Source organism: Anastrepha ludens, chromosome 2, assembly GCF_028408465.1.
Source record: "Anastrepha ludens isolate Willacy chromosome 2, idAnaLude1.1, whole genome shotgun sequence".
NCBI lineage: Eukaryota > Metazoa > Arthropoda > Insecta > Diptera > Tephritidae > Anastrepha > Anastrepha ludens.
In genome coordinates, this window is record NC_071498.1 from 126,239,411 (window position 1) to 126,360,583 (window position 121,173).

The 121,173-nt window shown below is 35.3% G+C and overlaps 9 protein-coding genes across 35 annotated transcripts; 2 read left to right on the top strand and 7 right to left on the bottom strand.

Moving 5' to 3' along the window:
• The first annotated feature begins 16,069 nt into the window (after positions 1-16,069).
• Positions 16,070-44,456, top strand: LOC128855291 (ABC transporter G family member 23). The gene is made up of 12 exons (XM_054090050.1): positions 16,070-16,215; positions 34,055-34,426; positions 34,572-34,731; positions 36,399-36,661; positions 37,154-37,247; positions 38,771-39,165; positions 39,234-39,465; positions 41,933-42,110; positions 42,192-42,378; positions 42,519-42,784; positions 42,846-42,932; positions 43,021-44,456. The coding sequence occupies exons 2-12, from the start codon at positions 34,323-34,325 to the stop codon at positions 43,230-43,232; spliced, it is 2,178 nt and encodes a 725-aa protein (XP_053946025.1). The 5' UTR covers positions 16,070-16,215; positions 34,055-34,322; the 3' UTR covers positions 43,233-44,456.
• A 5,509-nt stretch (positions 44,457-49,965) lies between these two features.
• LOC128855293 (modifier of mdg4) lies at positions 49,966-107,414 on the top strand. Of its 27 annotated transcripts, none has more exons than XM_054090053.1 (8): positions 49,966-50,144; positions 50,330-50,636; positions 50,699-50,838; positions 53,242-54,037; positions 95,805-95,950; positions 96,032-96,077; positions 96,526-96,641; positions 96,722-96,907. In XM_054090053.1, exons 2-8 carry the CDS (start codon positions 50,423-50,425, stop codon positions 96,890-96,892), a joined length of 1,629 nt encoding a protein of 542 aa, XP_053946028.1. In that variant the 5' UTR covers positions 49,966-50,144; positions 50,330-50,422; the 3' UTR covers positions 96,893-96,907. The 27 variants fall into 27 exon arrangements, 25 of the variants coding, with proteins under 25 accessions (XP_053946028.1, XP_053946029.1, XP_053946027.1 ...); XM_054090066.1 differs by having other exon boundaries at positions 49,968-50,144; positions 96,032-96,166; positions 96,722-96,810; XM_054090058.1 differs by lacking the exons at positions 95,805-95,950; positions 96,032-96,077; positions 96,526-96,641; positions 96,722-96,907 and adding exons at positions 73,874-74,140; positions 74,205-74,365; positions 74,548-74,625 and having other exon boundaries at positions 49,967-50,144.
• Positions 68,164-69,275, bottom strand: LOC128855299 (uncharacterized). Its single transcript, XM_054090081.1, has one exon. The coding sequence runs from the start codon at positions 69,268-69,270 to the stop codon at positions 68,950-68,952; it is 321 nt and encodes a 106-aa protein (XP_053946056.1). The 5' UTR covers positions 69,271-69,275; the 3' UTR covers positions 68,164-68,949.
• LOC128855300 (uncharacterized) lies at positions 69,497-70,147 on the bottom strand (the record flags this gene model as incomplete). Its single annotated transcript, XM_054090082.1, has 1 exon — positions 69,497-70,147. A coding segment is annotated over one exon (570 nt), but the record flags the coding sequence as incomplete, so codon positions are not given.
• Positions 70,172-70,755, bottom strand: LOC128855295 (uncharacterized). The gene is made up of 2 exons (XM_054090078.1): positions 70,666-70,755; positions 70,172-70,603 (listed from the first exon to the last, which is right to left on the bottom strand). Exon 2 carries the CDS (start codon positions 70,596-70,598, stop codon positions 70,230-70,232), a length of 369 nt encoding a protein of 122 aa, XP_053946053.1. The 5' UTR covers positions 70,599-70,603; positions 70,666-70,755; the 3' UTR covers positions 70,172-70,229.
• Positions 70,810-71,591, bottom strand: LOC128861002 (uncharacterized). Its single transcript, XM_054098852.1, has 2 exons — positions 71,576-71,591; positions 70,810-71,273 (listed from the first exon to the last, which is right to left on the bottom strand). The coding sequence occupies exons 1-2, from the start codon at positions 71,589-71,591 to the stop codon at positions 70,810-70,812; spliced, it is 480 nt and encodes a 159-aa protein (XP_053954827.1).
• Positions 71,386-73,110, bottom strand: LOC128855297 (uncharacterized). Its single transcript, XM_054090080.1, has 4 exons — positions 73,018-73,110; positions 72,198-72,557; positions 72,006-72,130; positions 71,386-71,706 (listed from the first exon to the last, which is right to left on the bottom strand). The coding sequence occupies exons 1-2, from the start codon at positions 73,085-73,087 to the stop codon at positions 72,271-72,273; spliced, it is 357 nt and encodes a 118-aa protein (XP_053946055.1). The 5' UTR covers positions 73,088-73,110; the 3' UTR covers positions 71,386-71,706; positions 72,006-72,130; positions 72,198-72,270.
• LOC128855301 (uncharacterized) lies at positions 71,729-72,130 on the bottom strand. The gene has a single exon (XM_054090084.1). It carries the CDS (start codon positions 72,045-72,047, stop codon positions 71,892-71,894), a length of 156 nt encoding a protein of 51 aa, XP_053946059.1. The 5' UTR covers positions 72,048-72,130; the 3' UTR covers positions 71,729-71,891.
• LOC128855296 (uncharacterized) lies at positions 77,473-78,294 on the bottom strand. Its single transcript, XM_054090079.1, has 2 exons — positions 77,809-78,294; positions 77,473-77,745 (listed from the first exon to the last, which is right to left on the bottom strand). Exons 1-2 carry the CDS (start codon positions 78,017-78,019, stop codon positions 77,594-77,596), a joined length of 363 nt encoding a protein of 120 aa, XP_053946054.1. The 5' UTR covers positions 78,020-78,294; the 3' UTR covers positions 77,473-77,593.
• Positions 107,415-121,173: the final 13,759 nt, after the last annotated feature.

Here is a 121,173-nt window from a genome sequence, read left to right on the forward strand (position 1 = left end):
AACGAGGATGTGGCAACAAAATGGTGCGGAAGCGCTAGTTGGGTTCTGGAAGAATCACCACTTTAACCAACCAACCAACCATATTCAGTGAGTGCAGCGCCTGTGAAATTTTGTATGGGTAATCTCGTTACTGCCGCCGTAGCCGAATGATTGATGCGCGACTACCATTCGGAATTCACAGAGAGAACGTCGGTTCGAATCTCGGTGAAAACACCAAAATAAGAAAAACATTTTTCTAATAGCGGTCGCCCCTCGGCAGGCAATGGCAAACCTCCGAGTGTATTTCTGGCATAAAAAAGCTCCTCATAAAACTATCTGCCGTTCGGAGTCGGCTTGAAACTGTAGGTCCCTCCATTTGTGGAACAACATCATGGCGCACACCACAAATACGAGGAGGAGTTCGGCCAAACACCCAAAAAGGGTGTTCGCGCCAATTATATATATATATATATATAATCTCGTTTTTTAATTACGGATTGGGAGTTTAGCTCGTAAAAGTATAATAAAGTTTATAAAAACATTGGAAACGTCTGGATAATAAAGTTTATAAAAACATTGGAAACGTCTGGATACAATTGTGCCGCTATTTTTAGTGACCTTGACAGTGCAAATGCTTAGTGAGTTGGGAGCCGATACGTAATTACTTTTAATGATACGCTGCTCACACGATCAAATGGTTTGATCACAATATATTAATACGTTCACATGTGCATTAATTACCTATAAATCCACCAATTTAATCTACCTGCTCACATATGGCAGATTACCTGCAAAATTTACAATCAGATGTCAATACTGCTTTGAGAGGTTTTTCTTCATAGAAATTATTTTGGTGGAATATTTCGGGGTTTTTGGTTTCTTTAATTATTATTAACGATATGAGGAAAATACAAGGAGAAGGAATAGCTTATTTGATTGCGCAATTAATTGGAATATTTAATATTAAATTTTATAATAAGTAATAAGAGGGCAAAACGTTTATGGACGCACGCTTTTTTCTGTAAAATTAATCCACAAATAACGCAACAAAGATTTTATTAGAATTATATTTACAGACCTGTTTTCTTTGCCGACATCCATTTCATTTAGTTTTTATTTTGATGTTTCTTCTTACATTCGTAATAATAATGATCGATAGCACAGAAACCACAGGGTTGTAGGTCGAAAAGTATCGTTATTATTAGAATTATTTTATAATCTCAGATTTTGGGAGAGAAATTTTGTATGGGGAATCGACCTTTTTAATTACGGATTTTGAGTTAAGCGCGATAAAGTAGAACATCTACTTATATATGAACGTATTATATGACTGAGTTCATAGAATTTTTTAAGTGATGACCACCCTACCTACATCGAGTATCGATAATCTTTTTTCGATAGCAATGTCAACTCTATACTCGTTTAATTTTCTGCTATAATCGATGAAGGTAGCTTATATCGCTATACTATCGGTATATAGGTATTATGCTTCCGATGTGTGATTTGTGTTGCATTTCCCGACTTTTGTTGAAAATCCAAATTTATTATTATTCGTGTGGCGGTAGTAATAAATAGACGCAATGGAAAAACGTTCGCCGAGCACCCAAAGTAAGTATTGTTGAGGGACATTGTGCATGCAACCTGTTGGCATTTTTTTTTTGCATATATGTATATACATTCCAGGCGGTGGCAACAATGAAGCGTGGTTTATAAGTAACAGCTATTCGTCACATCAAAACTTCCTCCCATTCCCACGACAGTTGGTTTTATGTTACCGGAATGACCTGGATTTATATCGGGCCGAGGGCTGATCACATTCCCGTACATATGTAAATGTAGAGTTTGCAGGAAAAAATATGTAACAAGTGAAAATACTTTAAATCCTTTCGCCCACATAAAGCAAGATAGTAGCACTATCGCTTTTGAAAACTTTCGACTTACACAAGGATGCAAAAGCATCGCATCAATACTGTATAAATACCGTATCTATACATTATATATATACAGGGTTGGCCATATTAAACTGACCCATTGAGTAACCCTATAACTTTTTACTGTAATTTCAGATCAGCTAATGACATACCGCGTTGGAAGCGTCAGTCGAAGGAGATTTATACCATGAAACAGTACACCCCAATAGAACGCGATGAAATTGTTCAGCTGTACATTCAAAATTCCTTCTCGATTGTAAAAACGCAACGTGCGTGGAGAAAAAAAAATAAAGTGAAAAGTGCGCCGTCAAAGAACGCAATCAAGCAAATGCACAAAAGATTTTTGTCTTCCGGCACTGTGGCTAATACCCGACGTCCAAATAAAAAGCGGCCAAGACGATCTAACGAAAATATCGCGGCCGTACGAGCCAGTATCGAGTCATCGCCGCGAACGTCAGGTAATCGTCGTTCTGCTCAGTTGGACATCCCTCGGACCACTCTACGACGTATCATTCGTTTGGATTTGGGGATATTCCCGTACAAAATACAACTAAATCAACAACTGTTGCCGGCCGATAAGCCTCGTCGCTTGGAATATGCCGTTGCCATTGTCGTCCGAATGGCCCAAACTGATGAGGATTTTTGGCATCAAATCATTATGAGTGATGAGGCCCATTTCTCCTTGAACGGAACCGTAAATAAGCAAAATTGCCGTTTCTACGCCACTGAAAACCCTCAAATTATTGAAGAGGTACCTCTCCACGACCAAAAAGTTACAGTCTGGTGTGGCATTTGCGCTGATATGGTCATTGGGCCGTTCTTCTTTGAAAATGGTCAACACCAACCATTGACCGTCAATCAAGAGCGTTATCGGGCCATGATAACCGATTTTGTGATGCCGATTGTTCGTGAAAATGGTATGGAGCACTTCTGGTTTCAGCAAGATGGCGCACCACCACACACAGCACGAGCCACCGTCAACTTATTGAAGACTTTGTTCCCTGGCCGTTTGATATCAAAAAGCGGCGATTTTGACTGGCCGCCACGATCACCGGATTTGACGCCACCGGACTTTTTTCTTTGGGGCTATTTGAAATCTAAGGTTTACGTCAACAAGCCAAAGACACTAGGCGCACTTAAGGCCAATATCCGACGGGAAATAGCCGCCATATCGGCCGAGACGCTGGCCAAAACTATGGAAAACGCCGAAAAACGGGCACATTACGCTATACGAGCTAAGGGCGACCACTTGCGCGATATCATATTCAAAAAGTGATGTAAACGAATCTCCTTGAACTAAATTAAATGTTTTTCACAATGAAACACAAAAAAATGTTTCTTTTTACATATTTTTTTAATAATCACATGGGTCAGTTTAATATGGCCAACCCTGTATATATATATAGGGTTATTCAACAGGTGCGCTTCAACTTTTTTCCGATAGGGAGGGCGAACGACACAATATTTTTAATTTTTCGCTTGTCATTTGTAAACTTCATTAGTATACATTTTATCATGGAATGCTACACACTTGAGCAACGATTGCAAATCGTGCAAATTTTTTATGAAAATAATCGTTCTGTTGCTGCTACTTTAAGAGCTTTACGGCCATTTTACGTTCCATTTAACAAGCCGTCCCGTTTTGGGGTTATGTGAAGTCATTGGTCTACAGTAACAAGCCGGCGACGATTTGTGAGCTCAGAGCCAATATTGAACGCGAAATTGCTGGAATTTCGGCCGATTTATGCAAAAGAGTGGTCGAAAATTGGGTTCAACGATTGGATTTCGTAAAACGTGCACGCGGTGGTCATGCAAAAGAAATCGAATTTCATACTTAAATATATATGTTCAAACTCGATAATAAAAAAAAAATTAGTTAAAAAAGTCAAACCGTTTGTGTTTTATTCAAAAAAGTTCAAAAGTTGGGTTTTGGTATATAGGGTTTTTCAGTAAGAGCGCTTCAACTTTATATATATATATATATATATATATATATATATATATATAATTGGCGCGTACACCCTTTTTGGGTGTTTGGCCGAGCTCCTCCTCCTACTTGTGGTGTGCGTCTTGATGTTGTTCCACAAATGGAGGGACCTACAGTTTCAAGCCGACTCCGAAGGGCAGATATTTTTATGAGGAGCTTTTTCATGACAGAAATACACTCGGAGGTTTGCCATTGCCTGCCGAGGGGCGACCGCTATTAAAATAATCTTTTTCTTAATTTTGTTTTGGTCACGCACCTATCCATTCGGCTACGGCGACCGTATCTATACATTGCATCAGTAAAATATTGATACTTTGTAAAGTTATGCATTGCAGCCCTTTTGAAGTTTTGGAATATTATTAGAACATTAAAAATTAAATATTAAATATTAAATACAATTATCTTATTATGTTAAAAATAATTTCATTAACACTTACCTTTCTTCGATTTCTGCCATTACATTACATCAGCATTTTTAGTGAAACACAGCAACAGACGTTTTGGGAAACGCCCGATGAGACAACACGTACAATTTAGTGTAGGGCATTCGACAAACTGGTAAATTTCCTTAGTATTTCTAAGTTTATCGAAAGCTGCAGACCCTTTGTTGGCGAATGAAGTTGATATTCTGAAGGATTTTAAACACTTGTTTTTGCCATTGAACATTTCAATAGTGCAGTTGTCCTCAAATATTTCTGTAACTGTATCACCAATAATACCTCTGGTAAATGGACTCCTTCAAAGTCGCCAGAAGCAAAGAGGCGTGCGTGTTCTTAATCGAAAAAACACAGACGGATTTTGCTGGCCGTACAATTCAGAGTAACCAATAAAAATAAAATTGGCACAAAATGTTTTAATTAAAATACAAAAGGTGATGGTAATATATTTTCAATACTTGATCGCCAAGAAATGTAATGCATGCAATTTGAACTCTCAATCTCGGCTCATGAGAGAATACAAGAACGCAGAGCAGACCCTATCGTAATTTTGCGTCAATACTTCAAAATCTTAAATGCACCAGGTGAAAGTGGTACTTTGGAGTATTGTAAGTTAAAACTAAAGTAAAATTATAAAATATATTTATAATGTATCCACTTATGTATTTTTTTCTTTGCAGTGTATTTCAATGATTTGGAGACACACACAGTGCTGCCGCTTTGGTTGTGATACTTCTAAAATGGAAACTTTTTGATGAAACTTCATACAAATGCTTTGTTGAAATTTTTTTACTACATTATGATATTGGACATTTTCTTTTTCACTGAAGCAGCAATTTTTACTGTGAATATTGTCGTATATGTTGGAAGTATCGTTGGTATGGTTGGTAGAAGAGAATGACAATTAAGGGACGAACGTTTTTTGATCTTACAAATATTAAGACTAAACCTCGACATAAATTGGAGAAATACGAACACGGTGACACGTTTCCAATGCCTCTAGTTTATTTTCCGAGATTTGAGCAACCGGATGACGCCAACGCTGCGAATATGCAAACAAAAGGAAGATAACTTACTTGCTGGTGAATATTCAGTGGATGGCTGGCCGAAGGTGCTTTGCCACTTTCCTTTAACATATCGATCACGAAGTGATCTCCAGTGTCTTTGACACTGTTCAACTACATTTTTCAAGAAATATTATATAAAAAGTGTTTTATTAGCCACTTATCGCTTGCAAGTGTGGCGGTCGCCACATTATTCAAAAAATTCTCCTTCTCGAGCCTGTTTTTATACTCTTTCGAGATTTTGTCGAAATGGCATGGCTGCATTTTAATTGACTCAATTAATTTAAGTTTCATTTATTTCTTGTACTTAATTTGATATAATAAAAAAGCAACACCGATAAAATTTTGCCCTATACAAAATTGTTCTTATTTAAATAATACTTTGCGTTAGACCTGTCGTATGTTAAAAGTAGAAAGTTGCCAAGTTTTGTGCGTTCCGTCCTGACGTACGGCGGCATGTATATGACGCTTTCTAGTTAATTCTAGGCAAATTCGTAACCGCAACGGACTAAATGCGTCGAGGCTATTGGGTCGTGGTTATGAGTGACCTATAGATTGCAACACAATGTAGAGAATACAAAAGGTGATACTCTCTGGAAACCACTGCTTTATTTTTCACGTTTTGGAGAAATGGATAACGTCAACGCTGCGAATATACGAACAAAAGGAATAGAACCTACTTGTTTGTGAGTACTCAGGGAATGGATTGGTAATATTGTGATTTTTTAATTAAATAAACTGAAAGCACGAATTACAACCACACCTCCAAATGTTTTTTTTTTTGGGTTTTTCGCCGATGTTGTCGAAAAAGTCTTCATAGTACATTTTGTTATCAATGGTGTATTTGCGTAAAGATTCATCTTAGCGTTGAATAGTAGTTTTGGCAGTAGTTCGTTAATATTGGCTATACGTATCTTAATGGTGATAATATATTGTAATGAGAAACTATAAATAATAAAATAGGAATGAGTAATTTTTTTCCTTTTTTTTTAACAACATATCGCCCTCACTGATTCCTGAGCCAGGTATAAAAAGCTTTCACATTACTTTAATAAAAATTAGTCTAAGGTGACTTTTTGACTTTCATAAGAACTGTCAACCAACGCATGTTATTTTAGAGTAAGTTTAACCAAATCGTCTCTGTGGGAAATTCAAGAAGTACTCTCTGATGAGCATTATATAACGTTTCCAAGCTCGCTCTTGGGTTTGGAAGCCGCATCAAAACATCGGTTTCCATGCAAACATCATAACCCAAACCCATTTTATCACTTCTTTCACAGCGTGCTCGTTTTGGGCTTTTATGCATTTTAAAATTATATGTGGCAATAGTGTTCATGATTTTTTCTCTTTTGTTATTGAATTTTTGTTGGAAAACGGCAACGAAGTTTCGGAGCTTTTCAATAGCGAGACAATGTAATTAAACTATTTAAATATACATACATACATATACATACATAAAGCTATTTATTTTCCCGTATTTTTTGTTGTTGTTTTTTAATGATATGTCGACACCACTCTATCTAATATTTAATTTAATTTTTAATAAAATAAAATCACAAAATCAACATTTTTGAATTGTAGCAATTCGCACTTTACGAAAAAACAAAAAAAAAATAAATAAACCAATTACAGTGTAAACACAATTTCCATCGAAAGCGCAGTGGAAGCAGTTGTCAACAAGAATGATTCTGTACATTGTGGGCGAGGGGCGGCCCAGCATCTCCACATTATTTGTATACGCATATCTACCAAGTATGTGGGACTTTTTTGTGCAATTTAAATTTAAGTTGTTAGCTTAAAAGTCTAATTTTAATTTGATTTAATATTCTTTATATATTTTTGGGTCTTTTAATATTATTTAGGTTGCCGGAAACCAATTAGCGAATACACATGGAAACAAGTTTCCGATATTTTATATATTAATAAGATCGCATAATTTCGAGTTTTTAACTTAAGTCTTTCGTTCCGCCTGAAACATTAAAAGTAGCGGGACCTAAAAGAATTATCAGTCATGGATTAGACGCATCAAAAGTTCAACATTTTGAACACAGTGTGATTGTACTATTATCATTATTAATAATGGCATGAAAATGCATTGTTGAAGCTGCAGCTCGTATTATAACGACCATAGGTATATTTCTGGCACAGCTTGCATGTTCGAAGCCATTATAGATAAGAGATTAATTTATGTGAACAAACTAAAAAGTAAAATTAACATATTAAATCTATGCATGTATGCATACTAGGGTGTGTAGCTTTTTCGACATCGTTCCCGGCTGATGCGGGTTTTATAATCATAATAATCGACTCCAGAAACAATTAAATTTTACAGTAATTAAAAAATTTATTTTAATTTTTTTTGTTCTTCTAATCATACACTTTTTTACAATTAACAACGTATTTACAAATTTTTTGATTTTAGATCTCTTTACTTTCAACAAGAGGTGTATTTTTTCTACTTTCTATCTTCTATCTAACCATAACTCCCTCCCCATTTTCGTATTAATTAAAGATAGCTTCTTTTCTAATTTGGAGAGTGTTCAACAAAACAAAATACAATGAATAAATAAATTTGTATTTAACTCTTTACCGCATATGGACCCACGAATGGTATTGCAGTTTTGATTCAATTTTATTCGCAATATCAAAACAAATGTAAAGTATTTCACAGCTGATTATGGTTACGGGGAAGCCCCAAAATTCAATAGATACAGTTACAAGACAGTTACAGATACAATTCATACAGCTACAGTTATGGTTATGGCGTTATGGTGCGGCACCTACTTATATAATCGTTTATAGTGATGCCCATATGTTTGATCAGAACGGCTGATTACTATGGTTACGGTAAAAAAAAATACACAACTTTTTCATTACTTTTTTTTTAAAATGCCTTATAGATAATTAAATAAAGCTATTTCCACCGTGAATTTTTTCTCAACGCTTTAGTAGTTCATGCAGTAAAGAGTTAAAATATTGGTTTCGGTGTTTAAAAATGGAACGACTAATATATACGACTAATATAAATTTATTATCATCTTGTCAATCTTTAATTTGAGTATTTATTAAAAAAAAATGTATAAAATGCAAACACGCGAAATCTAGCGCAGAGCTGTAGAGGTAATAAAAACAAACCTCAGAAATTATTTCCTCCTACCAAAAAGCGCTTATATAATATAAGCATTTGCTGAGAATATTTCTCAACAACTTTCCCTATTTAAGCAATAAATAGTGAACTACGATTTAGGAGTTCTTCCTTATTTGAGTTAATCTTGAATAAGCCATTAAAGTCGTATTATTGACACCCAAAAATATCACTTACTTGTAAGTATATTAGTTTCACCCACTACCGAGCCCAGAAGTTTGATTTTCTCGGTTATCGACAATCTAAAGTGAGAAGAGATAAAAATTATTACTCCTATAAAAGTTAGTTAAAAAAATGTATTAAAATAAAATCGATGAAATCCTACAACACTCTGTTTAGAGTGTATTTTGGAAGACATGCACATATTTTTAAGGCAATCGGTGGAAAACTTTTTGTGTTGACATATTTTTCTTGAAAACATTTAACGAAATCCGAGGAATATGTACTTTAAAATCAAAAAACAACACCAAAGAAAATTAAGAAAAACATATTTTTTTAATGTCAGAGGATCACTCGTCTTAATATCACTTTGTCAAATGAGGAATAACAAAATATGCGCCTACACAGACTGCGGGAAGCACATTTCCACGACTGTCTGTTCTACGTAACTGGAACGAGCCGGATTTAAATTTGGTCAATGACTGTCAATTCAGCAGCATTCCTCATATATATGTATGGGGAATGTTTGTGCTGCTACAACATAGCGGCGCTCGCAGTGTGGAGAAAAAAATTAAAAGACAAATCTTTGCGAATAGTACTTGCAATTAACTTCAGTTTAAATATAAATTTTACTATCAGCCCCTAAACTATTTCTTCTTGCCTTGTCTTAGTTTTCTGCTAAAAGGCTTTATTTTTTATTAAAAAAAAACTTTAGCTATCTATTCTCTTATTGAAATATGCTGTACCTTTAGGACTTTTCACAAAGCATGTTTGGTAATGTAAATGCATTCGTACCTCTTTAAGTGGGTTAACATTATGCTCAACACGCTTTGATAGCCATCCGCGTTTTCCCAGTCAACTCTATCAGAGGCTTTACGCTCTGCTCATTCACTCACTTGTCCATAAAAGACATCGTATCAATGTGTTGTGAGTGTAACAGTGGCATATTTCTCATAAAACTATACTTGAAATTTTAGAGAGAAAATATATAATATGGAAGAGAAATGACGATATAGAAAAAACTGGGCACAACACGCCTACACTAAAGGGAAATCGACTACTTTCTTGTCGCATTTATGGACATAGAAGGTGCTTTTAATAATATTGAACCCAAAGCTATTTTTTCTGAAATTGCAAAATTGGGTATTAATTACTCCATCCGGAAGATGATCGAACAAATGCAAATAGAATAATCACTTCAGAGCTTGGGTTAAGCCGCAAGAGAATGTACACCGTCAAAGGCACTCCTCAAGGCGGAGCACTTTCACCCTTTCTCTGGAATCTCGCTGTAAAGAGATTGCTTCGAAATCTCGAAAAATCAGGCTGCAAGATTGTAGCCTATGCACATGATATTGCTCTCTGCGTGTCAGGCAAACACCTGAATACCCTCACTGAGCTCATGCAACGCTCAATCAATATTCTGTCAAAATGGTGCACCGAATGCGGACTAAATGCGAATCCAGCAAAGACAGATCTTGTTCTCTTAAATAGGAAACAACAATCTCCTCCACTGCAAACAAAAACTTTAAAAGGGGAATCATTACTTCTATCAGATTCAACTAAATATCTAGGAGTTATTCTAGATAGGAAGTTGAGTTGTAAATTGAACATTGAAAACAAATGTGAAAAAGCTTTCATAGCTCTTTATACTTGTAAGAAAGCTATACTCAAAACCTGGGGTTTTTCACCTCGGATCATTTATTGGATATATACCTCGATCGCCAAACCGATACTCTTCTACAGTGTGGTTGTATGGTGGACAGCACTCGAAAAACGGTGTAGAGTAGCCACAATTGATCGAGTCCAAAGAACAGCCTGCCTCCTGATAACAGGACGCTTAAGTCCAACACCTACTAAGCCTTTAAATACGCTTCACTTATTCCTATCGATCTGGCTGGCAAAGCGATTGCAGTGAAAGCAGCGACACGCATGAATGCTACATCGAAATGGAATAAATATCTTGGCCATTCGGCCATACTGAACAGGAACACTGTTATCTCTACCGTCATAGACTATCATGTAAGTCTTCCATCACCACCCTTGCTATTCTCCTGTTTACTCCCAACTAGGGAAGAATGGAAGACGAATCTTACCGAAATCGATGGCCCTCTGATTATATATACAGATGGTCACAAAACAAGACGGTAAAGTGGGATTTGGAATCTTTTTCAATTCCCCTCACATCAATCTATCATTTAGATTACCCGACTACTGTAGTGTATTCCAAGCGGAAGTATGCGCTATCTGGTATGAATATAGAGGATATCCGATTTTTCACTGACAGTCAAGCGGCCGTTCGAGCACTCAGCTTCTCTTATACTCACTCAGATGTGGTTCTATCCTGTCTCTTACCTCTTACCGAGATAAGTATTCAGAATTCTGTCCAAGTTATCTGGATACCCGGTTACAGTGGATTCGAAGGTAACTACAAAGCTAATGAGCTCGCAAGAGCAGGAGCTGCGCAATCTCCAACAATTGACAATCTTTCAGTACTCTCGAACCTGCAAATCGAATCTCTCATGAAATTCTCGAAACGAATTAATATCTTTGATCAAAATCTATAATAAAAATCTCGGTTAGGTGGAGAAATCATACAAATGAGCTCTAGGGCAACACAACGGACCCAACTTGCGGTCTATGTGGCACTCCGATGTGGGGTCACCCTTAAACCAACCAACCAACCAACCAACCAAAAACTGGTCAAAAATAATCAAAGCTACATTACTAATAAATATTTTCTACAGCTCCAACAACTGTAGCACTGCCACACAATAAAGGGTGACATACTTGTATAACGTACAATATTCTAATTTGTAAACAAACTGAGTTTTCTCGAGATATCGTTGTGAAAGAGGCGTTTTCCAATACCTACTACTTTTGCCTACAAGACAGGTATTGGCAATTTGTGTAACGGTATACAAATTTCATTATCTTAGCTTTTGTGATTCCGGAGAAAAGCGATTTGGAAACTTTAGTTTATATGGGCGGTACCACGCCCCATATTCCAATACCTACCACTTTTCACTACACTTGTCTTATTGGCAATTTGTGTAACTGTATACAAATTGTATTATCTTAGTTTTTGTGGTTTCAGAGAAAAGCGATGGTGTCACGCCCCTCGCTTAAATGATGCACAAAATTAAAATTAAAAGTATTAAAAAAACATAAACACATTAATATTTCGATTTCATGATCACGGCTAATACTTAGTGGGGTATCCCTTTTGATTCAGAACAGCTTTTAATCTGAAATTAAATTTCAATTTTACAATTTTTGCTGTATAATCGGAACTCATTTTATCCCATTCTTCCTGTAGTACCCGTTTCAGATCAAAAGCATTAGAAATATTGTGGTTTCTTATTTTATTTCCCAGCACTGGCCACAAATTCTCAATAACGTTGAGATCTGGACTCTGTGCAGGTGTCTGTACTATTTGTGGGCAGTTCCAGATAAGCCAAGTTTTTACAATACCAGCGTATAGTATACTTGGGATCGTTGTCTTGGCAGAACCTAAACGAATCCCTAATGCCCCTTTATCCGCACTTTGTACTAAATTATCTTTTAGAAGGTCCAGATTCATCTTTATTCATGTTTCCTTCGATAAATGTTAAATTTCCGACGCCTTTTTCGTTGGCTTTGCCCTCTTTATAAAGACTCATAACATCTTCCCTTTTTTCAAGTGAGGTCCGTTTCCCCATTTTAAAAAATTGTAATTTTTTCGACTTTTCTTTACAAAAATTTTTGTTGAGAATAACTTAAGACGCTAAGCTAAACAGAAAAAAATACATTTCACCGTTATTGCATTCGCAGAGAAAATATAAAATACACTGCATCATTTAAGCTGTGAGCATATATTGATGAGAAAACTATTTAGATTAGGTTGACCTGGCACACACTTAGACCCATTGATCCTTAGTGTTACCAGATGGAGCTAGACCTTTACGTTTCTTGTAGTAGACATCTTGTAATAAGTCTGCGTATTTTGCGATTCTAAGTAAACTTTGGAGTTCTATCCTAGAGAGGCATTCTAACTTTTCATATTGTAAAGCTCCTAAGCATTTTAATCTGGTTCTGGCTAACGCAGGGCAAGAACATAGAAGGTGTTCTAGCGTTTCCTCTCTTCCAGTTCATTGCAAAATCTGCAGCTATCGTTGTTTGTAATTTTTATCTTGTATGCGTGCACCGCTAGCAAATTGTGGCCTGTCAGCATACCTACGATATTTCTACTTTCTTTTCTAGACAGAGCTAGTACGAATCGGACGTATTTATCTGCATTCTATGTACACATAATTTTCGCGGTTTTGGAAGTGTCTAGATTATTCCACCTCCTGTCTATCCGTATTTTCATGTCCGCATCGATGTTATTGTATACCGTATTTAAAGGTTTTAGTATGTCGTTTTCTTGTTCGAATTGTATGCACACAGCGCTTTTGGCAATCTAATCTACAATTTCGTTTCTTGCAATGCCAAAACTATTTGTTTCTAGATTTTTCAGCAAGCTTTGTTTTTGTTATTGTTCTTTCCGCAGTGGTAAACGTACATACATACATACATAATATACATACATATCTCATTACAAGTCTATACAATTTTTTCATTAAATTTAATAAACATCGAGTCATTTTATTTTCTCTAAAAAAGTATTACATGCATCAAATAAGCTGTCACTGTCACTGTATATATTGGTTTTAGATTTTGATCTATCTGTTAGATGCCTCCCCCTATATATCGGGGTTAACATTTCTGCCTTCAAATCGGGGGAAAAGGCATATAAATATTTAGTGTGGTGTATTTATGTACATAACTTTAACAAACATTGGTCTTATAATTATTTAAAAATCATTAAATACTGGAAATCACTAAGGCAAATCCATGAAACCACATCACTGTACAAGTGGTTATGCAAAGAATTTCAATTCAAGGTCACCCGTATCGACGGCAGAAAGTGATGTAATATCGCCAACAAAAATGTTGAAGAAAGCTAACCTTGAAATGAAGAGTAGAAACCAATTGAAAAAGGGAGTAACGCTCATTCAATATATGCATTTGCATAATGTTTATGCGAATGGAGAATATAAGTAGCTCATCCACACATGCATATGTATATATATTCATATTCATGTGCACACATACATATATACATACTATTTATACACACCTTTGTATGCGCACAAATTTGTTTGTCAATATCAACGTATGTATGTATGTTTTTTTAGTGCATATGCATATCGTAGTTAACAAACATACTTGAATATCAATATTTGCCGCAATTCACTCTTGACGAAAAACAAAAACCTAATACGATTGTGAAGAAAAACTTAATCCATACAGTGAAAATTGGAATACTATTCGCAAAAAAGTAGTTTCGGGCTAACTTTGTTACGACTGGCCATGTTGTGTTTCGGCTATTGTACTACCAGTATCATCGTCGAAATTGGACAGCCTCATAAAATATTTTAATTTCCCCTTTTACTAGCTGTCTGCCTGTGCCGATTTATATAAAGTTAATTTTTCGGGTCTCGTATTACTGACTTGAAACAATTAAGAGAGCACCCATAGCTCCCATACTTGATGCAAAAAAGTATATAGACTCAAACAACAATACAGGGTTACCAGGAAAGTCATCCTAGATAAACAAGGTCATGATTATTTATGCCTTTTCCGAATAATTTTGTTATATGACATGCCGAGATCAAAATCCAGCTCACGTGTCAAGTCACACATTCGGAAGAAGAAGCAGTCCAAAATTCCATATCAAGTCACGTTTTAGCACATATTTTCCAAGAGCAGGGTGTAACACAACAACCAAAGACTAAATAAAAAAATGAACGATTAAAAAACAGTGGCATAAACGCATAAAGGGTTTTCCGACCGCATGAAATTTTTGATCCGCCCATTATCGATTGTTTAAATTATAGAAATTATATTGGAATAGATGTTTCGTCTTGTTGGATTACCTGCTTAATATATTGAGTTACATTATTCTTAGAAAGTTCTAGTTTTTTGGATAGCTAAAAAGATAGCTCCACTATTAATTGTAATAAAATTACATCAAACAATAACGACAGCACTTAAAACTTTAACTTTAACTGGAACTAAGGGGAAGGGAGTTCCAGAGACAAAACTAAATTAGAACTTAATTGCCATACCTCGTACAGCGAACTAAAATCTACCGGTTTCATTCTTTAGTTCATGCAGCACAGAATAGACCAGTATCAGGTGGGTCACTCATATTCATAGCGGTTTGAAAATACCAAATGGAGAAGAGCTTCACCTCGTTGTCGGTGAATTCAACTGGCTCACCTATACGAGAGAGAAAAGCAACTGTAACGCTTTGCTTAACACACTCTAACTAGCCTAGTCGGTTATAGAGTAAATCAAGCAAAAGAAAAGAAGTAAAACGGCACTCTCGACTTTAATAAAAATATTGAAGCTATCGATACTCTACGGATCTGAAAATACTACCAGCAAATATCGTACGTTTAAGAGCCTCTGAGTGTCAACGACACTGAATTTGCCAAGATATGAATGTTTGTTCAAGCAATTATCATAAGATTGGTAATGAGCGACTGGTTGACCCCAATATATTTACTAAAAATATATTTAATGGTTTTGCGCATATTTATGCTACAGTAGCTTAGCAAATACACGTACATATGACCAATTTATGTACTTAAGCGCATAAATTTTAACGAAATTTTAAATTTGACCCATTCACACTCGTAGTTATATTTTATATGTTTTGCATTTTTTTTTTGCTTATTTAGACTTTGCAGCTCTGGTTTAATAGGGCTAGGAAATAGCATAAAATTGTCAAAAACATTAAATTTCCATTCTATACCTAATTTATTTGAAATGATCCTCATAAAAGTCCACATGCTTCTAACGCCATTTAAGATATATTTCCTAGATTGTTTATTTAATATGTAAATACGTATATAGAGGTATATATACATATGTACAAGGCGGCACGTTTGTGCGCCTATCTAGATTTAATTTACATACATACATACAATGTAAATTAACCGGCAATATTTGCGCGTCAATTTTTCTATTTTTTTTTTTTTTTTTTTCTTTTTGATATCCATTTTTCTGCTGACACTAGTATAATATTTTTGTGTTTTCAATTGTACGTAAATGTATTTCGTACTCATAGCTGCTCTGCTTCATGCATTGAGTTCCCTTCGTTGTTATTCCTATAATTTTACTCGCAAGTCTCTATTCGTAATTGAGAGTGAGTAAGATGTGGTTGTTGGGGCATCTATGAATGTGCGTGTACATACATACATACCTATATTTATTTGTGTATGAGCACATTTTTTCGCATGTGGAAGCAATATTGTGATTTAACATCAGATTTTGCCACGGTTTGGCAGTCGTTTGCGCGATTGCCTGGTTACAGTAACGAATTGTCTCTGATACGCGAAGTTTGGCACGGTGCGCAATCGCAACTGTTGTAGTTTTTTGTTGGTGTGCAGGAGGTGAAGGAGTTACTAAATCATCTGGTTTTATGGTATGAAAAAAAATTGTTCGATTAAATTGAGGAAAGAAGTATTTTTTGTCTTGAGCTAAGAGAAAAAAAATAGTGTTGAATGAATATAAAAATATTTTATGATAAATCAAGTTGACAAAAATTTTATATTTACACATATATAATGGACTGAAATTATAGTGACATAAAGCTTGGATATACTATATTGCTGTATTCGAACTGGCTTACTAACTGCAGTGTACTTCTTTTGGGGTTTGGTTTTTTGTTTTAAGGCTTCTTAATCGGTTGGTAATTGTCCATTGACAAATCGGTGTTGAAACAAAAGACTCAAGACACAAACATTGTCTGCGTACTAGAAGTTACATATGTACATAGGTATATACATACATAAATGCATAAGTAAGTCAGTGATTTTGCATTTGTGTGTTGTTGTTGGTACTTGTGCTTCGAATTGCTGATTAACCAAAAATTACGTGCATATGTAGAAAAAGTGGAATAGCAAACATTACAAAATGTGTTAATTTTTTCCATAAAAATGCTCAAGTGTGCGTTGCACCAAGCTTTTGTTACTTTTACAGTGTATGCCACAGTCATACATGCATACATATATGCGAGCACATATGAATGCTTGTTTGTATGTATGGATGTTAGTTAGGCAGGTATGAAACCGCCTCATGTTCCACAAACTGGTGTGTAAAAATTGTGCAATTGGTGAATTCAAATGTGAATTTGTTAAAAAAATGATAAACATTAGATATATATGTGTGTTTATGCGTACATGCATATATACTTGTATAAAATACAATTAAAGATACAAGAAATAATACAAGGAATAATACACAATCCTTCTTTGTTTATTTATTATAGATGTATGTACATATGTACGTATGCATATGTATCTGTTCTAACGAGCTACTGTTATTTATTTCAAATTTCAATAAATCTCTTGCATTTATAAATTCATACATACATACATACATACATATGTACGCATATTAAATAATTATTTGACAACTGCATTGTCATTGAAGCTGAACAGTGCCAAAATTAAAAAAAATATCACCAAAATTCAACATTCAAAGATACATACATACATATATGCATGCAAGTAAGAAGTGAATGCACATTAATCTATGTAGTTCGACTTCCTTGTGCGCCAGGTAGTGCTGCTAAACCTGCACCAAATGTAAATAAACCATAACTACAACTAAAAAATGGCACAGCTAAACACCAACGGAAATAATACAAATAATGAAAAGTGCTCGCCGACCACGGTCATCAGAGTCGGTATCTCCGAAAGCAGCACCAACCACCACACTACTCTAGAGAGACCATGGACACCGTTACTGTTGCGCCATCGCGCCACTAACATAATCCACATACTGTACCGTAACAATATTGGCATTTGTACACGAGTACTCACTCGATTTTGTTGGCGCTCATGCCACATCTAGTAGCATGCACCCAATACGAGTATACTTATAAGTTCCACATGCACTAGTCGTACCTCAAAGCGCGAGCATTTTAGCTTGGCGTCCACTTTGTTAATATAACGTTCAAATTTTTTTTTGTTTTCTTGTTTTTGGTTTCTATAATTTTTATTTCATTTCGATTTTATACACTATACTGTTACATATGTATGTATGTAAATACATACACATTTTCATACCACAAATTACCCAAGAAAGTTAATCTTAACTAATGAAAAGTGGCAAGATTATCTGCCGATGTCAATAAATAAAAGGTGATCAATTTAGAGGTATCGAATTTTATATTGAAATAAAACAACGAAAACTTCATAGTCCGGGAGCCAGGGGTAATTTTGACCTCATCATTTCATGCCGACTGATTTTAATACTGAAGGCAGACGCCATCCAATGGATGACGAAACCAACCATCACCTGGTTTATACCGGCTGAAATTTTTTTCATGTATTGTTGACATTTAGTAGAATAAAAAAAAATAGTCAGCTGCGCGGTAGAGGGGGAAAAACACATCAACTGAACAGGTGCACTTGTAAAAAAAATGGAAAAGTAGGGGTAATTTTGACCGCATCATTTCATGCCGTAATCACACCCACCGCGGGTGCGCCAGCTAAATCACAAGTATAGTCAAGAATTAAACGGTATAAAAACGCAGTCCAAAATCGACCTATGGCTCCCGGACTATCAATTGGTTGGGCAATCTTTATTATTTTTGTGAAGAACCATTCATAACATTTATTTTTTAAAGATAAATATTGGTCACAACTGCGCTATAATTCGGCCATCTGTCAACACCAATTTTTAATGAATCGCTGGAGCACTTCGACCGGTATCTCATGAATAACTTGCAATGTTGGCTTTCAATGGCTCAACACTTTTGACAGAACGTTGATTTTTTTAATACAATTGTACGATTTGTAAACGTAGTTGAGGAGTAAGTCTTTCCATGATGAAATGTCAATGAATACTAAAAAAAATTATGTATTTCGTTTGACAGTAGTCAGGCGTGATCTGCCAAAAAAATCCTATTGGAAAAAGTACTTACAATCTGATCATCCTTTATTAGTTTTTTTTCTTCCTGAAAAGTTTAAATATTCGATCATGTGACCTTTTCGGAATTACATATTCATATATTTTTGCCAGTTCTGTTCGATATACATGCATATACAAAAATGTTCAAATGTTCAAATTACGTTAAGTGGTGATAAGCTTTCAGTAGCTTTGAGAATAAGCAAAATGTTTTCGTACAGAATGACCCTCACAACGGTCTCGAGACTTGATTGTTCATTTATTTCGTTTGGATAAATTAATTTGTATCTGTAAGATTCGGCCCTTAATACGAGTTACACATCTGCAAGCATTTAATTACAAAATTTAAAATGTAATTATTAAACCTAAACTTAAACAAAAAATTGCGTTAAATTGAAATCCAAATAGTAGATTTAAAATTAAAACTTAAAATTAAATAATAGATTTAACAGTCATTACATTTGGTTTAGTACAAAAACAGAAAAGAAAAATAGGGAGAAGCAGAAATAGGGGAAAAAACAGATGATGCAGATGTACTATCGTTTTACCGGAGCCATTATTGGTTGATACGTTTCAAAACTGAAGATGTATACAGCATATCCTTTAATAGTGTGCCCTTACTCGTGGCGTGTCATCAATCTCTTAGGCGGGAGATCACCTAGATCATATTAAATCTATTAATGAAGCAAATAGTTTGTAACAATTCTTACAAATTATCACGTTTTGGTGTACATGTACCCAAAAAACTTGCAAAGTAGGGGAAAGTGAGAGAGCAAAATAACATTTCATTTCGAGAGGAAGTTGCAAGTTTTTACTGGAAAAATTTTTACTTGTAAGAAATTGCAAGTGAGAAAAACAGTGGATCGCAAAGTAAAAATAAGCACGAATTAATTAAAATTTGGAAATTGCAATCGCTAATGGAATGTTCTTCATCTGACAGCGATGATGAAAATGGAACAAATTATTGTGGAGAAAATAAAGTCATATGATGCCCAACAGTCGGCTCTAGTTTATTGAAACGACCCGGATTGGTATCACTTATGGAGGAACAGATATGAGAAGCTTTTCTTTATAATGTAATACATAAGTATAAAAATAAAAAATAGTTAAAAAAAACTAAAAAACACGAGTTAGCGTTAAAAGCGTGGGATGCTTGATATAGTAAATCTTACAATCTTTCTATTGGCAACTACCTATGTACAGAAGGTTATGAAAGTAAAGGAAAATGCATCCCACGCTTTTAACTCTAATTTGAATTATTCTATTTGTATCTTAATTTTTGTTATAATTCTGTTCTGAGGTAGTTGACTATGACTGATCCTTCGATTTGCTATTACTTCATTATAGGTATCTTTGTCATTAAAATTTATTTTCTACTTTTTAGTTCGATTAGCAATAAAAGCGTGTTTTTTAGTTTTTTTTTAACTATTTTTTATTTTCTATTTTTTAGTTCGATTAGCAAACCAGCGTGTTTTTTAATTTTTTTTAACTATTTTTTATTATGAATGAAAATTATTGTTATCATTGCAGTCAGTGAATTAATGATTCGATATATTCGTGTTATATTTAATTCCTTTCTTATCGACTGTGAGTCTAAAGCTATGCAGGGGTGATAAAGAAGTAATCGGGATGAAGAACTTATTTCGTCGAGGGAGCCTGAGAAACGGCTACCCCACTCCTGAAACGGAGAGGTAACAACAAAATATACTGACATAATCAATATGTTACATACTTTTTCCCATATAGATCACTGATTGAAGGTCGAGCCTTGTTTTTCTGAATGAAAATTATTTTTTTTCATTTAGTCTGTGATTTATAGTCCGATTTAATTGTGTTATATTTAATTCCTTCTTTACCGACTATATGCCCAAAGAAAGACCAGCGTTGGCCTTGACACAGAATAGATACTCTCAGCACAGAAAAAGGAGACCGTGGATTATATTGACACAATCAAAACGAGATGTAAAGTTCCAGTTTGGTTTTTTTAGTTCATTTTTGTTGTGAATTGTACTTTAATCGATAAAATTTTATAAATGAAATTATGGTAATGATAAACTCCTTCTTTACTTGCTAAAATAGTTTCAAAATTATGTTTTGATTATTTTATTGTAATTAACAAAATTACATCTTATATGAAAATTATTTCATCTTATATGAACATTGAATAGAGTAAATTTTCGTGTATGAGACTTGTATTATCTACGCATGTGTAAAGACTATACAAAGTGAGAATGCAACTACCCTGAAAACGTTTTAGTCTTCTATTCGTACTACAGTCCCGCGAGCCCGAGCAAGTTCGAATTCGAAAGAGTAAGTCGTAGACTCCCGAAATCAGTAAGAGTAACTCGGAGAGTGCAGGCATGCGCAGACCGCGCATTAACTTTGTCTTTCTTACTCTTCTACAGAAGATCTAAAAAAAGAAAATATTAATCCTGGCAATCCTAATAAGGATAATGGAAAACTTGTATCAAATTATTGCATTTTCATCGGTCCGTGATAGGGGTGCAAAATTCCAAGTCGATCAGATTTTTAGAAGCCAGTGAAAATTAAGCTCAAAGATTCCGTTACATACATACATACATACAATCCAAAAGTGTGTTAATAATCCGTGAAAGAATACGACACAGCTCGGAAAATACCTTTTCCGCCGTTTTTATGTTCTGAATAAATGTATAAACCAACATCACGGACGAAATATTCACTCAGGAAGGGGGCCCATTTGACACTGGAGTGCATTAGTTGGTCTTAACTATTACGGCCGCATTTTTCATTATTATTTCAAATGGCACGGCAAGCCATGATTTCCGTTGTCTGACAAAATTTGAAGGTGTTTTGGTTTTCGTATTATTTGAGTACCTACCATGATTCAATAATTGAATCATGAGTACCTACGAGTATGTGAAAATGAAGTGGAGCAATAAATACCAGCAGCTCCGTGGGAATTGGGAAGAACCTCTCCTAGCAATTTAATACCAGACAGGGTGACTTTCTATGCTGTGACTTTTCTAAGCTGATACTGGATAGGATTGTTTGAGCGGCAGAGCTGAATCGCTCAGGTATCATACATATTTTATAAGAGCGTAACAAACACGCCGTGAAATGCCTTTCTAGGAGCGATGGCTAACAGCCAATATACAGCGTATAACACTCGGCGATTACCATGCCACATTCGAATGCATGCATTTATGGTATAAGCAATCAAATGATGAATACATCCATATATGTGTGTATGTTATGTGTACATACATACACATGCATGCAATATTCAGCAACCTGTGTTGATGCGAAATGTCTGTGTGTGGCCATAAGGCGCAAAAGATTATTAATAATAATGACTGTGACGTTCAACTCAAACAGCTACTTAAATTCTCCTTCGACCAAGTTCTTGTATGTATGTGTGTACTTACGGCCCACCTAGGCAAAGTAAATACAATTTGTTTACTATACAGTCATTAATTTGAGTACGTTCAATCATTCAATGCGATTTGTGCAAATTTGCATCAAATTGCAATTGTGAAACTGACCTTGGAAAATAAATGGATATGTATATGGGATGTATGTAGATATTATAATTTTGAATACTACAACAGAAAACATATTCAACTTTCGTTCGTACAATAAAAAATTGTTCAGTTCAGTAATCAATATAGTTCAGCAACCTCTGCTTCCCTGAAGATGTGCACAAGGCAGAAGGAACTGAAGTTTTCAAGGTGACTCACTTAATTATTGCTACGGAATCCCATGGAGAGGATACAACGCGAAATGTGATAAATAAAAAGATACTGCAAAAACCATCTTCAGTATTAAACATTAATGTTCTGCAACCGTTTATCTTTTATTTTTTCACACTTGCCATGGATTTGCTGTAAATGTTTTCGGTGGCGATCGTCTAAATAAAAAAAATCTTTTTATTTCATGTTTTGCATCATTCTCAAACCAATTGAAAACAAGACTCAACCAACTAAATGCTAACTCATAAAACGATACATCTAAGAAAACTTGGAGGCACCTTCGATAGCGGTTCGCTTTTATATTTTATATTTTCTAAAGGTTGCAAATGATCGAGCTAAAGTAGTCTTAGGATCGTTAAGAGGATATTCGAACAAAGAGCCGCATCGTGGCAATATCCAACTTTCGATAGTAGGCGGCCGTAGTTGCTGTACAAAGTTTAATTTAATTTAAATACAATTAATTTAATTGGAACAATTTAATTTATATCCAACGTAAACGCATAAATTTAAGCGGAAACTTATAATAAAAACTCAATTATAGAATAAAATTAAATTAAATTATTGCACGTTAAATAAGATAAAGTAAATAAAAAACAATAGAAAAGATTAATGTAACTTATCAAATAACATAGTTCAATTTTTTTTAGTAGGAACAGTTATCTAAAATTGCATAGAAAACCGTATGTGTCAGAAACAAGGAACCGCGAGATTTCATGAAGTGCTAAAGATATATATTTAAAATTTTTTTACATGAAAGTATGTACAAAACTACAAGTCACAATTACTCAATAAGCAGTGTAGTCTTCATCGTTGTCGAGTATAGCCTGCCATCTTCTCGGCTTTGGACCCGCTTTCCTGCGTAGCTCGTCGACAAATAAGACCTCGTGGTACTTGACGAACGAGTTGCTTTAAATCGTGGACTGGCTTTCCGGCAAGATGCATTTTCATAATTCCCTACACATTTTCAATGGGGTTGGCGTCTGGGGACTGGGAAGGCGTAATATAATTTCGGCCCTTTTGAATGCGTGTAGAAAAATACCGCCTCGAAACGTAACGAGAAGTACTATCATTTTTGTTTGGTTGCGTTTACGGGAGAGTTTCGAACGACACTAACCTAAGTTAGCACTGGCGTTGTAGCCCTGAGTGGGACTATGACAGAAAAAAAAGCAGAACGAAAATATATCTTGAAGAAAAAACCGGCTCTTTTCTTCTGACACAGACTGTATATGTATATAATTGGCGCACACGCACTTTTTGGGTGTAGATGGTTTTTTATGAGCAGTTTTTCACGGAAGAAATAAACTAAATTTAAACATTTCTTTAAATTTTAAATATTCTATTTCCAAGAAGTTTCTTGAAAAAGAGTTTTCTTGAAAAGAACCCAAATTTAACAATAAAAAAGAACTAGAAAAAAGACCAGGCGCAGCCAAGAATTCCTGAAAATTACTTCTAATTTAGGTCGAAATAAATGTAAAAAAAAATTAAAAATAAATAAAATTGTTCCTGCTTACTACTTACTTATTTATATGGTCTGATCAAGGATCACAACACGTTACGGGATTAAGGCCGACTGCATCAAGTCTCGCCAATTTGTTACACCAAGCGATGATAGGAATCCCTCGATAGACGGGAGGTGGGGTCATTCCGGTAACATAGAACCGGCTGCCATAGAAATGCGTTCTGGATTCTGCAGCAGGTTAAACTTCTACCTATCCAGAATCGACCCCGACATACTAAACATAACATATATATTATCAAACCCACTCATCGAACACCCTCTTCTTCTGGACCCAACCTGTCGAAACAGCAAGTTTAGTGAGCTACAACATCAACAACAACAAGGAATCCCTCGCTTGGTCCTTCTATCGGAGACAAAGACTTCCCACAAGTCATTCTCTTCTGACTTGCCATCTGAACAATTTGTTTACTGGAGCTTCTGCATCCATACCCACGACGTGGCCCCCACTTGCGTATCGTAGGTGATGGAACAATGAGCTAAGGCGATATAGACATAGCGCAGGAAGTAGAGATTCAGCGGCTTCGTTGGTTGGGTCATGTCGTCCGAGTGGACACAATTGCTCCAGCTCTAAAAGTATTCGATACGGTACCAGCAGGTGGTAGCAGAGGAAGACTAGGGTCTCCTCTACATTGGAAAGATCAGGTGGAGAAGAACTTGACTTCACTTGGAATGTCCAACTGGAGCCGGTAAGCATAAGAAACGACTGGCGAGCTTTGTTAAACTCGGCGATTATTGCGCCAATCAAGAAGAAGAAGAAGAAGTTTTTCGAGAATTTGAAAAAGCGTTGACACAAGTGTATTGCATACATACATCTGAGGGGGATTACTTTGAAAATGGGAAGATAACAAACTAAATATTGATGAATAAAGACTCCTTTTTAACAAATATCATATGTTTGCCTACTATATAATAACTATTTAAGCTTACAAAACGCTTTAAACAAACACTTACTTTATTGTGTTTTCATCTAAAAGCTAAGCTAAGTAAAGTTTTGCAAAATGACTAATTTAACATCGTTTCGTTTTATTATTTACAATACCAAAAAAATATTGCACAAAACCCATTGACGAATTGTGTTACAACGAAACGTAATAGAACTACCAAAAAAATAAATATAAACAAAAAGGAAACTCAACAACAACTTACACATACACTTGAATGTATTCATTTCCAATGCTACCCAACCAGCAAAATCATTGTAAACGAGCTCGAACTGAATATTTTCACGAAGAAAAAGCGGCGGATAAAAAGATGCTTATGATGTCCGTTTACGAACAGTTTTCGAGTACTTTTTCACACACACACACTTTTATTTTCTATTCTTGAATAAGAAAAATAATGCTAATTAATTAATTTAGGTTCTTGTCAACAAGTTTTTTATTGAATATATTTATATTTAGGCATATATGTAATTTATATAGAGTACATTTTTTAACTAAAGTATATGTAGGTATCATCAAAGTATGTTTTGAAAATGTAGAAAAAATAAGTATTAAATACCTGTAAGATGTTATCTGTTTGAATGTATTTTTTGAAATTCTGCCGATAGCCTGCCAATTTTTTAGCCAATCGTTTGCATATTGGAAGTGCTTGCTTGTTACGGAAATAAAAACTTTCTCGCCCGATGTAAATTTTTGACGAAAAGCACCTAATAAAATAAAGTTAAATTTTAAATTTTATGGAAAATCGGAAAATTAATTGAATTAAGTAAAAAACATTAGTAAGTCTGTACTTCTTGTTGCCGCTGCCGTTGCCAATCCAAAAGCGCTATAATATAAAGTTTTTATATAAAGTTTTGTTTCAAAACTGTCGACTTATGAATTAGCTGATTTAGGTCCTAACGTATGAGGCAAAATATGTACGGAAGAACTTCAATAAAAATATTATCTGACTGGAGTTGCCACCTAATTAATTACAAAACTAAATTAAACATTATAACAGTATTAAATATTTTATTCTGCTGACAAATTGCAAAAGCCTCTTCCTATATATATGTCTATTTTTTGTATTATCGTTTACGAGCTTTTCTCCAACTTTTTACTGTACAAAAAATCCTCGTAAAAAACCTCAGTAAACTCTATGTTTTTTGCTGACTGGTTAGGCACTAATAAATATATTACACATACATACATAATATAAGTAGTAATAAGAGTGTTAACATACTGGCTATATAAATATAATACATACCTACGAAATATGCAAGAAGTAGGCAGAGTCACAGTACGTATAGTTGGATTGGCTATTAATGTAAAAGAGAGTTACGAGGTCAGCTTACAAAAAAAACGAGTTTACCAACGAAAAGAGGTAAAGACTGGAGAAGCAATTAAGTAGTAAGTCTCAGTATTGAGAAGCACTCAATAAAATGCAGATATTACAAAACTTCGTTTTAATAAAATGCGTAATAGGTAACGAACAAGTACACACTAGTAAAACAACTAAAAAATAAAAATAAAATATTGAAACCCAAAAATTCCCTACATCAACCTACATAAATATGTTTCTATACATACATACGTACATATACATATGCATATGCATATCATACCTAGACATATACTTTGTACATACATATATATGTATGCATACGTATGCATGTATCTGCATAGATGCATAAAAACAAGTAATGCATGAAGTAAAAATAAATAAATCCTCCAAGGTTGTCAGCAGGTTTATAATACATATCATCATTGCGTCGCTGCCTTGCCGGCTCTACCATCGAGTTTTGTGCAATGCTATAAAGTGTCGAAAATGAATTTAGTTGACGCTGCTCAATTTAATTGGCACACATGGAGCAACCGTTTTATGAGCACAAATCAGCTGGCAGAGAGCGGCAGCCACCAGTAAAACTAAAACCAAAACCAAAACCAAAAGCAGTTTCTTTAGCGCTAAAACTCTGTGTTATGTTATTATCAACTGGAGCAAGCAGACGATTTTGACATATTTATGTAGTAGGCAAGCGATGATTTATAAAAAAGGCAGAAAATGATTTATCCACTTCAACTCACCAATCCACAATCTGAAAGTATTAACTAATTTCTACATTTAACATATGTATGTGGGTATGTATGTACCTATAGCATGCATACATATCCCAACAAGCATTTCTGTAAGTGTTTTAACCGTAACCTGAAGTAAGTTTGCTGTATTAAGTGTTAAATAAGCGTTTTTGGTATTAAATTTGTTCAAAATTTTTGCAATTAAAGCATGTACGAGTGTTGAGAGCGAACGGTTATATTTATATCACTTGGCTTTAAAAATGGGTCGTAAATGTTTACAACAAAAACCAGAAAAAATAATATTTTCTCACGAAGCGCAATGCGGTTAAAAATAGAAAGAAATGTCGTATTTAAAAAGTAAAAAAAAATTTTAATGTACAATATTTATGACAAGGCTGTAAATGAATTCGGGCTAACACGGATTACCCACCTCAACAAATACTCTTCGGTAAATGCCATAGACAGAGCAGAAGGGGCCGCCCGCCGCTTAGATGGATTGACGGTGTAGAAGAAGACGCAGGCTTATTGGGACTTCGGGCATGGAGGACACAGACACGAAACCGAGACAATTGGAGGCATATACCACAGCAGGCGAAGACCCGACCAGGGTTGTCCAGCCAACAATGATGATGATGATGATCTAAATGAATGCAATCATATGCGATTTAAACCAGCAATTGATCGCAATTATTTAAAATTTTGAATGCAGTCTGAGATCTTTTTCCCATACATGTACCGGGAATGTTGCTAGAGGAATCGGGTCGTTTCGGTAACGTAGAAACGTCTGCCATGGGAACGCCTACTCCCTCTTACAAGCTGTTTATTTGCTTTTCTGAATCCTTTTTATGGCCGAAATACACTTGGAGCTTTGCCATTACCTCCCGATAAACCACTTAACTTATACTTACATACAAATTTTCATAACACCTTTTCCATTTCGACTGAGGAATCTGTAAAATATGGGATTCTATGGTTTGATGTCAACAAAGTTTCTTCCGACAGGGAAGATCTTAAATGCTTTCTGAGCAGAAATAGAAAGAAGCCGTCTGAAGTTTTTATTAAATGAAAATAATACGAAATATAAGTTTTGCAGAATGGTCAGTTGCACTTCAGAAACGGTCAGATGCATTTCACATTAGTCAAGTGAATTTCAGAAAGCATTAAATATACTCCAAAATAAAAAGTAGTACCTCAAAAACTGTTTGATATATTCAATATATAAGTTCAGTATATTTTGTATATAGTATAATGTATATATATATATATATGTTTTGGGGGAAAAAAATCAATTATTTTTTCATAATATTTTTGCGCAAATGATTTAAAACTATTTTATGGTCGATCTTTAGTTTCTGGGTGATGGCACGACTATTTCGATTTTTTCTGTGATATTATCGACATTTTATTTAACATCAAAAATGCCTGAAAGGAATCGACGAAACCAAAATTGGGCGTAATTAGCTGTTACAATAACGGTATCATACACACCATTCACAATTTCAATGGTCTGACCTGCATTTTCGACTTTATCTAAGAAAAACTGTAAAATGTACTGAATTTTCTCTTTGCTGACATCTATTGTTATCACCCTGTAACTGGGGACAGAATGGGACAAGCAAAATAATTTTTTTAGTATGAAATGTCTCCTTGAGAACGAGCATAAACTTTGAATTGTTTGATTGATTATTTACGAGACATCGATCACTACAGCCATCTAAATGGATTTCTTTTCCCCCAAAATAATATAAGTATGTTTCCGGCAACCGCAGCTAAAACCCACTGTGGATATGATAGAAAAAGGCTTTTTCTAATAGCCGGCGCCCTTCGGTATGCATTGGAGCCATGAAAAACTCCTCATAAAAGCCCTCCGGTTTCCATTCATACGATTGATGGAATATCCATACTACTGAAGTAAAGTGAATTGTGAATAAAATGTGTATTTATTTTAACACAATTTCTGTAGTTCAAAACTTAAAAAAGTGGGTGGATAAGTGAACTTAATTATGAAGATTTATGTTTTACTATTTATTATTTAATTCACTGCATATTTTCTGATCTTAGTACTTAGTTAATTTACATGATCTCCTGTATAACTTACTTCTACATGTGTCGATGTAACATTGACTTGATCTAATAAATTGACTCAAATTCATAAAAGTGAACTATACCTAAATCATTATACGAGAATCTGCATATTTAATCGTTTTAATTGTAAGTTTCGGTACTCTATTTTGTGATATTTATTCTTTGTTCTAAATTTTATAGCTAATTTACATGAGCGTCCTTTCCTGATTATGAGCTTAATTGAATTAATAATTGAAAAACAAAAATAATAGATTATCTTTTCATATTTGACTTTTGAAAATTAGGTACGCGTATTCTATACCAGCTCCATCATGTTTTTTTTTATACAAAACTCATACAGATAGAATTATCCATATGCATTTATAAATTTCTATATATTCCTACATTCGTATGTCCATATATGCATATATTGAATAATTCCTTGAAAATAAAATAATAGATTGTGCAAACGAGATTTGAATACTAATTTCTCAAAAAATTAAAATCAGAATCTACAAATAGAATCATGCCGAAGTGCATTCGCAAGTGATGTATGTATGTTTTATATGTAACTCAAGTAGTAAAGTACTGTACTGACCAGAAGTATTGAACAGTGGAAGATTTACTCAATCTGAACGGCCCTAACTCCAAAAAACTTCATTTAAAAAAATATAGTTAGGCGTTAAAACATTAGAATACCAAAACAGTAGCAAAATGTACTTCAAATTGCAACAATGCATGTATAATATAATATTTGTAATAAATGGTTAGTGTGATTCTAAAAAATAAAATTGCATTTTGCTTATTTTGAAGGGAAACTTCGCTTCCGGTTATCTTCGAGATAGTTTGTTTGTAAGTGTTTTGGGAAAACTTATAATCTTTCGTATGCTCTATTTTCTAAATACTGGCAAGCACTAGACTTAAGATTACATCAAAAGAAGTTTTAAAGTCTTGCCAAATTGACTGATCAGAAAACACAAAATACAAGTTTATTCCCCTCAAAAGTGATATTATCGCCTTCAAAGTACTCCCCATCAACTGCAATGCACTTATGCCAGCGTTTGATTCAGCTCTCGAAACATTTCTGGAACTCTATTTTCGGTATATCCATCAAAGCCGACTTTAATTTTTCCATTACTTCCTCTCGGCTGTCAAACAAAAATGACAGGGAGCCATATTGGATGGCATTCGTTTCGTTTTTGGTCAAAAATTCACGAATAATGAAAGCCCAAATAATAGTCCTTTTTAAACTGTTTGACCTTCCGGCAAAAATTCGTGGTGTACAATACCATTGTAATCCATAAAAACCGTGAGCGTCGCTCTCTTTTTTGACTAAAAATGACATGTTCTTGATTCATTCGGAGCTCTCGACTCACTCACCTGATGTCTGGATTGTGTGTCGTACTCAAAATCCCACGTACGTCTCGTCTTCAGTAATGATGCATGTGATGAATGTTGGGTCATATTCAGTATTGGAAATCAAGTCTTTGCCGATATCAACACGGCCCCTTTTTTGCATAAAATTCTGAATTTCAGGTCCTTTGCACCAATACCACCTTTACACAAACTCAAATCATTGACTACAATATCCTAAAGAGACCTATAAGTAATGTTCGAGTCCTCTGTCAGCTCTCTGATGGTTAATTTACGGTTATTGATCAACTTTCCTTTCACTTTATTGATGTTTTCAACAGTTTTCGATGTCGACGGTACTTACACAAAATGCAATTGTCACACTGTTTATTAGAAAGTGTTTTATTTTCTGTTCAAGCCCCGTATTGAAAAATGTGGTTGTGTTGAAATCTTTAGAGTATGCAAAAATACAAAAACTCAAAGAAAACAACGGTATAATTCACGTTAAAGCAAGCTCTTAAATTTATGCCTCCTGGTATTTACGAAGTAATTACTCCATAGACTTTGCCTATTGCACTATAGATGTAATTATTCAAAGTCAGAGTTCTATTAAAAGATATTCTTAGGTTTTTTTGCAGTGTCCATTAATTTTATTCATTATAGTTGGCAATTTTAATTGCCTTTCTATAAATACTTATGCTTTGTGATTTGTTTGGATTCAAGCTTTAATTTTTCTGAGCCATTTTAGTGCGAGTGTTCGCAAGCCGAAGAATTGAAATTTCATGCAGAAATTTTAAGAATTTCCGCAGTAAAATTTGGGTTCGGTCTCCAGCGCTGACATTCATAATAAAACAAATCGGTCACCTATCGGTGGCCAATGGCAAGTAAAAGTTTCTCGTCTGTTGTTTGCGAAAATTATGAATTTGTAGGTTCTTCCAATTATAGAAAATAACAAAACGCAAACTGCAGCAAGAAAAAATTTAAAAAGAAAGGCGGCAAAACACTTGGATAAGGATATACATGCATTATAAAAATCCGCCAAACAGTCGATTCATGAATGCCTAATTGTTGAGAACGTCGATATATCGATGTTGAAAGGAATGTTGTTCAGCAACACTACAGGAGTGACATTCTCAAGACAGCGTCCAGTTTTTGGTCTTCCAGTCCTTTTTCTATCCTCGACAGAAATTCTTCAAATTTGTTCTCCAATTTCTGAAAAGTTATTGAAACCGACCAATTATTATATTTATGTATATATAGTACCATCTACAAAACATAACTTCCGGCGGTCACTAATTTTTCAGATTTATGTGTTTGGTGCTAAAAATATAATACAAATGGAATTTGCGTGGCTAAGATATTATCTTACCTGTATACAATTTTTGCCAAGAAAGTTTAATTTTTTTAAAATTTGGTATATGTACATATATAGCTATGAAAAAATATAATACAAAATTTGTATTTTATATGCATTTTATCTGATTCACATGGCCTGCTTATGGCAAGCAACCTCAACACGCATACACGCATTTCATTAAAATCATGTTTCGGTGGGTCAAGGTTATAGGCGCTAAACTTTTTTATCATTGTTATATAAAGCGCTTAATACAGGGTGGGTCAAATAAGACACACAAATGGCAAGCATGTATAACTGGGGTAATAATATTTTCATGTCTTATTTATTTATGGAAATTAAAGAACTATATATGTGAGCTATATATGTGGCTCTTTTTAGCAAGGTTTTTCATTACATAACGTGATTTTGTAATATATGTATGTATATTTTTCAACTAAATTTTTTGTTTAATTTTTTAATAAAATCAGATTTTTTTGAAATTAAGCGTTCTCCAGTATATCCGTAGTTTGCCTAGCAGTGTGGGCAGTTGAATATATGTAAATGCTGCTCCGCAAAAATCATTCTCAATCATTGTTCTGTAAGATGTCCGAAAATCGTTTCTGGCGTTTCAACTTCATTCTCAAAGAAATATCAGCCGATAACTTTTTCGGCCATAACACCGCTCCAGTCAATATATTTGAATGGTTGCAGCTGATACTGGTATGTTGCCCTTGGATTTTCTGAGCCCCAAAATCTGCCGTTTTGATTGTTGACATAACCACTTAAATGGAAATGCGCTCCATCAGGCATCAAAATATTGTTAAAAAAATAATAATTTGTTCCAACGTTAAAATTTAGGCAATGTTGTTCTGCAAGGTAGCGCAAAATTAACCACCCTCTCGGAAGATTCATAATTTTTGCAAATAGCGTCGTACGTCAGCATTTTGACGCTTGTGAACTAGACGAGTTGAGGCAGTTGGGCAATTCGCAACACTAACGTGTTGTTTGTGTACTGTATTATACAATAAAAATTTTCAAAAATTCAAGTATAAACTGCAAAAGTAAAAAAAAAGAGTTGTATATAAAGGAAATAAAAAAGTTTTTTTTGTGTTTAAAAGTCATAGGTTTAAGGCCGGCGGGCCAATTAGATGTCCTAAATTCAGTAGTTTTCGCGAAGCGTTGTAGGATGAGAAAAAAACAATTAGCCAAATGAAGTTTTGGGGATAGTTTAATATATATTTGAACTAAAAAAAATTTGTACAATCTCCAACAATATATTGTAAGCCGAGTTATCAATAGATTCCCAGAGCGCCTGTATCCAACTTCTGTACAAGATACAACTTGCAATTTTCATCTGAAAACAAAAAAAAAAGATTATTAATTTTGATGTAATTATCTTCAATGTGAACTAAGAAAATTGGGAGAAACACGTAAAATTCGAATTTTTGGGGAAGGTAGAAAAAAAAGTGGGTTTTCAAGGAAAAAAAACTCTTCAACTGGGTAAAAAAGTCGCTTAAAAAAGTTTTTGGATGTTTTTTTTAGTTCACATAGAAGATAATTACATCAAAATAAATAATCTTTTTTTTTTTTGTTTTCAGATGAAAATTGCAAGTTGTATCTTGTACAGAAGTTGGATACAGGGCCATTAAATTAAAAAAATTGTATATTTTTTTTTTTAATTTTTTTTAACACCAATAACAGTGCAGTTTGTTCTGCATCCAAATCCCAGTATGACCGGTCACGTCTCCACAGGCGTAGAGAAATTGTATTAAGATCATAAAAAAACTATTTAAAAGAGTGTTTTATTCGAAGTCTTTGTTTGTACCGCTTTTTATAGCACACATACAGGGAAAGCTCAGTAAACGATACTACGATTATTCAGGAAAACCAGATAAAAAATGTCCACTTTAAATAAAAATAATTGAAACATTCTGGCAATATTTTTAATTATGATTTAACGATAATGCCTTATGAGTATGACCACGTTTCTCTTATAAATTTATGCATAGAATGTTATCCAATAACGACGTTGTGAAATTTCATCAAGCTCGTAATAAAACTAAATTACTAAACTGTCTCCTGTTATTTATGTCCATTTATATTATATAATAGATGATGAAGATATGTACATATGTTTATATATACATAAGTATGTATACAAAAGTAATGATTTGAATTGCAATTGGTAGGGAATTACGTATCAATGTATATGAATTTTTATTAATAAATATATACAAATTTACAAAGCATATATCTATAATCTAAGTTGTATGTCTGTATGTATGTATGTAAATAAATTTGTTTTCATGAAATCAGTGTTCTTATTTTGCACCTCTTTTGTTTTCCAGTTTGTACACGGTTTGAATAATTTATGCCGGTCTCTATTCTAAAGCCAGTGTGAGCACCACAGAAACATCAACTGCTTCAGCGATATACTAACACCACACCACTGCTGTTAATGAACAGCTACATTTACATGCATGCTTATACTTTTGTATAAAACTGGCTTACACTGGTCCCAGACGAACCACTCCTCTCTATCGAATCATCTCATACAAATAACTAATTTCAATCCTATACGTAACGGCGAGAGCAGCAACGCCAATAGCGTTCAATATGGCAGCCGTAGAAGTGAGGAATGGATACAAATACTATGGCAGCAAATCAAACCCGAAGATTATTCTTAATTATTTGAATATGAATGTAATGCGCGGCTCAATGTGAGTAAAAAGTTCGAATTCCAGTCATTTTCAAGCGGGAGTTTTGGGTTCATACATACATACAAAGTATAAACATATCTACCTTATGGATGAGCACTTAGTTCTGCCACAGTTATAAATAATCGTAATTTTTGTAAATTCATAGATATGGCCTTCTTGGAGCTTCAGGTTGCGGCAAAACAACGCTGCTCTCATGTTTAGTAGGTCAGCGTCAGCTTAATAGCGGCGAAGTCACAGTTCTAGGTATGAAGCCCGGGCAGCCAGGCAGCGGTATTCCGGGTGCCCGCGTCGGCTATATGCCACAGGTGAGTAATGTTTAGGAAAGCTTGAGCATTGAAATGTACATTACCTTAGTTTTTTTTTATGTAGTTATGTATCTTAGTTATTTTTTTTGTAGTTAATTATGTATGTACTGTAGTTACATATGTACATTTCTGTGCTCGAAAGTAATAACCGCCAAAGTCGACTTAAGAAAAAAATCACCGCAAATTAATGAGTTGATTTTCACCGAATTTTTTTTTAACACAAATAGTTTTAAAACTGTCATTAATATTTGGCCTTGCTTCAACGATATTCTATCGAAATTGGCGCCTTTTGGTTTTTTTTATTTATCTGACAAAATTTCTATTTAGTTTGGAGAAAAAGAAGTCCATTATTTTTCTTAAAACTTTAGCGCAAATGGTTTAGAACTGTTTTATGGTCGATGTTTAGCTCCTATGCGATGCTACGATTACCAACTTGCCAGTCAACTTCGAATATTTCTGTGATTTTATCGAAATTCCTAACATTAATTAGCTGTTACAGTACCGGCACCATAAACACCATTCACAATTTCAACGGTCTGGCTTGCGTTTTTGCCTTTATGAACGAAAAACTGTAAAATGTACCGAATTTTCTCTTCGTTGACTTCCATTGTTAACACCCTGTAACTCACAACTGAATGGGGCAAGCAAAAAATAGCAAACGTTTTTTTAGTGTGAAATGTCCCCTTGACAATGAGACAAACTTTAAATTGTTAACGAGATATAGATCACTACAGCCATCTACCGAGAAAATAATGAACTTATTTTTCCTTCCAACTAATAAAGGGTGATCAGATTGGAGGTACTTTTTCCAATAGGGTTTTTATCACAGATAACGCGTGACTACTGTCAAAGTACTTTTTTTCAATATATAAAATTAAACCTTTGGACTTTTATTTGTGGTGGTATGTAAAATCGAAATGTTTTGTGTATAAACCAGCTTCGATTGAGGCATTGGAAGCCAACATCACTAAAGTAATTCATGGGATACCTACCGAAATCCTCCAGCGAGTCACTAAAAATTGGTGTTTACAGATGGCCGAATTACGGTGCAGTTGCGGCTAACATTTGAAAAAGATTATCTTTAAAAAATAAATGTATTGAATGGTTCAACGCAAAAATATTAAAGATTGCCCAATCGATTTGAATTTTCGTTGTTTTATGCAATTTAAAATCCGATACCAATAAAATTGATCACCCTTTATTAGAAAGTATGTATGTACAATTTGTTACGTGATAGTTCCCCCGATAGTTGAGTTTGACTTGTTTAGAGAGTGTTTTATGGAATTTTTTCGAAATTTTTAGAACAAAATGTCCGAACGATGCAACGAGCGACGAACGACGATTTGTTTTTCATTTTCTCTTTTTTTTTTGTAAAGTTGCATACTAGAAATATGGGCTGAAATCACGTAAATGATAAAAGATAAAGTAACTCCACCAACCCCCTAGTAAGCATTCGGGCAAAAACGGCTATAGTAAACGAGCACAGGATGCAGAAAAAAGATGTAAAAAAACTTCCCATTTCGATTTATGTCCAAAATGTTCACTAGACTTTTGCCAGTAATTAATATTTCTCGACTTTTTAAAACTATTTCTATAGTATCCAAAAATATATTTAGGTATTTCGCATTATTATTTAATTTAATTTTAATTTATATAACAACTAACAGGAAATTGCGCTTGTCGATGAAATGACAGTTAAAGAGACAATATTCTACTTTGGTCGCATCTATGGCTTAAAAGAAGAGCAAATTCGAGAGAAATTCAAAACATTGCGTTCGCTGTTGCAGTTACCACCTCCGAAGCAGCTGGTGAAGAATTGTAGCGGCGGTCAACAGCGAAGAGTCTCTTTCGCATGCGCTATGATACATGAACCTGAATTACTTATACTGGACGAACCGACAGTAGGTTTAGATCCTATGCTGCGGGAAAAGTAAGTGCCTAGCCATTTTTATACTAAAGTATACTAATATTTATATTATATTAAATTTTTTTTCTTTTCTCTCTCTGAGTTGTCCTGCCCTTAAGGCCGAGAAAGTGACTTAAAAATAACTTTTAATTTATTGTCATGTTCTAACTTTTGATGATCATATCGCTCATTTGCTGCAAGAGTGTCATAATCCGAAAAACCAAAACGGCTTCAAAGAAAGTTTTGAATTTACTATGCCTCAAATAAAAGTAAAACGACATTTTCATCTAATGAGATACTGTCGATATATTTGATATCGCCATGCATTTTTTGCATAGCCTAAAGGAGGTCATTTCTACATACTTATCTAATTATTTTATTTTTTTTTCTTTGGCTAAGACGTTCATCCTGCGAACGAGCGATATGTATTTGTTATATTTTATCCTAAGCATAGAAAGCCTTTGAACTTTTATACATTTCATAATCTAAATAATATTTATATTGTTTCCCACATAGAATATGGGACTTTCTTGTAGATAGTACTAGGAATAGCAAAATGGCTGTGATCATTACTACACATTACATTGAGGAGGCGAAAAAAGCCAATTGCGTAAGTAGATTCAATATCAGCGGCTTAAATGCATACGTACCAACATCTGCGCATGTATATGCGAGAGTCGTTTAAAGAGTCCGTGCAAAGTCAAAGAGATTTCAAAGTCTGTGACACCAAGTTTCAGCCAGATCGGTATATTTCTTTGTGTTTGGCGTTCGTTTGAGTCGAGGAATTAGACTACTATTTGTTATACAATTTGAAGAAATGGCTGTCGGGAAAATGATTTTATCAAACGAGGCGGTGATTACAAAAACGAATGGCTATTTTTCAGATTTGGACAAATCCTATTATTCCAAAAGCTACAACAGCGTTGCACGAAATATATAAGCCTAAAAGGAGACTATTTGTCGCTCATTGGGCACACTACAGATGCAAAAAGGAGACTATTATCGAAAAATAAAAAAGGTTTACCCCAAAAAATTAGGTAGTTTTTATTTTTGTACGGACTTTTCAAACGACCCTCGTATAGTATGTACGTGTATATAAGAGATGTTTTTTCGAATTTGGGATATAGCTGGTGTTATTCGGAATATTACTTATATTTTTTACTTGCAAGTTAAAGCGGCATACAAAAATATAATCTCTTGGCAGGGAAGTTCGCACTAAACATAAAGACTTCCTTTTGTTGCTATGATACATTAATAATCTAACAGGCTTTTTCTACGCTCCGAATTGAATTAAAAAATAAAAGGATACATTTTCTTCTTCTTCATGTGGTGATGTTTTACAACTCGAGCAGTTACGATCCGAAATACAACTTTTGAAATGTTTAAGAATATAGTAAATAAGTTTTAATTTTTTTTTTGTAAAATTTTCTAATTGAATATAATTTTGTAGCAGACTTAAATTAAATTTTGCGGATTTCACTTCAAACTTTGAAAACTAATTCTTTAAAAATTATAGTATATTACATATATAGAAATAGGCATTCGAAAATTAAAGTTTACTTTTTAACCAACATTTTTAGAATTTTTCTGTGAATGCAATTTTATAACAAATTGAATTTTGTAAGCAAGCAAGTTGCAAGTGACTATAAAATATCGTTGATTTGTTGGCAATTTTTTTTTTTCTGTTGACGGTGGTAGGCTTTTTCTTCTATATAAAAAAAAATCGGTCATGTACTTTGTATGAAAAAAAAGGTGTGGCACCTCATCGTGTTATACTAAAATTCAATGGGTTTTTTAACATACCTAAGAAAATTCTAAAAATCCTGGTTAAAAAGTTGAAAGTTTTGATGAAATTTTATGTTCTTATATGAACCATATTTTTTATAAAAAAAAACTAATGGTGTGTTTAAAATTTTTGCACGGGGTATAGATGAGTATAAATTATAGGGGTATTAAAATCGGTTAGGGCAAGCATCTAACATATCTATACACTGCACATGCTTGTATACTTATATTACTTATATATATATAGGTTGTCAAAAACGTCTTGCGGTATTTTTATTGAATTTTTAATTGTATATAAGTACTCAAATACATTGATGATAATAATTATTCACACAAACATCCACTTAGATCGGCTTAATGCGTAATGGTGTGTTATTGGCTGAAGATACTCCCACAAATATAATGATTAAATTTGAATGCAATTCTATTGAGGATGCATTTTTAATATTGAGTCAGAAACAAGGAGACTCAGACATAGTACAGCCCAATAACGTCAACGTTTCTCAACCGCCGGCAATTATGCATTCCGTGGAAGTAATTGACGCAAATTCGCCAGATCCCAACGAGATATGCAAAAAATTACCATTCGTGGATGAAAATGACAATAAAACGCAACCAACTCAGCAACTGGGCAACGCACGTGAACCGGAAACAGAAAATAGAAAACGAATATTTTTTACAACACGCGGTCGAATAAAAGCTTTGATGACAAAGAATTTTGTGCAACTCTTTCGACAGCCTTCGTAAGCTTAAAAGAGACAAGTTATTTTATATATGAAATGAATTTTTAATATGATATCTTTGTTTTCAGCGGAATTATTTTCATGCTCCTTTTCCCAATAATTCAACTATCGTGCTTTTATTTAGCCATTGGCAAAACACCAACAAATCTTAAACTTGGTATCGTCAGCGAAGAAGTTAACGACTATGCTACATGCTTTGATCGGAATCTGATAACAGTTTACAATCAAAATGACAGTTGTGAATTTGAAAAGATATCATGTCGATATATATCAGAATTAGGAGACGATATTGCTGAAAGGGTATGTATTCTTTTCAACGCTTTTTAACTAATTTTTAAGTTACTTTAAGAGTATTCAAGAAAGGTAAAATTTTATTAGAATATTGTAATTCGAAATTAAACTGCACTGGAAGACAGAGATGATTAAAATGGCAAGAAAAAAATCTGTTTGTTAAATTATATACGAGTCTATACAGATAGGGTACATTTTTTCTCGACACAAAATTCTAAGAACAAAATTCCATTAGAGCGGGGCTCTAAAATCATATCTTTAATTACCTAATACAATTCATAAAATAAATTCAATAAATAAATATTAATCCTTCGGCTACGGCAGCCGCTGTAAGTGAATAAATTATAGAAAAACATTTGAAAACTGCCACTACCAAAAAGTAGGGGCGATCTTATTTGACACTTGTGAACTAGCCAGTTGCTGTATACAAAAATAAGATAGCAGATAAGATGCAGATAAGCAATGGAACGCATAAAGGTAAAAAAAAATGGAAAAAATCATTGAAAATCAGATCAGAATCAGAAAATACAGAACTCAAAGACACTTTTCGATAAAAAAAATTTTGCAAGTAGGCATTCGTTAACACCAAAAAATTATCCATCGTCCAAAAATTGATAGAGCAAAGTGCCAGTTCATTTTGTGTTGGAGAAATGTTACACAGCAAAATATTACAATATATATCCATTACGAAACATACGATTTGAAAGCTTGTAACTGAACTTTTGGTAAACCAACAAATTAATTTCTTGTGGAATCTGGTGCTTTGTGCACTTCTGTCCCTTGCGCCGAATTCAAATTTGAAGTTTAAAGCCAGATACGATAAAATGGAAAATTCAACAACAAAAAACCAGAATCTGTAAATAATATTCTTGGTAATTTTTTTTTTTGGACAACACAAATCCTTTTTTGATGACAAATTATGGCAAATTTTGGGTTCCTTAACTTTTTTGCTTTTTCTCTTTTTAATGAGAGAATTCTCGTTTACACTCTTTATTTGGATTGATGGCGGGTGATGGCTAATTTTGTTATCGAACACAACAATAATTGGCGCAGTTCTGAATATTTTAAGTGGAAAATCATAATATTTCAAAATTTACTCTAAATAAAACAGACATTCAAAGAAGTTATACTCTCTGTCTACTAAATTTGCGGCCACCTGTCATTTTAGATCCTTTCCATTTGAAACCAATTCCGTTAGTGACATTTGACAACATTTAGTCTCAAATGAAGTCGCCAAATGGCATCATGAAAAGAAACTTGCCTTCTATTAAGAAGCTTGCCGTGTTGGACCGAGCTCCTCCTCCTATTTGTGGCGTTCGTCTTGATGTTGTTCCACAAATGGAGGGACCTACAGTTTCAAGCCGACTCCGAAGGGCAGATATTTTTATGAGGAGCTTTTTCAGAAATACACTCGGAGGTTTGCATTGCCTGCCGAGGGGCGACCGCTATTAGAAAAATATTTTTCTTAATTTTGGTATTTCACCGAGATTCGAACCTACGTTCTCTCTGTGGATTCCGAATGGGAGTCACGCACCAACCCATTCGACTACGGCGGCCGTCTAGTTGTGTGACAATAGGCTCAACTAATTATATGCAGTTAGAAGGCCGAAAAAAGCGAAATTTCCAGAATTTTTTTTGAGAAAACTTTTAAGTTTGATCTAAAAATTTGTACACACATTATGTTACCATTTAACTGTATTTTAAGACTTAGTATTAGTACAAATATTTATTTGGAAAGGAGCTACCGCTGATCTCCGGGTGCTCCTCTCAAAAAAGATGGAAGAGGACTGGACCCTCTGAAATTAAAAAACCGAACAGATTTCGTTAAAGTAATTAACGAAGGAATAAGCAAAATAAATTTTTTTGACAAAATTGAGGTTTCTCAAAAAAAAATCGATTTTTGACCAAAATTTCGGCTTTAAATTTTTTATAAAAAAATATTTATCGGTGAAAAAAAATCTTCGATTAATTACTAAAAAATATATTAAAGAAGCTCGTGTTAAAATTTGGAAATAATCGGTTTAGCCGCTTTCGAGTAATGTTGGTCACCGACTTTGAAAACACCATTTTGAGAAAAGCGCGTTTAAAATTTGAAAAGCACTCTGAAACGCCTTTTCAAATTTGCGTGTAACTTCGAAAATATTCACCGGAACGATATTAAATTTTCTGTGTGTATTCTTAAATATTATATATGTAGATTAAGAAAAAAAATCTATGTTCTGAAAATTGAAACTGTATATCACCCCTTAATACTAGACTTAGTAATCCTGCATAAACAGTATCAAAATTAGAATTAACTTTTATTTTATTTCCACAACATTTGGAATAGATAATTTTTTTTGCGAGTTCTCCATCATTTTGTGTATTATGAGTAGAAAAGGCAGTGTTCTGAATAGGATGAATTATTTTGAATTATTTCGATATTAACAAAATTTTAATGCTCGCCGTTCTTTTATTGAACTATTTCTTATTTTAGGTATACTATAAAACGGAAGAAGAAGCCTTTAGCGCTGCAAAACGCACAGAAGTCCTGGGCTATATTAGGTTTCCTCATAATTTCTCAGAATCAATGAAAGCTCGATTAGATGATGGCCGTTATGCAGATGACGGCACGGTAGAAAATGCCGAATTAACTGTACATATTGATATGACAGGTAAGTAATGTCATGAGAAGTATGAAGGGATTGGAAATGGTTTTCAATTACTCTTTTTTAAATATTGTAAAATAAAAATAGATCAACAAATTGGCTACTTTATTGAACGGAAGTTGCGTGATATTTTTGGATCATTTATAAAGAGCGTGTTAATCGATTGTAATCTACCAACTGGTTTGGGGAACATTCCTATTCAATTTCAGGAACCTGTTTATGGTTCGGTAGATATTGAATTTCAGCAATATGTGGCGCCTGGTGTCGTTATGACGTAAGTCTCTATACGTTTCTCGATTCATAAAAGTTAGATATAGTGTAAATATTGAAACAAGGAGCACATTTCTAACGTTACTTTCTTTGTACGTATGTACATTTATATAACTACATGTATGTATGTATCATACACGATAGCATGGTATTCTTCTTGGCCACACTAATGACAGCAGCCGTCTTCATTTCGGAGCGCATGGATGGTGTCTGGGACCGAACGTTAGTAGCTGGAGTATCTGCTATGGAAATGCTGTGGGCTCACTTATTGACGCAACTCATTATAATGGCATTCCAATCGTTTGAAGTGATAATGTACATTGGGCTGGTGTTCGATACTTACAACAAAGGTGATACAGCCACCCTCATTGGCTTATTAACATTGACAGCCTTCTGTGGTATGCTTTTCGGTAAGCTACATCTCCTTATACCTGAATAAAATAAATTAAATATAACGTTAATTTCTTGAAGGTTTGCTCATATCGGTCTATTGCAAATCGCACACAGAAGCAAATTTTGTGGCCACCGGCGCATTTTATCCAATGATAATTCTTTGCGGTAAGTTACCAATACATGCATAAATCCTCAAAAAATATTTCACATGTCCAAATATTTTCATACAAATATAATATATTCAATATATCAGGTCTCCTTTGGCCACTGGAAGGTATGCCGAAATCTCTGCAGGAGATTGTCTTATTTTTCCCGTTTACAATTCCATCTATATCAGCGCGAAATATCATTGAGAAAGGCTGGTCCATTACCAATGGACAAGTGTACAATGGATTCATAGTAATGTCAGCATGGATTGTTATATTCTTTACGCTCTGCATGGTGGGCCTTAAGCGAAAAGCTTAAGCAAATTCGGGATTTCGAGCCAAAGAAGAATGTTGTAGTATTACATTTTGTTTATGTTTGTTTTACATAATCTTAAGCATACATTTCGGTTATGTGAAAAAATATTTAGTATAGAAATTCATATGTATGTATGTAGTGATAGGAAATTTTAAAAGCAGGCATAAGATGTACATATACATATATTTAAATTAAATAATTTCTATGCCAGAAAATCACAAAAAATAAACACCCAACTATAGACCCATTGTTGGCGACATTTGCTTGCAAAGGTCCGACTACTTACTTATTCATACATATTCATATGTACGAGCATGTATGCAAATTTATATTGTGATCATGCATACACTCATTTTTATCAAGAACATTACTTTTCTAATCTTTGATAGATTTTGTTTTTATTTTGCACTATTCTTCTTCTAGTTATAAATAATGTGGTAGGGAATCATGTACGATATTTAATAGAAGTAATAATAAATGTATATATGTATGTATATTTATATACTTAAGTAACTATACCAATGTATGTAAGGGGCATAAGTGCGTAAATATAAATTAAAAATCAATATACAAATGACGTTAAACAAAGCAATCTACATTATTATATATAACTACCGGACCCGACAGACTTCGTTCTGTCAAATAGATTTTAAATGTGACGGTTTATATTTCGACTTTAAGACATTTTTACTCTGCTGACCCTCACACACCGCCCTATCATCATGGAGACGGTTCTGTTCAGGAGAATTAAAGAAAAGGGTCAGCTCGGGTGACCTAAGTATCTTCGCTTCCACGAACTTTGGTCACCCTTTTGGGACCCACTAAAAACCCCGACTGTGATGTCTGCCAGAGGGCTTCAAACTAAGAGGGGAACTTAAGGTTCAAACCTGATTGAAAAATAATCTAAAGGGATAGCGGGAACCTAAAGGTGACAAATATTTATAAAGTGGGTGCTTTAATGACAAAAGATAGACATAATTAATTATTATTATTACAATATTAACATAGAGTTAATAACCGATATAAAAAATAATAATAAAATAAAACGTATATAAGTATTTTCAGTAATCGTTTTATTGTAAATCAAGTGAATCATAATTATTAACAAAAATCTGTTTTATTTTTATTGTAGTGCTTTATGATTTACAATGTTTTTTGTTTGATTACCTGGTGAATATACAAATAAATCTGATGGTTTTCCAACACTGGAACAGTCAACATACAATTGACCATGTGAGAAACATGGGTTTTCTAGATTAATTAATAATGTTTGTCTTTTGTTATTCTTAAAATATGTTTATCTTTTGGTATTCTAAAAAAATATATTTGGATTTGTTCAGCCCTGCATGATTATTCTTAGAATTTACTTAACTATTTTTATTTATTATTTGTGAATGAAATATTCCTTAACTCGTTCTGAAACTAAAACAGAAGAAAGAATATTGCGAGGCCAATCAAATCTATAGCTCTTACATTTTCTGACTTTTCAATTTGGTCAGGTTCACGATATTATCACTTTTGTGTAAACGCATTAGATCCTCCAATGCGAACACGCACACACACGAATGCGCAATATTTGTATGGGAAAAAGAAAAGGGCTGTTTTTGGGTTTTCCCGCAAATTATTCGAATTTTTCTCGCCTTACAAAGCATCCTTGGACTTCAAGGAACATTTAAAAAAAAGAATTGTTAAGATTGATCCATGCGTTGTTGAGTTATGCGCTTACCAACACATTTTTATATTATAAATTATTTCAGTAAACCTTTGTGTCGGCTTCCTAAAATTAGCCGTAACGGTTTATTACACGAAAAAAGTCATTACTATAGTTTCAATATTATTTTAGCAATCAGCAATTTAAGTAAATATATTTGAGACAAAATTTATAAAGTATATTTAGAGTTATATATTAAATAGGAATCGGCCAATGTAGGTATGTATGTACACATGTTCTTCTGAAACGCAGCCTCCAGCTCTGAAGGTATATTTTGTGCTTATGCTCGTATTTATTGGTTATTAACTAATTTGACAATACATACATATAGAAAGAAATAGCGGTCGCCCCTCGGCAGGCAATGGCAAACCACCGAGTGTATTTCTGCTATGAAAATGCTCGGCAAACTTTTTTATGTCATCTTTGACATTTGTCAGTTAAAATTTGTTTGTTAAAATTATTGAAACTTATTATGAAAATGGTCCAACTTTGATAACAACATATCGTAAAATTCGTGATTTCCTGGTGGAAATGATCGTTCGAATTAATCGACAATTCAAAGATAGGTTAAAAAATTTCGAGGAACTGGTTCTGTCAAGGGTAGAAAAAGTACAGGAAGACCAAAAATTTGACGTTTTTTGGGAATATTGTTGCTGTACCGCAAAGTGTTTCTGAGCAATCTTAAACATCGATATATCCACGTTCTCAACAATTAGGCATTCATGAATCGACTGTTTGGTGGAATTTACCTGTAGATGTTCCCATGGTGAGCATTTATAATGGATGTAATTTTCCCCATAATCTTTCACATATTTTGAATAAAAATAGTGAAACCAGAAATTATCTAAATTTTTACCTATTTTATTTTAAAACAACATGTAGGCGCATCTTTGGAAAGACCCTTTATTCTAAATTTAAACAAGGACGTGGAAATCAAAATCGATGATAGAGTAGGAAATATGTCAATACTTCAAAGTAAAGGTTTAGCTCGATTTTCTTGGAAAGGAAAGCTCTTAAAAATCGTATGTAGAAAGTGTAAAATCGTTTGCAGTACGAAATCATTAATTAGGTGTTCTTAAAAATTTACGATTTTTTTCCTCATTTAGAAATAAAGGTTTTAATGTTCTAATTCTATGCTCAATCAAAATAAATATGAACTCACTCGTCCTCGTATTCCTCGAAAGAATAAGAAACAAAAATAGACACAGATGTTGAGATTAATGCTATCATTGCTGTGAATGCATTCATACAATCAGTCCAATGATAACAATTATGCACGCAATTTTACTGGCAAAAAAAGTAAGCGAGTTAGTATTAGTTGTGGAGCATGAAACAAGGAATTTCGTTTTAAAATCGATATATTCTTTACTCTCATTGTTTATTTTCAAAAATGCGGAGATAGAATTTGTATGTTTCGTGAATCCACAACAGTTACTCCGACCGCCATGACGATTCCGCACAAACTTTTCATATATTCAGACTAAATATCCGTCCGCCCGTCTGATGTTACAAGCTGTAGTTCCTATTGCCTATGAGTTTGTTTGATTCCAAGAATTAGCAGCCAGCAAAATTAAATTTTACTAATCAATGTGCGGGTATATATATTTGGAATTTAGCCTTCTTTACTAGTTTTTAGTACATTATTTGTTTTAAAATAAATGAAATAATGAAATACCAAAAAAAACGACAAAAAATTGTTACCAAAAAACGCCCCAAACAGTTTATAGTACGCACAAGCACTAGCCAGAAACGCAAATATAACGCCAAAAAATAGGCACCAAAAATATATTTCCTACAAGTTTGCACCAACAAACAAGCGCCACAAAGTAGGCAGTGTTATTTCTCATTAGAAATTAGCAACTAGAAGGAAAAACTCTGGAAAAATAGCCTAAAGTGTATTTAAGATATATAACTATAAGGTATAGCTCTCTCTCTCCTTTTCCTCTACGTTACATGTTTTTTCTTTCTCGCGGAACGAAAATGTCCAAAACGTTGCATAGCCATGAAATTTTACTCTCCATTTTCGCTCGTCCATCGACGCCTAAGAAGTTTCACTTCAGAAATTTATATGTAAATTGAAATCGTGTGAGTCTGTAATGCGTACAACTAATTGATGGACTCACATCCATGGATATATGTACATATGGATATGCGAGTTGTCAGTTTTGAGTTTCCTAATACTACGCTGTGCTAAAAATTGCAGCAATAGACCCTCACTTTCCTTCTCAACAATTCATTGGCAACAGTAATATAAAACGAATGATTCAGTAGTAATAATAAATATAATTACATGAAGAGCCTGTAAATAATGGACATTTTCAAGATAACGATCCGCAAATCAATTCAAATGTTATCAGTTTGTGATAATAGCTTATGTGTAATGGCGAAGTATTTAAATTTTCTGCAAAAAAACCCACTAAACATAAAATTTACCTTTTTTAATTTATTCCATGTATTTGTTTTGGCAGTAGCTCCTCTTCGCGTCCGTTAAGTATATTACTCAAAGTTTGCCGTACAAATTTGAGTGATTGTGGGAGATAAATTTTTTTAAACCAATCTACCTTAGCATTTTTTCTACGCGCATTTTGAAATTCATCTTTCCTACCAAGATAAGCAGTGAAAAACGCCCTTGTTCAAATTCTTCTATCACAATAAAACGTAATTTATTTTATTACTCTTCAATTAACTTCGTATAATAGTTTTATATATACTCACATTTCATTTAAGTTCTCCAATTCAAATGTAACTTAATTAACCGCTACATAAAATCGCTTTTAAAAATGGCTAAATATCTATGTAAGTATACATGCACTTGCAGTGCTTCCAATTACGTTATACTGCCAAGCTAATAGCCCCTCGTGACAGTCCAGCATTGCTTGTCCAGCACTTTATATGTGTGCGTGTCGGGTGCTTGTCGTTTGCCCGGTGACGTTCAAAACAAAAAGCGATCAATCGACAGTTGTATTTAGAAGTAAATATGTCGTCATCGGATGATGCATTTTTATTACTTGCAGCTATTGCAGTTTTGTTAAAAAAAAGAAGAAAAGAGATAAAAAAAAGTGTGGATGAAAAGCCTAAGTAAGGGAATTAAATTTGGGTTTGACATATTTTACAAAAATTAAAGGTAATCTGCTTTAACTTATTCTGTTCGTTGTTTGAGAATTTTTTTGTTACCCACTTTCTGTGTTATATTAAAAAATCGCAATAAGTCATGTTTTTAATTATAACTTATGTTTTTCGGGTTCATAACTTTATTATTATTAAATTACTTATGTATATCAGTTTTAAATAATGTCATTTACATATAAATTTTTAAATTTTTTGCTTATTTATGTAGATATTTCATACGGATTGTGCTTATTTTTAGTATATGTAGGTGTTTACGAGTAATATACTATTGGGCAACCGCACACTAAATACTAACCTCAATGCTAAATACAACACTGCTGTTTTGTCCATCAGACTCCGACACGATAGTAAGCGTCAAACGAAAATATCAAAAATTTTTGATTTTCATCAAGCATCGTACGTGTAGCCGACAACAAAAACGTGTGTCACGACGCCACCCTACTGCACTAGCACATACAAAGTGCAGTCAAGCATGCTGGACTGGCGCCAACCCCTATAACGACGAAAAACAAAACGAACAGAACGGATCATAAATTGAAGAGATTGAGCAGAATCACATCAAACATAATTACACATAGATGACCACAATTCTTTGCTGCTTGTCAATATGGTGATAATTCAATTACCTGCCGCCTTCTAAAACTTAATATATATATTCAATTCATTCTATTCAAAGTGATATCGGCAGAACACACTATGGAGAGAATAATCACTCATGGATAGAACAGCTAATTTACTTTTTTTATTTGCCTGGGTTTGGAGATCGTCAAAATTAAGTGTTCATTTACATTTTGTGTTTACACTTTAATTTTAGAATTGTTTTATGAAAATTAATTTTCAATAAAAAGAAAAAAATTCTAATTAAGCATGGAAAACTGTACTTTGGATTACTTCTTAATGATGTGATTTATGCACTGCACCATTGTGACGTCACACCTCTTTCTGATGAACGCAATATTGTATTTTATCATTTTTGACTAATAGTTGTACTGATGAGTGCATTAAAAATTTAGAGCAGTTTAGTAAAATTATTGCAGTTTAGTGCAAACCAGCTGATTTATGATAAACAAAGCATTTGAAGCATTGGCGCATAAAAATTAAATGAACCGAACAAATTGAGTAAGACTTGTTAACTAGGTAGATCAGCGACGCCAATTCAAATAATTCATCCATAGAAGATGCGATTTTTTTCACCTAGGAATGACAGGAAACTATTGGAAGACGCGCTTATATGCAATAGGTATGCATTTGTGTAAGAAAAAAAGTAGCAAAGAATTTGCGACGAAGAATTCGTAACGAAAACCTTAGCATCGTCCACAGACAAGGAGTTTAAAATGCAATTTTAGGTAAATCGAGAACATTTACTGATTGAGTTGCATCTAAATATTAATACATTTATTTTGAATAAAATCACATGAAAATGTGTTTATACCATATAACTACTTACACTTCTATTATTCCGAAATCCAAGAGAGGCAGCATGTTACGATTTTGAGTCTATATTTGTGGACTACTACAAAAAAAAAGGTTCAAGTCATCACATGGGCAGTTCAATAAACTTCTTTGATTTAATTCTTTAACTTCTATTTTCAAGTGCTGAACTAACTTGCAGCAGATATGACGCTTACGTAGTTTAGTGTAGAAAAGTGTGGGTTAGTGCTTATTGAAACAACTCGGTTCAAAACAGTTTAGAGCGAAAAAATTATAGTATAAAGTAAACTTTTTAATCTTGCTGGTTCATTATCAAATGAAAAACTAGCATAATTTATTTGAATAAATTGTCGATCTGGCAACATTCAGAGCAACCCTGTAATGAGCGATAGCCAATCAAAATTAAGCTACTAAAATTTTCGTTTACGGAAATAAACTCTTTCCATAAAACGCATACAACGCCAAGCGTTTGGTCGAAATTGGATTTCATTCGTAAATTTGAGCGAGAACGGTTTGTATTTTGGAAAAGTAGTGTTGGACGGGTATAGCTATTTAGAAAAATAGTTAAAATAAAGTTGGATTCAAAGTTATAACTTTTCAAGTGAATTGAAAACAAAGCCGAAGTTATTAGATAATTGTTGGTGGTAAGTATTTGCATTTTCGGTGAATTTTAAAATCTTCCAATAATTTTTACCTGGAGCGAAAATAATTTCCCAGTGTTTTTATAGTCGTAAAAATGGGTTTTATTTTAGTATAAACAAACTAAATAAATCGATATTAAACGAATTAAAATTGTGGCACTGGTTATTAAGTTTGTTTTATTTTCTAGAATTTTCAATTCTTGGTACATACACAAATTTATCGATTTGTGTGAGCAAAGACATCGGATCAGACGACGACTACGTTACTGTTGCCAGCCAACATGGCGGATGACGAGCAATTCTCGCTCTGTTGGAATAATTTCAATAGCAATTTATCTGCTGGCTTTCATGAGTCGTTATGTCGTGGCGACTTGGTGGACGTGACGCTGGCTGCAGAGGGGCAATTTGTTAAGGCACACCGTTTAGTACTATCGGTCTGTTCGCCCTATTTCCGTAAAATGTTTACCCAAATGCCGGCCAATCAGCATGCTTTCGGTAGGTGTAAATTTCCCTTTCGTTGAAAGATATTTTTTTAATGTTTTCAATTTTATTTTTAGTTTTTCTAAAGGATGTAAGTCACACGGCACTCAAAGATCTTATACAGTTCATGTATTGTGGCGAAGTAAATGTGAAGCAAGAAGCTTTACCTGCGTTTATTAGTACAGCAGAGGCTCTGCAAATAAAAGGGTTAACTGATGTAAGTATTCATAACGAAGAAATTTGAAGTACAAAAGCACACACCTGGTGTATTCGCTGTACTCTTTTGTTTTTTCGCCATTTTCCAAAATGTGTATATGTATACATCTGTTTATGAATGTATCGAGACGAATTTGTAAGAAACTGTACCCACCCTGTAAAAAGAAGCGTCAAGTTTGTTTGGGATTTTTTTTTCTGAGCACATCTGTCCCAAGCATTAAAGTATAACATACAAGGCTAATCTATTGAATTGAACAACAATTACATTTTTTTTTTTTGTAAAAGTATGATTCTAAATGTTAAAATTTATATGAAAATGTAAACAACGGAAAATCAGGCTGCCTCGGAATTAGAGAATTTAGAAAGTCTTTAATTTAAAAAAAGAAAAAAAAAAACGTCTACGTCAGAGGGTTTTTCTTTGACACTCTTTTTATCTCTACAGCCAAAAGTAACTAACTCTTACAATTAGTAGAAACAATTTATTTCGAAGACAAAAAAAAACTTGTACGGTATCAATTGATTAAAAAAAAAAAAATAGTACATATTTTTGCGCCCACTTTTGCCGCCTAATACAGCGTACAGCCTTTCATAAAATACAGTAAGACCACGAAAATCGGTTCTACTTCACTGAAACGACTCACTCTCAGCATTCCCCAAACATTTATGGGAATGTTTATGCCGTTACAACTACATTAACACTAAGTACATTTTAATATTTACGTGACACTCGCGTAACTTGGTCTGGTGTTAAGCAGAAATCTCTGTGTAAAATACAGAAGTATGTTTTTGTGCAACATTTAATTATTACGGTAGAATATTTTGTGTCAGTATTCTACACAACGAAGTAATTACCATTGAAATCCAACTTTGTATTCGATGGAGGCAAATTACATTCTAAAATTGCTAGATACTACAAATTTTTCTGCGCGTTTTGTAACCATTGCATCTCACACCATGACGCCTCCTCCTCCATGCTTTATCGTCTTATTTGAAGATATTGTTTAGCACTTGACTCGCCTTACGCCATACAAACCGCTTGTCGGTCTCAAATTGCAGTATTTCAAAAACCATCGCATGGGTTACACTCAGCTTGTTCTATAACTACTGAAGTTTTGGTGTCGACTTTAATGCAATAATCAATTTTTCCTTTCTATCTGGGGTGTGGAAATCTTTTGGGGCTTCCGCTACCTCTTGATTGATCTCTTTTTCTCGCCCTTGGTTCTTAAACATGGTAATAATATAGGGTATATTCAGAAACGCATTATAAATGCGCAGTAATTGCAGCGCTGACAACACTGCCAATGTGACAAGTGATGCAATTGATAGATTTGTTGACGATTTGCAAAAAGATTTGTTGCATTTATGAACGCGTTTTACACTAAAATGGAAGTATTATTGAGTTTAGTTGTTGACGATATATTTGAAGTAAAAAGTGATAGTTTTTTGCTAAATTTAAGAAAAATAAAGACGTGTAAAGCTAAAAAGAAAATCACATATAGTAAGATGTTCATTAAAACGAAAAATTCCCAAAAATAAATCTTTTTTTCCTAGTCGCTAATGCTTTTTAATTTATTGTGATTGTAATTCATTACTTTTCCAATTTTCAAAAAAAAAAAAAAATCTTTTGAAACAATTAGAAAATTTTCGCTGCGCGATTTGCCCGTCTATTTTCAAATCTTTATTCACTTTTTTTATTTCTTCCGCCACCTTATTCCACAAAACACTCTTTCCTCCTCCCTGAAGCAAATTCACTTTCCATGCTCAGTCGGACTCTGAGAAGCAACTTTACTTCCGATGTACTTAGATAATCGCTAAAATCAAGAAAAATGTAATAAAATATTGTTTTAATAACGTATATTTAATATATCTTTACATTAAAAGCTAAAAAAATTAGTTTTATACTCACTTTTCATCAGAAATCATATTAGCGTAATCAGCGGCAGTATTAAAATTTTTCCTGCAAATAATGCGTGACGTTTGATACAAAAATGGCGTTTTGGAACGCGATGCATTTGCAGTACTGCCATATTTGCATTTCTGAACGCACTGCCAACACTGGAAAAGTACGTTGCGCATTATAATGCGTTTCTGAATATACCCATACTGCATCGATTTGTACAGTTTTTTTTTTTTTTTTTTTTTTTTTTTACTAAGCCGTCTTTTTTCAAAAGAGGAGTTACATAAAAATTCTTATTTTTCTGTCTAACATTAGTTATCGAATAAAAAAGATGCAAGGTTGTGATCTGACGACCGCCATCAGAACACTTTATTTTTAAACAGGATAGCCGGTCCTATTTTTATTTTCTTAAAATAAAATTATGATCATTTCACGACTGAACTTTCCTTGAATTATTTTAATATAAAATACCTGGTTTTATACTAAATAAATTCAATTTTTTTTTAGAGTGATCCACCACCGTCACAGTCGCCTGCGGAACCTTCAACACCCACGCCGCAAATCCAACAAATTTCCTCTCCGCGAGTTCGTCAACGTACATCAACTTCTCGTTCATTTAAAATAGAATCGGTGGAGGACTCGGGAGATGATAAACAAACGCAGATTGTCATACAAACAACAGCAGCTCCTGCGGCGCAACAAGTGGTTGCTCAACCACAGTCCCAACATCTGCAACAAACTCCAAGTCAAACGCATATAGCACCTCAGCAAATAGCAAACACCACCACCGCCACTACCACTGTTGTTACGCATAAACGACCAGCACGCAGCGTTGCAAGTGGTCCACACATTAAACGCACCAAAAGTACAATTGACCCCTTAGATACAAGTGAGTCGAGTGGGGCCCAACAAATTACTGTACAAACGGCTGTCGTGGCTGCCCCTGCGTCGGAAACTAAAACGCAAGTTCAACAACAAAATGAAACCGAATACATAGACTTGCCGATAGAATTGCCCACGAAATCGGAACCAGATTATGCTGAAGATGCTGGGGACGTAGAGGGAGGAGAAAATGAGGCCACATATGTAGAAGATGATTCGTACGGTGAACTTCGGTATGATGATAGCTACTTTACAGAAAATGATGAAGCACCTACGGGTGCGACGACGGGGCAAACTAGTGCTGGGTCAGGTGGTGGTGGAAGTGCAACCACATCAAAGGCGTTGGTGAAACAGCAACAGTCATCGTTCACCGACACATCATATGTGGACGTGGCGGATCAAGCGAATAGTGACGCACAAGGTTGGTTGAATACAGTAGTTACTTTTGTAGTTTTAAGAGATTGGTGCAAGTGTAACCGAACTATTAACTGATTGTTGTTAATGGGATTTCATAGATGTAAAAAGCTATTATTTATAATCAATGTTTTAAAAATTAGAGATGATGTTATTGTAATAATTGAGTTAATGGATCGGTTGCACTTGTCTCCAGGTTGTGTAAAGTCAATTTAACGAGGGTTGGTTGTATTAGAGCCGTAAATAAGCCCTCGTTAATATGTTCTTGTACCAACGAAATTTTTAGTCTGTAAAATGAATACGTTTATTTAAAGTTTTCCCGTTCGTGTTTTGCGCCTATTGTATAATTGCATTGGCTTCTTCGGACGATGCAACGGTCGTGATTCGGTTCCCTTTTCTATTTTTAAGTGCAATTATTTGTGGTAAAAAATGGTGCTACAAGATTTTTAGTGAGAACATAAGAAAGAGCAAAAAACTGTTGGTGAATTTAAGTGAGAAGAATGTTATCTTGTTTATTTATATTTTTGTTCAAAGCTGTTTCTCGGTTTATTGAAGATAGTAAAAATACTTATTTGACCGGTATGCAGTGTTATGTGGAATTATGTATGTGTAGTTATTAACAGGTAAGCTAAAATATTATAATTATTATTTATATTGGCAAATCGTCATATTCCAGCACAAAAGCTGACTTAATTTAGCAAAATACTGAACAGAAATATTTCAGCTAATTTTTAGTATTCAGGCATTTATTGCAAAATACCAACGTTGGTATGGAGCGAAAAATATCTTGGTTCAACTGAATAGTTTGTCAACAATAGCAGAAAATTTAAGACAAACAGTGTAAATAGTATTAATTGAACGAACGCAATATTTTGAGCAGTTCGAATTTTTTTTTTTTTTTTTTTTTGTAAATTTTTCATGAAAATTCTGCAATAATTGTGAAAATATAAATTTAAAATCACCAAATTTTTACAATGTTCTCAATTAATTTAGCAACATGCAAAGACAGTGAAACGAAAACAAAGCGTAATATTATTCCTTTTAATCTAAATCTATGAACAACAAAAAACGCAATGTATGTTTTCTGGTTTTTGGTCTTTAATCAACTCGGTTTATTTGATGATTTTTTTTTTTTTTTATACAAAGTTGAATTATTAGATGTTGCTAATGTACAAGCAACGGCAGTCATTGCCGAGTCGATAATAGGAATATATATATAAGTTAATCACGGACTGATTCCTGGATCGGATTTTCGTTTGATTTTTTTTTTTTTTTACCGCTGGTTTAATAAAAAACTTGGTAGCTGTAAAGTACTTGCAGCGCTGTCAATGTGAATTCATGCAACTGATAGATTTGTTGCATTTATGAACGCGCTGTGCAGTAAAATAGAATTGTTACTAAGTTTGGTCATGGACGATGTATGTGAGGAAAAACCGTGTAAAGCTTAAAAGAAGGACATATCTTGTCAAAAGTTTAATATCTGGTATATTCAATAACGCATAATGCGCAACGTACTTTTCCAGTGTTGGCAATGCGTTCAGAAATGCAAATATGGCAGTACTGCAAATGCATCGCGTTCCAAAACGCCATTTTTGTATCAAACGTCACGCATTATTTGCAGGAAAAATTTCAATACTGCCAATCTATCAATTGCAACACTTGTCACATTGGCAGCGCTGCAATTACTGCCATTTATAATGCGTTTCTGAATATACCCAAAATAAAGATTAAATATCGTATTTTTCATCAATTTTTGTATTAAAAGCTAAAATAAATAAATACCCACTTTTCATCAGACATTGTACTAGCGTATTTATTGGCAGTGTGAAAATTTTTGCTGCAAATAATGCACGACTTTTGATACGTTTGATGACGTTTAAGAACGCGTTGCATTTGCAGTACTGCCATATTTGCATTTTTGAACGCACTGCTCACTCTGAAATGGTATGTTGCGCATTATAATGCATTGTTGAACATACCCATGACTTGCAGCACAAGCATCAGTGGCAACACTGCAAGTTTGACATTTGATACTTATAAAATTTTTGACAATTTGCAAATACGTTTGTTTGCATTTTTGAACGCGTATAATACTAAAATGGAAATTTTGCTGAATCTAACACTAGACGAAATTTGTGAGCGAAGAAAAGAGAGATTTTCTTTAAATTTAAGAAAAAGAAGGATATTGAAGTCAAAGAGAAAAATGTTTAGGTACAAATGTTTGTCTTTAAAAAGCAAAATACCTAAAAACAAATCGTTTATTTAAACAATAAAGTCGTTTCCCGAGGACATTTTCTATTCCCAAGTTATCAAGAGATTGAAGATCTCTGCGCTGTGGTGCTGTCCAGTCTTATATTGGGATTTACATTTTTAACTTCGGTCACAACTTTCTTTCACAATACATTTTTTCCCTTCTACCCGATTTAAACTCGTCCTCCATATTCAACCGTACTCTCAGCAATAACTGTGTCTCCGCATTACTGAGATTTTCACTAAAAATTTAAAAATAATAATTTATGCAATTATTATTAACATAATTTAACTAAATTTCAATACAAAAATTAAAATAAAACAGTTTTGCACTTACTTTTCATCAGACATCGTTGTTAAATGCAGTAAACAATTTTTTAATAGAAATTATGAGTGACAACTGATAGAATTGTTGTTGTTGTTAACAGCATAGAATTGTTGTCTTTTTGAACGCTTGATTATTGCAGTGCTGCCATATTGGCATTTCTCAACGATCTGTTTGTTATGCAATTGTAGTTTGCGCGTCATGTTGCATTTACGAACACAGCCATACTCAGGTAGAAATTGTTGCTTTAATACAAGCGGAAGGCTATTGTAAAATTAAATACATATGTATAATGTTAAAACTTTCAGTTTTGCTTAAGTATTATCTCTTTAAAAGCCTATTTTATTATTATATTCAATATATATTTTAATTTTTCTTAATCTAAAACATTTGACTAGTGTTCCGAAACGTATGTACACAATGTAAAAGTATCGCATCGATACTTTACTTTGCAACGTTGTCGATGTTCTGGAACGTTTTTTTACCTCGAATATTGAATACAAATATCTTATAATGGTAGAGACAATTTTATTAAAACGTATTTTTCTTCGTTCTCCGCAAATTCACGCCTTTGTACACATATTGGATCAACTTTTTTTTTTTAATTATAATGATGCTTTGGTTGCTTTTTGTTTGATATCGAGAACATAAATAATACTTTTGCGAAAACAATACATCGTCAAGGTTGCCTTTCGGAACATGTTACTTTATTCGAGCATAAAGTTAGACATTTTAGAAAACGCCCCGTATTTTCATAATGAAGCGAAAATTTTTTTCGAGTAAAAAAGCACTTAATTTTCAAAAAGTATATACGGCTTGTTGAAACCCCATTTTGCACCCTTGGGACAGATTCTGAATGAATTCCAATCAAATTCATTAGGAATCCGACGTTTGTTCTGTGCTTCAATTTACTAATTCGTCGGAGATATCATTGCATGCCGAGGGGCAATCGCTATTAAAAGGACATTTCTTCACTACTCTGATTTATAGTCACACACCAAACTATTCGGATACGGCATCTGCCGTTAAGAAAAGTGGGAACCTAAAATACTTATTTTTTTAAGGAGTAAGTGGGAATTGTAATGCTTGCTCGCCGCACTCAATAATTACAACAATATTACGACCCTCATATTTTTTTGACTTATTGTTGCTGATGCCCATCTGATTATATATTATATATAATTAGGTTTTATACTCTTTTGTTAGATTTGATCGAGCTCCTTGTCCAATTTATTTTGTGTGTTTTGAGGTTTCTCACAAATAAAGGAACCTCACAATCTTATGTGACCTCGGAACGGCAGATGGGTTTTGATGAAGAATTTTATCATATAAATAATACACTCGGAGGTTGCCATTGCCAGCCAAAGGACTACTTCTTTTACAAAAAAACTTCCCATAATATGGTGTTTATGTCCGCGGTTTTAAAACCAGGCACTACTAAGTAGTAGCCGCGTACCAACCCATTCGCCTACCAATCCACTGTGCAATATTGCAAAGTAATTTCGTGCCGAAGGTATTGGTTATAAATTTATTCATAATGGGTATATTCAGAAACGCATTATAATGCGCAATATAGGCTGTGTTCGTAAATGCAACATGTCGCGCAAACTACAATTGCATAACAAACAGAACGTTCAGAAATGCCAATATGGCAGCACTGCAATAATCAAGCGTTCAAAAAGACAACAATTCTATCAGTTGTCACTCATAATTTCTATTAAAAAATTGTTTACTGCACTTAACAACGATGTCTGATGAAAAGTAAGCAAAACTGTTTTATTTTAATTTTTGTATTGAAATTTAGTTAAATTATGTTAATAATAATTGTATAAACTATTATTTTTAAATTTTTAGTGAAAATCTCAGTAATGCGGAGACACAGTTATTGCTGAGAGTACGGTTGAATATGGAGGACGAGTTTAAATCGGGGAGAAGGAAAAAAATGTATTGTGGAAGAAAGTTGTGACCGAAGTTAAAAATGTAAATCCCAATATAAGACTGGACAGCACCACAGCGCAGAGAAAATGCTTAAATCTCTTGGTAACGTACAAACGCATTAAGAAAAAAAAAATTCTTCCGGTAGAAAAGCTACATCCTGGAGGTATTTTGAGGACTTCGACGAAGTTTATGGTACAAGGCACTCAATGACTCCTCCAACAGCAAATTATTAAAGTGAAACTATAAATTATTAATTTTCATAAAACTTATAAAACCTTACTTTAAAAGTGGCCCAATTCATTCGGAAATGGGAATAGAAAATGTCCTCGGGAAACGACTTTATTGTTTTAATAAACGATTTGTTTTTAGGTATTTTTCTTTTTAAAGACAAACATTTGTACCTAAACATTTTTCTCTTTGACTTCAATAGCCTTCTTTTTCTTAAATTTAAAGAAAATCTATCTGCAAGTCATGTCGCATTTACGAACACAGCCATACGTTTGCAGTATCAGCATAGCGTTCAAAAACGCAAATATGGCAGCACTACAAATGCAACGCGTTCTTAAATGAAATTTCTGCATAAAAAGTCGCGCAATAGTTGCAAGAAAAATTTTAAGACTGCCATTTAACGATATCTGATGAAAAGTAAGTATAATGGTATTTTTTTTATGAAAAAATATATTGAAAACACGATAGTTAGACTATATTTCATTATATTTTCCTTTTTCTTATATTAAAGTGTGCTCCATCTAAGCAACCAATTACAAAGGCAAACAGGTTTTCTCTGCTGTTTTCGAACTCAGTCATAATTGTTTGTTGCTCTTCAACAGATGACCATTTTATTTCAATTTTCATATTGCTGTAATTGTTTTGTTGAAAAGATAATGCGCAGCTCCCTTAGCAATATCAAAGCAATCCGAAAGCTGCCGGAAAGCGGCCTGCTATTACATGACTTCCATAATGTATTTTGTAAACATTTTTTTAATGAATTTCCACAACGTCCCGTCCTTGCAGTTAACCAAAATGGAGAATAGGGAGGTTTTTAAACACTTCATAAAATGATTTAATTGAAAACTGATTCAACTGGATATCGAAAACTTACCTTAAAAGTGGACCAATTCAATCGAAAATGAGAAAAAAATATATACTCGGGAAATGATTTTATTGTTTCAAAAAAAGATTTGTTTTTCGGTATTTTTCGTTTTAATAATAAACTTCTTACAAAATATGTCCTTCTTTTAAGCTTTACTGGGTTTTTTTTCCTAAATTTAATAAAAAATTATCAGTTTTTGGCTCACATGCATCGTCGGCTACTAAACTTAGTAATAGTTCCATTTTACTGCAGAGCGCGTTCTTAAATGGAGCAAATTTATTCGCGAAACGTCAGCAAATCTATCAATTGCATGAGTTGTCACATTGGCAGTGCTGGCAACACTGCAATTACTGCGCATTACAATGCGTTTCTGAATTGACCCGATGTTTTGCCAAACCTTACTGAACAGAAATGTGAAAACAGTTCGTCATGCTTAGCTGTCATCGATATCGATAGCTACCCGCTGTCACCGATATCGATAGCTACATAAAAAAATCTACGGAGAAATTTAAAAAATAAGTGTATTAAATTAACTTTTTCGTTTTCTTGCAAATGCATAGAGTGTTTGTAACGGAACTATTTTTTTAAGTTATGTGAATGCTCGGCGATATGAAATTGACAGTTTGCAAAAAATAGTTGATCGATGGGGTTGTGGGTGAAGCAACTACTAGTTATCTTGTACGAATGCAGTATGGTATGCCAGTTGCCATTTTTCGATATATGCTGCGATTCTAGAAAGGCTTTTCGTCATTTCGCGTTGGTAGTGGTACTCCAGCATGTGCATGTGGTGATGATTATGCGCCATAAAATGGAAAACTCCATTTCACAAATTTCATTTTTGCATCCTCGGACTGCACACTTAACTTTGTTAGAATTTTCACTCATCTTTTTTTTAAATTCCAAGCACAATCGAAAGCAAACCACTTAGCATAACACAAACCGATCACCAAATATAAACGAAGAAGCCGCTTTAGCGAAAATTTTCCTTTTTTTCAAAAATTCTTGACATCCCACATTCGGTTCATGGATCTGAAGTAGGTTTGACAGGCCACTAATTATTAAGTGCGCTGTATGACAAGTTGAGCCGTCTAGTTGGAACGAATTGTCTGTGATGTTTAGCCGATTAATTTTTGGAACCAAAAATTCTGTAAGCAGGGCTCGTTTCTTCTTTCTCACCGCAGGGGCAGTTTCTTTCATAGCTTCGATATATCGAACGAAATAAGAGCAATGATGCTGTGAGCGTGTAAACCGCCCGTCTTATGGACGAAGTGCTCTATGAACTTCGCGAACAGATCTATTTCTTTCAAAGTAAATTTCCACAATTTAGAAGCATTGTTCTGGCTTTAAACGATTAACTTGCTAATCCTTACTGCACAGAAGTATCAATAGGGTTTGTCATTTTTAGCTGTTAAACCATAGTTATCGATATCGATAGTTCCCATGCAGCTAAATAAGCACGCGATGTAATAAAGTTCTTACTTATTGGATAGTATGAAATGGATTCAAACAATTCGAATGTGTTTAATAGGTATATTTAAAATAAAAATAGTAATTTATTTATTCCTGTCGTAAATCTACTAAAAGTACAAATTTAATTGGCATATATATCTATAATATAAACCTATTTGTATCATTTGCTACGATTTTTTATTTTTTACTTCGATTTTTCTGGTTTTTTTGGTACGCAATCGGTTTAATGAGGTGTCAACCCTAATATGTTTATATCAACGATTTGTGTTTTCATTTGTTGGTGAATATAGTGAAGTGAATTGTGAAAAAAAAATTATTTGAGTAATTGCAATAGGAAATAGTAAAATTCTTTATTAGCTTGATCGACATCGTTCTATATAAAATATTGAGGAACAAATTCACACGTATGCATATTTATTCAATTTAATATTTATGAATTAATCTAAGAATAAAAAAAGCAATGCTTGGCCACTACTATCTCACTCGATACGAAAAATGTACGCCAAATATGTTCAGCTCTAAAATTCCTGGCAATTTTATTTAACAGGACATATCAAAAAGAAACATTCTGACATTTGGCATCAAAATTGCTTTTGATTAAGATTTTTTATACACTTATTTTATCTTCTTAAACTTGGTGCTTAATAACAATATTACTATTGAAGCATTTTCATTATGAAGAAATGATATACATGTAAGTAAATTAGTTGTAACCAATTACTTGTAATTTTAAGCTTTCTGTTAATTAGCATTTCTCAAAATCATTGATTTAGGTACAGTACTGGCACACAGTTAATGGCTTGCAGCCCGTTCCAAAAGAACCGTTTATATGATAAAAAAAAAATATTTTATTAAAGTCTTTAATACAATGCAATAAATCAGAATTAAATTGTTTTTGCAACGTGTGGTCGTCTTTTATTGAAAAGTTATTTCAGCCTTACCACTTCCTGTAGTAATGGCTGATATTTTCTGATGTATGGACTATTTAATGTAATGTACTATCATAATTGTTATTATTATTGTCATTGTAACACAGGTGAGGGTGAGGTGAAATTTATACGGAGCCAAAAAAAGAATGCACAACTTGTCTATAACGGCTACATATACAACAAGAAATTGACACAGGCCAATGGCCAAACTACGTGGCGCTGCATTGATGTACTAAAACTACGATGCAAGGCTGTCGTCATTACAAAAAAGAATGAGTTGGTCGCGGCGCGACGTTCTCATAATCATGAAGATCACGTGCAGCGCATCGGTCAACGTCCTCTGTATAATGTAGAGGAAGACCTTGGCGAATATATTGAAATCAAACCCGAAGACCCAAAACTTGCTGACTTGATGAGCGTTTCCAACATCGAGATATGCACTCAGAAAAGTGGCAAAGAGTATAAGTTATTCGTGCCAACACCGGCGATAAGAGCCGCTACAACAATATGGCCCAATTATCAGCAAGAATAAAACGAGGTGGTAGCGTAAAATAACTTCCAGTTGCGTTGTCTGTAAAGAATCTTTAAAATAAAGTAAATATGTATATGCGAAACACTACTTTCATAGAAATAAAATCAAATAAAAATTAGTTGAAAACCTTTTATGTGCTTAAATATCTCCATTTATTTGTTTAAAATTTGCTTTAGTTCATATTTTAAAGTAAATATTTGCATTCTCTGATTGCTATTGTTACAGACACGAACTTGATGTTTATTGTTAGTCCCTGGGCTACACCATGTCTTGTGCTGCGCAACTACATGTACAACTGCCACAGTCGAAAGAACAGCAAGGAGTACTGGCGCTGTCATAACTACTCCAAGAAGGTGCAATCGGAACGTTGTCGTGCGCGTTGTGTGTTAGAGTATGGTAAACTAAAGTCGGAATCTGGGGGACTCCATAACCATCCGCCCCACACTGAAAAAATCGAAAAAATGATTGAACGTAACCGTATGGTTGAATTGAATAATAGCGGAGGACCAGCCGCTGGCAACGGCGGGAGTAGAGGAGCTACTGACCTGAAAAATAATAGACGACCACTATCAATGTCCATACGAGTGCAGCAAGATCCCGGAGATGAGCTGATCGACACGTCTATAATGTTGCTAAATAACAAATATAGTACTTAGAGCTCCTAGTTTTAACATTGGCATTTATAAGATAATTAAACACCGAGAGCAAATAAAATTGCAGAATTAAGTTGATACGCAGTTATAAATAGCTTTCAATGGCCAGATATGTTTAAAATTAATTTGTTTAAAAAAATACCATTTACCTATGGTATTACATTACACTTAAATTTTTTTGAAATTTAATTATTTAAACAGCTAATTGGCTTATTACAGATACGACACCAAAACAAAGGGACGACCAACAATTGGATGAAGCATGCGCTTACGATGTGGCTCAGAATCGCGTCAATTATCGTTCAAGTTTAAAAGGTACATATCAACTGGTATTGGATGGGTTTCCTTATTCCAGGCACCGTATACGAGGCGGTACGATTTATTGGCGCTGTGTGCAGTTTCGTCCCTTAAAGTGCGTATTCTAAAATAATTAAAGAAAACTATCTAAATAAATGCATTCATAAATAAATATCTAAAATTTCAGATGTAGAGCAAGGGTGCGTACTAATCCCGCTGGTGATCGTGTTTCGATTGTAGACGAAGACCACAATCATGCTATAGTGAGGGAGCGACGTAAGAAAGGCACGCTCAAGTACGTTTACGAGCAACGAAAGCTGGAGCAACGTAATCACTGCTTTAATTAACAGTAAACGTACTTTGAATCGGCTGTGATTATTTGTATTATATTAACTAAAAAAAGGTGTTTCATGTGCTGTCTAACTTTACTTCTTTGCCGAGTTAATTAACCACAGCAACATTGATGGGTAGCAACTGTCCACTACTGCTGTTTTACGCCAGCAAATTACAAATAAATCTAGGTCTTAGTTATAACACTGTTTTTGGTACAAATAATTCATATTTTTTATTTATTAGCTAAACTTTAAATACAACTTTTTGAATAATCTAACCTTGTGTTATAGCTGCTAATGTACGCATTGAAAAATGTTCCCGGTTTCTACATTTTAGTAAATGCACGTAAACACGTATATGTATTTAAGACTAAAAAATTAAATGTATATTTATTTTGTAGATCCATCCACGAGTGCTCGCACTCAAGCAGGTTGCGTTGCAGCTTTAAAGTACAATTATCGAGGCCAACTAGTTTATAATGGTCACACTTATTCTATGCATGCAAAAAACGGTAGCACTTGCGTGGTACATTGGCGTTGTTCCGGGTATGGCAAGTTTCGCTGTCGGTGCAACATAAAGACGTCCGGTAAAGTGCTGGTATCAGCTCGTGGCACACACAATCATCCCGTGAAGACCCCTCAAAAGATTTGTAGTCCAATAGCATTCAAATAAATATAGATGAGTATACACATAAGTGAAGGGTGACTACCATTGTGCTGGTTATACAAATTCTACACTAAAGAATCTGCTGTTTTCAATAAATAAAGAATACATTTATACGAGCCATTGTGTTTTTTTTTAATAATTGAATGCACGTGATCCCAGCGTTTCCACTTGTGCCTAATAAAAAATTTATATTTTTAATGTTTCAGATACGGAGCGAAAACCAGAAATTCTTGGTAGCGATATTGTTTGTCGAGTAATAACGTCTGGAGATGACAGTCGCCAACAGGAACAGCAACAAACGAACCACAAAATGGCGCCAGCTAAAACATTAGAAAAAGCTCCGGTAGTATACACCGTGGACGGTATGCCTATTATAAAATCATCGTATTCTGAAATAAAAACCGGCGAAACTGTTTTGAGAACATCGTGGAATAATCACCATTTAACGAAAATAAGTAAGCCACGTATGCGTGGTAAATGCGTACATTGTTTGAAGAAAGCACCCGGTGTTCAGATGGGTCTCTCCAGAATCAATACTTATTGTCCGGAGTGCCCAGGTGGTGTATGGATGTGTTTGTATTGCTTCAATGAAGTCCATTAAGTGCACATTTAGTTTTCATTTAAATTAAAACATTGTTTATTAATTTCTGACCCATATTTATAGAAACAGAAAAATTTAATAAATAAACAATATTTTTAGAGACATAATGCAAAGGAAAAATAACTTGTTTCCGAGTGTATTTCTGCCATGAAAAAGCTTCTCGTGAAAAAACGTTTGCCGTTCGGAGAAGGCATTGAACTTCAGGATTCTGCATTTGTGGAATAACATCAAGACGCACAGCACAAATAGGAGGAGGAGCTCGGCCAAACATAACAGAAGTGTACGCGCTAATTAATATTTTTTTAATATTCGTGTAGTCTTGGCAGCCTACGTACCGGGGCGACAAGGGTTTTTCCCGACCGAAACCTGTTGCGCTAGTAAACTAACCATTGAGCCAAACGCTGCACCCAAAGTATATTTCGGCTGCGTTTGCAAAACAAAGACACAATTACGTTCCGGATATTGTAGCAGGTTAAACTCCTAGTTATCTAAAATCGACCCCGACATAGTCAATTTATGTCTCTGAAACCCTATATATCGTATAACACCCCTCTCCCATTGAACCAACCCCATCAGAACAGTATGTGTCTTGGGTTTACCGTTGGGTGAGATTAACATTAACGACCAGTGATTTCGCGTTCCCCTGATATGTAGTCGGTTCAACGTTACCGGAACGACCCGCAGCAATACACAATTTCAAAGATTCCTTAAGGTAGTTGAGTAGTTTCATTAGCAAATAAATAATCATTACGCCAAGCCATCTACCGAGGAGTATACTAGTATTCTACCTAAAGGTGAATCGAGAGTCTCAGTTCGCAAAAAACCTCTAAAAGTAAAAAATTAAAAGAACTAGCCCAAAGCCTAAGTTTGATTAAAAACATCAGTCCTAGATGTGAACTTTCTCCCAATGGTATGAAGAGAAGAATACAGCAAATTTGGAGTGAAGTTTCGATTTTAAAATATCAAAATAGACTGGCTAAACCGAAACTTACACCACGCCACAAAGAGCTATACTTGAATTCGGTTATAATCATAAATACTGGCATGATGAATGGCAATCCATCATTTTTAGTTAAGAAAAAAAAATTTTGTATCGATGGGCCTGATGGTTGTCAGACGTATTGGAGAGATATTTTCATTACATTTTCGAAACTTTCACGGTGGCTGTTGTTGTTGTTGTAGCAGTAGCACAAGCCCTGTCAGTGTTATGTATATCACCGGTTGTCTTCGTCTAGCTCATCTAAATGTAGGCCCAGGAAACATTCCGAAAGGTTGGGTCCAAAGTGAGAGAGGTGTTAGATGAGTGGGTTAAGAGGAGCATGTGAAAAGGTGGTTAGTGTCCTTCATATGCAGGAGGCTCACTTATAATGCTATTAGCTACCGTGGCAATACCGCAGTTTGCTTTATTTCGCATAGGAAGAACACAGAAAATTACGTAGAGGTCTTGAATAATATTTTATAGAATTTTGCTGAAGAATTTCACAGTAAGTCTTGGACGCTCCAATCCACAGCACTAAGGGTACAAAGGAGTTTTCGCGTCGAAAAATATTCCTGTGCTGAAGTGGCCCGCAATTAGCAAGCAACTTATCAGCCTAATGCACCTAAAAACGCGATTCAATGGAAATGGGCAAAAAACGTCCTTAGTGTCCTTTAGTCAGTCGTAAATTCGATGCTACGACGACTAGTATCAATTACAATAAATAACGGAGGACTTATAAGCTATTAATTTTGTAGTGTTGTGGTACACCTACATATTTGTTTTTCGCCTACAATACAGAGATTTTTCTCAACTTTAATCAAACTCAAAAAGTGTTTGACTTTCATAAGCATCTGCGAAAGGCCTCGAACCACAAAGGTAGTGATATGACAAAAATATATATATATTATATATATATGTGCTTATAATTATGAAAATGGTCTAAGTCATATATTTCTTGTTTGAATTGCGTTTGAACGAGTTAAAAAATATTTTTATATTATGCGACATTGTAATTTATAATTTTCTTAGTCTTGATTAATGGAAATTTATTATCAATATGAAATTTTTTTATGAATTTCATACAAAAGTGTTGTTTTTATAGCTCTAATTGACTTAGACCATTTTCCAAATTAATTAAATGTTCTATAAATGACTTACTGCAATAAAGAACTATGAGTTTTATTTAAAACAATAACTTTAATGAAATAATTGATGATGAACTGATTCACCCGCGGTATTTTTTACTCTTTTTGTTATTGATTGTTCTAGTGATTTCGTAGAAATAAAATCCGGCTGCGACATTCGTTTTATAGAAAATGTATTTATTTCTACTTCTACACTTTTCTTTCAATTCATAACAATGCTCAGGTTGTATAAGTCATTCGGTGTTTTTATTTTCATTTCTATCTACCCAAAACCACGGTCGTTCGGTAGAAAGGAACGACCCAATACCAAGAATTTGTTGCCTACTTATTATTATTATTTGATAACTAAGAAATTTGAATTTTACTCAAAGCATTTTAATGTCACGATTTGGGCCTTTATACGCATCAGGAATTTTTGAACTTTTGATTGAAATCATTTTAGTTAAAAAATAATACCCACTTATACATGAAAATCATTAGACAGAGTTTAAAATATGTTGTTGTTCTACAGTGGCAGTAATATTACACGGCGTATTAAAAAACCAACTTCGCACTTTTCCTAAAATTGACACATTGCATGGCTCGTGAAAAGCAAATCGGAACATTCTGAGACTGACAAATTAGCTAGCTTTGTTCCGTTATTTCAATGCTCTTAGGTTTCGAAAGAAGCTGCTGTACCACACTACATTATTGTGTAAATTTTTATAAAATAAAAATTGAGATTTCTCAAAATCAGTACATGCGTTGAGCAACGATTTCGCTCAATTACATGACATCGCCAAATTATGATTACCGCGACAAGAACCGGCTACGTAACCGGAGCGACAGGGATTTATATTCGGCCAAGGACTGTCACTTCAGCAGTATTCCCCGTATATGTATGGGGAATGTTTATGCTGCTACAACAATAACAAGCAACCGCCATAATAAACAAGCCTTTATTTATTATTAAATACGCAATTCGGAAGCTATTTAACTAACTTATAATAAATCATTACAATACAACTCATAAATTTTGAACTAATCTTAATAAGAGAATATCAATCTCCTCTTGGAAATCATCCTCCGATACATCCAAACTTAAGTTCCAAGTTTTCACTAAAATGTACGAAATCGGTAGGGATACACCCACAATTTTTATGTGTCGTTAAATTTAAGAAAGTTCACTAAATATTAGAAAGACCATGCCAAATGATTTTCAGTAACTAAGCTTTCAGATCTCTATCGATTATTTTTAAATAATAAGTCACATATACTAACTTAAACCGTTCTTGTAATTTTTTTATTTGTTTTCTATAGAGAAAATATGCAAGGCTGTCAAGCGAGTCATCTCACAGCTTCTAAACTTAATACTAGCGACTTCAACTATACACCGAAATCTAATTAACGGTTTGAAAATTTCATTAATTATCAAATTCCTTAAAAAGTGTTGATCGTTGAATTTATACTGCCTTTGTTAGAATATAGTTTATATTTTCTCATAATAAATCAACAAAAAGAGTAAACACTTAAAATATTTCAAACAATAGCTGTTCGGATTACAGTGCCACACACCGTACTTAAATTTGGCATAGTTTCTAGAAACAAAATATCCTTATGACAGATACCTAATCACGCACAAAACGCAATTGATGAGTTGCCCTATTTGTATGATCCGAGCCCTATTTTTAAATGTATTATAATCGGTTTTCTACCTATACTATGTACCTTAATTTGAAGAGATGTTTGTTGGCATAATTTCGTGGTTGATGTTAAGCTTAGTCTCCACCAAGTCATCCACTTTTCGTGCATATCTCTTTTGGATAAATGAATGATTGTGCTTTTCATGGAGCACTTCAAGTTCAGCATTTTTTGTAGTGCGTACGCGTGCCTTGCATTTAGTGGTAGATCTGGTTGAACAAATCCACTTAACGCCCTTAGAATTCTCCATGAATTTGACGTACTGGTAGCCACCATAGACAAGCTTAACGGATTTTCTTTGCCCAGCCGTGAAGTAAAACTGCTGCCCATCAACTTTAGCTGTGGGCATGGCCTCTAAAATGACAAATATATAGGTATAGATCGCATTAGTTGTAGGCAAAAATTATATGTGTACATAATTTCCGTTAGCAGTTGTCGTGAGATTGCGTCTGTTCGACGCTTATTGATGCAAAAATTTTATTTGCTAGACAGTAATTGTAGATTTTTATTCAAGTCACTATTTTAGATCAGCTTAAATAAATGCGGCAACACGAAAATTATATAAAAGCAATATATATGTTTATAATCAATAAAATTTTAATAGTATGTATATAATATGTTGGTGCAGCCGCTTGTTTACGTACATACTTCAAAAATTATTTCTTCAAATCTTTCTTCACAATGATACTAGGTTCAACTATTTCAGTGACGTCGGCCACAATTTCCTCATATTTTAAATGCATTCCTAAATCGGAAACATCAATGGGATCCGGTGCAGTATTGACTACTGCATCTACGCTTGCATTTTCGGCTATTGCCAAAGATATTTTCTTATCTTTTTTAGTCGCAGAAGCAGTGCCACCAGTCGGTACTCTTCGCGTACGTTTCTTCCGTCGTACGATCTCTTCGTGCGTATGATAGCGATTAAGCGGCATAACGATATCGTTGATGGTATAGACACGTGAGCGACACTTTTGGTTCCACCATTGGTTACAACGCCAAAATTTCTTCTCCTCTCCAGTGGCCAATTTCAAGATCTTCTCAAAGATGAATGGCTGGCCGCCATAGATGAGCTGCACTCGCCCGCGTGATGTGGCCGAATAAATAGCAATACTGCCCTCTGGTAGTAAGGTGGATAAAAAAAAAGTAAAAAATAAAATGAAATTAGTACGAATTTGTGCATTAATTAAATAATAAAATATTATAACATCACAGGGCACGACAAAAAATAATACAACCTAAACGTGCATACAGTTTTTTGCATAAATATAAGTTTTATTTAAATCTATTTTCTATTTCTATTTAGGATTAAACTGATTTCTCAAGTTTCTTCAGCATGCGTGGAGAGGGTTCATGATTGTGTTCGGGCTTAGTAAGGCACACCCTGAACAATCCATTGGGTTGCTTCATTGTGGTAATACGTGCTTTACATGGCGCCATACCAATACGCCGACTTCGACAATTCCAATATGTTGTATTACCGCAAACATTGTTTTTGGCGTAAGTATAACTATTGAAGCACAACAAAGATTTGCCTCGTTGACCCGGAATAAAGCTGAGATTCATGTTGTTTTGTGTCAGGCCTAATGACGATGTCGTGGGCTTTACATCTACATCTTCGTCACCTATGTTCGTCTTCGACTCACAAGGACTGGAAACCGTGGTTAAAGGTGGCATGTGACCTGAAAATATTTTTTTAATTAGTAAACTGTGTTTTCGCCAAATAATTTGATATTTTATATACTTAAGTTCACTCAGATGTTTCTAATTAACGTATCTATAAGAATTAATTCATGATCTATGTACATCTAAAGTGATTGTCTTTGAAAATGTGTCTTATTCTTTTATTTTGTACTATTAATCTATGCTATCTGCTGCATATCGCATTCTATGACAACTGGCGCGGTAACATTTTAGGAAACTGCGTCTCAAGAAGTGATACAGTTGGCATAGGCTGTGGATAAAGTGGTCGTAGCTGTAACTGCTGTAGTTGATTGAGATATTGGAATGTTCGGATAGGCCGACATTGTTCCATCGTTTGTGTAGCTTTCAAATCTTTTAACCCATGTTGCTGCTGCATTAAATTTTGTTTTTGCATAGATTCCACCTCTGCAGATGTGTACATTGGCTTGTGTGTGTGTTTATCTGACGTTATGTGGATCACATCCCCGGACAAGGTTTGCCTTGTTACAAGCCTTGCGCGACATTTTGCTTTATGATACATGGAACACTTCCAGTCTCGCGACAGTCGGCCGTCTCGTACCTTTTCGTTCGGTGTGTAAGTGTTATATTTGTATAGCACAAGATGAGTTCCACGGCGTGATCGCACATATTGCACGGGTATTGGATTAACTGCAAATAAAAAATAATAATTTACGATTTATAAAACCGATGTTAATCAAGAACTAATATGTATGCTAAGTATGCGGTGTTTGAAAATTAGTCCTTTCTATGGTTGTAATGAATTTATTGTTAATGTACAGGCTATATTATATTAGAAGAGACAAATAACATATTGCGATATATGTATATACATTTACTTAAAATTATGGCTGTCTGACTTTGGATTTCTTAGCAGGCATATATTGCTGCTCTGCTGTATGGTTATGTTTATCCAGCCGCAACCTCAAGTTCATTGTTTCTTTGAAAAGAACTGCACGAGCACGACATTTCTGACGAAAATTCGCGCATTTTAAGTAGTATTTGCTTTCAGATTGCGATCCAATTACAAAACGAAAATTTTTAATTATTGTATATTTATCAATGGAAAGTGGGCGTTCCTTTTCTGTAAAAATAAACAATATAAATAAGTAATGCATTAACTACGAATGTACGGTAATGCAATTAATTCAAGAAACATTAAGCTTAAATTCTCAATGCATCTATTAAAAATGGAATTAATATTTTAAAAACACGTGTTTACTTGAAAGGAACAATATATTTAGATAATTAGAAGTCAAAACACTTTCTTTAGCGAGTTGGCGAATGATTATGAGACCTACGACTTAATTTAATGCTATTCTGTCCAGCGGTCACACAACGCGCCGGACAGCGCAGTATATGGCTACTATTTTTACTGCATACCCAGTTTACAGTAGAATTATATCTTCGTTCTGCAGTGTACATGTAGCCGTGGTAAAGAAGATTGTGTCCGCCGCGTCTGTTGCGTTTAAAATCAAATGTTGCTTCGATCCAAACTGTGTTTGTACCTGTAAATTGAACTCTATTAGTGAGTAATATTAGCTATAAAAAAAGAAAGAGCTTCGGTCAACACACATTATTTTCAGAATTACGGCTTATTCCTAATCTATTGCTTTTATTTAAAACCATGCACATATGAAACATTTATTTATAAGTGGTTATGATCGCCACGCAATGATGCAATTTGATCGCATTTTGTGATAACGCGAGCTGTGCATTTTGTGTACTTGCAACGTAGTTTTACACATTCCCAGTAGCAAACATCTTTTATGCGTCGATTTAATGTATACGGTTTGCCGTTGATTGTTAGCAAGTTGTTTCCCCGCACACTTCGAGTGAAACAAACGTTGAGGTCTTCATATTTTGGTTTACGCTGATACAGTCTGCCCATTTCCACACATAATAAACCAGTTGAAGCACCAACTGATCCATATTCTGAAAAATGAACAGTACTTTTTAAATAAAGTAGAAACTTACTTTAAGTAAACTAGCATAATATATACAAATAACTAAAAACATGTACATATATTCATATATATATACTTTATTTGGGTTTTTATAAAATCACTTTATTTCTACACAGACAGACCCTTTGCGGTTTAGGCCATCTTAAAGACGTATTAGATTAGAAAATATATACATAAATATTTTTATGCTAACAAATATAGAACTCCTGTGGGAAGTAAATTTTTAAGGGTTACTATTATTAACAAAATTATTCTTCATTGCCCGTATAGAAAGATGTATTAGCGACCAAGTTCTCGCCCAACTAAAACATTTTGCATTGACATTATCCTGTTACATTAGGCACCATATTATCCATACTAACATTATCAAATACAAAATTAGAACTTCTTTATATTTTTATTCATTAAAGAAATATTTGATTTCACACCTTGTCTTTTTAAAGCACGCAAATTTTCATGAACTACAACAATAAATTGAAGCATCAGCTTCGCCGACATTTGGAGCTGCCGAGGCTTGGGCAGCTTGCAAACAGAGTTGCTTGAACTGTATGGCCGGTGCAGAAAATTTTAAACAATTACATATCTAGTAATAATTTGGAAGCCATCATTTTGCATATATTGCCGCATACAGTTTTTTATAACTAGGATAAATATTTTCTCTTTGAAAAGTCTACAAACTTAACTGAAATTAACGAAATTGAAGTGCTGGTTTTCAATTTAACTGAAACAAAACTGAGTAATTATTAAAAAAAGTTTCTGACAGTAGCTCTATAAATTATCATCCCTACACGCATAAAAATATATATATATCGATCATCGATTAGATATCGAAATCCTCATTTCATGTGACAACAAAGTTTCTAGTTTAACTTTAATGTAAAATTTGTAGTTTCTATTCTGATGAAATATGTTTGTGTTGTTAGGCTTATATTTTTGAAAAGTTTTTAGGCCTGGTGGATCACAATGTGAATCGGTGCAGTTTTATAAAAATATGTGAAATGGAACTACCTCTAACTTTGCAGTGCATGACAAATGCGGAAACCAACAACAAACATTTAATGAAACCTATGCGTGCGCTGAATAATTTGTAGTTTTGTAAATAAGTTCTTATTTTAATTTTTTTATGAAAATTTTATACTGTAATTAACTGAATATAAACAAAAAAGTTTAAACAAAATAAATGGTGTATCTTTTTGTGTCATAGCTTGTACTCGCTTCTGTTTATACATATTTCACTCAGAATATTTCACCAGAAGTACTTCATTACTCCTCTTTATTTTCCAGATAAAGCAAACATACGGACTAGTAATGACAGCCAAAATGCCAAAGCTTCAAATAAACCGACTGATGCTAAAATACCACTTCATGCGGGTAGTAGGGTTTATGTTTCGAAATATGACCTGGCTAAAATCTTTATACCAAACGCCTGCATTTATACCTCCCGTTTAAGTGAATTGGTATTTGGTATAGATGTGTTGGAGAATATAGCGCGTTCGAATGCTAAACAGCGGCTTTTGATGCTTGATGAGAATTTACTGAAATCTGTCATAAGTAATTGCAAGTAATTTATTTTGCCATGAGATAATCTAAATACATATATTATTTCTTTGAATAGCTCATGTTGTGCAGGTATTTTCAATGAAAGGTGAATGCATCGACGAGAATACAGTGCTTTCCTTTATACAACACAAAATCAGAAACATGTCAAATGTACCATCAGCAACTTCAAGTCGCCCACATACTAAAACAAATACATCCTTTGAACGCAGTTCTCAGGTTAATCGTCTATAAAACAATTTTTTTCTTAATACGTTTATATTGCTGTTTCAAAATAGTAAATAAAAATAATGCAATACAAAATGTTTAATAGCTTCTATCTTATATCATTCATTATATTTATACGTTATTTTGATATTCAACACAAATTTTACAGTTGGAATTTTTTAATTTTTTTTCAGATTTGAAATTCATTTATGAGGATAAAAATACAACTACCTATTTGCAATATTCTACCACCCAACGTGGACGCGTTATGCTAATCTATAATGGTTATCGCTATGTAGAGAATCGCCAAAGTCACAAAAATATATTTTGGCGTTGCTCACGATACGTTAAGTATGGTTGTAGGGCCACCGTTGTAACCTCGAAACTCCACTACGATGGATCTGCTATTCGTGTTACTGGTTCGCCCCATACACATGATCCAGAAATGAAAACAGACAATCTCGTCGAAATATCGCCCGACTTCATTGACGAGTCAAAAGGAAGCTTATTGCGAATGGTGTCATTGTTGAGTGATCTTAAATAGTGAATTTATTGATACTGAGCTACTACTTCTAATTTATTTTTGTAATGTTAAGGTGCATTAGCAAATTAGAATAAAGCACAATAAGTAAGTTTAGGTTTCTTTGCTTCTAGTAAAATGGTAGATCCTCTCTAAAAGAATATATGAAGTTTCTATTATGCACAGCTAATCTAAAATACAATAAACTTTTAAAGGGCAAGGCATTTTTGATTTACACACATATTTTTATTATATGAACACGTTTTTCAATTGCAACTACCTTAACTAATATCATCATATTTAACTTATTTCAATTTTAGTAAAACCATTGACCCTTCCAAAGATACTTGATGGAAAGTTTTATAAAAATGTCCAACCGAATAGAAAAACTATTGGGGGAATACAAGCGACGTGCACCACTTGTTTCGCAACAATATCTGGCACTACGAAGTCCACAGGAAATTTTTTGAGTCATATTAAGAGACGTCACAAGGATATACTGCCAACTTGGAAGCTCTATTGTCAAACGAAAGTGCAAAATTTGACCGCTGTTTTGTCGTCTGCTTTTAATGAAGGATGTGAGAATATCAAAACAGAATCAGACATGAAAGAACTACAAAAGGATCCTTTAAGTGAACCAATATATTCTAGCCCTGGAATATTGCCACAACCTCAAATACAAGGGACACATGGTGGTCCTCCTATGTCATTTTTATGGCGCAAATCATTGTCAGGAGTTCCAACAAGCTCTATTACAGCTGCTGCAGCTCTACAATACAACAGAAAATTAAAAGGAAATGTGGTAGCGAATGGTTGCTTCGTTAGCAAATATTGAAATATTTAGTAAGAAAAAAAAGTTTCATTTGCCAAAAGTCTGAGAACACTTTTCAAAATCAGGGACCACAAATTAAGATCTCATGGCGAATTCACCATGGTCATTTCTGCGTAAGCCAAACCGCACCCGGAAAAACCATATACAACAACCTAGCAACTTTTTTCAGCAACGGAGGGCCATTAACTGTCAGACTGAACCGAATCTTACCATTGCTCAGTAATTTGTAAGAAATCTCTATGGCGCTAAACTCGAAAATCTTGGCCTCTAAGTCTTCGGCCAGGGTATTTAGATTATGGGCGGAGAAAGTGAGGTTAAAACTGAACTATAGTTAATCATACAAAAGTATTTAGGTATAATTTTCGATAACCTCCTTCTCGGATCACACTACAGTGAAAACAAATATACTCCATATCTAGTTGATGAATGCGTGTCTGAGTGCCACGTCATCAGAGCGCGACCAATATAGGGCAAGTTCAGACCCTAAGACTGCCGATACCTTTCCAGAGTGCACAAACGCCTCACATTGTGCACATTTCCAAATGAACAGCACTGCTTCTTGGACTTTCAACTGAAGGAATCAGACAGGAATAATTACTTAATCGTCAGTTTAGTGACTTAGTACCGTTAAGATTATAATTTTTAAGATGTCTATTGTTTATCCATGCATGCATATATAACTGTACCACGTATTTTATTTTTTAATTTTCACAATTTAAATTTAAATAATTTTTGGAGTTATATTTATTTTATTAAAATTAGTGTCAGTTGTGTCCAGAAAATGGCAAGTTTTGATTGATCTGGAGCAAATAAAAAGGTTTTATATGGTTTTTATTTTTAATTAAAAAGATCACGTATACATATGTACATACATGCACGCATATGTACATATATATAAAAATATATGTAGCTCCAAAGAGAGATTTTTGTTATGAAAATTCAAAAATTACAAAATAATTTAGTTGCAATATTGGAAATAATTATTATGGTCCCTGTTGAAGACTTAGAATGTAATACATTGCGGTAATTTATATATTAGGAGCATTCGAAATTAGTTTAGGATATCCAATACACTATTTTATTATCATATTTTGGCTCTTAATAGACACATTTAAGTATATGCATATGTACATATATAATATTAATGGTATAATAAACGTAAAATTGTCTTTTTTCCGCAATGCATTACGATTTCGCTACGCTGGAAGGAGTTATTCAACGTACGCAATTACATCAACATGACCAACTAGCCATCATTTTGTATACTAAACTACTTATTCTTGGACGGCGTAGCCATGGTGGATGTTCGCGATTATATACAACCGTTATTTTGATTTTAGCCATACATTTGTTAGGTCATGGTATTTTTAGCATTTTGTAATATGCCCGAAATAATCTAAACTTTGTCTATAAACTAAGGTGTAATTATAGAATTGTACCATGCTCGTAAATGTAAGGTCTTTTACAATGTTTCCATGGTAGTCGGGCCCCAAAGGTCAATGACAGCGACAACAACAATCTGCATGTGTATGGGGAACGATTTGCACCGTAGCAACAATAAATCTAGAAAAGTCTGTCTTAGTACATTCAATAATTAAATGTTTAGCAGTGGTGTTCGAATTCCGACATGATAAAAAATTCTACTCTTGTCCTCCTTTCGCCCAACCGAAATGCACGATGTACGGAGTGGTAGCCGAAAAAAGCGAGATCTTAAAAATTTAGAGGTAATACATATATCTGTCAAAGATTTATTAAAAAGCGTCGTGCTAACGGTGAAAATCGGCAGTTTTGATATGTCGAAGGCGCTGAAATTAGCACGCAAATGTTTATTATGTTTCCGTACATAAAATATTTCTTGGAAATAAAAAAATCCTGCGCTTAAATAAATTTAAACTAATTCGCTTTTAAAGGGAATTCTTTGATTATTACACTCTAACTTTCCTACATTTTGACCTATTGAACTGAATTTCTTATAAATTAACAAACCAGCACGCCTTGCCACGGCAATACGTTGACCATCACCCATATGATTATGAACATCTTCAGAAAAAATTACAGATATTTAATAATGATATCCATGATTTAATAATACTGGGTCCTTACCATTTGTTACATAAAGATCATCACCAATAGTCTTTAAACGACTTCGGCACTTTTTAGAACGGTTGTGAATACATTCCCAATATACTTTGTCGCTATTCCTTCCGAAGCGCTTTAAATTGGAGCGATATATAAAATCATTTATCGCCAACAGGGTACCACCCTTACGACTGATAATGAACAATTGGGGTCCGCAGTTCCGGACGTGCTGCATTACTGCAAATAAATTTTGGAAAATTATACATTAGTAAAGCTCCTCCTCGTATTATTGTTTAAATACCAAATATTGTCGTGAAGTTTTATATTGTTAAAAGTTGTCCTGGAAAATTCTTTTTATATATATTTTTATTGAGTTTAATTAAGAACCTTATATATGGTTCTATAAAATCGCTTAAGGCACTTTTGTGAATTAACGTTTGTTTACATAAGGTTATGAGAAAAAAAATATTTTGTTTTTTAAACTTGATTCAATTCAAATTTTAATACTTCATTTTCTTTTCCCTAAAAGCGCCTTCTGTAAACGTCGTTTTATTTTCTCACGAAAATCGTTTGTGTCCGACGAATCTGCTGCATCAATTGTTATAATCTCGTTTGATCCTGTCAAAAATTCCTCTGGGCGATCCAAATCCAATGTTTGCATTTCGTTCGCCTCGCCAGAATCGGTCACTTGTATTTCATACTCCTCACAGGCATCGTTCCGGTCTTGCTCTTCACACTCTTCATCATCTAATTGGCCATCAGGTTCAAAGGTCATAGAGGTTACACTTCTATCCGTAGCTTGCATGAAATGAACGTGTTCCCCATCTAATGGAAAAACACGCTTCTGATCTGTAACCACACGAACTTTGCATTCTTGCATGTTTTCTTTAAAACAACATTGGAAAATGGAATATCGGCCCCTACGGAATGTGAATCGGAAATGGTGCCCTTCGTATATGAGTTTCATTCCACCTTTGGTGGTTGATGCATATAATGCGGGTTCACCATTTCCACGTTGTACAGCTGCCAATACTTTATCCACCAGTCTTTGATCATCTTTTGGTTGTTTAGAACGTCGCCCGCGTTTCCGTTTAACCGCTTGGGATTCATCCCCAGGAGATGTAGTTGAGGATTGTAACACGCCCGAAGGTTGGAAAGTGGCTGCAAAGTACAAAACAATTTATTTTTTAAACCAATTATTAAGACCGTTTCCCTTCATTATAAAGCTAATCATAAAATAAAACAACAAAAATCACAATTGTGAGGAGTAAATATAAATTTATTTATTTTTCCGAAGGATGGGGAAATTTGTGTTTGTGTCACGCGTCATTTGTTATCGAAAACGTAGGGTGGCAACTTTTAGACTTATATCGAAAAAACGTACCATTAATAGGTTTTTTTTTTAATTTTTGGCGATATGAGCGTAATGCTATGTTCTCATGGTTCGTAATTCGCTCTGTTATTCGTTATTCACTTCCCACTCGGCACTTCTTTTCCATTAGTTTGCTTAGCTTAAATGCCAGAAATCAAAATATTATCAAAATATTCTCAAACATGTTATTTCTCCTCTGTTTGTTTGTATAGTATTGGAAAAGAGCCCGACGTCAGACTTGTCAAAATCACGAAAAATAAAGTAACTATTTTGGGAAGACGCCACCTTCAGTATTAAATTCGCCTTGCTGATAAAGGAGGTTATCTTCGAAAATACAAAATTCAGGTCATAATTTCTATAAAGCAAAAAGTGCTCATTGTACAGAAATATAAGTAAAAACACTCTTCCCCTTGCAATTTTTAGTATACAATAAACAAATATTTTTAATATATTTCTTACCTTTAATAATCCTTTCTTTTTATGAAATATGTAAATTTGTACATTGTTTAGACTTTATGATACGATTTTCTATGAAATTTAATGATTTTTTATGTAACCATCTTACATAAAGGAGCGTTTTGGAATCAAGAGATTTCAACTATGGACATTTTTTGACGTCCAAATGAGAGTGTTATTCTTATAGATCTGTACAACGGTTATACTGAGTTTATTACAGGGTTGTAGCGTATAAAACTGGAATGTAGTTTGAGCATTGTTTTTATTTACTGTTGGCTACACTAAAGATTGTTATTTATATACTGATCACAACATGTTATATATTGGACTAAAGGCTCAAGATTTTCTATTATTAGGCAAAAATACGCAGGGTAATACGAGAAAAATATCGCTTTGTTTTTATATAAATATGGAAACAAACCCGATTAAGACCCAAATAATTAACTTAATAGAATAGTATCGCTTTCATGAAAAGCAATTATGGCAGCAAACCTCACCTCTGAAAACTGTTTTTAAAGGAACGTGCACTTCCCACACGCAATTTGCACTTGTCACTTACAACTTGCAGATCTTTTTCGAGTTTTTCACATTATGTATTCTGCGCTGGATTAATTTCATGTCAGTTTTCCGCGTTATATATTTCATATATTTTCCTAAGCATGTGTTTGGTTTGCATGGCCATCCTAATTTTAGTAACATTTGTTGCATACCTGGAATTAGAAACGCCATTTTGAAACCTATTTCGTTTCGCAATTTATCGGTTCACATTTTTCGCCGCATTATTCGCAGCGCATAAAAATCCAAAATTGTGTTTTTAATTAAAGTGTGTATTCGCGAAAATAATAGTAAACGACACATTTGTGTTTTGTGTATAATAACAAAGCATTTGTTTTAAAATGGAAACCAGTGTTAAATGATTTTTCTTATGTAGACTTGGTGTATTTCTTGTTGCAAATAGACCAAAGTGATCACAAGCCAATTGGGTAGCAAATAAAAATGGAAAAAATAGTGCAAGTGTGTGTTCTATATGAATGCAATAATGAATCAAACAAAACATTTACTTATGAAGATTGGCTAATTACTTTTTATTAAAATAAAGTAAGTAATGTTTAAAGTATATATGGAATATTATTACATACTGTATTTATATACATATGTTTGCATATACAGAGCCTAACGTTTAATTTATGGAGCGCGTACTACCAATTATAAAACAATATAATTACAGGACTAAGAGGGCTATCAAAGAGATTATCATACCATTGAAAAGAAAAACAATTCAAGTTTAACCAAATATCTTCATTTATTGTAAAAATATCTGCCGTTAGGAGTCGGCTTGAAACTGTAGGTCCCTCCATTTGTAGAACAACATCAAGACGCACACCACAATTAGGAGGAGGAGCTCGGCCAAACACCCAAAAAGGGTGTCCGCGCCAATTATATATATATATATATTATGATTAAGTCCGAATCTCTGTGCATGAAACACCAAATGACGGAAAATGTTTTTTCTAATAGTGGTCGCCCCTCGGCAGGCAATGGCTAGTCTCTGAATGTATTCTTGCCATGAAAAAGTTCCTCATAAAAAACAATCTACTGTGCGGAGTCGGCATAAAACTGTAGGTGTCTCCATTTGTAGAAAAACATCAAGACGCACGCGACAAAGAGGAGGAGGAGCTCAGCCAAACATAACTGCTGTAGTGACCAAGTATCACACCAAGTATTTAAAATACTTGAATTGTACGAGTATTTAAATACTTGGTGTGATAATCTTTGTTGTCTGCAGTATAGTTAACCAATTTGTCATTGATATAGCATCAGTTCTTGAGTACGATTAGCAGAAATAATAATTTTTTTGTTTGCAACTCTCCCTGTAGACCATTTTTCAAGGATCGCTAGTAACGTAAATCTGAGGCCGACGATGAAACATGGCGGTGGCAGCGTTATGAAGATACAAATCCTTTCTTGTTTGGCGAATTGCTTCACGTAAACTATAAGACGCCTAAATAATAGTTTTTCAGTTTTGGAAATCATGTATTTGGCGATGTCAACGCCGTCCATTTTATGCATGATATGCAGGTCCCTTGCGAAGGGACGTATAAGCATTGTTCAAGTCGCGTGTCTGGTCTTTGATCGTTAATTTGCAGGTGCTGATCAACTTTTCTTTCACTTTGTTGATGATTTCATCAGTTTTCGAAGTCTATGGCCTGCCACTACGTTGTTGTTGTTGTTGATGATGTAGCAATTAACTAAACCTGCCCCTACGTGCGTCATCCTTGATGGACTTACGATCACTTCTGAAGCGTTCATGCCACGGCTGAATGGCAGATACAGAATTTCGTCAATACAGCATTTCGGCAATACAGAATATTTTTTACAGAATTTTGAAATACAGAATTTCGTATACAGAATTCTATAATACAGAATTCTGAAATACAGAATTTTGTATACAGCATTTTGTAAACAGAATATTGTATCATACAGCATTACGTACCCAACCCTTTTTTTTATGTTAATGTTTAGTGTTTATTAACAAAAATCAGAACTCAAATTAGTTGACTCTAATTGAGCGGCACTTGGCGGTTTTTCCGGGAACTTTTTAACCAGGGTGATATATTGAAGATGAATATGTTTCATTATATTGTAATTCAGATGTTTTGGTGATTCAATGCAAGACATTTTTTTAAGTTTATTTTTGTAATCTTAGTCCAAAAAATACGTCGTGATTTTTATTATCAGTACAGCCCCAAAAAGGGTATAAATACTGCCGAAAAGATATTCAATTCATGATTAAACCACATTTCGGGAATCGATCGACTATACTGTTTTTGGTATTCAATGAGTTGAACAACAGATTGCAAAACAAAGGAAATCGTTGCATTTTATTATGCAATACACTGACCCCAGTCTCATATATGTTTTAAATATTAAAATGGCTTAACGTTAACCAAAAAACAGTAAATATTGTTTTACTTTTTGTAATTTATATTAAGTATAATTTGCTACCGAAGTATTAACGAACCAAATTGGATATGTAAGAGATTTGTAACTTTACGGTTTAAGGAATAAGAACGATTTCAGAGTTGATCTATAAAAATCTAATAAAGCGCAAAATGTTTTAATCTACAAAAGTCTGTAGCTATTTAATGAATACCACGTAATAAAAAATTCAAAAGAATTGAGGGCTTCTTGGGGAATATTGAAATTAATGCGTGCCAAAATGTAGTGACAACCAACGGTTCCTTGAATAATGCCAAACACGTAGGTCAAGGAAAGGACTAATCGCCTCTTGTCAAACGATTTAAGATTAATAAGTATTGAGGGAGCTGTATAGGAAAGAAACGCACCCGAGAAACATAAAAAAGGCAAATTTGTTTAAAGAAAACCTATCCTAGCTATCAAATAAAGGTTCCAAATGCAAGCACGCGAAAGAAATGTACAGATATTTTAAGGTATATGAATTGGAAAGCTCCGCATTATTTCTCGTGACGTAGCAAAACAAAGAGTATGATTTTCTTCCCACTACACCCGGTTTTACGTAACCGGAACGACCCGGATTTATCCGGCCAAGGACTGTCACTTCAGCAGTATTCCTCGTACATGCATGGGGAATAATTATGCTGCTACAGCAAAAACAACAACACCATAATTTGTGCCTACAAAATCAAAACGGCTATTAAAGAAAAGTTTGATATCAAATAAAATACCTAGATCCCTTATTTCTTTGATAGCTTGATGCATGGACCAAGAAATACAGTATGAGGTTACGTAAATATTGGTAGATTTAGAAAAGGTATTAAAAAACATTGCTAATAGAGCAAAAGAAAAGGAGCGATTTTAGGCACCAGAAATGATTATCAAGCTCCTTTTGAATTTAAATTATCCGCGCACTTCGACCTAAAATATCTTCTGTGTTCCACAGCGTTACCTTCGAGAATATTTTTAAATCATCGGCGTATAATAAAAAGTTGGAAAAATAAAAGCTATAACTAATGTTAATCAATAAAACAAAGAGCAAGGGCCCGAAAAAACTTCCTTGAGGAACTTCCGAGTGGGCAACGAAGTTATCAGACGAAAAATGGTCTGCGGTCACAATGCTCGGTCTAGAACGCAAATATGACTTCAGCCAATCTAGAAAAACCTAATGGAAATCCGATGCAACAAACGCTTCAAACGCAAAGATAGAAAATTGCACTGATGGCTCGGCCCGTTGGCACGAATTCCTTGTGGATAATTCTCTTGGAATCGTAAAAACAAATGAGCCTCGACTTGATTTTTGCCTTCTGCAAACGCGATTTTTTGGGTGGTGGCTGCTCTGGGGCCTTCTATTCGGCACTTTGACACTTAGTTTCAGGGTGATGTTGGAAACACCACGTTTCATCACAATTTTGTAAAGGAACTTCTCGACTTTTCTCGCCTCTTTAATGAGGTCTTTCGAATGTTGAATTCTGAGCAATTTTTGGCAGCTTCAAAAAGCTTCTTTTTGACCCCATTTACTCCTTGTCTGTCTATCCTCCTATTGAATATCTCCCAAAGGTTCCCAATTGGCTTGAGGTCCGGAGACTGTGCTGGCCACTCGGGCACATTGATTTTTTCCCATGCGATCCAATTTGCTACCAACTTCTAGGTGTGCTTTGGGTCGTTATCTTGTTGGAACTTCGTGGTCGTGGCATATTCCACTCAGCATGGGGAAGCATCACGTATGGTATATAGTATATTTTGGTATACAAACCTATCCATAATTCCATCTATTAAATGGAGAGATCCAACACCAAATCCAGAAAACAACCCCACATCATAATACCACCTCCGCCGTGCTAAACCGTACCTTTGCAGTATCGCGGATCTAAACGTTTATTTTTTGGCCGGCGAACTCTTCTCATTCCGTCTGAGTATTTCAAGTTGAACTTTGATTCATCAGAAAAAAGTATAGTTCTCCATCGTTTCACTGATCAGTTAATGTGCTCCCGAGCGAATTTCAGCAGCTTTAGCCTATTTTTTGTGGAAATAAATGACATTTTTGCTGCTCTATAACTGTTCAGTCCATCTGCACATGCTCTGCGTTGTATAGTTCCGCTGCTGACCTTTAAGTTCAGCTCTTTAACTATACTGGCCGCCGACTTCTCTGGATCTTTCTTCAATTCTATCAATATTTTCGAGTCTTCGTGCTATGTAGTACCTTTGGGTCGTCCTCCACGGTGAAGAGTTTCAAAACTTCCAGTTTCTCGGAATTTTTTTTATAATGAAACTATCTGTTGATTTTTTTCATTGCGAACTTTTGACAAATATCCTTTTGCTGTGATATTTTTTCTTATTTAAAATAATATTTGCAAGAGTAAAAAGAAATAGCTTCACTAATAGGTATTATTGTTAGTTCATGTCGAATATTTTTAAAAATAAGCGCACAAAAATGTTCACGGTTTAATGACATTTTTTGCCGTTTGTGCGCCATATATACACCAATAAGTTGTGAGTGCGTTTATGGTGAAATACACATGCGGCCATTAAAATAGAAACGAAATAGAAAGAGATGCGATACAAAAAGAACTTAGTAAAAAAATTATTAAAGCTCCTATGGGGCCTCCAACCAAGAGACGGTTGATGGCAAAGCTGAGGGCCACAGCACGCCATCAACCTTAAATCAACCATCTACATCAGCTGATGCCAAGGAGCAAAAGCGACAAAACGTTAAAAAAGGCTCTCCAGATATAAGCTTTACAAGAGGTCTCTGGCTGTTCTCGGCAGAATAAGCAAAAATGAGGTCGAAAGGAAAACTCATCCAAAGGACGCGGCCTATAAGGCATGGTGCCAAAAGGTGGTCGATGAGTACCTGGCGTTTCAGGCTACCCAGAAGGCAGAAGCCATGAAACGCAATCGTTCGCAGGACGAAAGCGACAAACCTACGAAGAAGCACAAAGTGTTGGTTCACTCCCCTTCAATACCAAAGCCAGCCAAATGCACATTTAATGAGGTGGCACGGGATCACCTGCAAATAGCGTTGGTTGATGAAATAACTAACCACGGTAAACCTGCATCGGAGAAGTGGTCCGAAATTGTGGCACGGCTGTCTCGCATTGTCGTCGATCACGTCATGGCAAACCCGGAGGGTCAAGTACCAGGATTTGATTCAATGGAGGTGGTCCGCGGATATAGGGTGATCAAGTGCGATGATCAATTCTCTCTTAACTTTCTGCAAACAGTTGTGGGCAAGATCCAGAACGACTGGGAAGGTTTGAGGCTCAAACTAATCCGGGCCAGCGAAATCCCTTGACGGCCGAGGGCTCGCATCTGGATACCGAAAATGGAGTTCGAAGCTAAGCAACTAATTCCATACCGGCAAGCTCACAACCGCACTGTTCCGATGGATGACAATGGCGCTAACGAGCAGCACCCGGGAGTACAGCTCGGCGACGCCGTCAAATTGTAAAACGACCAGCAGCATGGGTCTCAAGGTTGTCCAAATAAACCTGCAGCACTCGCGGACTGCAACGGACAACCTAACCGTTCTCTTGGCGGAGGAGGACGTCGACATCGCATTAATTCAGGAACCCTGGGTACGGAGCACCGAGGTGAAGGGCACATGATCGGCCAGCACCACCCGAGGAGGCTCGTCGGCTTACAAGCTAGAAATAAGAACCTGCTACTCGGATGCGATGCCAACGCAAGGCACTCTTAATGGGGCAGCTCTGAGACGAACGAACGAGGAGAGTCTTTTTACGACTTTATTATTAATTCTAACCTGACGGTATGTAACAGAGGTAACAGCCCCACTTTCCTAGTACGGAGTACTTTAGGGGATTGGGGGGAAGTGATTGATGTTACCTTACTGCCCTAAAACAGTTCAGTAAGGGTACACAAATGGAGGAGTTTCCAACAAAAATTCTTTTGGATCACAGCTTGATCATTTACGAGCTGGATCTGAGGGTGGATAGACCCTTACCGTATCGAAACCCACTAAGAACCAATTGGAAAAAGTTCAAAAATGTAGTGAACAATAGGTTGGGAAGAATTCCGATCAGCCAAATCACTCTCACGGAAAACCTTGAGAATAGGGTTACTACATTGGAGAAGACATTCAGTAGGGCCTACAAGACGTCGTGTCCAATTAAATATAGCAAAAAAACATATCCTCCCTGGTGGAGCAATGAGCTCTCGAAGTTAAGGGAAAAAGCCAGATCAAATTTTAATCTCAGCTACTCAACAGGTAATTAGCAACTGTACAGAGACAGTACAAGGAGGCAACTACCAGAGATTCTGCGAGGCTCAGCCGTATCTTGTCCAAAGATCATTCAATGGCTTCTTGGGTCAAGAAGCCAGATGGCACTTTGACTTCTACGGCAGAAGAGTCTCTAGAACTTAAATACTCATTTTCTGGGATGTAGCGCTCATGATAGCGATGTTGGGAGAATTCGGCGGAGGCGCTATGACCCACAGCATCTTTCGGATGTAATAGTCACAAAAGAGAAGGTTGCATGGGCAATCAAGTCATTTTCACCTCTCAAATCTCCAGAACTGACGGGATTTTTCTCAAGATGTTACAGGAGGCTCTTGATAATATTCTGCCACGGCTAATAGAAATTTTCAAAGCGTGTCTAAACCTAGGTTATGTTCCAAATAGCTGGAAGCTTGTTAGAGTCATCTTAATACCAAAGGTAGGCAGAAGGGGACATGAATCAGCGAAGGACTTTAGGCCAATTAGGCTGTCGTCTTTCCTTTTAAAAACATTTGAACGGCTTTTAGACATACACATTAGAAGCTCGCTGAAAAGCTCTAGTATATCAATTGCACAACATGCTTACCTCAAAGGCAAATCTACGGAGACAGCACTTCCGAACAATAGAGGGGTCTCTAGCAAGCAAACAGTACACCATGGCAGCTTTTCTTGACATAGAAGGCGCATTTAATAACGTTAGCACTTATGCTATCCAACGGGAGTTAATAGACTTAGGGGTGGAAAATTGTATCAGCAATTGGATCATCTCTATGCCAGAAACCAGGATAATTAGAGCTAATATGGGTAACAGCAACATAACAAAAATAGTCCACAGGGGCACTCCACAGGGGGGAGTATTATCTCCACTCCTCTGGTTATGTGTTATTAGTAAAATCTTAATAAAACTTAATGGAGGTGGGGTAAAACTGGTCGCGTACGCTGATGATGTGGTGTTAATGGCATCAGGACTGTGCCCCAATACGATCCGTGGGATCGTTCAAAGGGCGCTAAGCGAGCTTAACTTTTGGGCTACAGGCTGTGGCCTAAGTTTAAACGCGCGTCAAACAGAACTCAAGCTATTTACGACCAGATATAAGGTACCAAACATTAACGGACAAACCCTCTCACTTTCACCCAGTGCAAAGTACTTAGGGGTAATTCTGGACTCCAAACATAGCTGCAAAGAACGGGCAAAGAAAGCAGAAATCGCTTTATCTGCCCGTAAACGTATGCTAGGAAGAAGATGGGGTCTTCAACCCAAGTATCACTAAACAAGTTCGAGACTACAGTCTATACAGATGGCAGTAAAATGGATTGTGGTGTTGGAGCTGGTATATATTCTCATAGACTTACAATTTTAAGATCTGTGCGTCCCCCTAATGCTTGCAGTGTCTTTCAGGCGCAAGTACTGGCAATTGCGGAAGCTTGTAGGCTACTAATCGCAGATCCCTCTTTTAAGGGCAACATCGCTATTCTTTCGGATAGCCAAGCTGCAATCCAGGCACTGGGTTCAGCTACAACTACCTCTAAAGTGGTGGAACAAAGCAGGACTAGCCTTACCACCTTGAGCGAAAACCATAAAGTTACCTTAATCTGGGTCTCGGGACATCGGAGCATTCAAGGTAATGAAAAAGCGGTTGAACTGGCAAGAAGGAGATCTGCCATGAATACGAGTAATGCTCTTGCAGAATCGGTATTCACACCACTAGGTGCAGTCAAGATTCCAATTTCCCTTAAATACGTCCGAATCGCAGATTGTAGATGGAGAGACCAGACGAAATGCAAAATTAGAAGAACGTTATGGCCCACCTACAACCTTAAGCAATCGTCAACATTGATAAACATGAAACGACGGGACGCCTGGAGATTAACGGCAGTCATAACTGGCTTTTGGGTTGTGGGAGAAGAAGCAGCCAAAATGGGCATCCCTCACAACACATACTGTCATAGTTGTAAACAATCAGAGAAAAAGGAAACAATCTTCCATTTCCTCTGCGAATGCCCTGCCCTATGGAAGGACAGAATGTTAACCCTGGGTAAACCGCTGTTCGAGAGTCTGGAACAGCTGTCTGGCTTAGATGTCAACAACCTGATAAGGTTCCTGAACCGAACAGACTGGATATAGTCATGCTGTAAATAACTGGTAAACAAGTTGGGAACGAGGATGTGGAAGAATCACCACTTAAACCAACCAACCAACCACCCACCGAAGGGGCAGCAAATAGTAGCATCACTTCTTGAAGTAATATTTGTAAATAAATTTGTCTAGCGGCAGGATAATCACCTAAACTGCCAGAAAAAAAGAAGAAGATTAACGAAACCAACACAAGACTTAGTGAACAAGGGAAAAAAAACAAGAAAAAATTGGTTATGAGATGAATAGAAAGAAGCATCCTCAAATCCTTATGTTGCCGCCACTGTGCTTGACTGTTATTTGTGAACTGCGGTGAGAACTTTTCGTCCCCTTAGTATTAAAATAGCCTATACATTTTTTGATGTTTTGAGAAAATGAATTTCAAACTTTTTGTCGAAAGTAGCTCTCACTCAAATCTCGTTATGTCTGTAAATATTTATTATTTTTTGACTAGAATTTGAAAAAATTTTGACCACATATAAAATCGACGATGGAGAATCCAAAAATTCAATAAAAAAATAATAGCCTATGAGCACATAGGCTATTGTTATACTAAGGGGACGTCTTGTCCAGCTTCATTTCCAAATAAATTTATTTCTGTTTCATCGCTCCAAAGTTTGTTATACCATTTTTTCATACCCTCTGGTACAAACCATTACTTGTTGCTTGTTTCAACAGAGGAATTTTAGAAGCTATTCTGCCTGGTAGGTTCATGCTGTACAATTATGGCTGATAATTCGTTGTTGATTTGAGCTGCAATGGCCTTGATGACTTAAAAGGATCCTTTTTGACAATAGTCACAATTATATTATCAGTAGTGCAAGCCATATTCTTATTGCCAACACGTCGTTCTGTGGATTTTTTGGCTGAATAAGGACGTTTACAATAAAATTTTAAAACACATCTTTGAAAGAAATTCATATTAATTCTTAGTTAATAAATGAACTATCAAATTCGTTATTTACGTTACATCAATATTTTTCACTTACTCAGTTAAAATGCAAGAGTTATCCTCAAAGTACATATTTTAGTGGCCATGCAAAATGATACTTATTAAATAATCGAATTGTTTAACCAATAACACTAGTTAATAAAACTGATACTTTAAATTCACAACGAAACAGTGAGCCATTTGTAAAAAAAATTAAAATTTCAATAATATGTAGTTTTAAAATTTTCCGAGCAGCACAAGGTAGCCGATAGATAAAGGCAACGTACCTATTTTAATGGCCATATGTGTATGGCCACATTACAATTGAAACGCCAGATGGCGCATAGCAAAAGTAGAAGTGTTTAATGCCAGGAATATGAATAGCAACCCACTCATAATATATGCTACCTCTAGAAAAGGTTTATGATTACACAATTTCGAAGAGATTGTCTAAACATTGGCCGCAAACATTCGCTGTTGTGTAATCTCACAGAAGAAACGTCTCGGGTTCTATTAATAGCGCAATGCCACTGCATCCGCTATTTCGTTACTTGGTATATCCGTAAGTCCTTGGACCCATATGAGCTGGATGTGATTGTGCATTCCTAGTAAATTCAGTTTTTCGATGCAGTCAAGGACTAATGAGGGCTTAACCTCAAATAATGACACCGCCTTCAGCGCCGCCTGACTGTCGCTCAGAATGGCGATTCGCTCATTCTGGAGGTTTCCACACACATGGACAGATGTAAACACTTCCGCCTGGAAGATGCTGGGAAAACTACACATCGGCACAGACGGCTTTCTTTTGGGACCTATGAAATGAGACTTTTTTTCAATTTCAAACGTTTGTTAACAAAAAATGGTTACAAATTTAATCTTCAAAATAATAGCCATCGCTAGCGACACATTTTCCCATCTCTCAGGCAATTTGTAGATGCCGCGCCAAAAAAAGTGGCCGTCTTTGGGCGCAAACCAATCATCGAGCCATTTTTTTGGCTTCTTCGTGAGAATTGGAGCGCTGCTCGGAAAGTGCGTGGCCCATCGATGCAAACAAATGATAATCGGAAGGCGCCAAGACTGGTGAGTAAGCCGCATGCACCAGCGGTTCCCAATCGTACGTCCCCACCAATTCCCGGGTCGCTCTTGTTCGATATGGCGGTGCATTGTCATTAAGAAAAATTACTTTGTAACGCCGATCGGCATATTCTGGGCGTTTTCGGTGTATAGCGCTGTTCAAATCGGCCAATTGTCGTTGGTAGCGTGCACCGTCAACTGTTTCACCTGGTTTTAATAGCTCGTACCAAATCATACCACACTGATCCCAGAAAACACACAGCATTGCCTTGCGGCCGAAGCGTGTGGTTTCACGATGTCCGCAAATCGTAGTTTGAAGGCACGAAATTCGACATTTTTAAGAGCGACAAAAATGCATTGTTGTATGAAACATAAAAAACACTTGAACTGAATATTGTTGACAGATGACAGAGGAAAAAAAACAGACATTTGGGAAGGTTTAAAAATACTCTTAGCGATAAAGCCTTTGCAATAGCAAACTCAACTCGTCCATATTGATTTCCCTTATTTCTCGTAAGACTCTTCTTCTTGGTAAGGGAATGATGAGTATTTTGGACAGGTTTATATTCAGATCCACACCAGCTTACCATCTCTTCATGAAGTCTAAAGCTCTTTGTATTATGTGGTATTGTCGAACTTGCTCTTTCCTATGATTGAAATGTTATCCATATATCCTCGGCAGCAAGTCATCCATTGATGATATCTCATCGGTTAGGACGTGCAGTTATTACAGCGTGACAACATTTGGAGGATGTCCAATGGAGTAGGCCTAAAACAGCAAGAGAATAGCTAATTATTGAGGAAAACTGGCAATACTGAATGAAGGGCATTTTGACCTGAACTTTAAGCGGGCTGTACCGACACTATATGTTATTTGATTGACGTACAACTATTTATGAAATACGATTTATAATGTAACAGCAATAAATGATTGAAGATTAATGCACACTAAACGACGTGTTTTTCTTCAAAATTCTTGGTTCTTTTTTTATACAATTTTATATATTTTGTATCTATAATTTCAAATACTTTGTTTCAGTTGCTAGTCCTGAGCATGGCGCAGATGACTTAGAGATTATCTATAGCCAGCGTGGACACCCATTAATAGTACTCCACGACTACTTGTATCGGAAGAATCGAGGACGTTATTGGCGTTGCCTGCAATGCACTAAATATCATTGTCGAGCTCGTCTAATTTTTTCGCCGAAACGCACAGTACGAGTGTTCGGCACACACACACATGGTAAGGAGTTGGAGAATATCGAGCGGGGCCGACAACGAATTAAAGATTAGTTATCATAATGAACTCGATCTAGGTTCAAAGGTAAAATTATCCGTACGACAGCCGCATTTCAAGAAAGCAGATTCCAGCCAATCAAAGGCGGCTATATACACAGATAATGGATTTCGGGATGCAGTTCGAAGCCGATGTGGATGCCAATGCAGAATTGATTCAAAACTTTATATGAATATGCAGACGCAATATGTTGAAAATTGTTTAAAATTTCAACTTACTAAAAAATAAAGTAAAATTATTCAAAGAAATGAAATTGTTTTTCAATGCGCAAACAAAAAAAAAAAAAATCTCGAAAGGTGTTGCACACACAACTCAACCTCTAAAACATTATGCATTTTTCATTTTTGATTACAGCCCAACTCCAGGTCAGAGATGGTGACCGTTCGTCGAAGAAAAAGATTGCCGATAATGTCGCCGCCAACTATTCCGACAGTATCGTCTATGCAATGCCATTTCCATTGGGATTGTGGTTGGAAAATCAAGAGATCTTTTATTTACGCAATCAAAAGCAGGGATACAATTTAATTTTCAATGGATTTATGTACAAGAAAGAAGCCAGTTTTCGTTCGACAATAAATTGGATTTGTTCGAGTGGCAATGGTAAACGTGTGTCGGATAACAAATGCACAGCTCGCTGTATTACCAAGTGGGATGGCTCTCTCAAATTGGGCAAGCATCCGCACAATCACCCACCAAAGTTTACGCCGGAAACGATGCCAGCGAAGGCGTTGTCTAGAACAGAATTTACATTGCCGTTATAAAGACAAGTGCGACCATCACTTATTTACAGTTTAGTACATATCTATACTTACACAGACACACATAAGTAATAGTGGATAAAAATATTTATTCTTCATAATGAAGTTTTTAGAAATTAGCGCAACATGTAGCAAGACTAAATATTAGTATTGGACCATCAATTAATTATAAACAATTCAGAAATGTATTTAAGCATACAAAAAATTGCATGCTAGGTTATGATATGCATGATTTTTTTTCATTGACATTGACGTTTTCTTTTTTGATTAAAACGGTAATTTTCGGATTTTTACTCATAAAGAAATTATTAAATATAATACTATACATTAAAAAAACTGTCATTCCCATCCAAAGCACAACACGCTAGTTAAGAAAGAACAAAAAATAAATAAATAAGAAAAGTAATCTTTTAGAGGAAAGAATAAATGTTGAGTATAAAAGACAAATCTCCCTTTTTAAAGGCTAAAGAGTATTACGTTTTTTTAAGATGATAATGACAAATCTATGCTTAAGCTTTGTATTTTGTTTAAATATGTAGCAAAGGTTGTTTATTTTCAAATTAAAAAATATAAAAAGAGGTGAAGACAATTTCTCCAAAGATTTAAAACATATAATATTAATTATTCCCGGTTCCATCCTTTTTACATTGTGAAACTGTAAAAAAAAATCCATTAAGCGAGCAGTCTTACTTTACTGGCCTTGCTATAATTTGAAAGCTGCTTGAAAGCGAGATTAAGGGATCCCAAGATCGGCATTCTTAATACATACAAGTATTGCTTTTTATTTTATACTTCTTAGTACTAAGGTAATCTATGTAGTTTTAAATCTGCTGTAATTACGACCTCTTATATCCTTTCAGCTACCTTTATCATGGAAAACAAGTTTAGATATGTCATACTGAAGGGCGTTAAATATAAAATGCTCCGCTCACGAGCTTACAACAGTCGTTGGTATTGCATCACACCTAATTGTCCGGCCAACATAACCATTGACGAACTAAAAGGTGGTCTCATTTTGATTGGATCTACCCATTCCAATGACTGCCGCGCGAAGTACTCAACCACAACTTATTGATAACTAAAACAATATATCTATTTCACTTATAAACAAAATAACAAATATATTTTTTTTACAAATAAATAAGTAGTAGTATTAGTAAGCACAAATGACCTTTTATTAAAGCGCAAATTTAAATATGTAAGACCAGCCTGCCGTTTAATTTGCATTACTCTCATGTGCCAGTATAATTCGACGCACATCCCAGTTGTGTATTTATATTTTTACGTTTTGTTTATCTTCTTGCCATTTCGATCTTTCCGGACTAATACATATTTTTGCACCTACTTCACTTACAGATAAAGATATTTATGAAGAGGAAGTGTTTTTGCAATCGACCGTCATACCTCAACCTATCGATCGTCCGCCGGTACCGCAATTGCAAACACATCACCCCTTCGATGCACAGGGTCCCGTGTTTGTGGTGAGCAAGTATGGCACAAAGCAATTGGTGCTTAAGCAGCACACCTTTAATCGACATGTTAGCCGTGAGGAGGTCACCTATTGGCGTTGCAGCCAATTTGCCGTATTACGTTGTCGTGCTCGCATCAAGACAAAAGGGAATACACTGACTGTATTGAATAGCGAGCATAATCATGAGGTTATTACAAAAGCGCGAAAATATGGATCGCTTAAAGCAGCCGCAGCTTCAGCAGCTACCATCTCTGCCAATAGCGCTGGTGTCGTTGGCAAAGTAAATGCTACCACATCAGGCGACACAATAACGTATGCGAAAGGCTTATACACGATTTCAAGTGATACTGTGCCCGTTCTCGGCGCTAACATTTCGCAGTAAAGGGAAATGTATGAACCAATGGGTTCGGATGGTAGATCTATTTTAAATTTGTTAATTTTGATTTTTACATTATGTTAACGTTTAGAAAATTTCATATTAATAATAATAACAACAATAATAATGAAGAATACTACGGCAAGCAATAAAAATATTAAAAAAACAAAAAAAAAAAAAACAACCTATTACATTATAATATTATAATAATGCTCGTAGCTGTTTATTTGTGTTTGGTGCAGTGTTTTGAAACACGAGTTCGTGCGTGCGCGTTTTGTATGCCATAATTCACAAAAAATTAGTTTTATCTGAAATTTGTAAAATTTAGTTTATAGTTTGAATAGTGGTCTGATTTTGCTTCATCACTAATCATTTTGCATATGTGTCTCTTTTCCTTCCTTTCATTGTAGGGCGCGCTGATAACTACTTTTCCTATATAACGGGATTTCGCGGTAGCCGCAAACTGAAAGTGGGCGACTACAGCTTTACACGCAATAAATCATCGGGCGCCAAAACGTATTGGTCTTGCGCACGCGCCGGCATACACAAATGCAAGGCGCGCGTCGTGACAATAGACGAGGACTGCCGACATGACGTCATTGTAAAATGCGAGCAGCATAATCACCCGCCATTTTAAGCAGCTTCCAGTAACAATCGAAAACAAATTTTGTATACATGAATAAAAACAAAAAATAACGCGTATATGAATATTTTAGTTAAATATAATAAATTAATTTATTTTAATTTAATTTCAATAGTGAAGAGAAAATAAAAGCTTTTTAGTGTGTTAAAAAAATATAGGAAATATTTTTCTAAAAAAAAAGGAACGTAATAAATTTGTTTTTTCTATGTATGCCATAACAGTTAGTGCCGCGGCATGTAAATTGTTGAACTGATATATTTTTAAAACCGAAAATTTAATTTTTGTATTTTTTCAGTGCAATTGCCAAGCGAGGATGTGCGTGAAAGCTTCTTTTCGTTCGCAATGGGTCAGCGCGGCTGTACGCTGCTGGTATTTAAGGGATACAATTATGTACGCAACCGACGTAGTGGCTGTAAAACCTATTGGATATGCGCCAAAAAGGTAAACAAAACTCGTTAGAATTTATATACGCATTTTGAGCGTATTGTTTAATTCAACTTTTCTTTGCTAATTTCATAACAGGGCAGCACAAAGTGCAATGCACGCGTCGTTACGGATGTTGTCGACGGTGAGCAGAAAATAGTATTGGAGTCGTGTCGACATAATCATGCGCAAAAAGTAGCACGCAGAAAACGCCAAATATCGATGAAGCAAACAGTGCGTCCAATTTTAACTGTTGCAGAGTCTAGCAATTACGTACAAGTACAATTGAAAGACAACGAGTCATGTAGAATTACACGAAATGTAGCTTTAACATGAAGCGTTTATTTTTGGACGAAATTTGTAGCTTTTTCCGATGCATATTAAATTGCAAATCGCTAGACATAGTAAACAAAATATACATTCATACATATTAAACGCAAATTTTATATTTAAGCTAAATGTAATTTATTTAGCATTTTTCAAATATGTAGCGAGTATAGGCGGAAATTCTTTGAGGATGATTTTTTGTATACGAAATTTTAGATGACAGGCGCTTACTGATCACATACTTTATCATTACTAAATTCTTGCAGAAATCGCTACTTTTAGCACGGGCCAGCGGGGTTGCACCGTTCTCATGTATGGTAATCAAAAGTTTGTGAAGAATCGTAAATCAAGCACGCGCACTTACTGGATCTGCTCGAAAAAGGCAATTAATTCTGTTTGTTGCAAAATTGAAGCCGTTTTATTTTACCGCATGTTTTTGTTTATTTGTTTTATTACTCGCAGGATGTGACTTGGTGTCGGGCGAGAGTTGTAACGGCGCGTGATAAGCATGGCACTGAACGCATTCTGCATCGCTCTTTCGAACACAATCACACACGAAAATACCCACGAAACGAGGCTGGTTTTCAGCGTACCGAACTTCTGTTGAAAGATTTTATGTCGTTGCGCAGTTAGAAGAGATAAAGATACAGAAAACATGTATATATTTTTTTAAATAAAAATTAGATACTTAATCTACATTAAAAAAGTTAATCATATTTTACAATTGTTATGCCACAGGCACACCATACATATGTACATATAAATAGTAATTTTAACATTTTTTATTTGCGTTTACGCCTGCACTTTAACCGCTATTGTCTTTTCTTTGTCTCTGCCATTTCAATTTCAGGCTCGATGCGAAGTTTTCAATATAGTATAACGAATTGTAAATTTGATATGACTTGCGCCGATGAGAGTTTTCTGCCCATGTTTAACTCTTTCCACGATTCAAAGCGTGTTGGCATCGATGTAAACCCGATTAGAGTAAGGACAGGCTTGTCAATGCGTAAACCTGCTTTTCTGGAGAATCGCACTCTGGATGACTGGGGCGCCATCAAATACAGCACCACTTCGAGGGGAAACAAATTGCTATCCTATGAAGGTCATCGTTTCATCAAAAACAACATATACGGCATGAAAGTATATTGGAAATGCACAAAATGGCATAGTAATTGTAAGGCGCGCGCAATTACTAGTTTTGCAGCGCCTACACGCTGCGTCATAAAGGGCGTACACAATCATTCGATTGTGAGAGAGGAATAAATAAGCTTTGTGGTTTGACATTGGCTATTGAAGTTGATGTGGAATGTGCAATTCCAATGTAGTCACGTATTTACTGTTATAAGCTAATGTATGTTGAATAGCTGCTGTTAAGCCACAACTAATTTTTCGAGTTTACTTGCCAATTTAAGCAACTATTATCTTAGAATGTTGCAATTTAAACACTTGAAAAGACTCGGGTAAATAAGTCTGCACATATGTCACTTTTATATTACTTCATATACATCTACAATAAATGTTTTGCATACAAGAGACGGTTTTGATTTATGATTGTTAGAAAAATCGATTTGATTGATTTAGTCAAGTTGATTTCGTTAGTATGAGTAAAACCTAACTAGCTTCACTTAGTTTTTGTCGCAATATAATCAGCGCTAAACAGAGCTGAGCGTTTATGTGAGGTATACTTTAGGAACTACGGCTAAATGTATATGTAAACTTTATTTTAATTTATTTTTAAACAGCTTGAAGGGTTGTATATTTGTTATACGAGTATGCATATTTGTTATATATTTCGTATCTTTCTTTGACCTTATTGTAAGTATTTTCTACTAACTCTCTTCTCTTCTTCCAGGTTTTCAAATCGATTTTATTGATTCCAAAAAGAATGGCGGCAAATTGTTGGTTATCAATGGATTTCGTTTCTTTCGTAACAAGAAGCGTGGCTCTCGGCAGTATTGGAAGTGCAGTAACTACTATAAGGAGAAATGTCCTGCGATTGCGATATATGACGAAACGACGCTAAATCTGCGTCTATGCCACCAGCATAAGCATGTGACAAGCAACGATATTGAAATCAAGCCATTTCTCTCCAAAGATTGCGCGCTACTCGATGAGACTCCCATTGATGCATTGCATGAAGACATTGTCGATCTTAAGGTTTAGAAAAATATCAAAAACAAAAAAAAAATAGAATTAATCGTGGTGAAAAAAGTGATTACATTTTAATACATACATATATATAAACAAGCCGTAATGAAGTGCAGAAATATCGCCACATCAAAATATTTAAATTTTGTAAAAATTAGTTTTAGCCATAAAATTCTTAATTTAGTAATATTTAATATAAGACGTGTCTTACTAGCAGAAAATTTAATTTTCACAAAGAAATTATTAGAAATATTAATTTCTTGGGGAATCTAGCTATAAAAGATTGATGATTCAGCGTGACAAAAATTGATGAAAACTTGTGTACGCTATTATATTAAGATTGCATTAAATAGACTGAATTTTTGTTGAAATTCAAAAAATTTAAAAACGAAACCGATAGTAAAAATATTATAGTAACAGCGAAATAGAGACAAAAAAAAATATTTTTCGAGCTGGGGCAAAATAGGAATAAAAAAAATTTTTTTCGGACTTTGACAAAGTATTATGAAAAGCATACAACCAAAGAAGGTCTTTGTGAACTTAAGGAATCTAATCTATAATCGACTAAGGACATTCACATCGGCACCATTACTTAAAAATGTATAAGGCGTGTTTTAATAATAACCGCAATTGATATAATATCAGCAGGCGCTGTTGTTTTTAGAAACTCCATAACAATTAGCACAATTCAGGGGTGTGTTACACTTCGTAGGGCGTAGAGCGGGAAATATTGTGATGTGCAAAGTAATGTTAGAAAATACATTGGCGCCCTCTATAGCTGTCGCAGTGCTATTTGCTTTTAGTTCACATTACTGATATGAAACTGTATACTCTTTTATTTTTTTTTATACTTTTCAATGCAATTCCACCATACCTTTTAAGCCACACAATTTGCCTATACTTAACATTCCCATGGCAGCCGGTTCTATGTTACCGAAAGGACTCGGGTTTTTCCCGACCAAGGGTTTCCGCCCCAGTAAATTAGCCCTGTCTAGCGTACCGTACCCCACCCCTAAACTTAGCATCTAGCACTACCATAACCTGCTTGCCATGGCGGCCGGCTTTCTTCCTGAATGTCTCGAACTAAGATTTTTTCTTTAAGAACAATCGTCATTAATAGCGATTATGAAACATCATCCAGACTTGTGAATTTCGACGCGGAGTCCCTGTGGAAAACTTAAAATGTCTAACAATAGTGAAAAGGTTTGCTAAATATATTTTGAATAATGAAATTTAATAAAAAATAAGGGATATAGGGCATGCAGTAGATCTTTTAGTGCCTATAGTGATTAATGGTTGCTGAGAAAATTCCGGCATTAATGTAAGGAAACGAGCAACCAATTACTCTTATTGCGGCACAGGCGTCAAAGGTGTAAGTTCCTAAAAAAAATATATTTTTTCCTACCTGTACAAAGAATTTCATATTTATATCTAATATCCACATGTACATTGTAAGAATATGAGCTAATACGCGCAACTTTGTATAATTCAATTATTACCAAAAATCCATTTAACAAAATTAATATAACTTATATATAATATTAGTATAGTATAATTGTTCATAAATCCCTAAAGAAGCGTTTCTACTCATATTATTGTACGAAATTCTATTCTTTATTTCGCTCTTAACACACTTCAAGGCTACCATCTAACACAGGCTCAACCCAAGATTCAGTTTTCGATTTCGAAACGTGGCGGCCAGCTACTTTGGTTGGACGGACTCAAGTATTTCCGCAACAACGAGAACAGAACCAACCTATTTTGGCGTTGTCACTGGTACTATAGGTGAGCCATGGTCTCTGTGTCAATCAAAAACTGTAAATTTTCATTTATTTAAGTGTTTTGTTTTTCTCATTAATTAGGCGCATCCGTTGTCCAGTGTTGATTTGCATGAATAAGAATGATTCCAGCGATTTTCGGCAAATACACAAGCACTGCCACATAAAGTTCAGTAAAAAGCAGCAGGCGACAGATTTCAGCACATTGCCACCAACTTCAGCACTTCCAACTGCTAAGATGGCGCTCAATTCAAAATCAGACGTGACGCTGGAGATGACTAATGTCTAGAAAATGTTTACTATCTAAACTTAAGAAAAAAAATTACATGATTAAAGTCTATGTAAAAAGCAAAACAAATTTCATCTGTGGTGGTGCCATTAGTGGGACAGGGGGAATTGTCTAGCATAAATGAATTAATAAACGTTTAGGATTATTTCAAATGGTTTCGTGTTTCTAGTTAAAATAAGCAAATATATTCATAAGTTTTTAAATTATATTGTTTAAATTCACTTAACTAACGTAATTTATTTTTAACTTTTTTTTCATACTCTGCACTGTCCGGTCGTGATGCATATCAGTTGTGCTTGCCAATGATGTGGTGCCGAATCCAGAGGATGTGCTTATTTTCTTCACACAGTCGCTGCGCGGAAGACCCGCTATAATGGCCAACGGTGTGCGCTTCCTCATAATGAGTGAAAATAAGAAAAAGATCTTATGGCGCTGTAGTTCAATGGCAACCAAAAAGATCAAGTGTCCTGCACGCATTACAATGCTAAAGGGCAGTCCGCCAAAGTTTATAATCAACAAGGCAGATCATGTGCATGCCGAGCTAAAGCGCAACAAATACGGCTCTAGTAAACATCATTACCAAAACCAACAATCTTATTGTTTGACGGCAGCAAAGCATGAGGACGAGCAGGAGATGGATCACGATGACGATCATGATGAGGACCATGATGACGATCATGATGTGGAAGTCGATGGAAATGTCAAGATCGAAATTCTGAAGTCGTCTCCGCCGGCATTACGACGCTAACAGCAACAACGCCCGTAGAAAAACCAAAAACAGTTACAACAACAAAATCATCGTAGCAAAGCAAACTAACTAACATGCACGCCGATCGTTCGATGTTTAGTTCATTGTACATTGTTTTTGTGTTATTGATGTTAAGTATTTGTATTGTAGACTAGATATGAAATGCGAATTAAAAAGATGCGTTTGTAGCACAAGCTGGCACACAATTGAAAATGGTGAGCGTTCAATTTCTTTCTTCTGGCAGCAATCAATAAGTTGCCCGCAAGTGGGCACAATTTGTTTTTTGTTTTTAATTCTTATGATTACTCTTATTTTCAATTGCAGTTCACATACTGATGACCGATATGATAGATGCTGGTAGGACGATAACTTGTAACATTGATCGTAACCGGTCTACCTATGTTGATGATGATGCTGCAGATATTCACTACATTTCCAGTCAGAGAGGTCGCACAATGCTAGTTCATAGAGGTTATCATTATGTTCATGAGAAGCGTATACGAAGTAAGGTGTATTGGCGGTGTACACAATATACTACACGACGGAAGTGTCATGGTCGTTTACACATGGAGAATGGGCGCATAGTGCGCAAGAGTTTTCACAATCACAATACGGCCATATTGATGGAAAGGCGAAAACGTTATCACATAGAATATCAAGCACATCTATTAACGCGTGAATGTAAAAGTAAACCTGAATTAAATTAGTCAATTGTAATGTGGTGGCGGAGGGCACGCGCAAATGGAGCAGAGATATTAAAAAAACAAAACATTTATTTGTAGCTATAGAAAATCATGAAAAAATATGTAAACTATGAAATTCATGATCAACTGGTAAAAAACTTTGTAGCTTGCGCGTGACTACAATTCGGTGGGTCACAGGTTCGCTACCTCGGCCGGCAATGGCAAACTTCCCAGTGTATTTCTAACAAGACAAAAATATCCTCATAAATAACCAACTGCCGTTCGCAGACAGCATAAAACTGTAGGTCGAACGCCATCAAGTTGCACATCACAAGTTAGAGGAAGCGCTCAGCCAAACACCTAATTTGTATACAAGAATATTTATGTATAAGTACACTTTTAATTTCATCATAGGTCGCTTTTAATTCTATAAATAGATGTACATATATATAAGTTTTAGCGAATTATGTACCTAGACATGGGCGTTCAGTTGTGGGCGAGAATGAATGATAAATCTAAGATAAAAAACACCTGGTTGGATAAGATAATTGAATCAATAGAGCGTAGTGTGGACGAATTATTTATGGGCATAAAATTTAAACTTTTTTCTAATAGCTAGCCAGATAATAGCAAACCTGGCGCTCCTCATAAAAACCATCTGCCGGTCGCAGACTGCGTAAAGGTGTAGAACCCTCCATTTGAGAAACTACGGCAAGATGCGCACCACAAATTGGAGAAGGAGCGCGGCCAAACAACGAGCAAAGGATGTAAGCGCCAGTTGTATATACATATACAAATATATATATATATATATACATATATAAATTTTAAATTTTGATAATGATTTTGATGATTTTATAACTAACCAAATATCGGTTACGTTTTTCTGTTCTTGTGGAATATGGTAATTTGTTTTATCACAAGAGAGTGTGAAATTGAACCCATAAAAAGTGTAATGTTAGTTAAATTCATGTATTTTGTGATTTATGTGAAAAAATTGAGCTAAAGATCGGAAAACATTTCATTAGGATACTCGAGGAGGAAAAATCGTAGAAAAATAATGCAGGACAGTTTTTGATAACATAGTAATGAATTTTTAACAGCTTGAAACTTTTTGATACAAATTTTGAAGATATTAAATAATGAGAATTCTAAATGTTTTTTCATTTATTTACTTATTTTTTTAACTACTCTGTGCGAACAACATAAGGTTGTCACCGAAGTTGAGAAACTCTTACGGATGAAAAAACAAGACAAGACCCATGCAAAATTTGCTGCTTCAAATGCCTCTAACTGCGCTTTTAATTTAACTTTAGGCATCTTAAAAAAAAATGCAAAAGAAAAAACCCCATTCATGTAGAAGCTAGGAAGCTAAAGAGCTCTACAAAAATAGACAGGATTTATATTTAAAATCACATTACATTTTTAAAGTAATTTAATAAAATTTTTGACCCCAAAAAAAAGGCCAAAATTTGACCCACTGTAAAAGAGCGCAATTTATAGACTTGTGCAGTATTTTCCGTTTGTTTTCTAAATACAGTCAGTACTCAAATTCACTAAACTTCTAGCAAGCATATTCTCCTCCCGAGCATTGTTTTCACTTTTGATCAGTTGAGTTGTCAAAATATATTTTAGTTTATTATAAAGGAAAATAATAACATTGCCCATACTTTTTTATATTCCAATAGAATTTTTTTATTTCAAACATGTTATCGGTATAAAGCAAACGATTCGGTATTACTCGTAATTGAAAAAACCCACACAGAAAGGATGGGAAAGTTTTTTTTTTTAGCTTTTAATTCGAATTGACGAGTAATGTAACGTTTATTAGATATATTATTTAAGATATTTGTAATGTTTGCTATATACATAATATTTAATATGTTCGAAATTGGAATACTAACAATTATTTGGAAAGTATGTAACAAATTCAAAAATTATTTTTCCTAACTCGTTTTGTATTATTACACACAGATACACTTATTATTTATATGTTGCATATATGAATTGTCAGTCAAAACTTGAAAGATGTTTAATGATAAATATGTATATGTGTATGTGTACGTACACTAAACTATTATATATTCTAATGCATATGCAATTTTTGTTTTTGTAAAACGTATAATTTCGCACTTTATGGATTGAATTTGTGTAAACTTTTATATATTACTTTCTGTCATAAAGCAATGTAGAATAAACCAAAATAAAATGGTCCATAATTACTAATTGCGAACATAATTTTTCGTCGGCCATCTGAAGGGAATATGGCCTTAGACATATAAATATTAATTACTTCATTGTTAGTAATTTTTTTTGCATTTTCGTACATTAATTGTATTTTTTAATATTTTCAGAAAAATTATGTACTGATTTGCTGTCACCGTTGGCATCGTTCGGTAAAACTAAGAAAAAACGTAAAAAGTTAATCGTTAACTCATTCGAATTTGTGATTGATCGAAAGTTGAAACACACAACTAATTGGCGTTGTGCCCGTTATAAGAATGCCAAATGCAAGGCTCGTGCCACAACTCGTTTGGTGAACGGTGTTGAACGTTATGTTTTACGAAATCCTGAACATTCGCATGAATAAACAATAAGAGTATATTTCATTGTTATTGTAATTGATTTATCCATATATACATATCCATACATATATATGTATGTGTACATATATATGTTTTTATTTTATATTGTTTAAAATTCTTATAAAAGTATTTCAATAGTTTTATTATTGAGGAATACGCATGACATTGCATATAAAAAATGTATAATTAAAAATTATGTAATAAAAATCTATTGAATGCTCCCACCTTTCTATTAGGGAGGGAGCTTTTAGCTAAGAAAATGTAAAGTAATGGTCGTAAAATGCAAATCAAACTACCATATTACTACAACAGCATTCGGCAAAAGTTTATTCAGGCAACCACACAACTACACATGTAATCACTGCCTTCTGCGCATCACCACCGTCTTCGCCCTGACTGGACTGGTGAGTTGATGATAAATAGTCGCAATGATACACAACCAATGAGTGCTTAAATTGTAATAAAAAGAGAAACTTATTTTGTGGAGATGGAATAAATTAATAAAAGTAAAAAAAATTTAATATAATATATCTAAACTACACTTACCTCTACTATGCAAGCGTATGTAAATATGTATGCACGCTTTGGTAATATAATTATGTCACTTCATAATTTTACAATATTCGCAGCATTTTTTTCGTTAAAGCACAAGTGCAGAAGTCTTTCATGTGGAAGTGAATGCGCAGCATTGGATGCAAAAATAAAGCTGAAAAATAAAAAAATAGTAAATAAAAATTGTTGAGTCCAATTAAGTATTCGGCGAAACTACACCTAATTATCTTTTTACACGTGAGAATTATGTGAAAACAATATTAAAAAAATATTTTTGAAGTTCACATAAGAATTTATTTCGTGCTTACACATTTTAATTCATTAAATATATTATAAGAAATAAATTTTTCTTTTCCTGAGACTAATTTAAGCGCTTCGTACACGCGTCGAAAAATCTCACTGTATTTGCTCTATTAGTCAGAAGAAAAAATCATAAGATATTGAAAATCGGTTTAAAACTAAACAGTTCGTGTAAAAAAAGATTTTTTTCTTTTTGCCTCGTGTTAAATCAAATTCGTGTAAAAAGAGAATTGGGTGTATATCCTTTGTTCTTACGTAGAACTTATCGCTTTTGTGAAATATGTTTTACTTATAAATTTTGGGATATGCAAATAAATAGGCTTTGATTGAAAATAAATATGCATATAAAGGGAATTATTTTAGAAAATTAATGTAGAAAAATTGTAACCTTGAAGCTGTAAACACAAAAAAATTATGTGGATTCCATTTTTTATTTATTTATTTAGTTTAAGAAATGAGGCTGTATCTGTAAGACCAGAAGATTCTTAAAGTTCTGATTATAAAGTTGTAAAATGTTGATGATAGTTTTTTGAATAACAAAGTTTGGAACTTCGACTTATAAGTTTTTTGTTATACAATAAACTCTATTTCCATAAAAAAATGGACGCAAAAAGTTTAACAAGAAAAATTCTGCGAATATTTAAAAAAAAAATTAACTGAATTATGTGACCACCAGTGTACGTACATATGTATGTATAAAATGTTGTAAGACCTTAGCGGCGTGAGCGAGATGCGAACTGTGTGTTTGAATAAAAACATTTTATATTTTTGTATTAGAACTTTTATTGGTATTTTGGTATACAATCAAAATTTCTACAGTATTTTTTAAATTTCCTTTTGTTTGTAGTTTGTTAAAAACCTTTTCCATTCAACTTAAAAAATGAAAACAAAAAATTGTGGGTTATAAAAAAGTAGTTTACATAGCAAAGTAGTTGTAAATTTCAAACATTTTCATTGACACACTTGATTTGCTTTTCTTGTAATTTTTAGATATGGAGTCTTTAGCTAAGAAATTTGGATTAATGATCACCCAGGGTAAAAAGGGAAAACCAAAGTTTCTATTCGCCGGTTATGAATATTTCCGGAATAACAGCAAAGGTCCGAAAACGTACTGGCTTTGTGCGAAAAATCGTGACAACCGTTGTCGAGCGCGCATCATTACCTGCTCACAGACTGGTGAGTTGATGATAAAAAATCAAAATCATAATCACCCGCAGCCGGGAGGAACGCCTCGAAAAAGCATCATAAAGCATGAATTGTAATGCTAAGTTCTTGTACTGTGCAGTTAAAAATATACAGAAATGAATCTTCAAAAATTTTGCCAATAAATTTATACGTAAATATGTATGTTTGCCATACCATTTAAGTGTAAAATTACTCCAGTTGTTTGGCTTGATTCTGCTAGATTATTCCACACGTAACATATCAAGGTTCATTTAATTTTAATTTACCTACGTAAAAAATATTCTATTGGATTTTTTTTATTTAATTTTCAACCACTTAATGTTCATTTCGATTTTTTAGTTTTTATCGTTACAGAAGGCAATGACACCTGTGGCTTAAGCTCCATTCGTTACGTGTTGGGCCAACGCGGCGCACGTAAAATGATTTGCAATGGCTATTCATATATTTGTGCAAAAAAGGTGAAGTCTCGTAAATATTGGATTTGTGCGAAGCAACGTAGCCGTAATTGTAAAGCTCGCCTTATAACGGATGCTAATGAGGAGGAGTTTTCGGTGCGCAGTGTGGAGCACAATCATCCACCGGAGAGAAATTTTAGTACCTTCGGTTCAAATTCTGATATTATGAACTGATCAACGAAGGTTGTTCGGGTAAAGTGTGTTCCACGGAGGCTTAATATTAGTTTGAGGAAAAAGAAATCCAGTATTTTCTCGGTAGATGGCTGCAGTGATCGATTTCTTGTAAAGTGTCGGTCAAACAACTTAAAGCTTATGCTCGATGCCGATGTAACATTTCACACCAATTCTTTTGCTGTTTGTTTGCTTTTGTTTGTTGTTTGTGGTGTTAACAATGGAAGTCAACAAAGAGCAAATTCGGTACATTTTACAGTCTTTCTTTGATAAAGGCGAAAATGCAAGTCAGGTCGCTGAAATTGTGAATGTTGTTTAATGGCGCCGTTACTGTAACAGCAAATTACATGCAATTTTCGTTTCGGCGATTTCGTTCAGGCATTTTTTATGCTAAAGAAAATTTCGCAAATGTCGATAAATCACAGAAATAATCGCAGTTGACCGGCACGTTCGTAGTCGTATCATCGCCCAGAAGCTAAAGATCGGCCATAAAATAATTTTAATTCTTGGTTGGACACCTTTTTTTAACTTTCGGTAGGACACCCGGGTCTGGCATTTTTTCGTCCCAGAAGCTAAGGTTCGACCATAAAACAGTTTTATTCCTCGGTTGGAAATCTTTTTTAAAACCTTCGGTTGTGCTCTCGGGTCTGGCTTTTTTTTCGAGGATATTTTTTAAAAGATTATATACATAAATCGATAAAAATTTAAATTTTAGGAAGCGACCTGGAAGGAAAAGTCATTAGCTATAATAGAAATATCTTAAATTCACATTCAAAGTCGAAAAAGTCGGGCCAGAAAAGTCTGACCAGACCCAGCTGCCCAACGGAGGATAAAATCATTTGAGCAAAAATAATGGATTTCTTTTTCCCCATTTAGTACTAGTTGACACTTATTTTTCTTGCCGATTGTGCATAGCAGGGGTGCTTTAAGCACTTATGTTCCCACGCCAGTTGAGTTTTTGATCAGAAAGTGAAGGTAAAATTCTGTAAAAACTTTTGCGGAATATGTTACGCCATTACAAAAAAAAATGGTAGGTATAATTTATACCATAGTATAGAAAATAATAACGAAAATTATAAAGTTGACAATATTTTTGTGCTTAAATAATAGAAATAAAATTTCAAAATATTAACATTATTTATATTAAAGTAATTAAGTAAAGTAAATAAGTTCTGTTACAAGTTAAGACCGTTATAGATATGAAATTATAAAACATTTTTTAATGAAGTTAGTTTTATTTAATCAGGTGAATATTAAACAACATTTTTTTTATATTTTTGTTTGTCTTCGACAGGCCATAATCCCCAATTCCGACCACAAACTGTAGTGCAAGGAATTCAGATCTGGACTTCTCGACGACCAATCTTCTGCGGCTATGAACTCAGGAATATTGTTTTCTAGCCACTGCTGGGTGGTTTTTGCCTTTTAGGCTGGAGCGGAATCTTGCTGGAAGATCCAACGCCACCCATTGAAGAGCGTACTGCTCAACTGCTTCATCTCCTCCTGGTATACTTTGGCCCCGGTCTTAACCCTTTTTTCGCAGAAATGAAGAGATGTAACGCCTTCTTCGTAGGCACGCGGTCAACGGCCATGAAAATATTATTTTCACAGATGAAACAATTTTCAGTGTTGAAGAAGTTTTCAACAAGTAAAACGACACGATCGATGCCGAAACTTCTAAAGACGCAATAAATGTTGTTCCAAGTGTTCAGCGTGGCCACCATCCACCCTCTGTAACGGTTTGGTGGGGAAAAATAATGGTTTCCTGAAGTTATAGCCACATATACGCATGCCCTCAACTACCGTATGGACTCTGTATTACAAAGATTCGTTGATGCTTCTTAATGAAGGCTTCTCTGATAATTTGCTTCCTATTTAAAAGTAAATAGATAGAGTCACAAGTAAATCATTAAAAAGTTTGTGATGGCCAATTTGATCCTATCAAAATGCCTGCTTTTTGGCCAATAATTATATTCCTGATTACGTTCAGAATAAGCCCTTGTCCTTTTATAGTCATAGAATTCAAGATCAGACCAACCTGTTGTACATACATCTACTTTTGGAGTCTCCGGGTTCGGGAACCAAGAAAAGCAAATTTGTTGTTAAAAAACTTGTAGCAAAAACTTCGATTTTTGGCTTTCCAAACCTGAATACAATTATTGTTTTTGAAAGCATAACCTATTCCATTTCTCTTGATTTTATGCGTGATTCTCTATCAGGTTCAATGTTTTGGGATGATTTAATCTACGTTATTTGAATTCACAACTTTTTTCTCGGTACTATTGCAAAATTTCCTTACTAAATAAGTGGGTTGGTGGGCTTACTAAACTGGGGAAGGTGCAAAGGACTGCATGCTTTGGCATCACCGGAGTATGTAAAACTTGCCCCAGTGCTGCTCTGAATGCCCTTTTGCACTTACTTCCCATCGACTTTCACGTTATTTCCGTCACAGCTCAAAGTGCAATCAGGTTAAAAGAGGTTGGCCTCTGGAGGCAATCTAAGGGACATGGTAGCATTATCGGGTAGTTAACACCGTGAGTCGGAGCAGGGGTTTTCTCTAAATCAGCCATTTTATCTATCTCCTTTTAACTGCCGAATACTGCTAGTGTTTTTCAAGCAGGAGTTTTTGCGAAGTTGCAGGCGTGCAAAATGCTTAAGGAACGCGGGAGCGAGGGAGATATTAACATTTCCTCCGATAGTCAAGCCGCGATCAAGGCTCTGACGACGCCCTGGTGCAGAACGAAACTAGTAAACTCCTGTAAGGATGAGATCAAATCTCTTGGGTGTGCAGGTAACATTTCTCTAATCTGGGTTTCAGGACATAGAAACTTAGAGGGAAATGAAATTGCTTATGAGCTCGCTAGGAAGGAGGCTGAATTGGCCTCAGAGACCTCCTATACCCCGGAATCGGCATCCCCCTGACAGTTGTTAAAGGGGTACTGCACAAATTATTTCTCAGGACATCGGAGAAAAGATGGGGCTCCATTACTGCATGTGCTATTACAAAAACCCTTTGGCCCCAGTACAATATGCAGAGGACTCAGAAAGTCCTTTGGACTCCTCGCCATTCACTTTCCAAACTCGTAGCTGTGTTTACCGGTCATTGGACGATCAGCACACACACGGAAAAGCTAGGGTTACCTTTTAACCCCCATTGTAGAAGCTGTGGGCACCTTTCATAGAAGGAGACTGTTGACCTGTTAGAGGTCTCATAATGGTATCAAAACGGAGCTTTAGTGCAACATGAGGAGTGCCAGACTGGTACTTCAACCATTTCACCTACCTACCTACCTAAGTGTACATAGGTATAATATATAGCTAACCGCAGTAGATTTGTCCATTCTGAGTAAAATTTCACCAAACGTTATATCTGCCGCAAAGTTCGTAGAAAACGGTTTTTAATTCAAGCGGATAAATGCGGGTTTGCTTCTCGCTATCCCTCCTCCAACAATGTATTTTCCTCCGTATGAAATTCCTCGGCCAGAAAGCGAAATATCGGAGAAAATTCCTAAAATAAATTTTCCCTCTCTGATGGGATTATTTACAACTTATACATCGATGTTATCGATCCACTACTCAAGATCTTCATGCAGGTAAGGGCCAATATGCACATATTGTTTGTAATATCCGTTGATTTTTCCAGGAGCTAAACATGTTTGTCCATTGACTATTATTGAGCTGGCGGAAAAGCTGCGATACGGCAACCTATAAACTAGGCTCCACACGTAATTTGCACCACAGACCTTGGCCTCAAGTTTTGGCTGCTATTTTGATTTTTTCAAGTTTCTTTAAAAACTTGTAGATCCGAGACGGTTCTAAATAAAATTTTTGTCAGTTTATCTTGAAACCTAATTTTTTTAGAAGCATTGTTGTCCCCACGCTGTAGTTTCTGCAGAATAAAGCTAAATTTCTCAGCTGTAGCATATCGTCAAGCCACATGACTGATTGCTAACCCTTCAATCGTAGTCTTTGGCGGCCGGTTTCATTATTTTGGTAAATATATAAGGAGTCATCGATAGATAGAATGATAATGCAACTCGCACAACTGTCCTATGAAGATAAATCTCAAAAATTTTTGGAAACTTTTATGTATTAATATTAGAAAATATGCATCCTTAAGGCTAATCGAGGCCAAGTATTTGTGTAACCGTTTTCTAATCTTCCGGCTTTAAATGAGGACCAATAAAAATATATTTCATCATCATCATCATCATTTGGCGCTACAGCTATGATGGAGCTTTGGCCTGCTGCATAAAAGTTCTCCCGTTGACCCGATCCTTGGCTGATTACTTACAGCTGTTCACATTGAATTTCCTTTTGACGTCTTCTAGTTCGTCAAGCCATCCTAGTCTTGGCCTGCCTCTTGCTTTCGTTGTAAATTTATTTAGTATTCAATGAAAAATACGATGACACGAATTGACCCTCACTTGATTTACAGGCATTAAATACATGTTTTCTTAAAAATGTTCAGTATATGTTTTACAGTCCGCCATGAAACAGGTGGAGATGGTTAAGGTCTGGTTCTACGACTAGCCGGTTTCCATATACTGGTGAGACAAATAGAGTTTTATATCCAGATATGTACATCACCTGATAAGTTGTAGCTTTTCGTTTATAAATAAATTTCAATCGCACTGCACTTAGGAATACCTTAACTAACGACGGTAGTAGTTGAGATTCTTGATGCCTCTATGATGATCTGCTTTGTTCCGAGATATATTGCCTCCTGTCTGGTCACTCGTCTTCTGGTTGTACTTCTTGTACTGGCTGTATTGACTTGTTTGGCTAGTAATTCACAAACAGGAGCGACCTTCTGTTGCAAAGCTTTTAGACAATAAGGTTAGATAATGCAATATAAGTGTGAGATAATTTTTTGGTTGTAGATAATTTTTAATGAAGATTTGTTAAAATGCTGCCTGCGTCTCCAAGAGGTCCATTGCCGACTTTATTTTTTTTGAAAACGATATACCCAAAACGCTGGTTTTGAACCGCTAATTGAAAATTGTATCTTTGAGAGCATACGGCGCCAGTGTTAATTTCAGCTATGGGTTTATACAAGTAGCTGAACCATTTAAGCCGAGACAGTTCTCCGGTATTGGGTATTTTTTCTAAAAGTTCCTCTCTCTTCTATTTTGATAGCCTCGATTTTGCCAAAGCCAGACAATTGGAAAATCTGGAGCCCCTGACTATGTGTTGTAGTGTAGCTAGCATGAAGACCGCTTCACGTCCGGCGTCCCCGGTGATAGACCCGGACCCAATGCTCGCCTGCACGACATGCTGAAGATAAGAAATTCGAGCGATTGCGAACAATGTCAGGAGAGTTGCTTCACGCCTGTATCGCGTCTCGCAGGTCACGCCCGCCGCGGTTCATTTTTGACATTTTCATTTTTAAATTCTCATGTCTCTGGCATAAGAGGGACAACATTAGATTCATGAAATGAAATTAAAAAAAAAAACTTAGAAACACATGTCAGACTTGTATACTGGGTGTTCTCAATGCATGTTTCTATTCGCATCCGAGGTTGTTTCGAAACTGGTTCAAAATCTTGACTGTCTGTCGCTTTATAAAGGGTGGTTAAATTTCAAGGGCCGATGTTGAATGTGAACCACACCTAAACGTCAACGACACCGTTGGACTTCTTTCTTTGGGGTTATTTGAAAGAAAAGGTGTTCGTCGATAAGCCAGCAACAATTCAAGAGCTAAAGGATGAGATAGTTCGGAACATAGATACTCAATTATGCCTCAGCGTCATCGAAAATTTGGACCATTGGATGGGGGTGTGCCACCGAGGCTGCGGCGGCTATTTGGCCGATATTTTGTTCCATACGTAATTGAGCCATACCAATATTATCATAATAAAGAGAAATGACAATAATTTCCTAAAAAAATTGTATTTTATGCAAAACTAACACCGGCCCTTGAAACTTAAGCACCCTTTACAAAGGGATAACTTCCAAATAGTTGTCTTATTGACAAAATAAGACATTCACTTAGCGTTTTGTATACAAGCTAGTGTTTTTGTGGAACTAAGTCTTAAGCTTTTTTTAAGTGGGCTTCTTAGTTTTACTCAGAGGCTTTATTGGTCTTTTCTCGGAGAAGCATCCCCAAACATGAGCCCAACTAGATGCTTAACAGTTCGTGGAAATTGTCGATTATCAGCAGTACACCAGGACCGAATTATGCAACTATTCGCCCAAAGGAAAGATTCATTCTTGATAATTGGCGCGTACACCATTTTTGAGTGTTTGGCCGAGCTTCTATTTGTGGTGTGTGTCTTGATATTGTTCCACTAATGGAGGGTCCTACAGTTTCAAGCCGATTCCGAAGGGCAGATATTTTTTATGAGGAGGTTTTCCATTGCGTGCCGAGGGGTGACCGCTATTTGAAAAAACTTTTGGTGTTTCACCGAGATTCGAACCAACGTTCTCTCTGAATTCCGAATGGTAATCACGCACCAACCCATTCGGCTACGGCGGCCGCCGTGAATATTACGTTTGCATAATTCCGTTCTGAATTTGCCTTAGCCCATGCAAGTTGTTTCTCCTTGTGTAATAATGAGATCAGCATTATTTTCAATGTGCTCCGGAATTTGAGGTCTTCTGTCCCCTGTCGCCCCTTCTCCTTGCAAGTCTTTGATGATTTCATGAGCCAACTGACATCGTATGGAGTTTCACCAGTCATTTTGAGGACCTGGGCTTTGCCGATGACATCTGCCTCCTCTCTCACAAACTCTCTGACATGCAAGCGAAGGCGGACAGACTAGTCGCGCTGGCACGCACTGTCGGACTAGAGGTCAACATCGCCAAGACCACCGCTATGAGAGTTAATCACAATAACGCAAGGCAGATATTGATGGACGGATGCCCGGTGAAATTTGTCGAAAGCTTCTGCTACCTCGGCTGCATCATCACGGCAGATGGTGGAGCAGATGAAGATGTCAAGGGCAGCACTAAACAAGGGCGGCACTAAACTACATCATCTGCAGAATATTCTGGTCAAACACCATCAGTAACGACGCACTGTGGAAATTAACGTATGAAGAACCCATCCCTAGGCAAATCAAACGCAGAAAGTGGCGATGCATAGGTCACACATTGAGAAAACCACCAGATAGCATCACGAGAATGGCACTGGACTGGAACCCACAAGGCAGCAGAGGACGCGGTTGATCAAAAAAACACTTGGAGAAGGTCGATGTTGCGCGAACTAGCAGATGCTGACATCTCACGGGGCTGTGCAAAAACAACAGCACAGAACGGTGTACGATGGAAGAGTCTTGTCACGGCCCTATGCTCCCGAGAGGAGTGAACAAGGCAAAAAAAGAACAATCTCAAACGTAGATTGGTACATAAAAAACGACGATATTCATCACGGTCTCTGCATAGACACAGTCATGCAAAAAGTAAAGTGAATCAGCTGCAAGCATACCTTACGACTACTAGCACTACTTACGACTTTAAAGCCAACAAAGCTCTCCTGCAAAGGGAAGACCCCACACCAAATACTTATTGATAATATTAACAGATTGTATACCAGACGAAACGATATGGTCCACCTACAACCTCAAACAACCGTCGACACTGACTTTTGCTTTATCGGAGAATAAGCTGTCAAGATGGGCATCCCTCACAACACATGCTGTCATAGTTGTAAACAACCGGAGATAAGGAAACAATTTTCCATTTCCTCTGTGAATGCCCTGCCCTGTGGAAGGACAGAATGTTAACCCTGGCAAACGCTGTTCGACAGTCTCGAACAACTGTCTGGCTTAGACGTCAACAGCCTAATAAGGTTCCTAAACCGTACGGACTGGATATAGTCTTGCTGTAAGTACACGTTGGTAACGAGGATGTGGCAACAAAATGGTGCGGAAGCGCTAGTTTGTATTCTGGATAAATCGCCAGTCTAACGAACCACCAACATATTATAATTTATAATGAAAATAAAATATTAAAAAATGTTGGCAACACTCTTCATAATACATTTTAACTGTTACATTCAATACCGGGTCGTATTTTATCCTATATGTGGGTTGAATTTACGAAAAGTTTCGAAATCAGGCCGAATATTATGTCTGTACATGTGCACGTATCTTTCCCGATTGTAGAGGTGTATTACCTTCTTTTTAAGTAAGCACGAACGCCAATTTTTGTAATTGTTTAAATGTGTATTAATATGTATGCAAATACGTATTTATGTATGTATAAACATTCGTAGAGACTTTTGTATCTCCCTTGCAATTTCTCGTGCTGCATGGCCTTTTAATGACAACGTCGTCAGTATCCTCAATGCTTTTGTTGTGGCTATATTCGCATGCACACACACACATACCTACAGCACACAAATATGTCCACACAATTCAGCCTTGCTCACAAAGATTCAGATCTAGGTTGGTGTGTCCGTGCGTGTGCGGTTAATAAATCCCGCGGGAATGCTTTTAATTTATTGCTGGCACAGCAGTAAAATGTACAATGTTCGCAGTGCACGCAGTTCGTTGCCCATGTGGAAGTAGGCGATGGTAGTTTTGCATGCCACTGTTGCTTATGTACTCGCACACACATACATACATACATACGTCTATGACTTTGTATCGTTCCCTGCGGCAAGTGTTTTGCAACTATGTGTGGGTGAGTTAGGGCGGGTGAGATGGTGAGAGGGATCATGTGCGCCAACATGATCTCATTGAATAAGAAGAGTAGCTGAAGGTAAAGTACGCCGATGGAGACAGCAAGTCTACATACGTAATCTCTAACGTAGGGGAAATAAAAAGCAACCGAGCAGGTGGCAATTGCGTGCCGTGGTATTCTACTACTTTATTGGGGTTTCGGAAGTGACCGGTGTTTGAATTCCCTTCTGAGAGTATCTAATTTTTTCTCATTGTATATACAAGTACTTTTCCCGTTTACAATGTGTGCAAATTTGCTTGAAAAGTGTAAGTGTAAATTTTGTGTCTTAGCTAAGGGAGCTGACACAGGTGTATGCAGCAGCACGCCTTTATAATTGTTTATGTATGTGGAAGCTGCTTCATTGATTCAAATGCATTTAAGTGAGGTGTTGACTCACTTTACTGTGGTAAATAAATCAGTTTTATACCTACAGCTGCGGCCAACACAAACAGGTAACTTCTATAATTCACTCCCGAGTGGATTTCAACTAAATTCACTGTGAATCCCACAATAGATGGCCTATATTTCACTTTCATTTCCACTCTTTCATCTCTAAACTAATTTACAAGAAGGCCGCCGTGGCCGAATGGGTTGGTCCGTGATTACCATTCGGAAGTGCGCAGAATAAAGTTTTTTTCTATTAGCGGTTGGCCCTCGGGAGGCAATGGCAAACGGAGTGCATTTCTGCCTTCATAAAACTCCTCATAAAAACCATTTGCCGTTCGGAGTCGGCTTGAAACTGTTGTTCCCTCCATTTGTGGAAACAACATCAAGACGCCCGCCCAAGCCTGCCTTGGGTCAGCATCTTAACCGACTGTTTTCTTGTAAATTGGCGCTTCCACCTTTTGTTTGGGGTTTTTGGCCGAGCTCCTCCTCCTATTTGTGGTGCGCGTCTTGATGTTGTTCCACAAATGGAGGGACCTACAGTTTCAAACCGACTCCGAACAGCAGATATTTTTATGAGGAGCTTTTTCATGGCAGAAATACACTCGGAGGTTTGCCATTGCCTGCCGAGGGGCGACCGCTATTAGAAAAATGTTTTTATTAATTTTGCTTTCACCGAGATTCGAACCAACGATCTCTCTGTGAATTCCGAATGGTAATCACGCACCAACCCATTCGGTTACAGCGGCCGCAAATAGCAATTGATTGCAAAACGTTTGTAATAATAATAATCAACCAATGGTCGCGTGCGTATCGATGACCGCTTTTCCGACAGTGCGAGTACCACTGACTGTGCCTCAGCGCTTAGTATGTGTGTGCATCATGGTTGCGATGAGCACTTGCCCTACAACTGCGAGGGAGGTGACGCTCGGGCTGATACCGTTTCACATAGCTTTTCAGCAATTAACCAAGCGTAAAGGAAAATTGATCTTAACGAAGAGTATGGGATCTTTGAGCCTGCAGCTATTTTCCCAACCTCCTAGGGACGACTCCCTAAAGTTAGTAAATTTGAGAAGAAGCTCAGAATTAAACTGTACGATATAATAAATTGGAGTATACCTGCATTTGAAAGGAAATTCAAAGAGTGTATTCCGCAGTGGTGTACATAAGCGTTGGAGTGCGATGTGTCCCAATGGGTAGTTTTCCCAGCATCTTCGAAGCGGAAGTGTATGTCATTTGTCTATGTGAACATAACAATTTACAAAGAAATCTCCGGAATGCGCCAATTGCCATTCAGAGAGGTAGCCAGGTGGCGCTCATTCAAGCGTTTTCATCCTTTAAGGTTAAGCCCTCATGAGTTCTTGAATGAATTTGACAGGAATGTACACTCGCATCCGGCTTATATGTGTCTGAGGACGCAGGGTTTATTACTGGAAACGAAGTAGTGGATGGATTTGCGAGAGATGCCGCCTCGTTATTAATAGGACCGAAGCCCTTCCTTACTATGGGACAACAAACCATCACGGAAAAGTTTATAAATCAAGAGCTGAAGATAAGAGATGTAAGCTAGCACCAAGTTATGGGGCTTTGAGGATGTAACACAAAATCAGAAGTTGCAAGAAGGATTCAGTTTTACGTTGGCACTGAAATTTCCCGTACTTTGCGGCCTAAATGAAAATCCTGAAACCTCATAAGATTAATATTTCACACTGAGCCTAATTAAAATATACAATGCACAAATGAGGCGTACAATTGAATTGCAAGTACTCCGATCAATCGCTGGAAAACACGATTAGATTGCATTAGAAATTATGTAATCCGTACCGAAACTGGAAAAAAACGACATTCTTAAGTTTATCATTATTAAGGGCTGGAAGCGATAGGATTAGGAGAGCAATAAGAGATTTTATACCATCTGGAAGACGCAGACTGGACCGCCCACCAAAGAGTTGGCTCGGAAACCTGGGTTTCAACATCAGCAGAAGTGCAATAATAAATTCTTTTGTAAAGTAAAAGAAGGGTAAAGTGAAAAGATATCGAGTGAGTTACACATATGTCTAAATTTTTTTTGCTGGTACAACTGTTCTCTGTAGTGTCGCAGAGTTTGAGCGTGAGCTGTCAATTAGTTTTTTTTGGCATTATATTAATTATATCAGTCAACCGCAGGTATACTCTTCGATTTTCACTATGGATAAAAATATCGAACAAAGAATTTGTCTTAATTTTTGTGTTTTGAACGGGACTTCGTGTGCCGAATCGTTGAAAATGTTTCAGAAAGCCTATGGCGAGTGTACTTCATCGAAAGACGGGTCTAAGAGTGGTAATGAGGCTTTAGCGGAAGGCCGAAAAGTTGTGGAAGATTTGCCCCGATCTGGTTGCCCATCAACGTCTTCATCGGATGGAAAGGTCGACAAAGTCAAGGAAATGATGCTGGAAAACCATTATCTAAGTTTGAGGGAGGTAGTTCGTGACCTTAGCGTGTGCCACGAATCAATTTGCAACATTTTACACCTTCAATTGGGCATGAGACTCGTGGCTGCTCGAGCCGTTCCAAGAGAGTTGAATTTCTTTCAAAAATTTATTGGAAGAAAGTGGCTGAAGACATGCTTGAGCAAGTGAATTCGGACCCAACGTTTATTCAGCGCATCATAACAGGTGATGAGACGTAGGTGTATGAGTTTGACATGCAAACCATTCAACAGGCGGTTGAATGGCGCTATTCACATGATCCGAAGCCTAAAAAACCATGTCAAAGTCGGTCAAAAGTGAAAGCCATGCTATTCGTTTTCTTTGTTTATCATGGTGTTGTGCACTCGGAACTCGTTCCGAATGGTTGTACGGTAAATAAAGAATACTATTTGGAAGTTATGGGACGTTTGAGAGAGAATGTTCGTGGGTAACGGCCCAATTTGTGGAAAAAAACTCATGGATCTTGCACCGTGATAACGCACCGTCTCACAAGGCTCATATTGTGAACACTTTTTTGACTAAAAACTCGACAAATATCATCGGACAGCCACCGTATACACCGGATTTAGCCCCCTGTAACTATTTCCTTTTCGCAAAATTTAAATTGCCTCTCCGCGAAAGCCGCTTTGAGTCGTCAGAGACCATTAAGGAGAATTCGCTGAAGGAGCTGAAGAATATCTCTTCAAACGCGTTTAAAAGGTGCTTTCAATCGTTGGCGTATGTGTTTTGCTTCGAATAGAGTCTATTTTAAAGGCGACAAAATAAATTTCGATGATTAAGCAATTACTTTGCGTTTTACTGAACAATTGCCGGTACTTTTTTGACAGAATGTATCCGTAAATCGTGTGAAGAAATACAGGTGCAAACCTGTAATAAAATAAATAAGAAGAAGAATGTGTCGGTAGGAAGTTCGAATGGATATTATTCAAGCATCCACTAAAATTTGATACAACTCATCGTAAATTTCCTAAAAAGATTAAGCCTTGCTCTGTTCGCCCTCTGAACAGCCTGCATGAACTAATTTTAAGGCTAAGCGTACCTTTAAGACTCCAGTTTCGGCTACGGTTGTGCCACTGAACCGGGAACTTTTTACCCCGGGCCCGGAGTTCTCAGAGGGGCCCGGACTTATGTGAATTATATGAATTAGACATAATTGGAAAGGGCCCGCATTTGCAATTTTCCCCCGGGGCCCGGATATGCTTTCTACGGCCCTGAGTGTTTCTTAAATGTAATCAAAACCTACCTGTATGGTGATGCATACATTTATATGTATGCATGTATGCACGAGTATGTACTGTTGTAAGTACGCACATATGTATTGTACGTTTGCGAGCTGGGTAAACATCAGCGTCGCTAATTACTCATAATTTTTGCGTAACCAAAAGGAAATGCCTTGAGTAATTGGAGAGTCAGAAGTTGAGTGTTGAATATTTGATAAGAAATTGTTCAATAAACAATATGCAAGACTAAGTTGACACATAACGGCTTAGAAAGATTCTTAGAATTGTTAATAATTCTTTATTCCTACAGAGGATGACATTTGCCATTGTAAATTTTCTTGAAATTTGCCTAAATACTTTTGGCTTAGCTTAGTATTATTTACTTATGACCATGCCATGAATATGCCAACTAGAAGTCATGTTTATAGGAGCCTTGGCTACAATGAGGTCCAGAAGATAACCACAAAAAAAAAGGCGACATATTTGGCGGCAAGTCTACAAGATAATGCTTCAGAGGTGTTCAGAACGGGCTTATTCATCCTCCAATTTGGTAGAAAGTCTTTTATGGGAAGTTCGTAGGCTTGCCATTGCTTATCGGTGCGATCGTTTTTAGAAAAAAACTTCTCCACACGTTCGTATCCGCTGAACTGCACTACAAATTAAGGCCTCGAATGAAATTTCAAGGTTGTCACTGAAGTGCCTCTAAGCCGTATTTTTCCAATTCTCGGATACAGCAATATTGAATGCTTTTAGTATATTACGAACAAGACCGCACACAGCTCTTAATTGCTGAACATATAGGTAGGTAGGTAAAATGATTGAAGTACCAGTCTGGTACTTCCTAAGTCCTCCGTCTATTGTACTGGGGCAAAGGGTTTTGGAAATAGCACATGAAGAATGGAACGCCATTCTGCGCTTTCCTGAGAAATAAGCTCTGCAATTCCCCTTTTACCTTTCATGAGTATGCCCATGAGCATGTATCAGTAAGAAAATTATAAATAAAAAAAAATAATTGCAAGGTTTTTCTAGCCGAGGTTACACGGAATATTTTCTTAAGACTCAGCAAGTATAAAGAAATAATGGATGGGCGCTGGGAGTTACGCAATAACTCCGCAACCTTTCAATCCTGTTACTTCCTTGAATCTCTGTTGCCCAAAATGAGAGCGCACAGTTCGCTATAAAATGAGTTATAAAACGCAACCGCAGGAGCTTTATATGAAAATATTTTAAATGATTTATATAGAGGAAGAACATGAGAGCAAATCATTGGAAATCTCTTA

What these genes read in the sequence shown, in the direction of transcription:
- LOC128855291 (XM_054090050.1), top strand. Translation starts at nt 34,323, where the DNA reads ATGGCAGCCGTAGAAGTGAGGAATGGATACAAATACTATGGCAGCAAA. An exon ending in AATGTAATGCGCGGCTCAAT is followed by an intron (nt 34,427 to 34,571) that starts GTGAGTAAAAAG and finishes GTAAATTCATAG; the next exon opens with ATATGGCCTTCTTGGAGCTT. An exon ending in CAACTCTTTCGACAGCCTTC is followed by an intron (nt 39,166 to 39,233) that starts GTAAGCTTAAAA and finishes CTTTGTTTTCAG; the next exon opens with CGGAATTATTTTCATGCTCC.
- LOC128855293 (XM_054090051.1), top strand. Translation starts at nt 50,423, where the DNA reads ATGGCGGATGACGAGCAATTCTCGCTCTGTTGGAATAATTTCAATAGC. An exon ending in AAATAAAAGGGTTAACTGAT is followed by an intron (nt 50,839 to 53,241) that starts GTAAGTATTCAT and finishes ATTTTTTTTTAG; the next exon opens with AGTGATCCACCACCGTCACA. An exon ending in AGCGAATAGTGACGCACAAG is followed by an intron (nt 54,038 to 75,193) that starts GTTGGTTGAATA and finishes TTTCAATTTTAG; the next exon opens with TAAAACCATTGACCCTTCCA.
- LOC128855296 (XM_054090079.1), bottom strand. Translation starts at nt 78,019, where the DNA reads ATGCAGCACGTCCGGAACTGCGGACCCCAATTGTTCATTATCAGTCGT. An exon ending in TGATCTTTATGTAACAAATG is followed by an intron (nt 77,746 to 77,808) that starts GTAAGGACCCAG and finishes TTTTTTCTGAAG; the next exon opens with ATGTTCATAATCATATGGGT.
- LOC128855301 (XM_054090084.1), bottom strand. Translation starts at nt 72,047, where the DNA reads ATGTACACTGCAGAACGAAGATATAATTCTACTGTAAACTGGGTATGC.
- LOC128855297 (XM_054090080.1), bottom strand. Translation starts at nt 73,087, where the DNA reads ATGTCGGCGAAGCTGATGCTTCAATTTATTGTTGTAGTTCATGAAAAT. An exon ending in GCGTGCTTTAAAAAGACAAG is followed by an intron (nt 72,558 to 73,017) that starts GTGTGAAATCAA and finishes TTCATTTTTCAG; the next exon opens with AATATGGATCAGTTGGTGCT.
- LOC128855299 (XM_054090081.1), bottom strand. Translation starts at nt 69,270, where the DNA reads ATGCCCACAGCTAAAGTTGATGGGCAGCAGTTTTACTTCACGGCTGGG.
- LOC128855295 (XM_054090078.1), bottom strand. Translation starts at nt 70,598, where the DNA reads ATGCCACCTTTAACCACGGTTTCCAGTCCTTGTGAGTCGAAGACGAAC.